Source organism: Orbicella faveolata, unplaced genomic scaffold (assembly GCF_042242905.1).
Source record: "Orbicella faveolata isolate gen_17 unplaced genomic scaffold, um_ofav_v1 contig_50, whole genome shotgun sequence".
Lineage (NCBI taxonomy): Eukaryota > Metazoa > Cnidaria > Anthozoa > Scleractinia > Merulinidae > Orbicella > Orbicella faveolata.
Genome location: NW_028301581.1, coordinates 959,174 through 1,088,934, shown reverse-complemented (window position 1 = coordinate 1,088,934; position 129,761 = coordinate 959,174). Strand labels below are relative to the sequence as shown.

General features: G+C 39.3%; 2 protein-coding genes, 1 long non-coding RNA gene and 1 pseudogene across 4 annotated transcripts; 2 read left to right on the top strand and 2 right to left on the bottom strand.

Moving 5' to 3' along the window:
- Nucleotides 1–14,748: 14,748 nt before the first annotated feature.
- LOC149095519 (uncharacterized) lies at nucleotides 14,749–126,699 on the bottom strand (annotated as a pseudogene).
- On the bottom strand, nucleotides 74,888–83,304 carry LOC149095522 (uncharacterized). The gene is made up of 2 exons (XR_016204836.1): nucleotides 82,944–83,304; nucleotides 74,888–74,983 (listed from the first exon to the last, which is right to left on the bottom strand). It is a non-coding gene; the product is annotated as an uncharacterized LOC149095522 (long non-coding RNA).
- LOC149095521 (uncharacterized) lies at nucleotides 97,921–104,492 on the top strand. Its single transcript, XM_089281880.1, has 5 exons — nucleotides 97,921–98,235; nucleotides 100,847–101,113; nucleotides 103,032–103,238; nucleotides 103,470–103,681; nucleotides 104,454–104,492. The coding sequence occupies exons 2-4, from the start codon at nucleotides 101,045–101,047 to the stop codon at nucleotides 103,674–103,676; spliced, it is 483 nt and encodes a 160-aa protein (XP_089138006.1). The 5' UTR covers nucleotides 97,921–98,235; nucleotides 100,847–101,044; the 3' UTR covers nucleotides 103,677–103,681; nucleotides 104,454–104,492.
- On the top strand, nucleotides 104,580–110,985 carry LOC149095520 (uncharacterized). Of its 2 annotated transcripts, XR_016204834.1 has the most exons (7): nucleotides 104,580–104,731; nucleotides 105,105–105,161; nucleotides 105,867–105,914; nucleotides 106,161–106,207; nucleotides 107,255–107,296; nucleotides 109,074–109,121; nucleotides 110,377–110,985. XR_016204834.1 is itself a non-coding variant. In XM_089281881.1 (6 exons), the coding sequence occupies exons 1-5, from the start codon at nucleotides 104,687–104,689 to the stop codon at nucleotides 107,259–107,261; spliced, it is 204 nt and encodes a 67-aa protein (XP_089138007.1). In that variant the 5' UTR covers nucleotides 104,580–104,686; the 3' UTR covers nucleotides 107,262–107,296; nucleotides 109,074–109,122. The 2 variants fall into 2 exon arrangements, 1 of the variants encoding a protein (XP_089138007.1); XM_089281881.1 differs by lacking the exon at nucleotides 110,377–110,985 and having other exon boundaries at nucleotides 109,074–109,122.
- Nucleotides 126,700–129,761: the final 3,062 nt, after the last annotated feature.

Genomic DNA, 129,761 nt, shown 5'->3' with positions numbered 1-129,761 from the left:
CAATGAGGGATATTGGCTGTTATCGCATTATTCAGCTTGTACTCAATAGTGTTTGTAAATAAGAGCATTGCACATTCTGAAGAATTTCACACTACCACGGTCTCTCTAAATTTCTCTATTTTGTTATAATAAAGCTTCCCACAATGCCACCTTATTTTAGTGTTGTATTTCCCCAAACTCTTTTCACATAATCAGTATTTAAGGTGGCTCCCTATAGTTTTACGATCGCACGCGCACTGAGGACGAAAAGTCGAGTAATCCGCGCGCGCTGAAAGGAGAACGTCAGTGTTTTTGGATATTTCATGAAGTCAACATGAGCACAAAAAGCAAAACTGACAGTGAATATTTTCTTTTGGTATCAAACATGTGGGACGGCATGGCAATCATTTACTCTTCAGCTGTAAAGCATGTCTTGTCCCCCTTTCCGCCGAAAAGTAGTCCTTTTCCATAGTGAGCCACCCTCCTCCATGTGGACTCGAAATCTCCTATTACAGAATTTTTTTGTTAGAACTTTCAAATTTTAGCTTCAAATTTCGTACTTGAAACCACTAGAGATTGGTGCACCTCCGGTTGGTGTCCAGTGTAATTAACACATGCGGACTTACAGTTAACTGCAAATAGCCTGTTCCAGGCGTTTGGTTAGTGAGGAACGGCGGAATGAAAACATGAGAAATATTCGTTGGTGTTTTATTAATCGACCATCGAGCGGGGGAGCCGCGAATTAATCTAGAACCCAGATCTTCCAAGACCAAGCAGAAGGGAGATTTCACTTCTCAGGGTCAAACAGAGTGAAATCTGGGTATGAGATTAGCCGCGAGCCACTCGAGTTTAATTCTATCATGAAATCTGATTGGCCAACAGAAAACAAAAGTTGCTATGTCACAGAACCGTTTTCTGGCTCGAGTTCGCTGACGTTATTTTTCGGTGTAGACAAGCGACAGGCGGAAATACGTCTGCATTCGCAGGCTGTAGAGCACTTTAAAATAATAAACACTGTAGGCTTCCCAAATACCGGAAGGGGGTGCAGTATTCCTTGGAATCATTGGTTGGCGGGTGCCGTCCAGTTCTCCAAATCCTGACCCCATTTCAGACCAATAAATGTCACTTTTCATACCCTTTTCTAGGCTTGACCTCTAAAATGCTGTTTTCAAATATGCATGACCGTTCAGTGTATTCTGCGAGGCAAATCGCGCTTTATCGTGGTATTAAAATTGATTCCTCTCGTTTTTGTTTGAAGATGATAAACTCGACAAAAAGAGACATAAATTTCAAGTTATGTCTATATTATGGTTTATTTAAAATTAAGCCATACTTTCGCGGACCAAACCGGCGAAATCATTCTACCCATTTTCAAACCAAAACGGTTGACAAGCCATAGCCTTCAAAAAGGCGGCACATACCTTATATAGGGTAGAAACCCCTCTCCCCACGCCCTGAATTAGCTTCTTCTCAGTAACAACAGCTCGAAAGTAAGGAACGCATCTTTAGTAATTAACGAATTAACAGTACGCAAAAACATCTTGATCGAGATAGCGAAAAGTCTCAAGTATGTACAGTGAAACCTGTATTAAGCGGACCCCATATTAAGCGGACACATTCTATTAAATGGACACCTGCTCAAGTCCCACCTTTTTTTCTTACATTTACTCCAAAATAAACGTGCATTCAGCGGACACCTCAGTTAAGCGGACACGGACACCAATATTAACCCGTTTTGTTGCACAAAACCTGTAATAAGCAGACACTTCAAGGGCTTTTTAATTCTGAAAGCCCTGCTCAGACTCCGTCAACATTGTTCACCGATGTCATATTAAAGCTAAGCAGATTATTCCAGATTGATGCATTGAATGACTGGACATTGTGCTACCGGCAGTCCTTGATCTTACAATATGTTACAATATGTTACAAACTGGTAAATATTATTGCACAATATATTTGAACCTGCTTAGAGCGAACAACCCATATCAAGAGGACATTAGCGAGGGTCCAAAGGGTGTCCGCGTAATACAAGTTTCACCTGTATTAACGTACACCAAGCAAGTAAAGAACAGCAAGCAAGTTAAGTACACCAAGCAAGTAAAGTACACCGAGCAAGTACGGTAAGCCAAGCAAGGAAAGTACATCAAGCAAGTAAAGTACACCAAGCAAGTAAAGTACACCAAGCAATTGAAGTAAATCAAGCAAGTAAAGTACATCAAGCAAGTAAAGTAAATCAAGCAAGTAGAGTAAATCAAGCAAGTAAAGTACATCAAGCAAGTAAAGTACACCAAGCAATTAAAGTAAATCAAGCAAGTAAAGTACATCAAGCAAGTAAAGTACATCAAGCAAGTAAAGTACATCAAGCAAGTAAAGTACATCAAGCAAGTAAAGTACATCAAGCAAGTAAAGTACATCAAGCAAGTAAAGTACACCAAGCAAGTAAAGTACATCAAGCAGGTAAAGTACATCAAGCAGGTAAAGTACAGCAAGCAATTAATGTACATCAAGCAAGTAAAGTACACCAAGCAAATAAACTACATTAAGGAATTAAAGTACATCAAGCAAGTAAAGTACACCAAGCAATTAAAGTACATCAAGCAATTAAAGTACACAAAGCAAGTAAAGTACACCAAGCAATTAAAGTACATCAAGCAAGTAAAGTACATCAAGCAAGTAAAGTACATCAAGCAAGTAAAGTACACCAGGCAATTAAAGTACATCAAGCAAGTAAAGTACACCAAGCATGTAAAGTACACCAAGCATTTAAACTTAAGTTCCAGAGAATCGACCCAACGTTGGGTCAAACTCACGCTGCGCGTGAGCTGGTCTAGGCTACTTTTTCAGTCATAAAATGAAGTGGGGCTCTATTTTGGCCTAGAAGCTCGAAACTGAGCGTGCGATCCCTTTGCGTCTGTCAATTTTACCGAAAACCAAGCCCATTACGAGTTAGGTAAGAGTCCCTGGGTCTGGAAAATTTCCCTCAAGTTACTGAAAATCGACCGCTGAGACCGCCTTACGCGCATCGTGATTTTGTCCAACTTTGGCCCGATCTGCCGGAACTTCGGGGATATTTTCCAGTCCCAGGGACTCTAAACTAACTCGTGATGGCCTTGGTTTACAGTGAAGGGAGAAAGGAAAAATATTTAAAGGCTCAGTTTCGAGCTTCTACGCCGAAATATAGCCCCACTTCATGTTAAGACTGATAGAGTAGCCGAGACCGCCTCACGCGCATCGTGATTTTGACCAACTTTGGCTTGATTTGCCTGTACTTGGGAGATATTTTCCAGTCCCAGGGACTCTAAACTAACTGGTGATGGCCTTGGTTTTCAGTGAAATGGACAGAGGAAAAATATTTGAACGCTCGGTTTTGAGCTTCTAAATCAAAATATAGCCCCACTTTATTTTAAGACTTATAGAGTAGCCGAGACTGCCTTGCGCGCATCGTGATTTTGACCAAATTTGGCTCGATTTGGCGGAACTTAAGGAATATTTTCCAGTCTCAGGGACTCTAACCTAAGTGGCGATGTCCTTAGTTTTCAGTGAAATGGACAGAGGAAAAATATTTGAACGCTTGGTTTCGAGCTTCTAGGCCGAAATATAGCGCCACTTCATTTTAAAACTGATAGAGTAGCCGAGATCGGCTTACGCGCATCGTGATTTTGACTAACTTTGGCTCGATTTGCGGGAACTTGGGGGATATTTCCAATCCCAGGAGCTCTAAACTAACTGGTGATGGCCTTGGTTTTTAGTGAAATGGAGACAGGAAAAATTATTGAACGCTCGGTTTTGAACTTCTAGGCCGAAATATAGCCCCACATCATTTTCAGAATGATAGAGTAGCCAAAACCACCTTCCGTGCATAGTGATTTTGATCAATTGTGGCTCGATTTCCCGGAACTTGGAGGATATTTTCCAGTCCCGGGAACTCTTAACTAACTCCTGATGGTCTTGGTCTGCAGAGAAATGGACACAGATAAAACGTTCGCACGATCGGTTTCGAGGTTTTCGGCCGAAATATAGCGCCACTTCATTTCAAGACTGATAGAGTAGCCGAGACCGCCTTCTACGCATCGTGATCTTGACCAAGTTTGCCTCGATTTGGCGGAACTTGGGGGATATTTTCCAGTCCCGCGGACCCTAAACTAACCCCTCATGGCCTTGGTTTGCAGAGAAATGGACACATGTAAAACTATCGCACGCTCGGTTTCGAGCTTTTAGGCCGAAATATAGCCCTACGTCATTTTAAGACTAAAAGAGTAGCCGAGACCTCCTAACGCGCATTAAGATTTTGACCAACTTTGCCTCGATTTGCCGGACTTTTTACGCATCGAGATCTTGACCAACTTTGGCTCGATTTGCCGGAACTTGGCGGATATTTTTCACTCCCGGATTTTCTAAAGTAACTCCTGATGCCTTTGGTTTGCAGAGAAATAGACACATGTAAAACGATCGCTCGCTCGGTTTCGAGCTTTTAGGCCGAAATATAGCCCCACTTCGTTTTAAGCCTGGAAGAGTAGACAAAACCGCCTTGCGCGCATCGTGATCTTGACCAACTTTGGCTTGCTTTCCCGGAACTTGTGGGATATTTTCCATTCCCGGAGACTCTAACCTAACTACTGATGGCCTTGGTTTGCAGAGAAATGGACACAGGTAAGAGGATCGCACGCTCGAACTCGAGCTTTTAGGCCAAAATATAGCCCCACTTCATTTTAAGCCTGAAAGAGTAGCCGAGACCGCCTTACGTGCATCCTGATCTTGACCAACTTTGACTTGATTTTCTGGAACATGCGGGGTATTTTCCAGTCCCGGGGACTCAAAACTAACTCCTGATGGCTTTGGTTTGCAGAGAAATGGACACAGGTAAAACGAACGCACGCTCGGTTTCCAGCTTTTACGCAGAAATACAGCCCCACTTCATTTTAACACTGAAAGAGTAGCCGAGACCACCTTACACGCATTGTGACTTTGACCAAATTTGGCTCGATTTCCAAAAACTTGGGGGATATTTTCCAGTCCCAAGGACTCTATACTAACTCCTGATGGGCTTGGTTTGCAGAGAAATGGACACAAGTAAAACGATCCCTTGCTTGATTACGAACTTTTAGGCCGAAATATAGCCCCACCTAATTTTAAGACCGAAAGAGTAGCCGAGACCGCCTTGCGCGGATCGTGACCTTGACCAAGTTTGGCTCGATTTCCTGGAACTTGGGGGATATTTTCCAGTGCCTGAGACTCTAAACTAACTCCTGATGGCCTTGGTTTGCAGAGGGATGGACACAGGTAAAAAGATCACACGCTCGGTTTCGAGGTTTTAGGGCGAAATATAGCCCCACTTTATTTTAAGACTAAAAGAGTAGCCCAGACCAACTTTGGCTCGCTTTCCTTTCGATTTGCTAGATTTCGGCCTAAAAGCTCGAGACCGAGCAAAGATCGTTTTACCTGTGTCCATTTCTGTGCAAACCAAGGCAATCAAGAGTTAGTTTAGAGTCCCTGGGTTTGGAAAATATCCTCCAAGTTCCGGCCAATCGAGCCAAAGTTGGTCAAGATTACGATGCGCGCAAGGCGTTCTCCGCTACTCTTTCAGTCTTAAAATGAAGTGGGGCGATATTTCGGCCTAAAAGCTCAAACCTGAGCGTGCGATCGTTTTACCTGTGTTTATTTCTGCGTAAACAAAGGCCATCAGGAGTTATTTTAGAGTCCCCCGAGACTGGAAAATATATCCCAAGTTCCGGCAACTCGATCCAGAGTTTGTCAAGAATACGATGCGCGTTAGGCGGTGTCGGCTACTCTTTCAGTCTTAAAATAAAGTGGGGCTATATTTGGGCCTAAAAGCTCGAAACCGAGCATGCGATCATTTTAGCTGTGTCTATTTCTCTGTAAACGAAGGCCATCAAGAGTTCGTTTAGAATCCCCGGGACTGGAAAATATCTCCCAAGTTTCGGCAAATTGAGCAAAAGCCGACACCGCCTTAAGCGCATCGTGATTTTGAAAATCTTTGGCTCGATTTGACGGAACTTGGGTGATATTTTCCAGTCTCAGGGACTCTAAACTAACTCGTGATGGCCTTGGTTTTTAGTGAAATGGACAGAGGAAAAATATTTGAACGCTCGGTTTGGAGCTTCTAGGCCAAAATATAGCCCCACTTCACTTTAAGAGTGAGAGAAGGTAGCCGAGATCGCCTTACGCGCAGGGCGATTTTTATCAACTTTCGGTCGATTTCCAGGAACTTGCGTTATATTTTCGAGTCCTGGGGAATCTAAACTAACTCGTGATGGCCTTGGTTTTCAGTGAAGTGGACAGAGGAAAAATAGTTGAACGCTCTGTTTGGCTCGGTTTCGGGCTTCTAGGCCGCAATATAGCTCCACTTCACTTTAAGAGTGAGAAAAGGTAGCCGAGACCGCCTAACGCGCACGGCGATTTTCACCAACTTTGGGCCGATTTTAAGGAATTAGCGAGATGTTTTCCAGTCCCAGGGATTCTAAACTAACGCGTAATGGCCTTGGTTTTCAGTGAATTGGCCAGAGGAAAAATAGTTGAACGCTCGGTTTAGGGCTTTTAGGCCGAAATATAGCCCCAGTTCACTTTAAGAGTGAGAAAAGGTAGCCCAGACCGCCTAACGCGTACGGCGATTTTCACCAACTTTGGGCCGATTTCCAGGAATTAGCGGGATATTTTCCAGTTCTGGGGACTCTAAACTAACTTGTGATGGCCTTGGTTTCAGTAAAATAGACAGAGGAAAAATATTTGAACGCTCGGTTTCGAGCTTCTAGGCCGAAATATAGCCCCACTTCATATCAAGAGTGAGAAAAGGCTGCCGAGACCGCCTTACGTGCAGGGCGATTTTCACCAACTTTGGGTCGATTTCCAGGAATTTCCGGAATATTTTCCAGTCCCGAGGACTCTAAACTAGCTCGTGATTGCCTTGCTTGTCAGTGAAATGGACAGAGGAAAAATATTTGAACGCTCGGTTACGAGCTTCTAGGCCGAAATATAGCCCCACTTCACTTTAAGAGTGAGAAAAGGTAGGCGAGATCGCCTTACGAGCAGGGCGATTTTCAGCAACTTTGGGTCGATTTCCAGGAAGTTACGGAATATTTTCCAGTCCCGGGGTCTCTAAGCTAACTCTTGATGGCCTTGGTTGTTAGAGAAATTGACAGAGAAACAATATTTGAGCGCTCGGTTTCGATCTTCTAGGCCGAAGTATAGCTACACTTTAATTTAAGAGTAAGAAACGATAGCCCAGATCGCCTTACGCGCAGGGCGATTTTCACCAACTTTGGGTCGATTTCCAAGAATTTCGGGGATATTTTCCAGTCTCGGGGACTCTAAACTAACTCGTGATTGCCGTGGTCTTCAGTGAAATGGACAGAGGAAATATATTTGAACACTTGATATTGAGGTTCTAGGCCAAATTATTGCACCACTTCACTTTAAGAGTAAGAAAAGGTAGGCGAAAGCGCCCTATGCGCAGGGCGATTTTCACCAAATTTAGGTCGATTTCCAGGAACTTGCAGGATATTTTAAAGTCCCGGGGAATATAAAGTAACTCGTGATGGCCTTGGTTTTCAGTAAAATGGACAGAGGTAAAATATTTGAACGCTCCGTTTAGGAGCTTCTAGGCCGAGTATAGCCCCACTTTACTTTAAGAGTAAGAAAAGGTAGCCGATACCGCCTTACCCGCAAAGCGATTTTCACCAACTTTGTGTGGACTTCCAGGAACTTGCAGGATGTTTTCCAGTCCCGGAAACTCCAAGCTAACTCGTGACGGGCTTGGTTTTAAGTGAAATGGACAGAGGAGAAATATTTCAACGCACGGTTTAGAGCTTCTAGGCCGAAATATAGACCCACTTCACTTTAAGGGTGAGAAAAGGTAGCCGAGACCGCCTTACGCCTAGGGCGATTTTAAGCAACTTTGGATCGATTTCCAGGAACTTGCAGGATATTTTCCTGTCCCGGGAGTTCTAAACTAACACGTGATGGGCTAGGTTTTCAGTAAAATGGACAGAGGTAAAATATTTGAACGCTCGGTTTAGGAGCTTCAACGCCGAAATATAGCCCGACTTTACTTTAAAGGTAAGAGAAGGTAGCCGACACCGCCTTACGCGCACGGCGATTTTCACCAACTTTGGATCGATTTCCAGGAACTTCCGGGATATATTCCAGTCCTGGAGACTCTGAACTAACTCGTGATGGCCTTGGTTTTCAGTGAAATGGACAGAGGAAAAATATTTGAACGCTCGGTTTCGAGCTTCTAGGCCGAAATATAGCCCCACTTCATATCAGGAGTGAGAAAAGGTTGCCAAGACCGCCTTACGCGTAGAGCGTTTTGCACCAACTTTAGCTCGATTTCCTGGAACTTGCGGGATATTTTCCAGTGCTGGGGACTCTAAACTAACTCCTGATAGCCTTGGTTTTCAGTGAAATGGACAGAGGAAAAATATTTGAACGCTCGGTTTCGAGCTTCTAGGCTGAAATATAGCCTCACTTCATTTTGAGACTGATAGAGTAGCAGAGACCGCCTAACGCCCTTGGTGATTTTGAGCAACTTTGGCCCGATTTTCCGGAACTTGGGAGATATTTTCAGTTCTACGGCTTCTAAACTCACTCTTGATGGCCTTGGTTTTCATTAAAATGCACACAGGTAATACGATCGCACGCTTGCTTTTGAGCTTTTAGGCCGAAAAATAGCCCCACTTCATTTTAAGACTGAAAGAGCAGCCAAGAACGCCTTACGCGCATCGTCGTCTTGACCAACTTTGGCTGCATTTCCTGCAACTTGGGGGATATTTTTCAGTCGCAGGAACTCTAAACTAACTCCTGATGGTCTTGGTTTGCAGAGAAATGGACACATGTAAAACGATCGCACACTCGGTTTCGAGCTTTTAGGCCAAAATATAGCCCCGCTTCATTTTAAGAGTGTAAGAGTAGCCGAGACCGTCTTACGCGCATCGTGATCTTGACCAACTTTGGCTCCATTTCCCGGAACTTGAAGGATATTTTTCAGTGCCAGGGAGTGTAAACTAACTCCTGTTTCCCTTGGTTTGCAGAGAAATGGACACAGGTAAAGCGGTCGCACGCTTGGTTTCGAGCTTTAAGGTCGAAATATAGCCCCACTTCATTTTAAGACTAATAGAGTAGCCGAGACCGCCTTGTGCGCGTCGTGATCTTAACAACCTTTGGCTTGCTTTCCCGGAATTTATGGGATATGTTCCAGTCCCGGGTCCCTAAAGTAACTCCTGATGGCCGTGGTTTCCAGAGAAATAGACACAGGTAAAACGATCGCACGCTCAGTTTCGAGCTTTTAGGCCGTAATATAGCCCCACTTCATTTTAAGACTGAAAGAGTAGCCGAGACCGCCTTGCGCACATCCCGATCTTGAGCAACATTGGCTCGATTTCCTTTCGATTTGCTATATTTCGGCATAAAAGCTCGAAACCGAGGAAAGATCGTTTTACCTGTGTCCATTTCTCTGCAAATTAAACCAAGGCCATCAAGAGTTAATTTAGAGTCCCTGGGTTTAAAAAATATCCTTCAAGTTTCGGGAAATCGAGCCTAAGTTGGTCAAAATGACGACGCGCGTAAGGCGATCTCGGCTACTCTTTCAGTCTTAAAATAAAGTGAGGCTTTATGTCGGGCTAAAAGCTTGAAACCGAGCATGCGATCCTTTTGCCTGTGTCCATTTCTCTGCTAACCAAGGCCATCAGGACTTAGTTTAGAGTCCCTGGGACTAGAAAATATCCCCCAATTTCCGGAAAAACGAGCCAAAGTTGGTCAAGATCACGACGCGCATAAGGCGGTCTGGGTAACTCCTTAAGTCTTAAAATAAAGTGGGGCTATATTTCGGCCGTAAAGCTCAAAACCGAGCGTGCCATCGTTTTACCTGTGTCCATTTCTCTGCAAACCAAGGCTATCAGGAGTTAGTTTACAGTCCCCGAGATATTTTCCAAACTAACTCCTGATGGCCTTGGTTTTCAGAGAAATGGACACAGGTAAAATGCTCGCACGCTCGGTTTCAAGCTTTTAGGCCGAAATATAGCCCAACTTTATTTTAAGACTGAAACAATAGGCGAGACCGCTTTGCGCGCATCGTGATCTTGACCAACTTTGGCTTAATTTCCAGGAACTTGGGGGATATGTTCCAGTCCCGGGGACTCTAAGCTAACTCCTGATGGCCTTGGTTTCCAGAGTACTGGACACAGGTAAATTAATCGCACGCTTGGTTTCGAGCTTGTAGGCCAAAATATAGCCCCACTTCATTTTAAGACTGAAAGAGTAGCTGAGACCGCCTTACGCGCATCGTGATCTTGACCAACTTCGGCTCGATTTCCCGGAACTTGGGGATTATTTTCCAGTCCCAGGAACTCTAAACTAACTCCTGATGGCCTTAGTTTGCAGAGAAATGGACACAGGGAAAACCATCGCACGCTCGGTTTCAAAGCTTAAGCCGAAATATAGCCCCACTTCATTTTTAGACTAAAACAGTAGCCAAGACCGCCTTGCGCGCATCGTGATCTTGACCAAATTTGGCTGGATTTCCCGTAAATTGGGGGTTATTTCCCAGTTTCGGGGACTCTAATTTTTTGATGGCCTTGGTTTACTGAGAAATGGACACATGTAAGACAATCGCACGCTCGGTTTCGAGCTTGGAGGCCGAAAGATAGCCCAACTTCATTTTAAGACTGATAGAGTAGCCGAGACCGCCTTGCGCGCATTGTAAACTTGACCAACTTTGGCTCGATTTCCCGGAACTTGGGATATATTTTCCAGTCTCGGGGACTCTAAACTAACTCCTGATAGCCTTGGTTTGCAGAGAAATGGACACAGGTAAAACGATCGCACGCTCGGTTTCGAGGTTTTAGGCCGAAATATAGCCCCACTTCATTTTAACACTGAAAGAGTAGCCTTGACGGCCTTACGAGCATCGTGACCTTGACCAACTATGGCTCGATTTCCCGGAACTTGGGATATATTTTCCAGTCTCGGGGACTCTAAACTAACTCCTGATAGCCTTGGTTTGCAGAGAAATGGACACAGGTAAAACGATGGCACTCTTGGTTTGGAGCTTTTAGGCCGAAATATAACCCCACTTCATTTTAAGACTGAAAGAGTAGGCGAGACCGCTTTACGCGCATCGTGATCTTGACCAACTTTGGCTCGATTTGCCGGAACTTGGGGCAAAATTTTCCTGTTCTAGGGCTTCTAAACTAACTTCTGATGGTCTTGGTTTGCAGGGAAATGGACACAGCTAAAACGATCGCACGCTTGCTTTTAGGCCGGAAAATAGGCCCACTTCATTTTAAGACTGAAAGAGTAGCCAAAAACGTGTTGCGCGCATCGTGATTTTGACCAACTTTGGCTTGATTTGCCGAACTTGGGGGATGTTTTTCGAGTCCCGGGGACTCTAAACTAACTCCTGATGGCCTTGGTGTGTAACGAAATGGACACAGGTAAAACCATCGCACGCTCGGTTTCGAGCTTTTAGACCGAAATATAGCCCCAATTCATTTTAAGACTGAAGTAGCAGCCAAGACCGCCTTGCGCGCATCGTGATCTTGACCAACTTTGGCTCGATTTCCCGGAACTTGGGGGATATTTTTCAGTCCCGGGGACTCTAGAGTAACTCCTGATGGCCTTGGTTTCCAGAGAAATGGACACAGGTGAAACGATCGCACTCTCGGTTTGCAGCTTTTAGCCCGTAATCTAGCCCCACTTCATTTTTTAAGACTGAAAGAGTAGCCAAAACCGCCTTAAGCGCATCGTGATCTTCACCAACTTTGGCTCCTTTTCCCGGAACTTCAGGAAGAATTTTAAATCCTAGGGACTCTAACCTAACTCTTGGCTGCCTTGGTTGGCAGAGAAATGGACACAAGTAAGAGGATTGCACACTCGGTTTCAAGCTTTTAGGCCGAAATATAGTCCCACTTCGTTTTAACACTGAAAGAGTAGCCGAGACCGTCTTACGCGAAACGCAATCTTGACCAACTTTGGCTCGATTTCCCGGAGGTTGGGGGATATATTCCAGTCTCGGGGACTCTAAACTAACTCCTGATGACCTTGGTTTGCAGAGAAATGGACACAGGTAAAACGATGGCACGCTCGCTTTCGAGCTTTTAGAGCGAAATATAGCCCCACTTTTATTTAAATTTAAAAGAGTATTCAAGACCGCCTTGCCCGCATCGTGATCTTGACCAACTTTGGCTCGATTTCCTGGAACTTGGGGGATATTTTCCATTCCGGGGGACACTAAACTAACTTTTGATAACCTTGGTTTGCAGAGGAAAGGACACAGGTAAAACGATCGCACGCTCGGTTTGAAGCTTTTAGGCCAAAATGTAGCCCCACTTCATTTTAAGACTTGAAAGAGTAGCCGAGACCGCCTTGCGCGCATCGCGATCATCACCAACTTTGACTCGATTTCCCTGAACTTGGGGGATATTTTCCAGTCCCGGGGACCCTAAACTAACTGCTGATGGCCTTGGTTTCCAGAGAAATGGACACAGGTGAAAGTATGGCACGCTCGGTTTTGAGCTTTTAGGACGAAATGTAGCCCCACTTTATTTTAAGACTGAAAGAGTAGCCGAGACCGCCTTGCGCGCGTCGTGATCTTGAACAACTTTGGCTCCATTTCCTGGAACTTGAGGGATATTTTCTAGACCGAGGGATTCTAAACTAACTCCTGATGGCCCTTGTTTGCAGAGAAATGGACACAGGGAAAACGATCGCACGCTCGGTTTCGAGCTTTTAGGCCGAAATATAGCCCCAAGAGTAGCCGAGACCGCCTTGCGCAAATCGCAATCTTAAGCAACATCTGCTCGATTTCCTTTCGATTTGCTATATTTCGGCCTAAAAGCTCAAAACTGAGCAAAGATCGTTTTTCCTGTGTCCATTTGTCTGCAAACCAAGGTCATCAAGAGTTAGTTTAGAGTCTCTGGGTTTAAAAAATATCCCTCAAGTTTCGGGAAATCGAGCCAAAGCTGGTCAAAATTACGATACGCTTAAGGCGATCTAAGCTACTCTTTCAGTCTTAAAATGAAATGAGGCTATATTTCGGCCTAAAAGCTCGAAACCGAGCGTGCGATCGTTTTACCTGTGTCCATTTCTCTGCAAACCAAGACCATCAGGAGTTAGTTTAGAGTCCCCGGAACTGCAATAGATCTCCGAAGTTCCGGGAAATCGAGTCAAAGTTGGTCAAGATCACGATGCGCTTTAGGCGGTCTCGGCTACTGTTTGAGGCTTAAAAGGAAGTGGGGCTATATTTGGGCCTTGAAGCTCGAAACCGAGCGTTCAAATTTTTTCTGGTCATTTCACCGGAAACCAAGGCCACATCGATTTAGTTCAGGGTCCCTGGGAGTGGAAAATATCCTCCAAGTTACTGGAACTCCACCCAAAGTTGGTCAAAATTACGCTTTGCATAAGGCGGTTTGGGCTGCTTTTTAGTCTTAAAATGTAATGGGGCTATATTTCGGCTTAAAAGCTCGAAACCGAGCGTTAAATTATTTTTATTTCTGTTCACTTCAACGAAAACCAAGGCCGTCAGGAGTTAGTTTAGAGTTCCTGGGACTGGAAAATATCACCCAAGTTGATGGAAATCGGCCCAAAATTGGTAAAAATCACGCTGCGCGTAAGGCGGTTTTGGCTACTTTTTCAGTCTTTAAATGAAGTGGGGCTTTATTTCGGCCTAGAAGCTCGAAGTCGAGCGTTCAAATATTTGTCCTTTTTTCTTTTTACCGAAAACCAAGGCAATCACGAGTTAGTTTAGAGTCCCCGGGACTGAAAAATATCCCCCAACTTGCTCGAAATCGAGCCAAAGTTGGGCAAAATCACGTTGCACGTAAGGCGGTGTCGGGTACTTTTTCAGTCTTAAAATGAAGTGGGCTATATTTTGTCCTAGAAGCTTGAAACCGAGCGTTTAATTAGTTTTCCTTTGTCCATTTCACTAAAAACCAAGGCCATTACGAGTTAGCTTAGGGTCTCTGGGACTGAAAAATATCCCCCAAGCTGCTGGAAATGGACCCAAAGTTGGTTAAAATCACGCTGCGCGTAAAGCGGTCCTGGCTACTGTTTCAGTCTTAAAATAAAGTGGGGCTATATTTCCGCCTAGACGCTCGAAAGCGAGCGTGCCATCGTTTTACCTCTCTCCATTTCACCGAAAACCAAGGCCATCACGGGTTAGTTTAGAGTCCCCAGGACGGGAAAATATCCCCTAAGATGCTGGAAATCGACTCAAAGTTGGTCAAAATCACGCTACGCGTAAGACGGTCTGGGCTACTTTTTAAGTCTGAAAATAAAGTGGGGCTATATTTCGGGACTAGAAGCTCGAAACCGAGCGTGGAACTGTTTTTGCTTTATGTTTGGCAAAATGCACCAAACTTGGAAAAATGCGCCACACTTGGAAAACTGCGCCACGCTTCCAAAATTGTGCCACACTTGAAAAAATGTGGCACACTTGGAAAACTGGGCAACACTTGAAAAAATGCGGCACAGTTGGAAAAATGCGCCACACTTAGAAAAATGCGCAACCCTTTCAAAAAATGTGCCACACTTGGAAAACTGGGCAACACTTGTAAACAAATGCAAAACAGTTGGTAATATGCGCAGCACTTGGAAAATTGCTCAACGTTTGTTAAAATGCACCACACTTGGAAAAATGCGCCACGCTTGGAAAATTGCGCAATTTTTGGAAAAATGCGCGACAATTGGAAAACTGCGCAATTTTTGGAAAAATGCGCCAGACTTGGAAAAATGTGCGACACTTAGAAGAATGGGCAACACTCGGAAAAATGTGCCACACTTGAAAAAATGCGACACAGTTGGTAAAATGAAGCAACCTTGGAAAAATGCGCTACACTTAGAAAAATGTGCCCAACTTGAAAAAATGCATCACACTTGGAAAACTACGCCACACTTAGAAAAATGGCTAAAGTTGCCATAATGTGCCAAACTTGGAAAGTTGAGTAACACTTGGAAACATGTGCTACACTTCAAAAAACGCGGCAAAGTTGTCAAAATGCGCAACCTTAAAAAAAAAATTGGGCCACACTTGGCAAAATGCGCCGCACTTGCAAAAATGCCACCAAGCAATTAAAGTACATCAAGCAAGTTAAGTACACCAAGCGAGTAAAGTACACCAAGCAATTAAAGTACATGACGTAAGTAAAGTGCATCAAGCAAGTAAAGGACACCAAGCAAGTCAAGTACATCAAGCAAGTAAAGTACACCAAGCAAGAAAAGGACACCAAGCAAGTCAAGTACATCAAGCAAGTAAAGTACACCAAGCAAGAAAAGTATACCAAGCAAGTAAAGTATATCAAGCAAGTAAAGTACACCAAGCAAGTAAAGTACATGAAGTAAGTAAAGTGCATCAAGCAAGTAAAGGACACCAAGCAAGTGAGGTACATCAGGCAAGTAAAGTACATCAAGCAAGTAAAATACACCAAGCAAGTAAAGTACATCAGGCAAGTAAGGTACATCAGGCAAGTAAAGTACACCAAGCAAGTAAAGTACACCAAGCAAGTAAAGGACACCAAGCAAGTAAAGTATATCAAGCAAGTAAAGTAAATCAAGAAAGTAAAGGTCACCAAGCAAGCAGAGTAGATCAAGCGAGTTAAGTATACGAAGTAAGTAAAGTACAGGAAGCTGGTACAGTAACTGGGGACATAATATGTTGCTGTACACCAAGTACTCACTATTACATGTAACTATACGCGGATGCATATATGGTATTCTGCCATGAAGTATATACCATTGCTGGGGATGTTTTGGGCTTGCTGAGATGACCGCAGTCCCCTGGGAGGTCGTTAGCGATGACCAGTAGTCCCGTCCAATCATTATGACTAGAGTGTCGCCGAGAGCGGGTTACGTGCAGCGCGATTTTGACCAACTTTGGGTCGATTTCCAGGAGCTTGGGCGATATTTTTTCAGTCCTAGGGACTCTAAACTAATTCAAGAAGACTTTGATAGTAGTATAGTAAACGGCGGTACTAGGACATTATGCAAAAAAGCGGCCTTCTTACTTCCCTAGAAACCAAAAAATACCTTCGCCGGGCCTCAACTCGAAAAATGCATTTTCAGGCCTCTAAGAGTATGTTCCGTCCTAAGCCCTCTCATGAGGAAATTTCATGTCTCCCAACCCTCTAGAAATCAAACAATTCTTCTGCTAGAAACACTGTGCGGAATCGGCTCATTACCAAAAAATACTCTTGCCACCCCTCTAGAAATCATAAAAATCCTTCTGCCAGAAACAGCATAAATTGGGCTGTCCCGGGTCTCCGCAAATCAAAAAATGGCTCACCAAGTGGCAAAACAGAGCTTTTGATTGACACTTAAAGAGAAATCGACAATTATACAGTGGCAATGATGAGTAAGAAAAATAGAAATTATGAGCATAAAAAATTATCCAACTATAATATAGATGAATAAATCAGAATTGAATAATTTATCAAAGAAACAATTAGTTGATCTATTGTTGAAAGATCAACAAAAATCAAAACAACCTATTCCAGCACCTCGGAAAACTGTAAAACAAATGATACAAGATTATGAGGAAAATATTATTGCACCACCTCTGGAATTTAGACATAAACCAATTCCTAAACCTCGTATTAAATCCAAAAAACCACCTTTTCCAAAACCTAGAACAAAAGTAGTAGAATTATCTATTGGAGCTATGTTGAAGATAGAGAAACCAATCCCTAAACCTCGTATCAAATCTAAAAAACCAATACCAGCTCCAAGAACTAGAATAACGTTGGTTAAACTAGCTCTGAAAGATGTTGTTAAAACTTATAAGATTAATTTGAAAAATAAAAGTGATCCGTTGGTTCAATTACAAACAACCAGACAAGCAATTGGTCATCATTTTAATAAATCTCACTTGGAAAAAAGTAAGAATTTCAAATTTTATGAAACTATGAGAGTAACTTTCATCAAAGAAGTTTCTAGTAATGAGAAAAGGGATGATATCGAGGTTGAAATTGATAATATGGGTGGTAAGCATTGTTTGAAACGAAAAATTGCTCATTTCAATAGTAAAGCCAAGACTGTCACAAATATCATTGATTTAAATCAACAATTGAAAATTTCTCAGGAAGAGATTCTGAAAAAGATTGCACAATGGCTATCAGAGGGTAGTGGTTGGATAATCGATAAAATTGATAACCATTATCTGAATATTGTCAAATATGTTCCACTGTCAGCCAAGTCATATATCCAACTTCCGAAAGAGTTGAGAAACCCAAAAAAACGCCTGATCAATGTGAAAAATAAGGACAATCGGAATGTTTCAGATGGTGTCATATCAGGTATTTGAATCCACAAGAGATTCATCCGGAGAGAAGCAAGAAATCAGACAGATCACTTATTAATAAGTTAGATTATTCTATGTTGAATTTCCGGTTAAAGTCACTAGTTTCAATAAAATTGAGAAACAGAACAGTATCAGAATTAATGTTTTCGGTTATGAAAATAAACAAGCATATCCAATGTATGTTTCCAAAGAACGATTTGATGATCATTCGAATCTTCTATTAATAACCAATGAGGACAAACAACACTATTTGTTGATCAAAGACTTTGATAGATTCATGTACAATCAAACCAAACATGAGCATAGAAAACACTCTTGTATGTACTGTCTACAGTGTTTGTCATCTGAAGATCTTCTTAGTAAACACAAGACTGAGTGTATTGTTATTAACGGTGAACAAGCAATAAAAATGCCTGAGAAGGGTGAGAAAATTAAGTTTCAAAATCACAGCCCACAGTTACAAGCACCATTTGTGATTTATGCTGATTTCGAAGCAGTTACAGAAAAAGTAGATTCTTGTAAACCAAATGATAATGATTCATATACTGAAGCTTATCAAAAACATACTGATTGTGGATTCAGTTATAAAGTCGTCTGCTGTTATGATGATAAGTATTCCAAACCAGCTCAAATTTACCGAGGTGAAAATGCGGTTTGCAAATTCATGGAAAAAATAATAGATGAAGTGAAATACTGCAGAAATACTATCAAATACAAGTTCAATAAACCAATCAAGATGACTCCTGCTGACGAAGAGACTTTCAAACAAGCAACAGAGTGCCATATTTGTGGCAAGAAGTATAACAACAAGGACAAAAGAGTCAGAGATCATTGTCACGTGACAGGTAAATACAGAGGGTCTGCTCATGAAGCTTGCAACCTCAATTTTCAACTAACAGATAAGATACCAGTCATATTTCATAATCTTAGAGGTTATGACAGCCATTTTATAACGCAGCAGATTGGTCAAATAGCTAAGAATAACACCTATACCAATAAGAAAGGTGAGAAGCAAGAAATGAAGATTAATTGCATCCCGAATAGTATGGAGAAATATATGGCATTCATGTTAGGCCACAATTTGGTATTTATTGATAGTTTCCAGTTCATGAGTTTGGATAAACTAGTCGATAATCTGCCCAAGGAATCATTAAAATACACATCTGAAGTTTTCCAAGGAAAAGCACTTGAATTGATGTCAAAGAAAGGTGTTTATCCATACGACTATATGGACTCATTTGAAAAGTTCAATGAAACCAAGCTACCAACAAAAGATTAATTCTACAGTATTCTAAATGATGAACATATCTCTGATGATGACTATAAACATGCCAAGCGTGTTTGGAAAGGATTTGAGCTCAAGAATATGGGTGAGTATCATGATCTATATTTGATGTCAGATATTCTGTTACTCGCTGATGTATTTGAAAATTTCAGGAAACCATGCCTTCAATACTATAAGCTCGATCCAGCTCATTATTTCACGAGTCCAGGTTTATCTCGGGATGCCATGCTTAAGATGACAAATATTGAACTTGAATTAATGAGTGATATTGATATGTTTCAATTTATTGAGAAGGGTATGCGTGGAGGAACAAGCTATATCGCCAACAGATTTGGTGGGGCTAATAACAAGTACATGAAATCATACGACAAGACCAAACCGTCAAAGTACATCACTTATCTTGATACTAATAACCTATATGGTTGGGCTATGAGTCAGTATCTTCTAATTGGTAAATTCAGATGGATGACAGACAAACAGGCCAATAAAGTAGATCTCAGTAAATACACAGATGATGGCAAAACAGGATTGATTTTATAAGTGGAACTGGTATACCCTCATGAATTGCATGATCTACACAATGATTTTCTTCTTGCTCCTGAACAGGTAAAAGTCACCGAAAATATGCTTTCAGAATATTGCCGGCAAATAAAAGACAAATTTAATATCTCAATAGGGCAGGTTCATAAATTGATCCCCACATTAAGCAACAAACAAAAATATGTTCTCCACTATAGGAATCTACAATTGTATCTCTCCTTGGGATTGAAGCTGACCAAAATCCATCGTGTTTTAAAATTCAATCAATCACCCTGGTTGAAGAGCTACATTGATTTCAACTCACAGAAAACAATTAATGCTAAAAACTCGTTTGAAAAAGACTTCTTCAAACCGATGAATAATGCAGTGTTTGGTAAGACAGTGGAGAATGTTCGTAAGTGAGTTGATGTGAAGCTTGTTACTTGTTAAGCCAACTTATGTTTCATCCAAAACTTTCGATAAAAATTTAGTAGCTAGACTGTTCGCAGTCCCTATTTTTCCGTAAGATCGTAGATGTCGATCGTTGAGTTTGACGGGCCGCCATCTTGGTCTCTTGATGCGAGCGAAACTGGGGAGAGTACAAAATGCCCGTGGGTAGGGGTGGTGGAGGGCACGGCGGGAGGGAAAAAATAGGGAGACTGTAACAGCTTCAATGTGTCTCGTGTTCAAGGGGCGCGGCCGAATTTTGGCGCCTCTGTTAATCACATCAATTAACAATCTCCTCCCCTGAGAAAAAAACCTGTCAAATCAGGGAAGTATGATATTACATGTTACTGTGTTGTGAATTTGGAAACATTTTGAACGTTTACTAAGTTGAGTCGAATGAATGCGGGACAGAAGAACTCTTCTCTGACTCCAAAAAAAGCGGCAAAGCCCGCAGAGAATTCCAATGATTCAGATGCGTGCCGTCTTTGCGGCATTAATTGTAAAATTCCAGTGGGTGAGTTCGGGGGAAAGAAGAGTACATTTCGACCGAAAATTTATTAAAGATCCCTCAAAGGGTTGGAGTTGACAAAATTCCCTTGCGAGATCTTTTGAAAATACATCTTGATGTTGAAGTCAACAAGATGAGAAATCTCTCGTGTTTGCGCGAAGTGCGCATTAAAGATTCGCAATGCAAGTACCTTGATCGAGTTCATCAGGACAGCTCTTAATCGCGAAAACACCGACGCGGAAAGTCAAGGTGAACAGCGTTTGAAAAGAATGAACATCGTTTCACCGCAATGAAACATCAAAAAACCTCAGAAACCTGATCTGCTCCTTAATGATGCTACGTAGCGGCACAATTACAAGGCAGGAAGGTCTGCCTGAAGAACAACCAACGGAGCTTTCAGCCATTTCCTTCGCCAAAACGAAACTTTGATACTAGTATATTCGAAACTCTTGCCAAAACCAGTTGAAAGAACCGCCAAAACATCTTTTCCTTTCGAGTAAACGAGAAACAGCCTCCTTTTGCTCGCACTTTAACACCAATCCTCCAAGACAAGAAGCAGACAGACGATCAAAATCAAAACATTCTCCAGCAAATTCTCTTGAAACTGACACCATTTTGGCCTGAGCCGCGAAGTGATGAATGTCACTTTCTGTTTAGACTACGAGTAGTCCCTCTTTCGCTTAGTCCGTCGTGCGTGACGCGAAAGAAATTCGCGAGAAAAAAATGGCCCCGCGAAATCCTTGGGGCGAGGAGCGCGCGAAAGGAGGGACTACCTCCTAGGCCCAAGAGTTTGCCCTTTCACGGCCGAGTGATTTTTCGGTGTAGAATTTCTCATCTTGACGTCCTCTTATTATCGCCTGTTATCAATAGCCCCAGGAGATCTGAATAAAATTGCTCTACTCTACTCTTCAAGTAGCCAGGCAAAAACATATGCCGTGAGAAGTATATCTGCGTTCAGTGTTCATTCAGCGAAACAGCCAAAGAAGTTTTAAAAAGAAGACGGCGAAAGAGGCCTCTTGTAACGATTTTCGCTGCGTCTAAAAGTTATTGCGAAAATTTCAACAGAGTTTCAACCGAGAATTTATTTACATTATACATTATACATTATACATAGGAGATCATCCAACTGCGGTGAAATGTTTGCCGATAGCAGCGGAAAATTTCAGGTGAATGTTCGGTTTCAAGTAAGAAGCCGGTTCAATCTTTCAAATGGACGGCAGAAAAAGGCCAAGCTCAGTGAATTTATAGTCGTTGCTGACTTAGACGATGCTGTTGAGCGGCGAAATCACTAACACGCTCGCAGTCGAGTTGGAGGCAGAAAGCTTTGCCAAACGAAACACTGGATAAATTTAAATCTTTCCAAAGCCTGGTGGCAGATTCGCAAGAACATCACGGCTTGCGAAGCTCGAATCCAACGCCTCGATTTGCTCCGGTTCCAAAAAATTCCTGCAAGACGTCACAGGTATCTCGAATGTTGACAACACGTTGTCAACGCTCCTAACATAAGCCAATCATATTTTTGCGTTGTGAGACCAACGCGTAATTCAAACTCTTGAGCTTAGGCGGTAGTCCCTCCTTTCGCGCGCTCCTCGCCTCCAGGATTTTGCGCGGCCATTTTTTTCTCGCGGTTTTCTTTCGCGTCACGCACGACGGACTAAGCGAAAGAGGGACTACTCGTAGTCTACTTTCTGTTACTCAAGTTGTCAACGCTCTGCTACGCTCTGATGAACTCTATTGTCCCTTCGACCAATCCGGTGTTGCCGTTGCTGGAACAACTAACGCAGCGAACACGAGACAGAGGGAAGCTGTTACGGTCTCCCTATTTTTTCCGCCCCTTCGTTCCCACGCTATAAACCCCACCGCCACTACCCACGGGCATTTTGTACTCTCCCCAGTTTCGCTGGCATCAAGAGACCAAGATGGCGGCCCGTCGAACTCAACGATCGACATCTACGATATCACGGAGAAATAGGGGACTGCGAACAGTCTATCTAGTAGCAGTACACAAAATCAAAGAAGCACTCACCTTGAATAGACCTGCTTATATGGGTATATGTATTTTGGTCTTGAGTAAGACTTTAATGTACGACTTTCATTATAATTACATCAAACAAAAATATAAATCAAAAGCCAAGTTATTATTCACTGACACTGATAGTTTAACATAAGAAATTCAAACAAAAGATGTGTATAAGGATTTCTTCAAAAATAAAGACAAATTTGATAACAGTGATTATCCAGAAATCAGTAAATTTTACGATAAATCCAATAAGAAAGTAATCGGCAAATTCAAGGATGAAGCTGCTGGAGAAATAATTATAACAGAATTCATTGGTCTTCGAAGTAAGATGTATTCTTACACCAAGGACAACGGTGAAAATGGTAAAACCGCCAAGGGCATCAAAAAAATCATAATCAAAAAGAGTATCAATCATGCAGACTACAGTAAACGGCATGTAATGCTTACTTGTTCCCTTTGTTCCATTGTTCCTCTTTGAGCTGATTAATACAATTCGCCTTTCTCCCTTCTGTTTACTTTTCAAATTATGACCGGCAGTGAGACTTATGAAATAAAACAATGTAAAAGAATAATGTGATAGATCCCCAAGAGAAATCCAGTGGCGGATCCAGACTTTCACCAATACAGTTTATTTCAGTTCAAAGACAAGCATAGTTCAGATATTCCAGTGCTAATACACTGCTCTGACAGTGCTCATTCAATTGAATTCACCTCAAGACAGCAAAAAGTCTGGGCTAAACAGCGCTCACCAATACGTAAATTTAATGTTGACCCTTGACCTATCGCGTGTGCAACTTGCTCGTAGATCTAAAGTTGTATGTATAGACGATGTGTTCGTATTATCAGTTTGCCGGTGAGCGCAAATTTATCCGACTTTGCATAAAGCACAATCCACAATAAAAATCTTCTTTTAAATGCTGATATTAAAGACACTACGCGGATCCTACAAACTGCAAAAGACAGCCGCAAAGGACAAGTTCCTAGTTCCCCAAAAGGCGAATAAACTCTTTCTGCTGATCCTAGAAGCTGCAAAGAAATGAATAAACATTCATCTCTCCGGATAAAGTGAAACTTGTTGTTTAAAGTACATCAACAACATACGCAAACTTGAAAACAACAAACAGTATTTTCATTGTTTCTCTCTGAAATCAACACCATATCTTGAAATAACAGACATTTGGCAACGCTAATTACCTCACCGGAAATTAATTTGTTGTTTTAACCTTATACCTGTTTTTAATGGACCTTCCTATTGATTTACCTCTGACAAAGCCATTATCTATTGTTTAATCACAACCACCCTTCCGTTGAGAGAAAATTTAAAATACCACATTTGTAAAACTTTACAAAAAACTACAACCTGCAAATGAATTGTAACTTTTATTACAAAAATGACCTGTTTTCCATTGTGAGTGTTTTTCAGCTGAAAATCCTGTGGTTAAATCACGTCTTCTAGACTCTTCTAGTTGTTCTTCACAAACCAAACCTAATTTGTGCTCTTATCATGCGCGACAGCTATAAGCTGTTTTCATTACAGCAAAATGATTAGTTCTTCAGCGAATTACTTTTTTTAAAGTTGAAAGATACATTGCATTGCCTCCAGGTAAAATGTAAACAATGGCATAAACCAAAACTTTCCCCTTACACGACTTGAGTATTCTGTGGCTTTCATGTAAATGTTGTGTAACGGAACCGCCACTCTGTATTGCATTAAAGAGACCATAATCTAAGCTACATTAGCCAGTTCTGATAAAGACAAAACTTTCAGCTAGCTCAATTTTTCGTAACACTATTCCCTATTGCTTTCTGCTATCTCAACTGCTTTCACAACGAACCTCTTCAATGTTCTTCTTCAATTCTAGTTCAATTTCACAACTATTTCAGCCCACAGATACGTTTAGTTCAGCCCTAAACAACGCTCACCAATACATAAATTTAATGTAGACCCTTGACCTATCGCGTGTCCCACAAACATAAGTTTAGTTCAGATATCTCAGAGCTCATACAATGCTCACACAGTGCTTTTTTACTACCTCCCGGAGTGTATTTCCCTTCCACTGAGGGTGAATCGTGCGCGACATAAACGGGACGAAACTATGCGAAATCACTATCCAAAGGAATGCAAGCACGCCAGCATAAAGCGATGACGTCACACAATACGTCATCGCTTAAAAATATAATACAGCACATTTTCAAAACTTCATAAAAACTAAAAACTGCAAATGAATCGTACCCTGACTTCACTATCACCACTGTAAACAGTATATTTCAGTTCTCAACAATGCTCATACAGTGCTCTCACGGTGCTCATTCTGTTCACACAATGCTCATTCAATTCACTTCAAGACTGGCAAAAGTACAACTGCGCTACCAATCTGTAAATTTAATATAGACCCTTCAGCTATCGCGTGTGCCACTTGCTTGTCTATCTAAATTTGTATGTATGGATGATATGTTCTTATTATGAGTTCGCCAATAAGCCCAAATTTATCCGACCGTGTATAAACCAAAATCAACCCCCAAATCTTCGTTTAAAACTGAAATTAAAAGCACTCCGCTGATCCTACAAACAGAAAATGAAAAGAGCAAACGAAAAGTTGCTCTCTCTGAAATCGACACCCTATTATCTTTAAAAATATTTGGAAACACTAATTACCTCACCGGAAATTAATTTGTTGTTTTAACTGTATACTTGTCATATGGATTAAAAGCCCTCTGCTAATCCTTCAAACAGCAAAGGAAAGCCGCAACGCCCTCACCTATCGCCTGTACGACTTACTTGTCTACCTAAACTTGTATGTATGGAGGATATGTTCTTATTATGAGTTTGCCCGTGAACGCAAATTTAAACAGCCAAGGAAAGCCGCAAAGCCCTCACCTATCGCCTGTGCGACTTACTTGTCTATCTAAACTTGTATGTATGGAGGATATGTTCTTGTTATGAGTTTGCCCGTGAATGCAAATTTATCCGATACTGTATAAACCAAAATACAACCCTAAATCCTCTTTTAAAAGCTAGAATTAAAAGCACTCCGCTGAACCCACTAACAGCAACTCCCAGAGTGCATTTCGCTTCCACAGAGGGATAAAAAGTGCGCGACAAAAGCGCGAGGAACATAAACGTGACGAAATCACTATCCAAAGGAGTTCAGCGTGCCAGCATAAAGCGATGACATCACATCATAAGTCATCGCTTAAAATATACACAAATGTTTCATAAGATGAAAACAATAAAGTCAGATCATCACGTAATCGGATCTTATGAATTGAATAAAGTATCACTATCATGTTTTGATGATAAATGATATCTTCATGATGATGGTATTAATTCTTATGCCTATTGTCACCGTTTGATTCAATAAAATCAGCAGTAATCTCGCTTGAAGTTTTTGGTTCATCAATAAATTCATTCTCCAATTTTTGAAAATCTTTGGTGATGTTCAAATTCCTTTGGTGCAGTCTAGTGCTAAGGTGTCTGTATTGGCATAGGCTAAAATAGGGACTGGACCATTGGACCCTTGGACCTTTGGACTATTTTTGGACTATTTTTTGCACTATTTCTTGGACTATTTCTTGGACAAAATTTTAGACTATTTTTCAAGTGGTGGGTAGGTAGTTTTGTCAGGGGGGTGGTTTATCATATCTTCTTCCTCAGGGAAGGGTAGGTAGAAGGTAGGTAGTTTTTTCTCTTTGGGAGGGGTGGGCAGGGGAATTTTGTCAAAATATATGATTCTTACTCATCAAAAATTAACACTTAGGAAGAGGTGGGTAGGTAGGAAGTTTTGTCAGGGGAAATGGTTGATCATATGTTCCTCCTTAGGGAGGGGAGTGTACGTAGTTTTCGTTAGGGGGAGAAGTGCTAATTACAGCACTTGAATCATTACACATGATAAACCATCTGAAAGCAATAGTCACACAACACATCCTCGCATGCGCACAACCTATTAACACGAGAGGAGAATGTAAGTAAAAGTTGTCATCTATGAGGGGAGGGGACCGTAATTATTACATAAAAGTTACCAGCATTAGGGAAACATTTTTCGATTCTTGTTCGCTGTGTCGCTTATTGACTTGTGCCAATGCAACTTGCTGCTTATATTTTGCTAACTAATGGATCGTTTGCACCAGTCGGCCTGGACTATATTTCTCTCGCGGATAAGAACCGTCACAAGAGTTATTTCCATTCCCTTTAATCTACCTACCCCTCCCTGAGGAAGAACATATGATAAACAACCCCCCTAACAAAACTACCTTCCCATCCCTTAAAAAAATAGTCCAAAATTTAATCCAAGAAATAGTCAAAAAAGCAGTCCAAAAAATAGTCCAAAGATCCAAGCGTCCAATGGTCCAGTCTATATTTTACCCTATGCCATCTGTATTTATCAGTCATTTGATAATTTTTGTTGTTTAAAAAAACAGTACAGTTCCATGGTGGATTATATTTCATCATTATCGGTGTAGATAATTTTCATGGTTTGACAAGAACGATTTCATCGCATGGCGATATCCCGTGTACAATAAAGGATGCGTGACATTCTCAGAAAGACAGCGGAACTTTCCCTCGGAAAAGAGTCATCCAATTTCTATTGTTAGACTGTGGTATGATTTATTTCTAACACGGAAGAAACATATCATCCACTGGACTTTCCCTAATCGTTCTCACTTTACTTCTTACGCGTAAGAAACACATCATACACCAGACTTTCCCTAATCGTTCTCACTTCATTTCTTACGCGTAAGAAACACATCATCCACTAGACTTTCCCTAATCTTTCTCACTTTATTTCTTACGCGTAAGAAACACATCATCCAGTAGAATTTCCCTAATCGTTCTCACTTTATTTCTTACGCGTAAGAAACACATCATCCACTAGACTTTCCCTAATCTTTCTCACTTTATTTCTTACGCGTAAGAAACACATCATCCAGTAGAATTTCCCTAATCGTTCTCACTTTATTTCTTACCCGTAAGAAACACGTCATCCACTAGAATTTCCCTAATCATTCTCACTTTATTTCTTACCCGTAAGAAACACATCATCCACTGTACTTTCCCTAATCGGTCTTACTTTACTTCTCACCCGTAAGAAACATATCATCCACTGGACTTTCCCTGATTGTTCTCACTTTATTTCTTACGCATAAGAAACACGTAATCCACTGGACTTTCCCTAATCATTCTCACTTTATTATTCCTTGCGGGTAAGAAATACATAATCCAGTGGACTTTGCCTAATCGTTGTCACTTTATTTCTTACGCGAAAGAAACAAATCATCGCCTAGACTTTCCCTAATCGTTCTCACTTTATTATTTCTTTCGCGTAAGAAGCACATAATCCACTAGACTTTCCCTAATCTTTCTCACTTTATTTCTTGCGCGTAAGAAACACATAATCCACTGGACTCTCGCTAATCGCTCTCACTTTATTTCTTGCGGGTAAGAAACACAACATCCACTGGACTTTCCCTAATCGTTCTCACTTTATTTCTTGCGCGTAAGAAACACAAAATCCACTGGACTTTCCCTAATGGTTCTCACTTTATTTCTTGCGCGTAAGAAACACAAAATCCACTACACTTTTGCTAATCGTTCTCACTTTATTTCTTGCGCGTAAGAAACACAAAATCCACTGGACTTTCCCTAATCGTTCTCACTTTATTTCTTGCGCGTAAGAAACACAAAATCCACTGGACTTTCGCTGATCGTTCTCACTTTATTTCTTGCGGGTAAGAGACACAACATCCACTGGACTTTCCCTAATCGTTCTCACTTTATTTCTTGCGCGTAAGAAACACAAAATCCTCTGGACTTTCCCTAATCGTTCTCCCTTTATTTCTTGCGCGTAAGAAACACAAAATCCACTGGACTTTCGCTAATCGTTCTCACTTTATTTCTTGCGCGTAAGAAACACAAAATCCACTGGACTTTCCCTAATCGTTCTCACTTTATTTCTTGCGCGTAAGAAACACAAAATCCACTACACTTTCCCTAATCGTTCTCACTTTATTTCTTGCGCGTAAGAAACACAACATCCACTGGACTTTCGCTAATCGTCCTCACTCTATTTCTTGCGCGTAAGAAACACAAAATCCACTGGACTTTCGCTAATCGTTCTCACTTTATTTCTTGCGCGTAAGAAACACAAAATCCACTGGACTTTCGAGAATCGTTCTCACTTTATTTCTTGCGCGTAAGAAACACAAAATCCACTCGACTTTCCCTAATCGTTGTCACTTTATTTCTTGCGAATAAGAAACACAAAATCCACTACACTTTCGCTAATCGTTCTCACTTTATTTCTTGCGCGTAGGAAACACAAAATCCACTGGACCTTCCCTAATCGTTTTCACTTTATTTCTTGCGCGTAAGAAACACAAAATCCACTGGACTTTCCCTAATCGTTCTCACTTTATTTCTTGCGCATTAGAAACACGACATCCACTGGACTTTCGCTAATCGTTCTCACTTTATTTCTTGCGCGTAAGAAACACATAATCCACTACACTTTCGCTAATCGTTCTCACTTTATTTCTTGCGCGTAAGAAACATAAAATCCACTGGACTTTCGAGAATCGTTCTCACTTTATTTCTTGCGCGTAAGAAACACAAAATCCACTGGACTTTCCCTAATCGTTGTCACTTTATTTCTTGCGAATAAGAAACACAAAATCCACTACACTTTCGCTAATCGTTCTCACTTTATTTCTTGCGCGTAAGAAACACAAAATCCACTGGACTTTCGCTGATCGTTCTCACTTTATTTCTTGCGCGTAAGAAACACAAAATCCACTGGACTTTCGCTAATCGTTCTCACTTTATTTCTTGGGCGTAAGAAACACAACATCCACTGGACTTTCCCTAATCGTTCTCACTCTATTTCTTGCGCGTAAGAAACACAAAATCCACTGGACTTTCCCTAATCGTTCTCACTTTATTTCTTCTGCGTAGGAAACACAAAATCCACTGGACTTTCGCTGATCGTTCTCACTCTATTTCTTGCGCGTAAGAAACACAAAATCCACTGGACTTTCGCTGATCGTTCTCACTTTATTTCTTGCGCGTAAGAAACACAAAATCCACTGGACTTTCGCTAATCGTTCTCACTTTATTTCTTGGGCGTAAGAAACACAACATCCACTGGACTTTCCCTAATCGTTCTCACTCTATTTCTTGCGCGTAAGAAACACAAAATCCACTGGACTTTCCCTAATCGTTCTCACTTTATTTCTTCTGCGTAAGAAACACAAAATCCACTGGACTTTCGCTGATCGTTCTCACTCTATTTCTTGCGCGTAAGAAACACAAAATCCACTGGACTTTCCCTAATCGTTCTCACTTTATTTCTTGGGCGTAAGAAACACAATATCCACTGGACTTTCCCTAATCGTTCTCACTCTATTTCTTGCGCGTAAGAAACACAAAATCCACTGGACTTTCACTAATCGTTCTCACTTTATTTCTTCTGCGTAAGAAACACAAAATCCACTCGACTTTCGAGAATCGTTCTCACTTTATTTCTTGCGCGTAAGAAACACAAAATCCACTGGAGTTTCGCTAATCGTTCTCACTTTATTACTTCCGCGTAAGAAACACAAAATCCACTGGACTTTCGAGAATCGTTCTCACTTTATTTCTTGCGCGTAAGAAACACAAAATCCACTGGACTTTCCCTAATCGTTCTCACTTTATTTCTTGCGCGTAAGAAACACAAAATCCACTGGACTTTCCCTAATCGTTCTCACTTTATTTCTTGCGAATAAGAAACACAAAATCCACTACACTTTCGCTAATCGTTCTCACTTTATTTCTTGCGCGTAAGAAACACAAAATCCACTGGACCTTCCCTAATCGTTTTCACTTTATTTCTTGCGCGTAAGAAACACAAATCCACTGGACTTTCCCTAATCGTTCTCACTTTATTTCTTGCGCGTAAGAAACACAACATCCACTGGACTTTCGCTAATCGTTCTCACTTTATTTCTTGCGCGTAAGAAACACAAAATCCACTACACTTTCGCTAATCGTTCTCACTTTATTTCTTGCGCGTAAGAAACACAAAATCCACTGGACTTTCGAGAATCGTTCTCACTTTATTTCTTGCGCGTAAGAAACACAAAATCCACTGGACTTTCCCTAATCGTTGTCACTTTATTTCTTGCGAATAAGAAACACAAAATCCACTACACTTTCGCTAATCGTTCTCACTTTATTTCTTGCGCGTAAGAAACACAAAATCCACTGGACTTTCGCTGATCGTGCTCACTTTATTTCTTGCGCGTAAGAAACACAAAATCCACTGGACTTTCCCTAATCGTTCTCACTTTATTTCTTGCGCGTAAGAAACACAAAATCCACTGGACTTTCGCTAATCGTTCTCACTTTATTTCTTGGGCGTAAGAAACACAACATCCACTGGACTTTCCCTAATCGTTCTCACTCTATTTCTTGCGCGTAAGAAACACAAAATCCACTGGACTTTCCCTAATCGTTCTCACTTTATTTCTTCTGCGTAAGAAACACAAAATCCACTGGACTTTCGCTGATCGTTCTCACTCTATTTCTTGCGCGTAAGAAACACAAAATCCACTGGACTTTCCCTAATCGTTCTCACTTTATTTCTTGGCCGTAAGAAACACAAAATCCACTGGACTTTCCCTAATCGTTCTCACTCTATTTCTTGCGCGTAAGAAACACAAAATCCACTGGACTTTCACTAATCGTTCTCACTTTATTTCTTGCGCGTAAGAAACACAAAATCCACTCGACTTTCGAGAATCGTTCTCACTTTATTTCTTGCGCGTAAGAAACACAAAATCCACTGGAGTTTCGCTAATCGTTCTCACTTTGTTACTTCCGCGTAAGAAACACAAAATCCACTGGACTTTCGAGAATCGTTCTCACTTTATTTCTTGCGCGTAAGAAACACAAAATCCACTGGACTTTCCCTAATCGTTCTCACTTTATTTCTTGCGCGTAAGAAACACAAAATCCACTGGACTTTCCCTAATCGTTCTCACTTTATTTCTTGCGAATAAGAAACACAAAATCCACTACACTTTCGCTAATCGTTCTCACTTTATTTCTTGCGCGTAGGAAACACAAAATCCACTGGACCTTCCCTAATCGTTTTCACTTTATTTCTTGCGCGTAAGAAACACAAATCCACTGGACTTTCCCTAATCGTTCTCACTTTATTTCTTGCGCGTAAGAAACACAACATCCACTGGACTTTCGCTAATCGTTCTCACTTTATTTCTTGCGCGTAAGAAACACAAAATCCACTGGACTTTCGAGAATCGTTCTCACTTTATTTCTTGCGCGTAAGAAACACAAAATCCACTGGACTTTCGCTAATCGTTCTCACTTTATTTCTTGCGCTTAAGAAACACAAAATCCGCTGGACTTTCCCTAATCGTTCTCACTTTATTTCTTCTGCGTAAGAAACACAACATCCACTGGACTTTCGCTAATCGTTCTTACTCTATTTCTTGCGCGTAAGAAACACAAAATCCACTGGACTTTCGCTAATCGTTCTCACTTTATTTCTTCCGCGTAAGAAACACAAAATCCACTGGACTTTCCCTAATCGTTGTCACTTTATTTCTTGCGAATAAGAAACACAAAATCCACTACACTTTCGCTAATCGTTCTCACTTTATTTCTTCTGCGTAAGAAACACAAAATCCACTGGACTTTCGAGAATCGTTCTCACTTTATTTCTTGCGCGTAAGAAACACAAAATCCACTGGACTTTCCCTAATCGTTGTCACTTTATTTCTTGCGAATAAGAAACACAAAATCCACTACACTTTCGCTAATCGTTCTCACTTTATTTCTTGCGCGTAAGAACCACAAAATCCACTGGACTTTCCCTAATCATTCTCACTTTATTTCTTGCGCGTAAGAAACACAAAATCCACTGCACTTTCGCTGATCGTTCTCACTTTATTTCTTGCGGGTAAGAAACACAACATCCACTGGACTTTCCCTAATCGTTTTCACTTTATTTCTTGCGAGTAAGAAACACAAAATCCACTGGACTTTCCCTAATCGTTCTCACCTTATTTCTTGCGCGTAAGAACCACAAAATCCACTGGACTTTCCCTAGTCATTCTCACTTTATTTCTTGCGCGTAAGAAACACAAAATCCACTGCACTTTCGCTGATCGTTCTCACTTTATTTCTTGCGGGTAAGAAACACAACATCCACTGGACTTTCCCTAATCGTTTTCACTTTATTTCTTGCGAGTAAGAAACACAAAATCCACTGGACTTTCCCTAGTCATTCTCACTTTATTTCTTGCGCGTAAGAAACACAAAATCCACTGCACTTTCGCTGATCGTTCTCACTTTATTTCTTGCGGGTAAGAAACACAACATCCACTGGACTTTCCCTAATCGTTCTCACTTTATTTCTTGCGCGTAAGAAACACAAAATCCACTACACTTTCGCTAATCGTTCTCACTTTATTTCTTGCGAATAAGAAACACAAAATCCACTACACTTTCGCTAATCGTTCTCACTTTATTTCTTGCGCGTAAGAAACACAAAATCCACTGGACTTTCGCTGATCGTTCTCACTTTATTTCTTGCGCGTAAGAAACACAAAATCCACTGGACTTTCCCTAATCGTTCTCACTTTATTTCTTGCGCGTAAGAAACACAAAATCCGCTGGACTTTCCCTAATCGTTCTCACTTTATTTCTTGCGCGTAAGAAACACAACATCCACTGGACTTTCGCTAATCGTTCTCACTCTATTTCTTGCGCGTAAGAAACACAAAATCCACTGGACTTTCGCTAATCGTTCTCACTTTATTTCTTCCGCGTAAGAAACACAAAATCCACTGGACTTTCCCTAATCGTTGTCACTTTATTTCTTGCGAATAAGAAACACAAAATCCACTACACTTTCGCTAATCGTTCTCACTTTATTTCTTCTGCGTAAGAAACACAAAATCCACTGGACTTTCGAGAATCGTTCTCACTTTATTTCTTGCGCGTAAGAAACACAAAATCCACTGGACTTTCCCTAATCGTTCTCACTTTATTTCTTGCGAATAAGAAACACAAAATCCACTACACTTTCGCTAATCGTTCTCACTTTATTTCTTGCGCGTAAGAAACACAAAATCCACTGGACTTTCCCTAATCATTCTCACTTTATTTCTTGCGCGTAAGAAACACAAAATCCACTGCACTTTCGCTGATCGTTCTCACTTTATTTCTTGCGGGTAAGAAACACAACATCCACTGGACTTTCCCTAATCGTTCTCACTTTATTTCTTGCGCGTAAGAAACACAAAATCCACTGGACTTTCCCTAATCGTTCTCACCTTATTTCTTGCGCGTAAGAAACACAAAATCCACTACACTTTCGCTAATCGTTCTCACTTTATTTCTTGCGCGTAAGAAACACAAAATCCACTGGACTTTCGCTAATCGTTCTCACTTTATTTCTTGCGCGTAAGAAACACAAAATCCACTCGACTTTCCCTAATCGTTGTCACTTTATTTCTTGCGAATAAGAAACACAAAACCCACTACACTTTCGCTAATCGTTCTCACTTTATTTCTTGCGCGTAAGAAACACAAAATCCACTGGACTTTCCCTAATCGTTCTCACTTTATTTCTTGCGCGTAAGAAACACAACATCCACTGGACTTTCCCTAATCGTTCTCACTTTATTTCTTGCGAATAAGAAACACAAAATCCACTACACTTTCGCTAATCGTTCTCACTTTATTTCTTGCGCGTAGGAAACACAAAATCCACTGGACCTTCCCTAATCGTTTTCACTTTATTTCTTGCGCGTAAGAAACACAAATCCACTGGACTTTCCCTAATCGTTCTCACTTTATTTCTTGCGCGTAAGAAACACAACATCCACTGGACTTTCGCTAATCGTTCTCACTTTATTTCTTGCGCGTAAGAAACACAAAATCCACTACACTTTCGCTAATCGTTCTCACTTTATTTCTTGCGAATAAGAAACACAAAATCCACTACACTTTCGCTAATCGTTCTCACTTTATTTCTTGCGCGTAAGAAACACAAAATCCACTCGACTTTCCCTAATCGTTGTCACTTTATTTCTTGCGAATAAGAAACACAAAATCCACTACACTTTCGCTAATCGTTCTCACTTTATTTCTTGCGCGTAAGAAACACAAAATCCACTGGACTTTCCCTAATCGTTCTCACTTTATTTCTTGCGCGTAAGAAACACAACATCCACTGGACTTTCCCTAATCGTTCTCACTTTATTTCTTGCGCGTAAGAACACAAAATCCACTGGACTTTCCCTAATCGTTCTCACTTTATTTCTTGCGCGTAAGAAACACAACATCCACTGGACTTTCGCTAATCGTTCTCACTCTATTTCTTGCGCGTAAGAAACACAAAATCCACTGGACTTTCGCTAATCGTTCTCACTTTATTTCTTCCGCGTAAGAAACACAAAATCCACTGGACTTTCGAGAATCGTTCTCACTTTATTTCTTGCGCGTAAGAAACACAAAATCCACTCGACTTTCCCTAATCGTTGTCACTTTATTTCTTGCGAATAAGAAACACAAAATCCACTACACTTTCGCTAATCGTTCTCACTTTATTTCTTGCGCGTAAGAAACACAAAATCCACTGGACTTTCCCTAATCGTTCTCACTTTATTTCTTGCGCGTAAGAAACACAAAATCCACTACACTTTCGCTAATCGTTCTCACTTTATTTCTTGCGCGTAAGAAACACAAAATCCACTGGACTTTCCCTAATCGTTCTCACTTTATTTCTTGCGCGTAAGAAACACAAAATCCACTGGACTTTCGCTGATCGTTCTCACTCTATTTCTTGCGCGTAAGAAACACAAAATCCACTGGACTTTCGCTAATCGTTCTCACTTTATTTCTTGCGCGTAAGAAACACAAAATCCACTGGACTTTCACTAATCGTTCTCACTTTATTTCTTCCGCGTAAGAAACACAAAATCCACTGGACTTTCGAGAATCGTTCACACTTTATTTCTTGCGCGTAAGAAACACAAAATCCACTGGACTTTCCCTAATCGTTGTCACTTTATTTCTTGCGAATAAGAAACACAAAATCCACTACACTTTCGCTAATCGTTCTCAGTTTATTTCTTGCGCGTAAGAACCACAAAATCCACTGGACTTTCCCTAATCATTCTCACTTTATTTCTTGCGCGTAAGAAACACAAAATCCACTGCACTTTCGCTGATCGTTCTCACTTTATTTCTTGCGGGTAAGAAACACAACATCCACTGGACTTTCCCTAATCGTTCTCACTTTATTTCTTGCGCGTAAGAAACACAAAATCCACTGGACTTTCCCTAATCGTTCTCACCTTATTTCTTGCGCGTAAGAAACACAAAATCCACTACACTTTCGCTAATCGTTCTCACTTTATTTCTTGCGCGTAAGAAACACAAAATCCACTGGACTTTCGCTAATCGTTCTCACTTTATTTCTTGCGCGTAAGAAACACAACATCCACTGGACTTTCGCTAATCGTTCTCACTTTATTTCTTCCGCGTAAGAAACACAAAATCCACTGGACTTTCGAGAATCGTTCTCACTTTATTTCTTGCGCGTAAGAAACACAAAATCCACTGGACTTTCCCTAATCGTTCTCACTTTATTTCTTGCGCGTAAGAAACACATAATCCACTAGACTTTCGCTAATCGTTCTCACTTTATTTCTTGCGCGTAAGAAACACAAAATCCACTGGACTTTCCCTAATCGTTCTCACTTTATTTCTTGCACGTAAAAAACACAAAATCCACTGGACTTTCGCTAATCGTTCTCACTTTATTTCTTACGCGTAAGAAACACAAAATCCAGTGGACTTTCCGTAATCGTTCTCATTTTATTTCTTGCGCGTAAGAAACACAAAATCCACTGGACTTTCCCTAATTGTTCTCACTTTATTTCTTGCGCGTAAGAAACACATAATCCACTGGACTTTCGCTAATCGTTCTCACTTTATTTCTTGCGCGTAAGAAACAGAAAATCCTCTGGACTTACGCTAATCGTTCTCACTTTATTTCTTGCGCATAAGAAACACCATATCCACTGGACTTTCCCTAATTGTTCTCACTTTATTTCTTGCGCGTAAGAAACACATAATCCACTGGACTTTCGCTAATCGTTCTCACTTTATTTCTTGCGCGTAAGAAACAGAAAATCCTCTGGATTTTCGCTAATCGTTCTCACTTTATTTCTTGCGCGTAAGAAACAGAAAATCCACTGGACTTTCGCTAATCGTTCTCATTTTATTTCTTGCTTGTAAGAAACACAAAATCCAGTGGACTTTCGCTAATCGTGCTCACTTTATTTCTTGCGCGTAGGAAACACAAAATCCACTGGACTTTCGCTAATCGTTCTCACTTTATTTCTTGCGCGTAGGAAACACAAAATCCACTGGACTTTCGCTAATCGTTCTCAGTTTATTTCTTACGCGTAAGAAACACAAAATCCAGTGGACTTTCCGTAATCGCTCTCACTTTATTTCTTGCGCGTAAGAAACACAAAATCCACTGGACTCTCGCTAATCGTTCTCACTTGATTTCTTGCGCGTAAGAAACACAAAATCCACTGGACCTTCGCTAATCGTTCTCACTTTATTTCTTGCGCGTTAGAAACAGAAAATCCTCTGGACTTTCCCTAATCGTTCTCACTTTATTTCTTGCGCGTAAGAAACACAAAATCCACTGGACTTTCCCTAATCGTTCTCACTTTATTTCTTGCGCGTAAGAAACACAAAATCCACTGGACTTTCGCTAATCGTGCTCACTTTATTTCTTGCGCGTAGGAAACACAAAATCCACTGGACTTTCGCTAATCGTTCTCACTTTATTTCTTGCGCGTAGGAAACACAAAATCCACTGGACTTTCGCTGATCGTTCTCACTTTATTTCTTACGCGTAGGAAACACAAAATCCACTGGACTTTCCCTAATCGTTCTCACTTTATTTCTTGCGCGTAAGAAACACAAAGTCCACTGGACTTTCGCTAATCGGGCTCGTATTATTTCTATCGCGTAAGAAACCCCAAATTCACTGGACTTTCGCTAATCGTTCTCACTTTATTTCTTGCGCGTAAGAAACACAAAGTCCACTGGACTTTCGCTAATCGGGCTCGTATTATTTCTATCGCGTAAGAAACCCCAAATTCACTGGACTTTCGCTAATCGTTCTCACTTTATTTCTTGCGCGTAAGAAACACAAAATCCACTGGACTTTCCCTAATCGTTGTCACATGATTTCTTGCGCGTAAGAAACACAAAATCCACTGGACTTTCGCGAATCGTTCTCAGTTTATTTCTTGCGCGTAAGAAACACAAAATCCACTGGACTTTCCCTAATCGTTCTCACTTTATTTCTTACTCGTAAGAAACACATCATCCACTAGAATTGCCGTAATCTTTTGCACTTTATTTCTTGCGCGTAAGAAACAAATCATCCACTAGACTTTCCCGGATGTTTCTCACTTTATTTCGTACGCGTAAGAAACAATTTATCCACTAGAACTTCCCTAATCGTTCTCACTTTATTTCTTGCGCGGAAGAAACAAAAAATCCACTGGACTTTCCCTAATCGTTTTCACTTTATTTCTTGCGCGTAGGAAACACATAATCCAGTGGACTTTCCCTAATCGTTCTCACTTTATTTCTTGCGCGTAAGAAACACATCATCCACTAGAATTCCCCTAATCGTTCTCACTTTATTTCTTACGTGTAAGAAACACATCGTCCACTAGAATTTCCCTAATCATTCTCACTTTATTTCTTACGCGTAAGAAACACATCCTCCACTAGACTTTCCCTGATCTTTCTCACTTTATTTCTTACGCGTAAGAAACACATCATCCACTAGAATTTCCCTAATCGTTCTCACTTTATTTCTTGCGGGTAAGAAACACAAAATCCACTGGACTTTCCCTTATCGTTCTCAATTTATTTCTTGCACGTAAGAAACACAAAATCCACTGGACTTTCCCTAATGGTTCTCACTTTATTTTTTGCGCGTAGGAAACACATAATCCACTGGACTTTCCGTAATCGTTCTCACTTTAATTCTTGCGCGTAAGAAACACATAATCCACTGGACTTTCCATAACCGTTCTCACTTTATTTGTTACGCGTAAGAAACACATCATCCACTAGAATTTCCCTTATCGTTCTCACTTTATTTCTTACGCGTAAGAAACACATCCTCCACTAGGCTTTCCCTGATGTTTCTCACTTTATTTCTTACGCGTAAGAAACACATCATCCACTAGAATTTCCCTAATCGTTCTCACTTTATTTCTTACGCGTAAGAAACACAAAATCCACTGGACTTTCCCTAATCGTTCTCACTTTATTTCTTGCGCGTAAGAAACACATAATCCACTGGACTTTCCCTAATCGTTCTCACTTTATTTCTTGCGCGTAAGAAACACATAATCCAGTGGACTTTCCCTAATCGTTCTCACTTTATTTCTTGCGCGTAAGACACACATAATCCACTGGACTTTCCGTAATCGTTCTCACTTTATTTCTTGCGCGTAAGAAACACATAATCCACTGGACTTTCCCTAATCGTTCTCACTTTATTTCTTGCGCGTAAGAAACACATTATCCACTAGAATTTCCGTTATCGTTCTCACTTTATTTCTTACGCGTAAGAAACACATACTCCAGTAGACTTTCCCTGATCTTTCTCACTTTATTTCTTGTTCGTAAGAAACAGATATTCCACTGGACTTTCCCTAATCGTTCTCACTTTATTTCTTACGCGTAAGAAACACATAATCCACTGGACTTTCCCTAAGCGTTCTAACTTTATTTCTTGTGCGTAAGAAACACATAATCCACTGGACTTTCGCTAATCGTTCTCACTTAATTTCTTGCGCGTAAGAAACACATAATCCACTGGACTTTCGCTATTCGTTCTCACTTTATTTCTTGCGCGTAAGAAACACATAATCTACTGGACTTTCCCTAATCGTTCTCACTTGATTTCTTGCGCGTAAGAAACACATAACCCACTGGACTTTCGCTAATCGTTCTCACTTTATTTCTTGCGCGTAAGAAACACAAAATCCACTGGACTTTCCCTAATCGTTCTCACTTTATTTCGTGCGCGTAAGAAACACAAAATCCACTGGACTTTCCCTAATCGTTCTCACTTTATTTCTTGCGCGTAAGAAACACAAAATCCACTGGACTTTCCCTAATCGTTCTCACTTTATTTCTTGTGCGTAAGAAACACATAATCCAACTGACTTTCCCTAATCGTTCTCACTTTATTTCTTGCGCGTAAGAAACACATAAACCACTGGACTTTCGCTAATCGTTCTCACTTGATTTCTTGCGCGTAGGAAACACATAATCCACTGGACTTTCCCTAATCGTTCTCAATTTATTTCTTGGGCGTAAGAAACACATAATCCACTGGACTTTCGCTAATCGTTCTAACTTTATTTCTTGCGCGTAAGAAACACAAAATCCATTGGACTTTCCCTAATCGTTCTCACTTTATTTCTTACGCGTAAGAAACACATCATCCACTAGAATTTCCCTCATCGTTGTCACTTTATTTCTTACGCGTAAGAAACACATCGTCCACTAGAATTTCCCTAATCGTTCTCACTTTATTTCTTACGCGTAAGAAACACATCCTCCACTAGGCTTTCAATGATCTTTCTCACTTTTTTTCTTACGCGTAAGAAACACATTATCCACTGGACTTTCCCTAATCGTTCTCACTTGATTTCTTGCGCGGAAGAAACACATAATCCACTGGACTTTCGCTAATCGTTCTCACTTTATTTCTTACGCGTAAGAAACACATCATCCACTAGAATTTCCCTAATCGTTCTCACTTTATTTCGTGCGCGTAAGAAACACAAAATCCACTGGACTTTCCCTAATCGTTCTCACTTTATTTCTTGCGCGTAAGAAACACAAAATCCACTGGACTTTCCCTAATCGTTCTCACTTTATTTCTTGTGCGTAAGAAACACATAATCCAACTGACTTTCCCTAATCGTTCTCACTTTATTTCTTGCGCGTAAGAAACACATAAACCACTGGACTTTCGCTAATCGTTCTCACTTGATTTCTTGCGCGTAGGAAACACATAATCCACTGGACTTTCCCTAATCGTTCTCAATTTATTTCTTGGGCGTAAGAAACACATAATCCACTGGACTTTCGCTAATCGTTCTAACTTTATTTCTTGCGCGTAAGAAACACAAAATCCACTGGACTTTCCCTAATCGTTCTCACTTTATTTCTTACGCGTAAGAAACACATCATCCACTAGAATTTCCCTCATCGTTGTCACTTTATTTCTTACGCGTAAGAAACACATCGTCCACTAGAATTTCCCTAATCGTTCTCACTTTATTTCTTACGCGTAAGAAACACATCCTCCACTAGGCTTTCAATGATCTTTCTCACTTTTTTTCTTACGCGTAAGAAACACATTATCCACTGGACTTTCCCTAATCGTTCTCACTTGATTTCTTGCGCGGAAGAAACACATAATCCACTGGACTTTCGCTAATCGTTCTCACTTTATTTCTTACGCGTAAGAAACACATCATCCACTAGAATTTCCCTAATCGTTCTCACTTTATTTCTTACGCGTAAGAAACACATCGTCCACTAGAATTTCCGTAATCGGTCTCACTTTATTTCTTACGCGTAAGAAACACATCATCCACTAGAATTTCGCTAATCGTTCTCACTTTATTTGTTGCGCGTAAGAAACACATAATCCACTGGACTTTCCCTAATCGTTCTCACTTTATTTCTTGCGCGTAAGAAACACATAATCCACTAGAATTTCCCTAATCGTTCTCACTTGATTTCTTACGCGTAAGAAACACATCGTCCACTAGAATTTCCGTAATCGTTCTCATTTTATTTCTTACGCGTAAGAAACACATCATCCACTGGACTTTCCCTAATCGTTCTCACTTGATTTCTTGCGCGTAAGAAACACATAATCCAGTGGACTTTCGCTAATACTTCTCAATTTATTTTTTGTGCGTAAGAGACACATAATCCACTGGACTTTCCCTAATCGTTCTCAATTTATTTCTTGTGCGTAAGAGACACATAATCCACTGGAGTTTCGCTAATCCTTCTCACTTTATTTCTTGCGCGTAGGAAACACATAATCCACTGGACTTTCCCTAATCGTTCTCACTTTATTTCTTGCGCGTAAGAAACACATAATCCACTGGACTTTCGCTAATCGTTCTCACTTTATTTTTTACTCGTAAGAAACACATCATCCACTAGAATTTCCTTAATCGTTCTCACTTTATTTCTTACTCGTAAGAAACACATCATCCACTAGAATTGCCGTAATCTTTCTCACTTTATTTCTTACGCGTAAGAAAAAATTTATCCACTAGAACTTCCCTAATCGTTCTCACTTTATTTCTTGCGCGGAAGAAACAAAAAATCCACTGGACTTTCCCTAATCGTTTTCACTTTATTTCTTGCGCGTAGGAAACACATAATCCAGTGGACTTTCCCTAATCGTTCTCACTTTATTTCTTGCGCGTAAGAAACACATCATCCACTAGAATTCCCCTAATCGTTCTCACTTTATTTCTTACGTGTAAGAAACACATCGTCCACTAGAATTTCCCTAATCATTCTCACTTTATTTCTTACGCGTAAGAAACACATCCTCCACTAGACTTTCCCTGATCTTTCTCACTTTATTTCTTACGCGTAAGAAACACATCATCCACTAGAATTTCCCTAATCGTTCTCACTTTATTTCTTGCGGGTAAGAAACACAAAATCCACTGGACTTTCCCTTATCGTTCTCAATTTATTTCTTGCACGTAAGAAGCACAAAATCCACTGGACTTTCCCTAATGGTTCTCACTTTATTTTTTGCGCGTAGAAAACACATAATCCACTGGACTTTCCGTAATCGTTCTCACTTTAATTCTTGCGCGTAAGAAACACATAATCCACTGGACTTTCCATAACCGTTCTCACTTTATTTCTTGCGCGTAGGAAACACATCATCCACTAGAATTTCCCTTATCGTTCTCACTTTATTTCTTACGCGTAAGAAACACATCCTCCACTAGGCTTTCCCTGATCTTTCTCACTTTATTTCTTACGCGTAAGAAACACATCATCCACTAGAATTTCCCTAATCGTTCTCACTTTATTTCTTGCGCGTAAGAAACACAAAATCCACTGGACTTTCCCTAATCGTTCTCACTTTATTTCTTGCGCGTAAGAAACGCATAATCCACTGGACTTTCCCTAATCGTTCTCAATTTATTTCTTGTGCGTAAGAAACACATAATCCAAGTGACTTTCCCTAATCGTTCTCACTTTATTTCTTACGCGTAAGAAACACATCATCCACTAGAATTTCCCTAATCGTTCTCACTTTATTTGTTACGCGTAAGAAACACATCGTCCACTAGAATTTCCCTAATCGTTCTCACTTTATTTCTTACGCGTAAGAAACACATCATCCACTAGAATTTCCCTAATCGTTCTCACTTTATTTCTTGCGCGTAGGAAACACATAATCCACTGGACTTTCCCTAATCGTTCTCACTTTATTTCTTGCGCGTAAGAAACACATAATCCACTGGACTTTCCCGAATCGTTCTCACTTTATTTCTTGCGCGTAAGAAACACATCATCCACTAGAATTTCCGTTATCGTTCTCACTTTATTTCTTACGCGTAAGAAAAACATACTCCAGTAGACTTTCCCTGATCTTTCTCACTTTATTTCTTGTTCGTAAGAAACAGATATTCCACTGGACTTTCCCTAATCGTTCTCACTTTATTTCTTGCGCGTAAGAAACACATAATCCACTGGACTTTCCCTAAGCGTTCTCACTTTATTTCTTGTGCGTAAGAAACAGATAATCCACTGGACTTTCGTTAATCGTTCTCACTTGATTTCTTGCGCGTAAGAAACACATCATCCACTGGACTTTCGCTAATCGTTCTCACTTTATTTCTTGCGCGTAGGAAACACATAATCCACTGGACTTTCCCTAATCGTTCTCACTTGATTTCTTGCGCGTAAGAAACACATAATCCACTGGACTTTCGCTAATCGTTCTCACTTTATTTCTTCCGCGTAAGAAACACAAAATCCACTGGACTTTCCCTAATCGTTCTCACTTTATTTCTTGCGCGTAAGAAACACAAAATCCACTGGACTTTCCCTAATCCTTCTCACTTTATTTCTTGCGCGTAAGAAACACATAATCCACTGGACTTTCCGTAATCGTTCTCACTTGATTTCTTGCGCGTAAGAAACACAAAATCCACTGGACTTTCCCTAATCGTGCTCACTTTATTTCTTGCGCGTAAGAACCGCATAATCCACCTGACTTTCCCTAATCGTTCTCACTTTATTTCTTGTGCGTAAGAAAGACATAATCCAACTGACTTTCCCTAATCGTTCTCACTTTAGCTCTTGCGCGTAAGAAACACATAAACCACTGGAGTTTCGCTAATCGTTCTCACTTGATTTCTTGCGCGTAGGAAACACATAATCCACTAAACTTTCCCTAATCGTTCTCAATTTATTTCTTGGGCGTAAGAAACACATAATCCACTGGACTTTCGCTAATCGTTCTAACTTTATTTCTAGCGCGTAAGAAAGACAAAATCCACTGGACTTTCCCTAATCGTTCTCACTTTATTTCTTACGCGTAAGAAACACATCATCCACTAGAATTTCCCTCATCGTTGTCACTTTATTTCTTACGCGTAAGAAACACATCGTCCACTAGAATTTCCCTAATCGTTCTCACTTTATTTCTTACGCGTAAGAAACACATCCTCCACTAGGCTTTCAATGATCTTTCTCACTTTTTTTCTTACGCGTAAGAAACATATTATCCACTAGAATTTCCGTTATCGTTCTCACTTTATTTCTTGCGCGTAAGAAACAGATCCTCCACTAGGCTTTCAATGATCTTTCTCACTTTTTTTCTTACGCGTAAGAAACACATTATCCACTAGAATTTCCCTAATCGTTCTCACTTTATTTCTTGCGCGTAAGAAACACAAAATCCACTGGACTTTCCCTAATCGTTCTCACTTTATTTCTTGCGCGTAAGAAACACATAATCCACTGGACTTTCCCTAATCGTTCTCACTTGATTTCTTGCGCGTAAGAAACACATCATCCACTGGACTTTCCCTAATCGTTCTCCCTTTATTTCTTGCGCGTAAAAAACACATCGTCCACTAGAATTTCCGTAATCGTTCTCACTTTATTTCTTACGCGTAAGAAACACATCATCCACTAGAATTTCGCTAATCGTTCTCACTTTATTTCTTGCGCGTAGGAAACACATACTGCACTGGACTTTGCCTAATCGTTCTCACTTTATTTCTTGCGCGTAAGAAACACAAAATCCACTGGACTTTCCCTAATCGTTCTCACTTTACTTCTTGCGCGTAAGAAACACATAATCCACTGGACTTTCCCTAATCGTTCTCACTTTATTTCTTACGCGTAAGAAACACATCATCCACTAGAATTTCGCTAATCGTTCTCACTTTATTTGTTACGCGTAAGAAACACATCATCCACTAGAATTTCCCTAATCGTTCTCACTTTATTTCTTGCGCGTAGGAAACACCTAATCCACTGGACTTTCCCTAATCGTTCTCCCTTTATTTCTTGCGCGTAAGAAACACATAATCCACAGGACTTTCCCTAATCGTTCTCACTTTATTTCTTGCGCGTAAGAAACACATCATCCACTGGACTTTCCCTAATCGTTCTCACTTTATTTCTTGCGCGTAAGAAACACATAATCCACTGTACTTTCGCTAATCGTTCTCATTTTATTTCTTGCGCGTAAGAAACAGAAAATCCACTGGACTTTCCCTAATCGTTCTCACTTTATTTCTTAGGCGTAAGAAACACATACTCCAGTAGACTTTCCCTGATCTTTCTCACTTTATTTCTTGTTCGTAAGAAACAGATATTCCACTGGACTTTCCCTAATCGTTCTCACTTGATTTCTTGCGCGTAAGAAACACATAATCCACTGGACTTTCCCTAAGCGTTCTCAATTTATTTCTTGTGCGTAAGAAACACATAATCCACTAGACTTTCGCTAATCGTTCTCACTTTATTTCTTGCGCGTAAGAAACACATAATCCACTGGACTTTCGCTAATCGTTCTCACTTTATTTCTTGCGCGTAGGAAACACATAATCCACTGGACTTTCCCTAATCGTTCTCAATTTATTTCTTGGGCGTAAGAAACACATAATCCACTGGACTTTCGCTAATCGTTCTAACTTTATTTCTTGCGCGTAAGAAACACAAAATCCACTGGACTTTCCCTAATCGTTCTCACTTTATTTCTTACGCGTAAGAAACACATCATCCACTAGAATTTCCCTCATCGTTGTCACTTTATTTCTTACGCGTAAGAAACACATCGTCCACTAGAATTTCCCTAATCGTTCTCACTTTATTTCTTACGCGTAAGAAACACATCCTCCACTAGGCTTTCAATGATCTTTCTCACTTTTTTTCTTACGCGTAAGAAACACATTATCCACTAGAATTTCCCTAATCGTTCTCACTTTATCTCTTGCGCGTAAGAGACACAAAATCCACTGGACTTTCCCTAATCGTTCTCACTTTATGTCTTGCGCGTAAGAAACACATAATCCACTGGACTTTCCCTAATCGTTCTCACTTGTTTTCTTGCGCGGAAGAAACACATAATCCACTGGACTTTCGCTAATCGTTCTCACTTTATTTCTTACGCGTAAGAAACACATCATCCACTAGAATTTCCCTAATCGTTCTCACTTTATTTCTTACGCGTAAGAAACACATCGTCCACTAGAATTTCCGTAATCGGTCTCACTTTATTTCTTACGCGTAAGAAACACATCATCTACAAAAAATTCGCTAATCGTTCTCACTTTATTTCTTGCGCGTAAGAAACACATAATCCACTGGACTTTCCCTAATCGTTCTCACTTTATTTCTTGCGCGTAAGAAACACATAATCCACTAGAATTTCCCTAATCGTTCTCACTTTATTTCTTACGCGTAAGAAACACATCGTCCACTAGAATTTCCGTAATCGTTCTCACTTTATTTCTTACGCGTAAGAAACACATCATCCACTGGACTTTCCCTAATCGTTCTCACTTGATTTCTTGCGCGTAAGAAACACATAATCCACTGGACTTTCGCTAATCGTTCTCACTTTATTTCTTACGCGTAAGAAACACATAATCCAGTGGACTTTCGCTAATACTTCTCAATTTATTTTTTGTGCGTAAGAGACACATAATCCACTGGACTTTCCCTAATCGTTCTCAATTTATTTCTTGTGCGTAAGAGACACATAATCCACTGGAGTTTCGCTAATCCTTCTCACTTTATTTCTTGCGCGTAGGAAACACATAATCCACTGGACTTTCCCTAATCGTTCTCACTTTATTTCTTGCGCGTAAGAAACACATAATCCACTGGACTTTCGCTAATCGTTCTCACTTTATTTCTTACTCGTAAGAAACACATCATCCACTAGAATTTCCTTAATCGTTCTCACTTTATTTCTTACTCGTAAGAAACACATCATCCACTAGAATTGCCGTAATCTTTCTCACTTTATTTCTTACGCGTAAGAAACAAATCATCCACTAGACTTTCCCTGATGTTTCTCACTTTATTTCTTACGCGTAAGAAAAACTTTATCCACTAGAACTTCCCTAATCGTTCTCACTTTATTTCTTGTGCGGAAGAAACAAAAAATCCACTGGACTTTCCCTAATCGTTTTCACTTTATTTCTTGCGCGTAGGAAACACATAATCCAGTGGACTTTCCCTAATCGTTCTCACTTTATTTCTTGCGCGTAAGAAACACATCATCCACTAGAATTCCCCTAATCGTTCTCACTTTATTTCTTACGTGTAAGAAACACATCGTCCACTAGAATTTCCCTAATCATTCTCACTTTATTTCTTACGCGTAAGAAACACATCCTCCACTAGACTTTCCCTGATCTTTCTCACTTTATTTCTTACGCGTAAGAAACACATCATCCACTAGAATTTCCCTAATCGTTCTCACTTTATTTCTTGCGGGTAAGAAACACAAAATCCACTGGACTTTCCCTTATCGTTCTCAATTTATTTCTTGCACGTAAGAAACACAAAATCCACTGGACTTTATCTAATGGTTCTCACTTTATTTTTTGCGCGTAGGAAACACATAATCCACTGGACTTTCCGTAATCGTTCTCACTTTAATTCTTGCGCGTAAGAAACACATAATCCACTGGACTCTCCATAACCGTTCTCACTTTATTTCTTGCGCGTAAGAAACACATCATCCACTAGAATTTCCCTTATCGTTCTCACTTTATTTCTTACGCGTAAGAAACACATCCTCCACTAGGCTTTCCCTGATCTTTCTCACTTTATTTCTTACGCGTAAGAAACACGTCATCCACTAGAATTTCCCTAATCGTTCTCACTTTATTTCTTGCGCGTAAGAAACACAAAATCCACTGGACTTTCCCTAATCGTTCTCACTTTATTTCTTGCGCGTAAGAAACACATAATCCACTGGACTTTCCCTAATCGTTCTCACTTGATTTCTTGCGCGTAAGAAACACATCATCCACTGGACTTTCCCTAATCGTTCTCCCTTTATTTCTTGCGCGTAAAAAACACATCGTCCACTAGAATTTCCGTAATCGTTCTCACTTTATTTCTTACGCGTAAGAAACACATCATCCACTAGAATTTCGCTAATCGTTCTCACTTTATTTCTTGCGCGTAGGAAACACATACTGCACTGGACTTTGCCTAATCGTTCTCACTTTATTTCTTGCGCGTAAGAAACACAAAATCCACTGGACTTTCCCTAATCGTTCTCACTTTACTTCTTGCGCGTAAGAAACACATAATCCACTGGACTTTCCCTAATCGTTCTCACTTTATTTCTTACGCGTAAGAAACACATCATCCACTAGAATTTCGCTAATCGTTCTCACTTTATTTGTTACGCGTAAGAAACACATCATCCACTAGAATTTCCCTAATCGTTCTCACTTTATTTCTTGCGCGTAGGAAACACCTAATCTACTGGACTTTCCCTAATCGTTCTCCCTTTATTTCTTGCGCGTAAGAAACACATAATCCACTGGACTTTCCCTAATCGTTCTCACTTTATTTCTTGCGCGTAAGAAACACATCATCCACTGGACTTTCCCTAATCGTTCTCACTTTATTTCTTGCGCGTAAGAAACACATAATCCACTGTACTTTCGCTAATCGTTCTCATTTTATTTCTTGCGCGTAAGAAACAGAAAATCCACTGGACTTTCCCTAATCGTTCTCACTTTATTTCTTAGGCGTAAGAAACACATACTCCAGTAGACTTTCCCTGATCTTTCTCACTTTATTTCTTGTTCGTAAGAAACAGATATTCCACTGGACTTTCCCTAATCGTTCTCACTTGATTTCTTGCGCGTAAGAAACACATAATCCACTGGACTTTCCCTAAGCGTTCTCAATTTATTTCTTGTGCGTAAGAAACACATAATCCACTAGACTTTCGCTAATCGTTCTCACTTTATTTCTTGCGCGTAAGAAACACATAATCCACTGGACTTTCGCTAATCGTTCTCACTTTATTTCTTGCGCGTAGGAAACACATAATCCACTGGACTTTCCCTAATCGTTCTCAATTTATTTCTTGGGCGTAAGAAACACATAATCCACTGGACTTTCGCTAATCGTTCTAACTTTATTTCTTGCGCGTAAGAAACACAAAATCCACTGGACTTTCCCTAATCGTTCTCACTTTATTTCTTACGCGTAAGAAACACATCATCCACTAGAATTTCCCTCATCGTTGTCACTTTATTTCTTACGCGTAAGAAACACATCGTCCAGTAGAATTTCCCTAATCGTTCTCACTTTATTTCTTACGCGTAAGAAACACATCCTCCACTAGGCTTTCAATGATCTTTCTCACTTTTTTTCTTACGCGTAAGAAACACATTATCCACTAGAATTTCCCTAATCGTTCTCACTTTATCTCTTGCGCGTAAGAGACACAAAATCCACTGGACTTTCCCTAATCGTTCTCACTTTATGTCTTGCGCGTAAGAAACACATAATCCACTGGACTTTCCCTAATCGTTCTCACTTGTTTTCTTGCGCGGAAGAAACACATAATCCACTGGACTTTCGCTAATCGTTCTCACTTTATTTCTTACGCGTAAGAAACACATCATCCACTAGAATTTCCCTAATCGTTCTCACTTTATTTCTTACGCGTAAGAAACACATCGTCCACTAGAATTTCCGTAATCGGTCTCACTTTATTTCTTACGCGTAAGAAACACATGATCTACAAAAAATTCGCTAATCGTTCTCACTTTATTTCTTGCGCGTAAGAAACACATAATCCACTGGACTTTCCCTAATCGTTCTCACTTTATTTCTTGCGCGTAAGAAACACATAATCCACTAGAATTTCCCTAATCGTTCTCACTTTATTTCTTACGCGTAAGAAACACATCGTCCACTAGAATTTCCGTAATCGTTCTCACTTTATTTCTTACGCGTAAGAAACACATCATCCACTGGACTTTCCCTAATCGTTCTCACTTGATTTCTTGCGCGTAAGAAACACATAATCCACTGGACTTTCGCTAATCGTTCTCACTTTATTTCTTACGCGTAAGAAACACATAATCCAGTGGACTTTCGCTAATACTTCTCAATTTATTTTTTGTGCGTAAGAGACACATAATCCACTGGACTTTCCCTAATCGTTCTCAATTTATTTCTTGTGCGTAAGAGACACATAATCCACTGGAGTTTCGCTAATCCTTCTCACTTTATTTCTTGCGCGTAGGAAACACATAATCCACTGGACTTTCCCTAATCGTTCTCACTTTATTTCTTGCGCGTAAGAAACACATAATCCACTGGACTTTCGCTAATCGTTCTCACTTTATTTCTTACTCGTAAGAAACACATCATCCACTAGAATTTCCTTAATCGTTCTCACTTTATTTCTTACTCGTAAGAAACACATCATCCACTAGAATTGCCGTAATCTTTCTCACTTTATTTCTTACGCGTAAGAAACAAATCATCCACTAGACTTTCCCTGATGTTTCTCACTTTATTTCTTACGCGTAAGAAAAACTTTATCCACTAGAACTTCCCTAATCGTTCTCACTTTATTTCTTGTGCGGAAGAAACAAAAAATCCACTGGACTTTCCCTAATCGTTTTCACTTTATTTCTTGCGCGTAGGAAACACATAATCCAGTGGACTTTCCCTAATCGTTCTCACTTTATTTCTTGCGCGTAAGAAACACATCATCCACTAGAATTCCCCTAATCGTTCTCACTTTATTTCTTACGTGTAAGAAACACATCGTCCACTAGAATTTCCCTAATCATTCTCACTTTATTTCTTACGCGTAAGAAACACATCCTCCACTAGACTTTCCCTGATCTTTCTCACTTTATTTCTTACGCGTAAGAAACACATCATCCACTAGAATTTCCCTAATCGTTCTCACTTTATTTCTTGCGGGTAAGAAACACAAAATCCACTGGACTTTCCCTTATCGTTCTCAATTTATTTCTTGCACGTAAGAAACACAAAATCCACTGGACTTTATCTAATGGTTCTCACTTTATTTTTTGCGCGTAGGAAACACATAATCCACTGGACTTTCCGTAATCGTTCTCACTTTAATTCTTGCGCGTAAGAAACACATAATCCACTGGACTCTCCATAACCGTTCTCACTTTATTTCTTGCGCGTAAGAAACACATCATCCACTAGAATTTCCCTTATCGTTCTCACTTTATTTCTTACGCGTAAGAAACACATCCTCCACTAGGCTTTCCCTGATCTTTCTCACTTTATTTCTTACGCGTAAGAAACACGTCATCCACTAGAATTTCCCTAATCGTTCTCACTTTATTTCTTGCGCGTAAGAAACACAAAATCCACTGGACTTTCCCTAATCGTTCTCACTTTATTTCTTGCGCGTAAGAAACGCATAATCCACTGGACTTTCCCTAATCGTTCTCACTTTATTTCTTGTGCGTAAGAAACACATAATCCAAGTGACTTTCCCTAATCGTTCTCACTTTATTTCTTGCGCGTAAGAAACACATTATCCACTAGAATTTCCGTTATCGTTCTCACTTTATTTCTTACGCGTAAGAAACACATACTCCAGTAGACTTTCCCTGATCTTTCTCACTTTATTTCTTGTTCGTAAGAAACAGATATTCCACTGGACTTTCCCTAATCGTTCTCACTTTATTTCTTGCGCGTAAGAAACACATCATCCACTGGACTTTCCCTAAGCGTTCTCACTTTATTTCTTGTGCGTAAGAAACACATAATCCACTGGACTTTCGCTAATCGTTCTCACTTAATTTCTTGCGCGTAAGAAACACATGATCCACTGGACTTTCGCTATTCGTTCTCACTTTATTTCTTGCGCGTAGGAAACACATAATCCACTGGACTTTCCCTAATCGTTCTCACTTGATTTCTTGCGCGTAAGAAACACATAACCCACTGGACTTTCGCTAATCGTTCTCACTTTATTTCTTGCGCGTAAGAAACACAAAATCCACTGGACTTTCCCTAATCGTTCTCACTTTATTTCGTGCGCGTAAGAAACACAAAATCCACTGGCCTTTCCGTAATCGTTCTCACTTTATTTCTTGCGCGTAAGAAACACAAAATCCACTGGACTTTCCCTAATCGTTCTCACTTTATTTCTTGCGCGTAAGAAACACAAAATCCACTGGACTTTCCCTAATCCTTCTCACTTTATTTCGTGCGCGTAAGAAACACAAAATCCACTGGACTTTCCGTAATCGTTCTCACTTTATTTCTTGCGCGTAAGAAACACAAAATCCACTGGACTTTCCCTAATCGTTCTCACTTTATTTCTTGCGCGTAAGAAACACATTATCCACTAGAATTTCCGTTATCGTTCTCACTTTATTTCTTACGCGTAAGAAACACATACTCCAGTAGACTTTCCCTGATCTTTCTCACTTTATTTCTTGTTCGTAAGAAACAGATACTCCACTGGACTTTCCCTAATCGTTCTCACTTTATTTCTTGCACGTAAGAAACACATAATCCACTGGACTTTCCCTAAGCGTTCTCACTTTATTTCTTGTGCGTAAGAAACACATAATCCACTGGACTTTCGCTATTCGTTCTCACTTTATTTCTTGCGCGTAGGAAACACATAATCCACTGGACTTTCCCTAATCGTTCTCACTTGATTTCTTGCGCGTAAGAAACACATAACCCACTGGACTTTCGCTAATCGTTCTCACTTTATTTCTTGCGCGTAAGAAACACAAAATCCACTGGACTTTCCCTAATCGTTCTCACTTTATTTCGTGCGCGTAAGAAACACAAAATCCACTGGACTTTCCCTAATCGTTCTCACTTTATTTCTTGCGCGTAAAAAACACAAAGTCCACTGGACTTTCCCTAATCGTTCTCACTTTATTTCTTGTGCGTAAGAAACACATAATCCAACTGACTTTCCCTAATCGTTCTCACTTTATTTCTTGCGCGTAAGAAACACATAAACCACTGGACTTTCGCTAATCGTTCTCACTTGATTTCTTGCGCGTAGGAAACACATAATCCACTGGACTTTCCCTAATCGTTCTCAATTTATTTCTTGGGCGTAAGAAACACATAATCCACTGGACTTTCGCTAATCGTTCTAACTTTATTTCTTGCGCGTAAGAAACACAAAATCCACTGGACTTTCCCTAATCGTTCTCACTTTATTTCTTACGCGTAAGAAACACATCATCCACTAGAATTTCCCTCATCGTTGTCACTTTATTTCTTACGCGTAAGAAACACATCGTCCACTAGAATTTCCCTAATCGTTCTCACTTTATTTCTTACGCGTAAGAAACACATCCTCCACTAGGCTTTCAATGATCTTTCTCACTTTTTTTCTTACGCGTAAGAAACACATTATCCACTAGAATTTCCCTAATCGTTCTCACTTTATCTCTTGCGCGTAAGAGACACAAAATCCACTGGACTTTCCCTAATCGTTCTCACTTTATGTCTTGCGCGTAAGAAACACATAATCCACTGGACTTTCCCTAATCGTTCTCACTTGTTTTCTTGCGCGGAAGAAACACATAATCCACTGGACTTTCGCTAATCGTTCTCACTTTATTTCTTACGCGTAAGAAACACATCATCCACTAGAATTTCCCTAATCGTTCTCACTTTATTTCTTACGCGTAAGAAACACATCGTCCACTAGAATTTCCCTAATCGGTCTCACTTTATTTCTTACGCGTAAGAAACACATCATCCACAAAAAATTCGCTAATCGTTCTCACTTTATTTCTTGCGCGTAAGAAACACATAATCCACTGGACTTTCCCTAATCGTTCTCACTTTATTTCTTGCGCGTAAGAAACACATAATCCACTAGAATTTCCCTAATCGTTCTCACTTTATTTCTTACGCGTAAGAAACACATCGTCCACTAGAATTTCCGTAATCGTTCTCACTTTATTTCTTACGCGTAAGAAACACATCATCCACTGGACTTTCCCTAATCGTTCTCACTTGATTTCTTGCGCGTAAGAAACACATAATCCACTGGACTTTCGCTAATCGTTCTCACTTTATTTCTTACGCGTAAGAAACACATAATCCAGTGGACTTTCGCTAATACTTCTCAATTTATTTTTTGTGCGTAAGAGACACATAATCCACTGGACTTTCCCTAATCGTTCTCAATTTATTTCTTGTGCGTAAGAGACACATAATCCACTGGAGTTTCGCTAATCCTTCTCACTTTATTTCTTGCGCGTAGGAAACACATAATCCACTGGACTTTCCCTAATCGTTCTCACTTTATTTCTTGCGCGTAAGAAACACATAATCCACTGGACTTTCGCTAATCGTTCTCACTTTATTTCTTACTCGTAAGAAACACATCATCCACTAGAATTTCCTTAATCGTTCTCACTTTATTTCTTACTCGTAAGAAACACATCATCCACTAGAATTGCCGTAATCTTTCTCACTTTATTTCTTACGCGTAAGAAACAAATCATCCACTAGACTTTCCCTGATGTTTCTCACTTTATTTCTTACGCGTAAGAAAAAATTTATCCACTAGAACTTCCCTAATCGTTCTCACTTTATTTCTTGTGCGGAAGAAACAAAAAATCCACTGGACTTTCCCTAATCGTTTTCACTTTATTTCTTGCGCGTAGGAAACACATAATCCACTGGACTTTCCCTAATCGTTCTCACTTTATTTCTTACGTGTAAGAAACACATCGTCCACTAGAATTTCCCTAATCATTCTCACTTTATTTCTTACGCGTAAGAAACACATCCTCCACTAGACTTTCCCTGATCTTTCTCACTTTATTTCTTACGCGTAAGAAACACATCATCCACTAGAATTTCCCTAATCGTTCTCACTTTATTTCTTGCGGGTAAGAAACACAAAATCCACTGGACTTTCCCTTATCGTTCTCAATTTATTTCTTGCACGTAAGAAACACAAAATCCACTGGACTTTATCTAATGGTTCTCACTTTATTTTTTGCGCGTAGGAAACACATAATCCACTGGACTTTCCGTAATCGTTCTCACTTTAATTCTTGCGCGTAAGAAACACATAATCCACTGGACTCTCCATAACCGTTCTCACTTTATTTCTTGCGCGTAAGAAACACATCATCCACTAGAATTTCCCTTATCGTTCTCACTTTATTTCTTACGCGTAAGAAACACATCCTCCACTAGGCTTTCCCTGATCTTTCTCACTTTATTTCTTACGCGTAAGAAACACGTCATCTACTAGAATTTCCCTAATCGTTCTCACTTTATTTCTTGCGCGTAAGAAACACAAAATCCACTGGACTTTTCCTAATCGTTCTCACTTTATTTCTTGCGCGTAAGAAACGCATAATCCACTGGACTTTCCCTAATCGTTCTCACTTTATTTCTTGTGCGTAAGAAACACATAATCCAAGTGACTTTCCCTAATCGTTCTCACTTTATTTCTTGCGCGTAAGAAACACATAAACAACTGGACTTTCGCTAATCGTTCTCACTTGATTTCTTGCGAGTAAGAAACACATAATCCACTGGACTTTCCCTAATCGTTCTCACTTGATTTCTTACGCGTAAGAAACACATCATCCACTAGAATTTCCCTAATCGTTCTCACTTTATTTCTTACGCGTAAGAAACACATCGTCCACTAGAATTTCCCTAATCGTTCTCACTTTATTTCTTACGCGTAAGAAACACATCATCCACTAGAATTTCCCTAATCGTTCTCACTTTATTTCTTGCGCGTAGGAAACACATAATCCACTGGACTTTCCCTAATCGTTCTCACTTTATTTCTTGCGCGTAAGAAACACATAATCCACTGGACTTTCCCAAATCGTTCTCACTTTATTTCTTGCGCGTAAGAAACACATCATCCACTAGAATTTCCGTTATCGTTCTCACTTTATTTCTTACGCGTAAGAAAACCATACTCCAGTAGACTTTCCCTGATCTTTCTCACTTTATTTCTTGTTCGTAAGAAACAGATATTCCACTGGACTTTCCCTAATCGTTCTCACTTTATTTCTTGCGCGTAAGAAACACATAATCCACTGGACTTTCCCTAAGCGTTCTCACTTTATTTCTTGTGCGTAAGAAACACAAAATCCACTGGACTTTCGTTAATCGTTCTCACTTGATTTCTTGCGCGTAAGAAACACATCATCCACTGGACTTTCGCTAATCGTTCTCACTTTATTTCTTGCGCGTAGGAAACACATAATCCACTGGACTTTCCCTAATCGTTCTCACTTGATTTCTTGCGCGTAAGAAACACATAATCCACTGGACTTTCGCTAATCGTTCTCACTTTATTTCTTCCGCGTAAGAAACACAAAATCCACTGGACTTTCCCTAATCGTTCTCACTTTATTTCTTGCGCGTATAAAACACAAAATCCACTGGACTTTCCCTAATCCTTCTCACTTTATTTCTTGCGCGTAAGAAACACATAATCCACTGGACTTTCCGTAATCGTTCTCACTTGATTTCTTGCGCGTAAGAAACACAAAATCCACTAGACTTTCCCTAATCGTGCTCACTTTATTTCTTGCGCGTAAGAACCGCATAATCCACCTGACTTTCCCTAATCGTTCTCACTTTATTTCTTGTGCGTAAGAAAGACATAATCCAACTGACTTTCCCTAATCGTTCTCACTTTAGTTCTTGCGCGTAAGAAACACATAAACCACTGGAGTTTCGCTAATCGTTCTCACTTGATTTCGTGCGCGTAGGAAACACATAATCCACTGGACTTTCCCTAATCGTTCTCAATTTATTTCTTGGGCGTAAGAAACACATAATCCACTGGACTTTCGCTAATCGTTCTAACTTTATTTCTAGCGCGTAAGAAACACAAAATCCACTGGACTTTCCCTAATCGTTCTCACTTTATTTCTTACGCGTAAGAAACACATCATCCACCAGAATTTCCCTCATCGTTGTCACTTTATTTCTTACGCGTAAGAAACACATCGTCCACTAGAATTTCCCTAATCGTTCTCACTTTATTTCTTGCGCGTAAGAAACACATCCTCCACTAGGCTTTCAATGATCTTTTTCACTTTTTTTCTTACGCGTAAGAAACACATTATCCACTAGAATTTCCCTAATCGTTCTCACTTTATTTCTTGCGCGTAAGAAACACATCCTCCACTAGGCTTTCAATGATCTTTCTCACTTTTTTTCTTACGCGTAAGAAACACATTATCCACTAGAATTTCCCTAATCGTTCTCACTTTATTTCTTGCGCGTAAGAAACACAAAATCCACTGGACTTTCCCTAATCGTTCTCACTTGATTTCTTGCGCGTAACAAACACATAATCCACTGGACTTTCCCTAAGCGTTCTCAATTTATTTCTTGTGCGTAAGAAACACATAATCCACTAGACTTTCGCTAATCGTTCTCACTTTATTTCTTCCGCGTAAGAAACACATAATCCACTGGACTTTCGCTAATCGTTCTCACTTTATTTCTTGCGCGTAGGAAACACATAATCCACTGGACTTTCCCTAATCGTTCTCACTTTATTTCTTGGGCGTAAGAAACACATAATCCACTGGACTTTCGCTAATCGTTCTCACTTTATTTCTTGCGCGTAAGAAAGACAAAATCCACTGGACTTTCCCTAATCGTGCTCACTTTATTTCTTGCGCGTAAGAAACACAAAATGCACTGGACTTTCCCTAATCGTGCTCACTTTATTTCTTGCGCGTAAGAAACACAAAATCCACTGGACTTTCGCTAATCGTTCTCACTTGATTTCTTACGCGTAAGAAACACATCATCCACTAGAATTTCCCTAATCGTTCTCACTTTATTTCTTGCGCGTAAGAAACACAAAATCCACTGGACTTTCCCTAATCGTTCTCACTTTATTTCTTGCGCGTAAGAAACACAGAATGCACTGGACTTTTCCTAATCGTTCTCACTTGATTTCTTGCGCGTAAGAAACACAGAATCCACTGGACTTTCGCTAATCGTTCTCACTTTATTTCTTGCGCGTAAGAAGCACAAAATCCACTGGACTTTCCCTAATCGTTCTCACTTTATTTCTTACGCGTAAGAAACACATCATCCACTAGAATTTCCCTAATCGTTCTCACTTTATTTCTTACGCGTAAGAAACACATCGTCCACTAGAATTTCCCTAATCGTTCTCACTTTATTTCTTTTGCGTAGGAAACACATAATCCACTGGACTTTCCCTAATCGTTCTCACTTTATTTCTTGCGCGGAAGAAACACATCATCCACTAGAATTTCCGTTATCGTTCTCACTTTATTTCTTACGCGTAAGAAACACATCATCCACTAGAATTTCCCTAATCGTTCTCACTTGATTTCTTACGCGTAAGAAACACATCCTCCACTAGGCTTTCCCTGATCTTTCTCACTTTATTTCTTACGCGTAAGAAACACGTCATCCACTAGAATTTCCCTAATCGTTCTCACTTTATTTCTTGCGCGTAAGAAACACAAAATCCACTGGACTTTCCCTAATCGTTCTCACTTTATTTCTTGCGCGTAAGAAACGCATAATCCACTGGACTTTCCCTAATCGTTCTCACTTTATTTCTTGTGCGTAAGAAACACATAATCCAACTGACTTTCCCTAATCGTTCTCACTTTATTTCTTGCGCGTAAGAAACACATAAACAACTGGACTTTCGCTAATCGTTCTCAGTTGATTTCTTGCGCGTAAGAAACACATAATCCACTGGACTTTCCCTAAGCATTCTCAATTTATTTCTTGTGCGTAAGAAACACATAATCCACTAGACTTTCGCTAATCGTTCTCACTTTATTTCTTGGGCGTAAGAAACACATAATCCACTGGACTTTCGCTAATCGTTCTCACTTTATTTCTTGCGCGTAGGAAACACAAAATCCACTGGACTTTCCCTAATCGTTCTCACTTTATTTCTTGCGCGTAAGAAACACATAATCCACTGGACTTTCCCTAATCGTTCTCACTTTATTTCTTGCGCGTAAGAAACACAAAATCCACTGGACTTTCCCTAATCGTTCTCACTTTATTTCTTGCGCGTAAGAAACACAAAATCCACTGGACTTTCGCTAATCGTTCTCACTTTATTTCTTGCGCGTAAGAAACACAAAATCCACTGGACTTTCGCTAATCGTTCTCACTTGATTTCTTGCGCGTAAGAAACACAAAATCCACTGGACTTTCCCTAATCGTTCTCAATTTATTTCTTGGGCGTAAGAAACACATAATCCACTGGACTTTCGCTAATCGTTCTCACTTGATTTCTTGCGCGTAGGAAACACATAATCCACTGGACTTTCCCTAATCGTTCTCAATTTATTTCCTTGGCGTAAGAAAGACAAAATCCACTGGACTTTCCCTAATCGTGCTCACTTTATTTCTTGCGCGTAAGAAACACAAAATGCACTGGACTTTCCCTAATCGTTCTCAATTTATTTCTTGGGCGTAAGAAACACATAATCCACTGGACTTTCGCTAATCGTTCTCACTTGATTTCTTGCGCGTAGGAAACACATAATCCACTGGACTTTCCCTAATCGTTCTCAATTTATTTCCTTGGCGTAAGAAAGACAAAATCCACTGGACTTTCCCTAATCGTGCTCACTTTATTTCTTGCGCGTAAGAAACACAAAATGCACTGGACTTTCCCTAATCGTGCTCACGTTATTTCTTGCGCGTAAGAAACACAAAATCCACTGGACTTTCGCTAATCGTTCTCACTTTATTTCTTACGCGTAAGAAACACATCATCCACTAGAATTTCCCTCATCGCTCACTTTATTTCTTACGCGTAAGAAACACATCCTCCACTAGAATTTCCCTAATCGTTTTCACTTTATTTCTTACGCGTAAGAAACACATCCTCCACTAGGCTTTCCCTGATGTTTCTCACTTTATTTCTTAAGCGTAAGAAACACATTATCCACTAGAATTTCCCTAATCGTTCTCACTTTATTTCTTGCGCGTAAGAAACACAAAACCCACTGGACTTTCCCTAATCGTTCTCACTTGATTTCTTGCGCGTAAGAAACACATAATCCACTGGACTTTTCCTAATCGTTCTCACTTGATTTCTTGCGCGTAAAAAACACATAATCCACTGGACTTTCGCTAATCGTTCTCACTTTATTTCTTGCGCGTAAGAAGCACAAAATCCACTGGACTTTCCCTAATCGTTCTCACTTTATTTCTTACGCGTAAGAAACACATCATCCACTAGAATTTCCCTAATCGTTCTCACTTTATTTCTTACGCGTAAGAAACACATCGTCCACTAGAATTTCCCTAATCGTTCTCACTTTATTTTTTACGCGTAAGAAACACATCATCCACTAGAATTTCCCTAATCGTTCTCACTTTATTTCTTGCGCGTAGGAAACACATAATCCACTGGACTTTCCCTAATCGTTCTCACTTTATTTCTTGCGCGTAAGAAACACATAATCCACTGGACTTTCCCTAATCGTTCTCACTTTATTTCTTACGCGTAAGAAACACATCATCCACTAGAATTTCCGTTATCGTTCTCACTTTATTTCTTACGCGTAAGAAACACATACTCTAGTAGACTTTCCCTGATCTTTCTCACTTTATTTCTTGTTCGTAAGAAACAGATATTCCACTGGACTTTCCCTAATCGTTCTCAGTTGATTTCTTGCGCGTAAGAAACACATAATCCACTGGACTTTCCCTAAGCATTCTCAATTTATTTCTTGTGCGTAAGAAACACATAATCCACTAGACTTTCGCTAATCGTTCTCACTTTATTTCTTGGGCGTAAGAAACACATAATCCACTGGACTTTCGCTAATCGTTCTCACTTTATTTCTTGCGCGTAGGAAACACAAAATCCACTGGACTTTCCCTAATCGTTCTCACTTTATTTCTTGCGCGTAAGAAACACATAATCCACTGGACTTTCCCTAATCGTTCTCACTTTATTTCTTGCGCGTAAGAAACACAAAATCCACTGGACTTTCCCTAATCGTTCTCACTTTATTTCTTGCGCGTAAGAAACACAAAATCCACTGGACTTTCGCTAATCGTTCTCACTTTATTTCTTGCGCGTAAGAAACACAAAATCCACTGGACTTTCGCTAATCGTTCTCACTTGATTTCTTGCGCGTAAGAAACACAAAATCCACTGGACTTTCCCTAATCGTTCTCACTTGATTTCTTACGCGTAAGAAACACATCATCTACTAGAATTTCCCTCATCGTTCTCACTTTATTTCTTACGCGTAAGAAACACATAATCCACTAGAATTTCCCTAATCGTTCTCACCTTATTTCTTACGGGTAAGAAACACATCGTCCACTAGACTTTCCCTGATCTTTCTCACTTTATTTCTTACGCGTGAGAAACACATTATCCACTAGACTTTCCCTAATCGTTCTCACTTTATTTCTTGCGCGTAAGAAACACATAAACCACTGGACTTTCGCTAATCGTTCTCACTTGATTTCTTGCGCGTAGGAAACACATAATCCACTGGACTTTCCCTAATCGTTCTCAATTTATTTCTTGGGCGTAAGAAACACATAATCCACTGGACTTTCGCTAATCGTTCTCACTTGATTTCTTGCGCGTAGGAAACACATAATCCACTGGACTTTCCCTAATCGTTCTCAATTTATTTCTTGGGCGTAAGAAACACATAATCCACTGGACTTTCGCTAATCGTTCTCACTTGATTTCTTGCGCGTAGGAAACACATAATCCACTGGACTTTCCCTAATCGTTCTCAATTTATTTCCTTGGCGTAAGAAAGACAAAATCCACTGGACTTTCCCTAATCGTGCTCACTTTATTTCTTGCGCGTAAGAAACACAAAATGCACTGGACTTTCCCTAATCGTGCTCACGTTATTTCTTGCGCGTAAGAAACACAAAATCCACTGGACTTTCGCTAATCGTTCTCACTTTATTTCTTACGCGTAAGAAACACATCATCCACTAGAATTTCCCTCATCGCTCACTTTATTTCTTACGCGTAAGAAACACATCGTCCACTAGAATTTCCCTAATCGTTTTCACTTTATTTCTTACGCGTAAGAAACACATTATCCACTAGAATTTCCCTAATCGTTCTCACTTTATTTCTTGCGCGTAAGAAACACAAAACCCACTGGACTTTCCCTAATCGTTCTCACTTTATTTCTTGCGCATAAGAAACATATAATCCACTGGACTTTTCCTAATCGTTCTCACTTGATTTCTTGCGCGTAAAAAACACATAATCCACTAGAATTTCCCTAATCGTTCTCACTTTATTTCTTGCGCGTAAGAAGCACAAAATCCACTGGACTTTCCCTAATCGTTCTCACTTTATTTCTTACGCGTAAGAAACACATCATACACTAGAATTTCCCTAATCGTTCTCACTTTATTTCTTACGCGTAAGAAACACATCGTCCACTAGAATTTCCCTAATCGTTCTCACTTTTTTTTTTACGCGTAAGAAACACATCATCCACTAGAATTTCCCTAATCGTTCTCACTTTATTTCTTGCGCGTAGGAAACACATAATCCACTGGACTTTCCCTAATCGTTCTCACTTTATTTCTTGCGCGTAAGAAACACATCATCCACTAGAATTTCCGTTATCGTTCTCACTTTATTTCTTACGCGTAAGAAACAGATACTCTAGTAGACTTTCCCTGATCTTTCTCACTTTATTTCTTGTTCGTAAGAAACAGATATTCCACTGGACTTTCCCTAATCGTTCTCACTTGATTTCTTGCGCGTAAGAAACACATAATCCACTGGACTTTCCCTAAGCGTTCTCAATTTATTTCTTGTGCGTAAGAAACACATAATCCACTAGACTTTCGCTAATCGTTCTCACTTTATTTCTTGGGCGTAAGAAACACATAATCCACTGGACTTTCGCTAATCGTTCTCACTTTATTTCTTGCGCGTAGGAAACACAAAATCCACTGGACTTTCCCTAATCGTTCTCACTTGATTTCTTGCGCGTAAGAAACACATAATCCACTGGACTTTCGCTAATCGTTCTCACTTTATTTCTTGCGCGTAGGAAACACATAATCCACTGGACTTTCGCTAATCGTTCTCACTTTATTTCTTGCGCGTAAGAAACACAAAATCCACTGGACTTTCCCTAATCGTTCTCACTTTATTTCTTGCGCGTAAGAAACACATAATCTACTGGACTTTCCCTAATTGTTCTCACTTTATTTCTTGCGCGTAAGAAACACATAATCCACTGGACTTTCCTTAATCGTTTTCAGTTTATTTCTTACGCGTAAGAAACACATTCACCCTATTTTTTCTAAGACCTTAGAAACGCATCGTTCTTATTCATCATATCTCTTCTCAAACTCTACTTTATTCGTTTGATGCTTCATATTTAGTTTATGTGGGACTATATACACCAACAAATAATATTCTAAACAATACGGACAGAACCAACGTGTAACTTCCATATATATTACTTTAATAATCGGTTCAGTTTATTCCAAAATGATTCTTTTTTGTAAACAAAGTAGAACCTTTTATTCGAAAATTTACTTGATACAAATGAGTATACTTCATACTTGTTCATACAATATTGGCACATAATTTTATCCATTCTATTAATATGAGTCAATCATGGGACACAAGTCAATCAAGCCAAAGTGTAAGCCAATCGAGCCAATCGAGTCAATCAAGTCAATCAAGCCAAAGTCAAACCCAAAGACTAAGTCAATCAAGCCAATCAAGTCAGAGTTCAATTTGGGATTCTCAACCTTCGGGTGAAGAATGGTTGCCATCAGACTACGAAGAAACTGATTCAGACTAAAAACATATGGAGAGAAAACAAGATATATTATTGGTGATGGAATTGAGTGAAACAAATAAGTTTAATTGTGGAAATGTTATCCACGAAGAAATGATCAAAATGGACTACATCAATTGTCCATTTTGCGATGAAGAATTACAACAGCCAACAATTGAAATAGTGTCATGTTGTGAAAAACAAGACATGATAAATAACAAGGGTACAAATGTATGCCGCAATTGTGGTACAGTAAGTGGTTATGATACAGCCAGTGAGTACGTTGATTTTCATGAAAACAAGTACAAGATTGTCAAGAAATCGGTTTAACAAAGAAAATATCATTTAGACAATGTGTTAAACGATATCACTAGTAAAAATGGATGGCAATTATCAGTACACAATAAAAATAGAATACATGATATTTTCCGAAAAATAGACAGGATAATGCCACAAATTAATGGTGATCGTAAACGAATGATTAACATTAATTTTATTCTAAAAAAATTTTCGAATTTTTGGATTTACCGACTGATAATATACCAATAACGAGGTCCAAAAAACTTTGCTGATGTTGAATATTATTGGAGTAAAATAATTAATCTTATTCACTTGTGAACAATTTATTAAACTTATCCTCAAACTTGTCGTATAATGGACACATGTCTATTATGATAGTATTTCTACAAAGCTTTCAACTCTGATATCTCAGCTTCGGTTAAATTGTTATCGATATGATTGAAATTGAAAGCAGTCTTTGATGCTTTCATATATATGGTTTAGATATTATTTAATCCAATTCAAAATATGTCCCCGACCTTTTTTTTCTGCTGCTACCATAGCGTGAAAAGCATCTCCACCAATTGCATAAAGGTTTGTTGTGAACCCCATTCGATATGTATTTTTGAAGATGTAGGTTGAGGAAAAGAACGTGTTGTTGTTATTGTACCAGGCATTCCTGCAATTTCGGCATTTATATTTTCACCGTTTTTAACAACCCATATCATGAATTGTTTATTTTTGAAATTATTTGTTATATCGATAAATAGTTGTTCGTTACGATTGAATGTGGTTAAGAATTGATATCTTGTTTGCATTTTATTGTTTTACATATTCTCCACCCTTAGATTGAGCTAGTCCCTAGCTCACAGTGAGTTAATAGAATGCAAGCAAGATAACATGACAATACCATAACAAAAAAATGGAGGCATATATATATACATATATACATCTTCACGAACTCAACACTACAGCTGAACAATGTATAACCTACAAGTAAAAATTATGTAGACATACGGCATTAAAAGAAAATCACATAAGCGAAGGGTTGATAGGAATAACAGTGTTCAAAAATGCTCACGTAAAATCTTAATTGTAATATAAAGTGTAAACAGAAGATTAAACCTAGTTGAGTTTCTTACTGCTGAGTTAACAGACAAAAATTTAGTAGTATTCGTGTCAAACCCCGCTTAGTAACTTCATGAAATACTTAACAAAATTGTTTGTTGTTTGTTTGTTTCAGTGTTTTTTTTTTGGTTTAGTTTATGTTTCTTTGTTTTCGTGAATGATTGGTAGTTATAAATAACCAAAGCGTGTCAATGGCTCATTCTAGTAATACAAGACGGAATTTCTGATTTATCGGGTGGTTTACGTTGTTTTGGCATGAAGAATTTGTAAGGAGGTGTATTGGCCTGACAAACAGTAACAATTGCTTCCTTTAGAGGGCTGTGCCTTGCAAAATCCAAAACTTTCCTTATTTCTTCCGTCATAGGAGTATTGGTCAGATATTCTGTTAAACTAGGAAAGGTTACTGCTTCTTCGTAAGTTGGCAATTTAGAAAAATCTTTAGCTGAGTCAACTGTTGTGCTTGTTTCATTATGTTTGGAGCTGGAAATTTGCTGTGTTTCACACGCGTTGTCGTGAACTAAGTCTTCTTGGCAGCTTGCTTGGCTGGGCAAGACAAAGAGACGAGAGTCAGTGGTAATTTCCTGGGAATACGAAAGAGTTTCGGTTTTCTTTGTGTGCACATTGGGTATGGCTTCCGAATCTAAATTCCTAGTCCTGAAAATACCTGAAGTGGTCTGACTGCGTAAGTCAGATTTTGGTAAAACCTGTTGTACAACTTGATCAGGGGTTTACAAGGGTTGTTTACTCACAATGCTTTGTTCATTTTCCTTTGGAGCGTCTTCCATTTCTGTGTGAAATATTTTCTCGTGAATCTCTTCTCTTAAAATTGGGTAACTTCTTTTCTGTTTTAATATTGGTTTTAATTTAACTGACGATATATTATGATTTCTTGTATCTATTTTTAACTTCTTCAATGCGTTTCCGTTTTCCTATGGTTTCGTCACTGTTTGTGGTGATAACATCTTTGAGATGTAATTCTTTCCTTTCTAGGTCATCTACGTAGGTACTATGATGTTTATCAATAATCACGGTAACGCCAGCGTTAATGTTTCCATCGGGACAAATTGACATGTTGTTAACACCTTGTGCGGCGTCATCGCTGAGTGAGAAAACTGTCTGATTTTGCGGTATTCTCTTGGTAATATTAATATGGACATAGCCAGTCTCCATTTTATTTTCAATTTCTGATAAATGATATTTGCGCACTTTCACTTGTGTATTTCTGTTAACCTTTCTTTTATTGCGTCTCGTATGTTGAGAACTCTGGTTCAATTTGGTAACTGTATTTAATTTTCTCAACATGTATTATCAAAAGTTACATTGTGATTACTATTTTTCGTCGTCGAAGAAAGCGGACATAAAGATTCCCTAGACTGTGTTTCAGACACGATATTTTTAGTAGGATATGGGTGTCCCGGGATTACCACGATATCCGAAATAGGCGAGTCAGAAAAACTGTCATCAAGGCGATTGTGACTATTTACAATTGGCAATTCCGTGCGAATATCATCAATACTATTTACACCTGTTTTACAAGTAGAAACATTATGTCGAGCAACCGAATGTCTTGGAGAGAATCTGCTATCTATAGTGGTAAAACAATTTCTGGGCTTATAACTAACTTGATTGTTGTTTCTAGTTGCTCTTCGAAAACCTTGTCTATAATATTTAAATAATTTTGTTCTGCCAAAACGGACTCTTGGGGTACCAACAAGAGTCCTTAGGCGTTTCCCTGGTTGGAATTTGGTGGTTCCTCTATGGCTAACATAGAACGTCGATTGTAGAAGGGGTGAATACGGAATTCATTACTATATTCATCATTCCAGCCTCTGTAAGATCGGTCATATGAGCGATTGGCGGAATGGCGCGGATTCTGATACCGCCTTAAAACACTCTTTAAATATGTTAACCGTCGCTGTAACTGGTCTAGTTGACTGTTTGGTCCCTGCCAATTACTAGGTTGAAAAGGGCGCGATGTCCCAGGAGGCTGATCATCATAAGCAGCCATAGCATAAGTTGCGTTTATGTGCTGCTGCTGACGCTGTTGTTGTTTTTGGAGTGTTTTAATGTGATTGGACAATTCGTCCAGTTTCTTTTCAGCAGCTAAAGGACCTGGAGCTGGCGCAGCGGTGGCTATCACCGCATTGTTCAAGTACTTGAAGGTTGCTCCAGGAATTTAGTAAACGTGATTTGCATTTTCGTTAACACAGATTGAGTATCTGAAGCAGCCTGGCGGCGATTGACGATGTCCTTCATACGCTTGAGACTCGGCCTCCTGAAACGTCTTTGGCCTACCTATAGTGACACATAGGCTTGAAGGTCGCCCTGTAATCCCTCAATAAAATATCTCACTGTTTCTACGTCAGACAATTTTAATCGTTTGCATAGGCGCGTAATATCAGTAATGTAATCGTCGATGGGCTCGTTTGGAGCGCACTTAATTGTTGACTTAAAATCCAATCCTGTGGGCCAGAGCCAAAACGTGCGCGAAACGCATCAGAAAGAGCAGATAAAGTGCTGGTAGTTTCCTCAGCTAATGTGACAAAGCAGGCGTGCGCAATGCCCCGCAAATAGAGTGAAAAAGCATTAGGTTGCAACTCCTCCGACCAATTATTTCATTTGGCTATGCCACGAAAATTCTCCAACCATACTGACGCGTCCGCTATAGGATTTCCATCAAAAATTTCTGGCTTCAAGCCGTGATCATGACTAGTTGCTTTTTGGTCAATCTTATTTTGTAGAGAATCTAATTGTGTGCGTGTCGTATGCGCTTCTTTTTCTAGATCGCCTTTTATTGTCGTCAGAAAAGAGGTAAAGAAGGCTTTAAATTCTTCTTTTTGGCAGCATTCATGATACCGGATACAGGACAAACACAAATATTACTTTCTCTGTGCGTTTCAATCAGCTGTGCCTGATGTATTTGAGAACGCGTAACGATCTTTTTAGAGGCTTTAGGCCTAGGTGGCATAAATTGCAACAACTACTATTCCTATCAATCCCAATTAAATGTCGGTGCAAACTTTTAACTAAAAGATAACAGAATTGGATCACCACAACGAACAGTAGCACAAGTACGTAAGTACTAACAAATATATTATTTAAAACTAACATAGGGTGCTAGAAAAGGTTACGAAAAAGGAATAATGAGTACGCAACATCAGTAGGCCTTACGCTCCATCTGGCGGGTTGATTTCCTGGCTTGTCCTGGCTTGACCTGGTTTGTGCTGGCTTGACTTGGCTTGACTCAGCTTGTCCTGTTTCTCTTAGTTCTGCAAGTAACTCCGTAAAAGAAAGACACGCACGCGTCGGCTTCTACTTCTTGGAACTTAACCCTCAATGTTCAGTTCTGTTTATTTTTTGTCTCAGTTCCCTTTAGACATATGATGATGATGTTAATTACAACATCCACGGTCGAGCAGTTGGTAACCGGAGTGGTCCGGTTAAAACATTACGGCCATAGCCACGTCTAGTCATCCACTGATCGGATTTTCGACACAAAATCCGGGCCGTCGGGCACCAAAACTGGAACTCCACCAGCTTGTTAAAGCGACCTTGGGGAAATTAGCCGATCACTTAAACACTCTTTGTTTGGTTAGCTCGCTTTTTATTTCCACCATTGATGACTTCATTACAATACTGACAACGTTCCCCTACTGCCACTCTTGACTGATTACAGCGATTACTACAACTCTGATGCGTAGGTTTGGCCCGCGCTCTTTTATCTGGATCACACCCGTGCTGTCAATCAGCTGTCTAATTCGTCTAATTCGAAAATTAACGCTGATTTCAGTACATGCGCAGTGTTCTACTAGCATGATTTCGCAGAGTTCACTTAGTGAAAAATCTTTTCATTTCTGAATTTCCACTATCAAGCATAGGCTGTATGATCCAAATAAATCAGCACGTTCAATATAACAATTATCAAGAATAAGTTTACAAATTAAAATCAAGGAAAAGTGCCAGGATCTCTAATAAAAGTTGTTGTTGAAAATTCTGAAAAATTGGACAGGAGACTAAAAATAAGTTAAGGATTCTAACGCGACTAATTCCAAAAAGAGCGCTTCCAAAATCTAGATTTCAATTTTTATTTTGTTTTCTCGATCGACACCCGCGAGTAAACAAACGAGTTGCTGAACAACGCAGCTGACCCGAAAACATGTAGTGTAGCAACGGTGCTCGCAGAAGTAGTAGTAGTAGTAGTAGTAGTAGTAAGACTTTTTTTTACTAGGGTAGCATTTGACAGTAATAAAACTGGTAACCTAATGGCCCTCAACATAAATGTACCAAAGTATTTTAACAGGTCTAACAAGAATCAGCTAACAAATTATTTAAGTAGATACTATATTCAAAATAGTAAGATTACATGGCACTATTTCCAGTGTAACAACAGTCAAGTAATTTACACATACGAAGAACTAGTTCCTAGGAAACGTAGCACCTGCGTATACAACAACAACGATAAGAAAGGCAACATTTGATCAGCTAGTCAAGGAGCAAGTCCATAATGTCAATGTATCCCAAACACCTAAAATATTCCAATATTATATTTCGAATGACCCAACACCTATTTCTTAAAACATTACCATTATCTTTTTACCCATTATTACAACGAATAAATATGGTTGGGAATTTATATCTTGCTTGCATTTTTATTGTTTTACAATTTTGACCAACTTTGGGTGGAATTCCAGGAACTTGGGCGATATTTCCCAGCCCTAGGGATTCTAAACTAATTTGAGAAGACTTTGGTTTTCAGTGAAATGGCCAGAAGGAAAATTTTTGAACGCTTACTTATGGGCAGTCTGGCCGAGATATTAGCTCACTTACTGACTATGACTGGAAAGTCGCCGAGAGCGGGCTACGCGCAGCGCTATTTTGACCAACTTTGGGTCAATTTAGAGGAACTTGGGTGATATTTCCCAGCACTAAGGACTTTAAACTAGTTTTAGTAAGACCTTGTTTTCTAGAGAAATGGGCAGATAAGAATTTTTGACCACTTACTTAGTAGCAGTCTAGCAAAAATATTAACTCACCTAGCAACTATGACTAGAAAGTCGCCGAGATTGGGCTACCGGCAGCGCGATCTTGACCAACTTTGGGTGGATTTCCAACAACTTGGGCGATATTTCCCAGCGCTAGGGACTCTAAACTAATTCGAGAAGACTTTGGATTCTAGTGAAATGACCAGAAAAATATTTTTGCAGTTTTACTTATGGACAGTCTGGCCAAAATATTAACTTACTTAATGACTATGACTAGAAAGTCGCCGGGACCGGGCTACGCGCAGCGCGATTTATACCAAGTTTGGGTCGATATCCAGGAACTTGGGCGATATTTTCCAGTCCTAGGGACTCGAAACTAATTCCAGAAGACCTTGGTTTTCAGTGAAATGGCGAGAAAAGGTGTTTTGAACGCTTACTTATGAGCAGTCTGGCCGAAATATTAACACACTTAGTGACGATGACCAGAAAGTCGCTGAAACCGAGCTACGCGCAGCGCGATTTATACCAACTTTGGGTCGATTACCAGGGACTTGGGCGATATTTCCCAGCCCTAAGGAGTCTAAACTAATATGAGAAGACATTGGTTTTCAGGACAATTGCCAGACGAAAAATTTTTGGACGCTTATTTATCAGCAGTCTGGCCAAAATAATAACTCACTTAGTGACTATGACTAGACCGGGCTACGCGCAGCGTGATTTTGACCAGAAGAAAAATCGACCAGAGGAAATCGACTAAAAGTTGGTCAAAATCGCGTTGCGCGTAGCCCGGTCGCGGCGACCTTCTGGTCATAGTCACTAAGGGAGTTATTATTTCGGCCAGACTGCTCATAAGTAAGCGTTCAAAACTTTTTCTTCTGGCCATTTTATTGAAAACCAAAGTCTTCTCGAATTTGTTTAGAGTCTTTAGGGCTGGGAAATATCGCCCAAGTGTTTGGAAATCGACCCAAAGTTGGTTGATTGGTTGATTGTTGAGTTGTTGAGTTTTTTTTCCATAAATAACCAGAAGAAATGTTTGAAATTCATTACAAAACTGATTGGGGGCGAGGTCTATAATCACGGTGAAAAATGGTTAAGGGCTCTTTTTATGACTGGATATGTTGTATGCAAGCTCACTAACAAGGCTCAACATCTGAGACGTTGTCAGATGTGATACTGTCAAGCAAACCCAACTCTTTAAACAATGTGTGGCCATAAATTTACTTTGACTTTTATCCAGAATGCCTGGGATTTAATGGGCCGGACGTCCATAAATTTCTACAAGTAATTAGACAACAAGAATTGCAAGCTTCGTTAATAAGGGATTTATTACGCAACTGAAAATGTTCAGAAAAATGCCACGATCACAAACTGGAGAAACATTGCAAACTTCAAACGCGCAATTCTGATTGAAAGCCGACTAGTCGCATACTCGCGCCTGATGTTAAACAAAACAGAAGGGAAAAAGAGTTGGAAAGAAAACAAAACGAGTGTTTCGTGTGATCAAAGCAAGCTCTTTCAGAAACGCCATAACACTAACGAAAATCTTTAACAGTGATCGTGGAGGATCATTCTGGACAGTGCCCGGTCCAATACTTAGGGAATACTGTGCCAGCAATGAAGCAATTTGATTGGTTAATCTGAGTTCTTAACCCTCTGAACTAACTTAGTGATGAAATATAAACTAGTTATGTAACGTTTTCTCTTGGTATACATTGGAATATCCCACTTGTATTCACTTGGTATATACAAAGAAAATACAAGTGACACAAGAGAAAGCGCTGCATAAGCGTTGCGTGCGAAAGGATATGGGGCGCCGTTTGTAAATTTGTTATTTAGACCGAATTTATGCCATTTTCCCCTTATTTATAAATAATTGGAAACGCCACAAAATTTGTTTATAAATAAGACACAAGAACTTGTCCGTTGATATGTAAATAATTATTTTAGGTACGTTCTGATTTATAAATAATCTTTTACCATAGAGTTATTATATATAAATAATAAACTAAACAACTTCAATTATTTATATATCAGGTCATCTCTAAAATAGTTATTTACATATCATAAAGTTTGTAAATGCCATTATTTATAAATAAATTACTTCACCGGGAGTGTAAATTCATTATTTAGAAATAATAAATTTCACCTCGCCGAGTGTAAATTTATTATTTATAAATAATGAACTTCACTGAGTGTGTAAATTCATTATTTAGAAATAATGAATTTCTCCTCGCCAAGTGTTAATTTATTATTTATAAATAATGAACTTCATTGAGTGTGTAAATTCATTATTTAGAAATAATGAAGTTTCATTTCGCCGACTGTAAATTTATTATTTAGAAATAATGAATTTAACCATGTGTGTAAATTCATTATTTAGAAATAATGAAGTTTCATCTCGCCGAGTGTAAATTTGTTACTTAGAAATAATGAACTTCACTGAGTATGTAAATTCATTATTTAGAAATAATGAAAGTATGAATGGCTGACCCAGCGTCTCTTGCCCGATCGATTTCGGAGGCTGTTTCTCGCGCTATAAGTGAGACAGTTAATGCTACCCTTGCTCAAGTAGGTAACGGCGGCGGTATGTAGCCTGAAATTCAGCACTGGCGGATCTGGGGGAGAGGCCCGGGGAGCCCGTTCTCCCTCCCCCCCCAACCCCCCGCCTCAACTCTCTATTATGGAGTTCTTATTCACTCAGCAATTCGGCAGCTCACACTGCAACAGGAACAACTACTCAAAGGCCGAGGTAACAGGTAGATTTTAAGAAAAGAAACTGCTGCATGAAGAAAATAAAAATCGCTTGGCGTGTTAAGTGAAAGGTCTGATTTCTATTGAAATTCAATAATGGTTTAAACGTAAATGAATTTAGCTTTCCACGTGTACGATCTTTAGACTTGCCTGGAATAGACATGCCCAGCCGTGACTTCATCAAGCCAAACAAAGTGTGTCACACAGCTATCCGTCCAAAGGTCACAAAGGTCACAAAGAATTTAACCTGCGAGCGGGCTCACGTTTGAATCAAACACGCGAGTGACGAAGAGGAATAGCGATCGGCGGGAAAGAGACGCCAAGAAAGTGACTTTCTCCTCTCGCGGCTTCGCCCGTGGATTTCTCGCTCTCAGCTACGCCGAGCGCGTTTGTGCTCCAACGTGAGCCTGTTCACAGGCTACAAAGAATTATCTAAACATCTAAAGACATTATTCGATTTCCCGATTTTAAAAGTTCTGCATTTTCTTCATGCAGCAATTTCTTGGCTTGAAATTTACCTGTTACCTCGGCCTTTGAGTAGTTGTTGTCGTTGTCGTTGTTCCTGTTGCAGTGTGAGCTGCCGAATTGTTGAGTGAATAAGAACTACATAATAGATATTTGAAGCGTGATTCTCGCTTAAACTCAATTAACCAAAATAGGGGGGGGAGGCCTCCCCTAGATCCGCCACTGCTGAATTTCAGGCTGCATACGTACCTGAGCAAGGGCAGCATTAACTGTCTCACTTATAGCGCGAGAAAAAGCCTCCGAAATCGATCGGGCAAGAGACGCTGGGTCAGTCATTCATACTTTTATTATTTCTAATTAATGAATTTACATACTCAGTGAAGTTCATTATTTCTAATTATTATATGGCTGCGTCTCACAAACACTAGGAACTACCGAATTCACGAATATTATTGGCTGAAATCGATATTGACCGCGGTCTAGATTTTCCCATCTAGACCGGCATCTAACTAGACCGGTTTCATTTTGCGTTGACAAAGTAGCAAACTAAAATACAAAAATGTTCATCATTTTCTTTTATTTTCTTCTCAATCATTTATGGCACTGCCAAAAAGCCTGATGACAAAACAAACAAGTAAAGAGAACGAGCAAATTTCGGCAGGTTTAAGTTAAGCTTATCGCCGTTCGCAAGCAAACTGTCGGCAAACCAGTTACATTAAACGAATTAAAGTTTTCTTCTTTGCCATATAATAAACATCTTATTAACCGAGCTAAGTCGGTCTGTATGGGAGAATCTTGACCTCGGTCGTGTGTACAGACCTCACTGTGTTCGGTCTGTACTCACGACCTCGGTCAAGATTCTCCCATACAGACCTCCAGCTCGGTTAATAAGAGCTAAGTAATAAATTTACATTCGGCGAGATGAAACTTCATTATTTCTAAATAATTAATTTCTAAATAATGAATTTACACACACGGTTAAATTCATTATTTCTAAATAATAAATTTACAGTCGGCGAAATGAAACTTCATTATTTCTAAATAATGAATTTACACACTCAATGAAGTTCACTATTTATAAACAATAAATTTACACTCGGCGAGGAGAAATTCATTATTTCTAAATAATGAATTTACACACTCAGTGAAGTTCATTATTTATAAATAATAAATTTACACACTCAGTGAAGTTCATTATTTATAAATAATAAATTTACACTCGGTGAGGTGAAATTTATTATTTCTAAATAATGAATTTACATCCCCGGCGAAGTAATTTATTTATAAATAATGGGATTTACAAACTTTATGATATGTAAATAACTATTTTAGAGATGACCTGATTTATAAATAATTGAAGTTGTTTAGTTTATTATTTATATATAATAACTCTATGGTAAAAGATTATTTATAAATCAGAACGTACCTAAAATAATTATTTACATATCAACGGACAAGTTCTTGTGTCTTATTTATAAACAAATTTTGTGGCGTTTCCAATTATTTATAAATAAGGGGAAAATGGCATAAATTCGGTCTAAATAATAAATTTACAAACGGCGCCCCATAAAAGGATACCCCCTATTCCCTCCCCGTTTACACCTGCTATGCAGGATGTATACATGGCTTATCATTATAAAAATAACAAAAATATCATTACAGCCGTAAAATAATGTTTTCAGTGACACGGCTGCAAAGGTAACAGAAAAGAAATACCACAATGTACAGCAAACACAAATTAATTTTTATTCCTAAAACATTCCAAAGCAAACAGAGGATGGTAATATTATCTAAAAAAAAGCTGGAAACACATCCATATCTACGAAGAGGAAAACAAAAGGAGCAATGTCAATAACAGGCCAAAATACTCAATACTTCTCATGAACACTACTATTAAGCTGCATTTAGCCAAGTCTTGCCATCACCTCGAGTATTCGTTTTTTTTTTTCAATAAAAGGTCATTTACAATGCGAAACAGCATCTCGGTAATCGATCAACAGATTATTACAAACAATTCCTGCTCTAGCCAGGGCCAGAACCTAAGGATTAATTCACCATGCATATGGAATGTCATTCATTTTTATCTTGTTCAGTGTCAACTAAACTGCAATATTAATTCTCAATACTGATGTTCATTCAGCTCCATCTTGCTCATTTCAGAACTAAGATAGTAATTCTCCACATTAATTGTCATTCAGTTTTATCTTGCCCAGTGTCAGAACTTAAATAGTAAATCTCCATACTGAATGTCGTTCAGTTTTATCTTGTCCGTTGGCAGAACTGATATTGCAATTCTCCATACTGATTACTGTTCAGTTTTATCTTGTCCAGTGTCAGAACTGATATTGTTGTAATTCTCCATAATGATTGTCGTTCAGTTTTATCTTGTCCATTGTCAGAACTGATATTGTTGTAATTCTCCATAATGATTGTCGTTCAGTTTTATCTTGTCCATTGTCAGAACTGATATTGTTGTAATTCTCCATACTGATTGTCGTTCAGTTCTATGTTGTCCAGAGTCAAAATTAATATTGCAATATTCCATACTGATTGTCCTTCAGTTTTATCTTGGTCAGTGTCAAAAATGATATTGTTGTAATTCTCCCTTCTCATTCTCATTCATTTCTATCTTGTCCAGTCAGAATTGTTATTGCAATTCTCCATACTGATTGTCGTTGAGTTTTAACTTGTCCAGTGTCAAAACTGATATCATTGCAATTCTGCATACTGATTGTCGTTCAGTTTTATCTTGTCCATTTTCAGAACTGTTATTGTTGTAATTCTCCATACCGATTGTCATTCATTTCTATCTTGTCCAGTGTCAGAACTGATATTGTTGTAATTTTCCATGTTGATTGTCGTTCAGTTTTATCTTGCCCATTTTCAGAACTAATGTGGTTGTAACTCTCCACCCTGACTGCTGTTCAGTTTTATCTTGTTTAGTGTCAGAACTGATATTGTTATAATTCTACACACTGACTGCCCTTCAGTGTGATCTTTTTCAGTGCCACAACTGATATTGTTGTAATTCTCATTACGAATTGTCATTCAGTTTTATTTTTTGCAGTGTCAGATCTGAAAATGTTGTAATTTACCATGCTGATTGTCACTTCTTATCTTGTCTACTGTCAGAACTGATAATGATGTAATTTTCCACACTGACTGCCATTCAGTTTTATCTTGTTCAGTGTCAGAACTGGTATTGTTTAATTCTCCAAACTGACTGTCATTCAGTTTTATCTTTTGCAGTGTCAGAACTGATGTGGTTGTAATGATCTATACTGACCACCGCTCAGTTTTATCGTGTCCGTTGTCAGAACTGATATTGTTGTAATTCTCCACACCGACTGCCATTCAGTCTTATCTTGTCCATTGTCAGAACTATTGATGTAATTCTCCATTTTACCTGTCGTTCAGTTTTATCTTGTCCAGAGTCAAAATTGATATTGTTGTAATTCTCCCTACGGTTGTCGTTCAGTTTTATCTTGTCCTGTGTCAGAACTGATATTGTTGTAATTCTCCATACTGATACTGGTTAAGTTTTATTTTGTCCAGTGTCAGAACTGATATTGTTGTAATTCTCCTTACAGATTATCTTGTCCAGTGTCCAAACTGATATTGTTTTAATTCTCCACACTGACTCTCATTTAGTTTTATCTTGTCCAGAGTCAAAATTGATATTGTTGTAATTCTCCCTACGGTTGTCGTTCAGTTTTATCTTGTCCTGTGTCAGAACTGATATTGTTGTAATTCTCCATACTGATACTGGTTAAGTTTTATTTTGTCCAGTGTCAGAACTGATATTGTTGTCATTCTCCTTACAGATTATCTTGTCCAGTGTCCAAACTGATATTGTTTCAATTCTCCACACTGACTCTCATTTAGTTTTATCTTGTCCAGAGTCAAAATTGATATTGTTGTAATTCTCCCTACGGTTGTCGTTCAGTTTTATCTTGTCCTGTGTCAGAACTGATATTGTTGTAATTCTCCATACTGATACTGGTTAAGTTTTATTTTGTCCAGTGTCAGAACTGATATTGTTGTAATTCTCCTTACAGATTATCTTGTCCAGTGTCCAAACTGATATTGTTTCAATTCTCCACACTGACTCTCATTTAGTTTTATTTTGTGCAGTGTCAAAACTGATGTTGTTGTAATTCTCCATACTGACTACCGCTCAGTTTTATCTTTTCCGTTAATAGAACTATTGTTGTAATTGTCCATACTGACTGCTGTTCAGTTTTATCTTGTCCGTTGTCAGAACTATTGTTGTAATTCTCCATACTGACTGCCGTGTAATTTTATCTTGTCCTTTTCAGAACTATTTTTGTAATTCTCCATACTGACTGCCATTCAAATTTCTCTTGTCCATTGTCAGAACTATTGTTGTAATTCTCCATACTGATTGTCGTTCAGTTTCATCTTGTCCAGTGTCAAAATTGATATTGCAATTCTCCATACAGTTTGTCGTTCAGTTTTATCTTGTCCAGTATCAGAACTGATATTGTTGTAATTTACCACACTGAATGTCACTCATTTTTATCTTGTCCGGTGTCAGAACTGATATTGTTCTAATTCTTCACATTGACTGCCATTCAGTTTTATCTTCTTTAGTGTCAGTACTGACATTGTTGTAATTCTCCACACTAACTGCCGTTAAGTTTTGCCTTTTGCAGTGTCAGAACTAATATTGTTGTAATTGTCCATACTGAATGCCATTCAGTTTTATTTTCTCCGTTTTCAGAACTATTGTTGCAATTCTCCATACTGACTGTCGTTCAGTATTATCTTGTCCAGTGTCACAATTGATATTGCAATTCTCCATACTGATTGCTGTTCAGCTTTATCTTGTCCAGTGTCAGAACTGATATTGTTGTAATTCTCCACACTGACTGTCGTTCAGTTTTATCTTGCTTAGTGTCAGAACTGATATTGTTGTAATTCTTCATACTGATTGTCATTCAGTTTTATCTTGTCCAGTGTCAGAACTGATTTTGCTGTAATTCTCCATACTGACTGCCGTTCAGTTTTATTTTCTCCGTTGTCAGAACTATTTTTTTAAATTCTCCATACTGATTGTCGTTTAGTTTTATCTTGTAAAGTGTCAGAATTGATATTGCAATTCTCCATAGAGATTGTCGTTCAGTTTTATCTTGTGCAGTATCAGAACTGATATTCTTGTAATTCACCAAACTGATTGTCATTCATTTTTATCTTGTCCAGTATCAGAAATGATGTTGTTGTAATTCTCTACACTAACTCCTGTTCGGTTTCATCTTGTCCTCTGTCAGAACTAATATTGTTCTAATTCTCCACGCTGACTGCGGTTGAGTTTTATCTTGTCCATCACCAGAACGATTGTTTTAATTCTCCATAGTAATTGTCATTTAGTTTTATCTTGTCCAGTGTCAGAGCTGGTATTGTAGTAATTTTCCATACTGATCGTCATTCAGTTTTATCTTGTCCAGTGTCAAAACTGATATTGTTGTAATTCTCCATCCTGACTGTCGCTCAGTTTTACCCTGCCCATTGCCAACACTGATATTGTTCTAATTCTTCATACCGATTGTCAGTCATTTTTATCTTGTCCAGTGTCAGAACTGGTATTGCTATTCTCCATAGTGACTGCCCTCCTTTTTTATCTTGTCCAGTGTCAGAACTGATATTGTTGTAATTCTCCATGTTGATTATCGTTCACTTTTATGTTGTCTGGTGTCAGAACTGATATTGCTGTAATTCTCTCTACTGATTATGATTCATTTTCATTTTGTGCCGTGTCAGAACTAATATTGTTGTAATCCTCCACACTGACTGCCGTTCATTTTTATCTTGTTCAGTGTCAGAACTGATATTGTTGTAATTCTCCACACTGACTGCCCTTCAGATTTCTCTTGTCCGTTGTCAGAATGATTGTTGTAATTCTCCATACTGCTTGTATTTCAGTTTTATCTTGTCAAGTGTCAGAATTAATATTGCAGTTCTCGATATAGGTTGCCGTTCAGTTTTATCTTGTCCAGTATCAGAACTGATATTGATGTAATTCACCATACTGATTGTCATTTAATCTTATCTTGTCCAGTGTCAGAACTGATATTGTTGTAATTCGCCACACTGACTGCCATTTCATTTTTTCTTGTCCAGTGTCAAAAACTCATATTGATGTAATTCTCCACACTGACTGCCGTTTCTCTTTATCTTGTTCAGTGTCAAAACTGATATTGTTTAATTCTCCATACTGATTGTCATTCAGTTTTTTCTTTTGCAGAGTCAGATGTGATATTGTTGTAATTCACCATGCTGATTGTCATTTATTTTTATCTTGTCCAATGGCAAAACTGATATTGATGTAATTCTCCACACTGACTGCCGTTTACTTTTATCTTCTTTAATGTCAGAATTGATATTGTTCAATTCTCCATATTGATTGTCATTCAGTTTTATCTTTTGCAGTGTCAGAACTGATATTGTTGTAATTCTCTATACTGACTGCCATTTAGTTTTATCTTGTCCATTGTCAGAACTATTCATGTAATTCTTCATACTGCATGTCGTTCAGTTTTAACTTGTCCAGTGTCAGAACTGATATTGTTGTAATTCTCCATACTGTCTCCCGTTCAGTTTTATTTTAATCAGTGTCAGAACTGCTATCGCTGTAATTCTCCATACTGATAGTTGTTCAGTTTTATGTTGTCTAAGTTGGAACTGATAGTGCTGTAATTAACTTTCTTATATCTCTTAGTTAGTGCACGTGCTGTGATTGGTCAATTTATCAGGCCGTACTCTCCTGTACGGCACACTAAAATTTAAAGCTGGTTTTGTTGGAAAACTGTTTTGTGATTTATCGCCAAGTGTTCCTAACTTTTATAGCAAGTAAACATTTGAGACTTTTTTTACTCTAAATTGTGTATTAAAGCATGCTAACAACTTAAAAACAATTTCAAATTGACTCGTTTTGATTTTGAGGTGCATCAGAAATTTGAAGGCATTCCGCTCAAATAGAAATCATTCCTGAGCCTGTCATACACACAATAGAGATATAATTAATATCTTACTAACCTCGTTTTCTCGGTCTGTACTGTAAGTTACGGATCCTTGTTTTTTTCCCCTTCGATTTATGGCCTGCGTGCTTTGCCCTTGAGCCATAAATTAAAGGGGAAAAAACTCGGTCCGTAACTTATGGTACGGCCCTCAAACTCGGTTAGTAAGAGGTATATACCGATTGTCATTCATTTTGTATTTTGTCCAGTGTCAGAACTGACATTGTTCTAATTTTTCACACTGACTGCCACTCAGTTTTATCTTGTTCAGTGTCAGAACTGATATTGTTATAATTCTCCATACTGATTTTTATCCAGTTTTATCTTTTGCAGTGTCAGAGCTGATATTGTTGAAATTCACCATACTGATTGTCCTTCATTTTTATCTTGTCCAGTGTCAGAACTGATATAGTTGTAATTCTCCACATTGACTCCAGTTCAGTTTTATCTTGTGCCAAGTCAGAACTGATAATGTTGTAATTCTCCGTACTGACTGCCGTTCAGTTTTATCTTGTCCGTTGTCAGAACTTTTGTTGTAATTTTCCATACTGATTGTTGTTCAGTTCTATCTTCTCCAGTGTCAGAATTAATATTCCAATTCTCCATACTCATTATCCTTCATTTTTGTCTTGTCCATTGTCAGAACTAATATTGTTGTAATTCTCCGTACTGACTACCGTTCAATTTTATCGTGCTCGTTGTCAGAAATCATATTGTTCTAATTCTCCACAATGACTGCCGTTCAGTTTTCTCTTGTCTGTTATGAGAACTATTGTTGTATTTTTCCATACTGATTGTCGTAAAGTTTTATCTTGTCCAGTGTCAGAACTGATATTGTTGTAATTCTCCACACTGATTGTTGTTCTGTTCTGTCTTGTCCAGTGTCAGAATTAATATTGCAATTTTCCATACTCATCCTTCATTTTTATCTTGTCTATTGTCAGAACTGATAATGTTGTAATTCTTCATACTGATTGTCATTCAGGTCTATGTTGTCGAGAGTCAGAATTAATATTGCAATTCTTTATACTGATTGCCCTTTGTTTTTATCTTGTCCAGTGTCAGAACTGATATTGTTGTAATTCTCCCTACTGATTCTCATTCATTTTTATCTTGTTCAGTGTCAGAGTTGATATTGCAATTTTCCATACTGATTGTCCTTTAGTTTTGTCTTGTCCAGAGTGAGAACTGATATCGTTGTAATTCTCCATACTGATTGTGTTGTTCAGTTTTATCTTGTCCATTGTCAGAACTCATATTGTTGTAATTCTCCATACCGATAGTCATTCATTTTTTATCCAGTGTCAGAACTGATATTGTCCGGTGTGAGAACTGATGTTGTTGTAATTCTCCATGTTGATTGTCATTCAGTTTTATGTTGTCCAGTGTCAGAACTGATAATGTTGTACTTCTCCACACTGACTGCCATTCAGTTTTATCTTGTCTGTGTTCAGAAGAATTGTTGTAATTCTTCATACTGATTGTCCTCCAGTTTTATCTTGTCAAGTGTGAGAATAAATATTGCAATTCTCCATACAGGTTGTCGTTCAGTTTTATCTTGTCCAGTATCAGAACTAATATCGTTGAATTCACCATCCAAATTGTCATTCAATTTTATCTCGTCCAGTGTCAGAACTGAGATTGTTGTAATTCTCTCTACTTAGTGCCATTCAGTTTTGTGTTGTCCAGTCTCAGAACTGATGTTGTACTTCTCCACACTGACTGCCGTTCAGTTTTATCTTGTCCGTTGTCAAAAGAATTGTTGTAATTCTTCATGCTGATTGTCGCTCAGTTTTATCTTGTCAAGTGTGAGAATAAATATTGCAATTCTCCATACAGATTGTCATTTAGTTTTATCTCGTCCAGTGTCAGAACCGATATTGGAATTCTCTATACTGATTGTCCTTCATTTTTATCTTGTCCAGTGTCATAACTGATATTTTTGTAATTCTCCTCACTGACTGCCATTCAGTCTTACCTTGTTCCTTGGTTAATCATTTTAACCTTAGTTGGAAGTAGATTTTTAATCCTAGTTCTAGTTTAAAACCTTAGTTTTAGTCTCACGTTTTTATTTTTTATTACTTCTGTATTTTAGACATTAATTTTAATGTATATTTTAGACTTGTATTTTTTAGAGGACCCTCCTGGAAACCACCTTTAGGTGATTGGAGGCCTCCTTTTAAAATATCAGTTTATTATTATTTTTTTATTATTATCATTAAATCCTCAGTAGTTACAAGACATCGTATTGATCACAGTTTCAGGAATATTAATAACATATCCAAATTAGGGAACTCTTTCCTCAATACCAGTGCTTTCCTTATCACCACAAATGTTCCCAAAGTAAGATTTGCAATGCTGTCAGATAAATGTCACATAGCAGATAGCAGTGGCTTCATTCATTTCTACCCTTTCATTAAACTTAAAATTTTCAACAGATTTTCCTTCTTTATTAAGGAAAAAACAAAGTTGAGATAACAGTGACCCAAAATCTTCTCCAGCTTTTACAGGTATTAAACCAGTCGTGCTGAATATTTTCCTTGACTCTTCTTCAAAATGCCAATTTTCCCTAAATTAACAAAAAATTCATTGACCTTAGAAGAATTTTTTCCTGACCATTTCCTGACATGGTGTGGCACCCCTGTTTTAACTATTACACAGAAAGCTAAACCATAAAATTTATCGAGAAATGAGGCTCCCAACCATCACCCAATTCACAGATTCTGACATCAGACTTATTACCTTAGAAAAACCACTTCACTAACAACTGGTTCAAGTTCAGCAGTAACTTTCCTTGAAACCCTCAACAACTACCATCCCTCTATCAAATTCACCATAGAAGTGGACACCAATACAGTTGACTCTTGTTATAGTGCACATCCTTGAGATCGTCATTTGTTGCCGTTATAGCAGGGCTGCCTGCAGTAGAGGGGTGAGATGAAAATGACTCAATACAAGTCATATAAACCCACATGCAGTGCACATACTGCTTTGTGCTTTTAAGCAAAAAATTGTAATATATGTAGTATAGGTCAAAATAGTGTACAAACTACCAGTAGTAAACACTCCAAGACAACAGAACAATGACAAATCACTCAATACATTCAAGGTGTCCCTCGTAACGATTGAGAAACATTAAAAGAATCAGTGTGGGATCATATGAAGTGTTCACAATTTTGCAATAGGGATAGGATAATAGCCATAAATCAATGGCTGCTCCATCATTCAACTCTCTGCCAGACAGTGTCAGAAAATTGACAGATTAATTTTCATTCATTAATGCCATACGACACCGTCTGTTTCACAAAGTGATTAAGATTTATTATTAAGATTTAATAATAAATGCTATTTTTATTCTAACACTTAGTAGTTTGTAGTCCATTGTATTAGTTTTAATATTAGCTTTAATGTTTCAGTTTTAATATCCTATTATATTTTTTTTCTGAGATTTTTACAGTTGGTGTGATATCACAGGATTTTTACCGACTTAACTAAGTGCAGATGTAGTTATATTCTATTTTGCCAATTTTGACATCTAAATTATGGTTTTTCATATAGAGCCTCTATCAGTAACATCAGGCTGTCCATAATAGCAGGGGGTCTGCAAGGCAAGAGTTGTCTGTAGTGTGCTACCAGTTATTGCAAAAGAAAGGCTGCAAACTAGAAAGGAAAGATCTCTCGCCTTATTGTAAAAGCCTTGCCAACTTATTACCACTAAGGCAATGGATCAACACCGTATGCTACACAAAATGACAGCAGCTGCCAACAACTTTTCTCTTAAAAACATGAAAGATGACTGATTGATACTTTCAGCAGGGCTCAACTTTCAGGAAAAAACCTTGGGGCCAGCTGGCCCCTTAGTTTTCATATTAATTTTAGTCACCAGCAAAAGTATTTCAGTCAGCAAAAAGCATGGAAAGGTAGTTGCCAGTGAAAAAATTGGGTTGCATTGGTGACCCCAGCAGTCACAACGTTGAGCTCTGATCAGCTTACAAGCACCAATCCTCGCCCACGCCGAAATCTGGGGAAGTTCTCTCTCTGATGTTGCTGAGGAAGGAAGGTTGCAAGAGCTAATCAGAGAAACTTCTCCAAGCTAAATGCAATGCCACATGGCCAGGGCAAAGGCCACAAAAAGACTGCAACTCAGATGAAAATGATGACCAGTCTTCACAATGCCCTGTACCCTACAGGGCATGATGAGTCCATTGTTGCTAAGACATGTTTTCTTTGTTTCTTCTTTTAGTCTTCGACCACAATTTGGATGCATTTTGTGTTTAAAAAAAATCAGCTCATAGGCCATCATCCTGTTCAATATAACTAAACAAAATCCAGTAACAAAATTAATTAAGGACCATGGCACAGGTGTAGCTTATTCATCTTTTTTATTTAAGTTTGCAATAAATTATTTTCATTTGCATGAAAATAATTGAGTGATGTTTCTTCTATGCACCTTTCATTATTATATACCAGTAATTTGTCATCATCATATCATTATTGTGGAAATTATTTCATTTCATTTTAATTGTTATGTGTACCGGTTTGTACCAACTGATTCCTATAAATGGCTTGTTCTTTTCAGGGTGTTTTCACGAAAGCTGTGAAACAAACTATTTCTTGATGAATATAACATAATATTGTCTACTGCATACAATATTTCATAAAGGCAACTATTTCAGTTTAATTATTACTTTAGCATATTTAGCTTTGTATCATCTCATTACACCAGGATCTCTCATTGCCAACAACAATTGTAATCTATTGGCAGTGTTTAAAACAGCTATTTCATCTACCAAAGGCAGCCCTAAAAGCTGATTACTGAATAACATTCCCTAACAGTCCCTGGTGCAGTTGCAATTTTAAGATCCACTGGACAACGTTTTATGTCCAAAGTCAAGCTGGCTTCACCTCTTGACTGCAAGAGAGGAATTATGCACACATTAGTGCAACAGACCTTTGACTTGGGCATGGCTGAAAAAGCTGAGGGTGGGCTGATTGCAGGAGATAGATAAATCAGGTACACAAATGATGGACCTGAAGGGGAATAAAATTGTATGTTCCAATCAAGCAGCCATGTAAGGTGCAAGACTTAGCCAAAGTTTCTGTCAACATCAGCCTGTTGAGAAATATTTTTCACACTTGATTTGCAAAAAAAATGTGACTGTATGTTTCAGTATGCTGCAGTTTGTTGTTTTCTGTTGAAGTCATCTCAACTCAAACGATGTTTTTGAATTAAAGTCAACAAAAGCAAATCATTCTGTAAAAGCTGAACGTTGAGGGCAGGAAGGTTAATGTATATAATATTACTCGGCATTCTTTACCAGGATAATTGAGTCATAGAACGACCAACCACTTGTCGTTATAGCAGGCAATTTGTCAGCTTTCCAAAATGAACTTGAAGTTCATTTAGGTATTTATATAATTTTACTTTTGCAAAACGCTTGCATATGATTTTTACTATCTTACTATTATATTGGTGTTGCTTTTCTTCCCTTCATTCATGTTTGTAATTTCAAGGTAGTTTTCAATTATGGCCAACCTCACTTACTTCCTTGCAGGGTGCCTATTTACTTCTGTTTGTGACTAATCATTTGTCATTGCTTTGTTTTACTCTTTCATCTTGTTACTTCTATTAATTTGTATATTTGTATTGTACTTTCTAGTGTTACACGAGCCCTTTAATTGGTGCAAAGTTTACAGATCTAGAACAAGAAGAAGTCCTAGGTCCACAACCTACAATTACAAAATAAATGTCAAAGAGTTACCTCCAACAGTAATAATAATAGTAATAATCATAATGTCTTTATTCATTTGATAAAAATGCATATCAAGTGTTACAATTAATAAAAGATAAAATGATTAAAAAGATATCTAAAAAGCAGTTTTGCCTCCAGCAATGTCCCCAACAATATATGCTCTCTTTCCATGGTCTTCATGAAGCAACCGACTGTTGACATACTACCCACAGTAATCCTGTGCCTGTGCTGCTCTCCTCCAAACCCCAAGCTTCTCAGCTAAACACCCTGGGTAATCCAACACAGGAGAGCATAACAGAAACAGCCCCTGAACCAATGGCAGCACCATCTCAAAATATATCAGACTGTCCAGTCGACCAACCAAGTCCAATGTTATATAGTAAAGAGAAAGTGACTTGCCCTCAGTCTGGATCAAATACCCAATAAGGCATGAAACAAAACAACCTAACCGAGATTAGATCAGGCTGTATGTCCAAACCACTTGTGTGCGTAGACCTGTGCACTACCATTTCAGCCATCAGTATGGGGGCATGAAATGGTGACATCCCAACATTGCAATGGACACGGTGTGCAGTATGCATAGTGGTGAGGCAGAGACTGGCCGTTCTCTTAATACTGGAATCTTGAAAGCCAATAACTAATATCTCATGATTAAACTTTCACACAGGTCCTCAAATTCACAGGATTCTGCCAGCTGGCCCACTCACATCATAATCAATCAATAACCTCATGTTCAGCTTGATTGTTGAATTCATCAAAACTTCAGGACAACTCGGATTAATATTAATCCATGGATTATAATAATAATAGATTATTATAATTCAGTAATAGATTAAGGCAAGGCAAAAAAATTGGAAGGATTAGATTATTAATATCATTTGGATTAATATTAATCTCAGAAATTAAAAAGTTGCGACAGGCCTGCACAACTCCCATTGTACCCAAATGCGTATTTTTTGCCTTTAGCATTTGTCATGTACTTATGCATTGTTTAGACTCATTTTTATTGCAAGATTTGTTTGAAGTCTCTACATGTTTGCTTTCAAGGGACAAAATACGAAGCTTTCCGTGAACATTTTACTTACTTGCATTATATATTATGACGCCGGGCCAGGCTGTGATAAGAACTGTTTGCAAGCAGTAGGTACATCCTTATCACAGAAATCCTACTATTTGTCCTCGAATGGTTTTCTTCGGAGATGCTGTAGCTTTACTTCAAGAAAGCTATATGTTTCTCTAGATACAAATTTTATGGACTGTTGAAGCAGTTGAACAGTTGGCATCATTGTCCCAGGTTAGAAGTGGCAACATTCTCATTACAGTGAATAACAAGACATGTATAAATTATCATTATCAACGCATACAGGATATATTATCAGCAAGGTCACTTGCCAACATAATGCTAGGGTTCTTCTGTACAGCTGAGATTGGCGGCAGCTCTTCAGTAAGTCAGGCGCACTCGTGGACCTCACCAGCTAACCAACCAGCAACAATAGCCCCTTCTATGACATCAATCCTGAAACCCTGTCCTTCATCACAAACTCCTACTCTAAGTCCAGTATATATGTAGACGGTCCATTTTATGAAATGCTCCCAAGGAAATGGCAATCTCTATGGATCCAACTCAGAAAGGCTAAGTCTTTCAGCAATAACTGGAAGGGATTCACAGATTTCCTTTGATGACGTGCGTACTGACATCCATTTCACTTTGTTATTTTTTAAGTTACTCAAGATCTTTATTCTATTCTACATTAAGAATTTTCATGGCCCTGCAAAAAAGTCAGTTGCAACTGTACTGTATAACCAGCAGAGCTGACACAACTGCCAACTTCTGCTACTAAAATATCATAACCATTAATAAAGATTGCAAAAGTTGACTGAGTGTAACAACATAAAAGAGTTTTCTTCACAAACTACTAGCACAAGAAGCATATCCATTGTGGTTGGAATAGAATATTTTCTTCATTGACAGACTTGTACAAATTTGTGCTGCCAAGTCTGTGTCATATGAACGAAATATTTCCACAGCTTATATAGTTATGTAAAGCGATTGATACCATTATTTAACAAATTGCCAAGAGATAGTGATAAGGATGCCTTAGATTGTTAAATGATGTCAATCTTCAGAAGCTTTGGTCAAAGATTAATCCTAGGTAGGAATAATATTAATGCTACAAAAGATTAATAGGAATCCTATGTAGGATTGATATTTATCAGATTAATATTAATCTTACATAAGATTAATATTAATCCTGATTAATTAAGGCATGGCTCGAACCTCAGTAAAGGATTATAATAATCTATTACTGGATTATAATGATCTATTACTGGATTATAATAATCCATTGCTGGATTATAATAATCATTAGGATTAACATTAATTCGATCGATATTAATGCGAGTTGTTCTGAAACTTGACCCCTTAAAATAACATGTTTCTGTGGCATAACATGGTTGCTTAACTGAGGAATACAGAATCTTTTCAGGGTGTTCCTGATCTGCATCAGTTAAGATAGCAATATTCATAACTTCAAATTCACAGTTCTGGTGCTTTTGAAGGCAAAAATTCCTTGATCACACTCTGCTACTAATACACAAATTTGCTGCCCCTCGTCCCTTCTGACACCAGATTGAAGCTTGACATATTCAAGAGGTGAGTGACACTAACACAAATAAAACCCAGGAAGCCATAGATATAATTCTGCCCTTTGTTATAGATCCTTTGGGTTAAACATGCGATGCTTTATAATCTTCTTTAATGAAAAGTTGTTGAGACCATAGGATTTGCATAAGAGGGGAGCTGGAGGTCTGCTCATCTACCATGACTAATCTTCAGTAGAATTTTGTTCTTGCAGAGTAATTTTCAAATTCTTTTTGTCTCAAAATTTCTTTTGAGACGAAAAGGCATGATGTAAGATTGCTGTTTTTCCACTTAGTTGAAACATACCATTTCTTATATTGAGGCCTTACATTCATGCATTCAAGCATACAATGTGTGGTTATGTGTACATGTACATCTGCGCACTCTGTGTGATCCCTGCCTTGCAGAGGACTTTTCACAGCTTTAGACTATTTGGTCTAACCATCCCTGATTGCTCAGAGCGTGAAATGTTAAACTGGATGATAGAGTATATTATTTTCAAATCAATACTCTATCGTCTCTCTATAAAAATTAAAATAAAAAAAAAAGATTATGGGGAATTTTTATCATCTAATCCTTACAAAGACACTTGTAAACAGCTGTTTCTGCCTTTTTAAAGCAACAGTTAGCTTTTTGTTGCATGATCAAGTAAAGGGGAAAATTTTAGCACCTGGTGCACTGCAGGTGTTGAAATAAACCCCTTAAACCTTCTTACCAAAGAATAAGCAAATGAACAAGACTGACAACATTAACTTCATCATACAATGCACTTTGAATGTACTGTAATCTACCTCAAGCAACTTAAACCAAACCAAGTATTCACACTCTGCATTCCGACAACACGCAGGGCTGGTGATTCATTTTGCATCAGCTTGACGCTGTTGTGCTGTCCTGAAACTCCACAAGCTCCATCGCCACTTGCAGTTTTCTAATAACATCATCACTGATCCCATCCTATGCAGTTGAATTTCTCAAGTAGTTTCCCATATAGTTGTCATGAATCATGCCTGTTTTAAAATACCTCCAAGAATATTTCATATTCAGTTTCATGTTCCATACTAAAAATGCAAAGTACATTAACATTTGTCACAATCACAAATATATTCTGCAATAAAATTAGAGCAGAGGAAGGGGAAGGTGGGGTTATCCATCCTGACTTCTTTCCTCACTTTTTCATTTCAAAGCTGGACCTAAACAGGTTGAAAGGCTGGCCATTTTCTTTCGCATGTGTTGGAAGATTAGACACTGACAAAATATGTTGACTTCGACATCTTGCTTTTGAGTCTTGCAAAATTCTGCTTGGTATTAAATTACAAGTCATGAGAGTTACATGAGCTCTTTAAGATCCAGTCACTACAGACCTTCGATTTCATATTAAACTCCTCACTCTTATCACCATTTTAGATGATCAATCTGATCAAGAACAGACTTAAAATTAATTATGAGCAAAGTATCCACCATACCAATACATGCCAATCTGGATGCACAACTTCAAGTTTTACTAGTTTAGAGGTTTTCTGTTTCTCATTGCTATCCCAAACTTAAATCCACCCAATGAAGGGAAGTTTGCTTAAAAGTTATTTATAATATAAAATTTTAGGTTTGACCAGCAAAGCTGCTTGGAGACTCTTTATTATCTATGGACGTTCCCTTAAAATAGCCTGTGGCAGTCTGGCCAACTTATAAATTTTGTCTTTTCCATATCCATTAATGCTTCCCAAGCCAAAGTCCCATTATAAGGTATAAACTGTACCAGACAAATTAACTGGAAAGGTGGGAAAGGACTATACTTAAGCGTTACCTACCAGTAAGTCCTAAGTCAATTCATTGCCAGCTGCTAGCATCAGTCAACTACATGTACATGTATCTAGCCAGCTTAAATTTGGTTGTTCGAATATCCAAATTGATGTATGGTCTGCCTTTGAGATGTTGAATCAGAATTGTTCATGATTTAAAGTTGACATCACAAGTGTGCACTGTTGACAATAACTTTTTTGCCAATGTTGGGAAGGGGTAGTGGGAGGTTGTGCGGAGGTAGGAGCTGATGGCCTAATGGTAAATCAGTTGGACTCTGGATCAATAGGTCCAAAATGGAGCCCAAGCCAGAGTTGCTGTGTCATGTTCTCGAGCAAGACACTTGACTCTCCCAGTACCTCTCCCCTCCAAGGAGTGAAAATGGTACTGACCGATTGTAGGAGCAACCTGACAAAAACAAGGGGTAACCTGTGATAGACTAGAATCCCATCCAGAAAGAGAGTGGCAATACCCCTGGGCATTTCATGTTGCAGAGACCAAAGGTAAGCACCAGCACTGATGAGCCATCTGGCTCATCCATATCCCGAAGGGGTGGAACAGAGTTCCCTGCCCTGCAGCCCGTGAAATAATCACTAGAGTGTTCTCATTCAGAGCCGCAAAGACCAGACGAGGGATTTGATTTCCTGTTTAAAGCAAACCTTTTCCCATAAAAGTTTAACCCCCTTGACTGGATGTACCAACAAAACATTCAAGTGAGGGAGGGAAAAGGACATTGGTTAATATGCATTTCAAACAGACAGCTACACTGCAGACAGCTGGAAATGTAAAATGACAGCTTGGGACCAGGGTAATGGTGGATCATGGAATGAGGAGAGGACATCGGAGAGTGATGCTCCTCGAGTGCGGCTGTACAGGCAAGTTGATTCAAGAACCCACAATGAAGGATGATCCCCCAGTGGTGATGTGTTTGGCATGTGGTGTTGTGGTAACCAAGGCCACTATTCAGATTTCTGAAGGAGCCATTTCTTATTATAGAAAAAAGACAGGCAGCCTTTGTAACAACAGTTATTCCTTTTGATATTTAAATGCCACATCTGATAGGGATGAAACTCAGCTTTTGATATTTGTTGAAAATTGGGAGAATAATGCATTCCATGCCCAGTAGAAATAATGTTACATGTTCCAAGCCATAATGGCAGTAGGTGGGGTGGAGAGTGAGACATGGTGGCGGATCTTTCCTTCATGTCAGTGACATTTCTGTCCTTCAGGCATTCAGTTCAAGATGCTCAAGTGTATATCTTGCAGGAACTACAGTGCAAGGATTTTCTGGCTGTGATGAAGCAAAATCATCCATGCATTCAGAAAAAGTACCAGGTGATGAAATGACACATCTTGATGAAGAGGTGGCTAACAGCAATCGCATGAACTGAGGAGGATTCAGGTTATCTGCCCAAAGGTGTCACAGCAACAAAGATGCCGCACATGCACCCCTGCCCATGCGCGCCAAACTTTGCCTCCAACCATGCGCTCCAGTGCCGCGCCATCACCACATCTGCATTGCCTCCACCTTTGCTGCTGTAACACCTTTGTGCAAAAGCATGGTGAATCCTCCCCACCTCATGTGACTGATGTAAGCTACTTCTTTGTCGAGGTGTGTCACTTCATTGCTTGAGACTTCTCCTAAATACATGGAAGATAATGCTTCATCACAACTAGAAAATCCCTGCACTGTAGTTCCTGCAAGAACACACTCAAACATCTTGAGCTAAATGCCAAAAGGATGGAGACGTCTCTGAAATGATAAAAGGATCACCAACCATGACTTTCTTTCCACCCCATCTGCTGCTCTGTTATAGTATAAAACATGTGACATCATCCCAACCAAGCATGCAATACATCATTTTCCCAATTTTCAACAGCCAATCACAAGCTGCGCATCATCCAAATAAGGTGTGTCATCTGAATATCAAGCACGAATAACTGTTGTTTTATAACCTATCTTTTTCCTATAACAAAAAGACTCATTCAGAGGTCTGAATTCTAACCTTGGTGACCACAATAACATGTGCTAACCAAATCACTACTGAGGAATTCTCCTTCACTGTGGACTCCTGAATCAACCTGTCTGTACCACCAGACTCAAGGGGTACCATTCCCTGATTTCCCACCCCATTACACAATCCACAACTGCCCTGGTCCCAATCTGCCATTTCACATTTCCAGTCGTCTGTTGCATAACTGCTTGCTAAAAGTGCATGTTAACAAATGCCCTTTCCCTCCCTCACTTAAACGTTTCATGGTATATCCAGTAAAGGGTGTTGGACTTAAATGGTGAAAGGTTTGTTTCAAACAGGACACCAAATCCCCCTGCCAGTCATTCTGGCTAAGAATGGGTACATTCCAGTGATGTCTTCCCTGGCTACAGGGCACGAAAGTCTGTTCCATTCCCAAGGGAACAGAGAAGCCAGATGGATCATCAGCACGAGTGCTCCCCTCCAGTTTCTGTAACATGAAGTGTCTAGGAGTGTTGCTTCTCCCCTTGGATGGGATGCTAGTCCATTGCAGGTGACCCCCAGCAATTGTCAGGTTGCCCTAACAAATTGGCCAGTACCATTACACTCTTGGGTGGAGAAAGGCATTGCAAGGGTAAGGTGTCGTGCCTGAGAACATGACACAGCAACCCCAGCTTGGGCTCCATGTTGGACGTATTGATCCAAAGTCCAACTAACTAACCATTAGGCCATCAACTCACCACCCCAACCTACAACCCCCGGCCGGCCCACCACCCCTTCCCAACATTGCCAAAAAGTAATTGCTGACAGTGCACACTTGCGATAACACCTTTAACTTGAGAAGAATTCTGACAAAACATCTCAGTGACATGCCATATATTAAATTTGATATTCAAGTAGCCAAATTTAGCCTGCCTTGATACATGTAGTTGATTATTAGAAGCAGTGAGCGAACTTAGGGCTTACCAGTAAGCAATGTATATAGACTACAATTGTTTCTCTTTTTGCTGCCTGGCTCATTCTCAGTAGAGTAACCAGTGAACTCTTAATGTATTCTCTTCCTATGGTTAGACGTTTGTTTTGCTTTATCCTGTTAATTTGGTCAGGGCTCGACACTAATGGTAGCCAACTTGCCACAGGCTAGAGTAGGAATTAAGTTTTGGCTACAGAGCTGGGCGCTATTTTTTCAACTTACTGGCCTGGTGGCTAGTGACAACTTATATGTCACTAAACAAAAAAAAAAATTGCTAGCCAAGTGTTGATGTTGACTGGGTGCAATAACAGCAGAATCACTAGCAAGACTTGAAAACACAATGCAAGCGACTCTCTTTAATACATTATGGAATTAATTTTAAAGGAAAAAATACACAATGCAATTTTGCATCTGAAACCTCTTGACCAGTTGACATACAGTTGGCACACCTTGTGTCATGCTTGACTGGTAATGTTAAACACAAGGGCGAACCAATTTATGACCGAATTGCACTGGTTTTAATTTTGTTCAATGGCCTCATGTTTTCCTCACATCAAATCTCTCAAGCCAACAGATCACAAAGAAAAATCCAGTGATTTTCCTGAAAAGACTTTAAGGACTCTTTGATACCTCCTTGTAAAAATATCCAGACCCCAAGACGTCATTGTAAAAACTGTCGAGACTTCTTCAGTCTCTTCACAGACAGGAGGTGTAGAATTCAAACTCTTTCAAATGCAGCATTAGCAAAATTTGACTGCTAATAAAGGTCAAAGGAAATAAATCTTTCTCACGTAATTATTTCTGCAGTGGTAAGTTCTGTCAGTATGGAAACAACAACAAGTCACCTGTATGTTGTTATGCTAAATGAAATGTTATCCCTTTACAGTTCTGCACGATTTTGTACATGATTTTATCAGGGTGCTCATGTTTTGTGCTACTAATTTGTAACAAGAAAAGAACATCGATGTATGCTTTCAGAAAATGCTGTCTTGTTTGTCAAATATTTCTTTCAACATAATAACATGCTCAGTTTTTATACCCTTTCAAGTACCAAACAACGAAAAGTAAACATGATAACACCACAATGAAATTCTTACCTTGTTTCCGAGAAAAGTGTTAGTGTTTGTCTTCATTGAGGAAGACAGCAACTAGTTTGGCCAATTTCATTTTGTTTACTAGCCAAAGTGGCTAGTGGAAATCAGAAACCTACTGGTCAAAACAAAATGTCTCCTAGTCTGTGGCGAGGTGTCTACCATTAATGTCGAGCCCTGTGGCTAGTAGGTTTCTGATTTCCACTAGCTGCTTTGGGTTAGTCTCAAGCAATGAACTGACACATCTCGACAAAGAAGTAGCTTACACCAGTGACATGAGGTGGAGAGGATTCACCATGCTTTTGCACAAAGGTGTTACAGCAGCAAACGTGGAGGCAATGCAGCTGTGGTGATGGTGCAACACTGGAGTGCATGGTTGGAGACAAAGGTTGGCGTGTGTGGGCAGGGGTGCATGTGTAGCATCTTTGTTGCTGTGACACCTTTGGGCAGACAACCTGAATCCTCCTCAGTTCACACAATTGCTGTTAGCTACCTCTTCATCAAGATGTGTCATTTCATCACCTGGTACTTTTCCTCAATGCATGGATGATTTTCCTTCATCACAGCCAGAAAATCCTTGCACTGTAGTTCCTGCAAGAGATACACTTGAGCATCTTGAACTGAGAAAATCATGCACAAAATCGTACAGAACTGCAAAGGGATAACATTTTCTTTAGCATAACAACATAAGTGATTTGTCATTGTGTCCATACTGACAAAACTTACTACTGCAGAAATAATTACGTGAGAAAGATTTATTTCCTTTGACATTTATTATTAGTCAAATTCCACTAATGCTGCTTTTGAAACAGTTTGAATTCTACAGCTCCTGTCTGTGAAGAGAGTGAGGAGGCCTTGACAGTTTTTACAATGACGTCTTGGGATATCGATATTTTTTACAAGGAAGTCTCAAAGAAAAACAGAGTTCTGAAAGTCTTTTATTGGAACTAGTTTAGTAGTTGTATTGGCATTATTGGACAATCTAGTCCATAATTTTAGCGTGTGTTAGTAATTGTACATTTCCTTAAACATTTTCTGAGATGGCTTTGGAGTCCGATTCGTGATCGGCGGATGCAATGACAAGAACCACAGACATAAGTGGAATCAGTGGATGGAGCAAGGGCCCTGGCCTTCTGACGTTCTCTCCTGGTATCCGCTGTGATGTGCAGAAGCTTTTCTCCCTCTCGTAGGGCTTTGGTGCAATTTGTTTTCCACGCACTCCTGTCACTGGCAAGAGTCTCCCATGAATCGATTGGAGCTGGTTTACACACAAAGTAATTACCAACAATAGGTATTAAAGAGAGTCGCTTGCATTGTGCTTTCAAGTCTTACTAGTAATTCTGCTGTTGTTTTACCCAGCCAACGTCAACACTTGGCTAGTTAATTATTTTTATTTGACTAGTAACATAAGGTGTCACTAGCCACTAAGCTAGTAAGTTGAAAATCTAGTGTAGAGCAACCTCGTTCCCAGGGTCTCTAATCTTACCGCCCTCTGGAGCGAGCGACGAGAGACCCTGGCTGGGTCTGGTCACATCCCACTTTGACAATTGAGAACATCAGGGAGGGGTCCTCTGTAATCAGCAATTTATTGCGTTGAGCTTTGTCGAATTCAAAGTATTGCCCTGCGACTGCCATTATCTACGGCGTTTATCAATACTTAGCTTTCAGGCTGAAATTTTGAATAATATCTACTCCAACGTTTACCTAAAGGTTAAGCAAGTCTGTCTCAGGCAATTTAGTGGTCGTGATTTTCAGTGTGGCCGTCTTACCCACTGGATTTATGGAAAGTCACTCATATTTCAACTGTGGGCGTCGAGCAGCACAATTTCATGCCGTAGTAATTCTTGTTTCTCCTCTGAATGCACACGATCAAATTGGTGCAAAAAACATAAGAATGTCTCCAGGAAAACGTATAACTTTCCCAAAGTAAAGCTACGACAGTCTCTGAAGAGAAGCTGGACGAAGATAAATATGATATTCGTGCAACGCACTTTGCAAACAGTTCTCATCAAATAGCCGGGCCCGGCGTCACCTGCGGTGTCACAATATCGAGTGCAAGTAAGCAATATCTTCGTGGAATATTTTAATCTTTGTCCCTGGAGAGCCAATACTTAGATCCTTAAAACATATCTTGCAATAGAAACGAACCTAAACAAAGTATAAGCACGGCATGGCAAATTACAGAGGTGTCAAACTCTGAGAAGCAACGTGCACTTAACAGCAGAAACCATGCAGACCTGTGACCTCTAAAAATGCTGTAACATAATCAAACGACTCCGCTCAACTGATAATTTCCATTTCTTCTTGCAACATGGCCAACCAGGGTCTCTCTTCACTCACTCCAGGGAGCGGTAAGATGAGAGACCCTGGGAACGAGGTTGAGTGTAGAGCCCTGTTGGTAATTTTTTTCATTCTTTTTCAGAACAAGAGCAAGACAACAAAACACAATTTTGCTATTCCATTTTTGGGGGCTATTTAATTTCCTTTCTTCTGCTAACCCTCTTCATTCACCTTCACCTATCTCTTTTGTGACTAGGTGTCACACAACGCCTCACCCCTCTTTATTGCTGTATCTTATCCACAAAAAATTATTCTGTTCCACGACATATGGTTCTATACATGCTAACTTACAGGCAGCATCCACTACCTGTTAAGTACACTAATATAATGCAATATCAAACAATCTAACTATCAGTGAGCAATGGACAATAACCACACTCGAGGCAGGAAAGAATATTTTGCAAATCCACCAAAATGCGAGCAACAGCGATGAAATGCTGCAAGAGAACAAGGAACTTTGGGAAAAAAATCAACAACCGACCAAACAAATATCTACTTTCCATTGAGGTATGATGGATACTTCACTAAGACTAAATTTATAGTTTGTAGTTCGCTCAAGTATATACCGAAGGGCCTAGCTCACAAGTTGATCTTGTGACCATAATTTTCAGTGGAATGAAGCACTGCTCATAAAGCCCATATCCAGATTTTACTTGTTCATAACCATAACCTGCACAATTAAAAACATTTTGTGATCTTACCGTGAAATAGCATGCACAACTTGGGCCTTTCAATTCAAGCTAGGGTTGTAAAGCAGCGACAGCTATTGTAGTGACCTGGTTAAACATAGATATCAAAGCTAGACTTCCTTCAAATGACCGTAAACTAAACATGAGCAACATCTTTGGTCAAAAGCACGATGAAATAACTGTAGCTTACTTGATTTAAAAACTCCCGCGTCTTCCCCAAATTGAATATTTGAACACATTCGGACTAACCTCCTCAGGAGTAGGCCTACACCGAGTGGTTGCGAGTACAGTCTCGTTTGACAGCGGTTTCTGACAATGGAAAGGGACGTACTAGAAATCTGACCAATCCTCGTTTAGCTTAAAATTTCCCAATCTAAATCCAACATGGCGGACGAATTTCTACTTATGGGGTAGTTTGTTCCCCTAATCCTGAAGCGTTGAAAGGCTGTTTCTTTCAAAGCTACTTTCTTTGACAGAAGGGGTTCAAGAAGGCAAGCTATTTCTTTGTCCTTAGGCCGTCAGAGTAGTGGAGGAGCGTTTACTACTCATGAAAATCGCCGAATACAGCAAGAGATAAAGTGGACTAAGATCAGAGATCGCCTTGGTTATGTTGCCATTGAGAAATCTTCCCTTCCAACTGGGGCAGTTTGTATTTGGTGCCTGAAAACTTCAACTGCAATAAGATGCCGTTACTGTGGGCCTCAAACGTTTTTGTGTCGCGAATGCGCTAGGAAACTTCATTCCAGTATCACCACATACCATGTTTTAGAGTTGTAGAAGGTACAGCAATGACCTGATCATCTCTTTATTTAAAAAAATTAACTCACTTTACTTAAATGTACATTTATACGTACATGTAGTTGTTGCAAACTATTAGCTTTAATATATAAGCTTACACCGTGTGTAAAACATCTGTGTAGTAAAATACGTTTTATCCAAGAACAATCACACAGAAATTAATCTTAACCCCACCTAGTTCAGAAGTAACCTTATCTGCCAACACTATTAATTCAAACTTCAGTCTGCTATCTGCTAATGACTGGCAGCGATGTAGCAGGATACATCCTGCTACATCGTGATAGTTTACGTGTAAGCTGGTTTAAGGCCGTTGACCGTACATGTTAGCCAATGTTATAAAACTAACAAATTGTACTAGTGTACTAATTATAGCTAGAAACAACCAGAAACAACAGATCAGTTATAATTGCTAGCACTATATTTTTTACATTGTCACTAAAACTTTTGAATGTTTCATCATAATCTATTTACCCTTGTTTAATCATATGTATTTTTATTTAGCCTAGTATATTACTTACTTCCAATATAGTTGTATGCACTAGGAGCCTGCCTGATTTCTTGCTAGGTTAGTTAGGTACCCCAAATTACAGTGCAGCTCAGATATATGCAAACTACGCATACGCATTTTATACGACCATATTTTGCATATACGCGTACGTCAATACGCGCACATATGTGCGTGTATATGCCCACATAGACACGTATATACGTGCATATATGTCTCTTTGTTATGCATTCCCATAGGTTTCTTTATGTGAAGCATTGTTAGTCAAACAAAGGACATTATATTTCTGGGAATGAAAATGCTTCAAAGCGAAATTTGCATATTGTTAAAACATCGTGCCAATCAATGAAAGCTATTATATTTTGAGTTTTCAATCACTTCGCAAATTCGCTGACAAACTACCGTTTATTAACACTTGCTTGATCTTTAGCTACCAAAAATGGGAAGAAAATTGAAGCAGTCTCTTGAACTCCCTATTTTAACACGTGAACTCTATGTTTTTACAAGTAAAGATCTATGTTTCAGCACGTGTCGGCAAGTTGTTTGCAAATGTTTCTTTGTCTGAATTAAGCGTTCTGAAGATCCTAGTCAACAAAATAAAATCTCTGGTTATATTTGACACAGATCATTTATTCAAATGGTAAAATACTCCTTCCTTGAAGAAAAAATTGTTTATCCAAGTTTCTATGGTGCGCTGCTCATGTTTAGTTATTTTTTCTACAAGAAAAAGTTCTGTGTTTCGACACGCGTTGGCAAGTCATTTGCAAAATGTTTATTGTCTGAACCGTTCTGAGGATCTTTTTTGAAAAAATGATATCTCTGGTTCATTTAAACTGTGAAATAATCCTTCTTTAGCCAAAGAATTGTTTACCAAAGTTGCTATGGCGCGCTGCTCACATCTAGTTATTTTTTTCTTCAGGGAAAAGTTCTGTGTTTCAACATGCGTCGGCAAGTCGCTTGCGAGATGTTTACTGTTTGAAGGCTACTTTGAAGTATTCCGAAGACCTTGTGGAAAAGTGATATCTCCCATTATACATGTACATGTATCTGACACAAACCGTTCATTCAAATGGTAAAATACTCGAAGTTTCTATGGTGCGCTGCTCACATTTTGTTATTTTTAATTTTCTTCAAGGAAAAGTTGGTGTTTCAGCACACGTCTCCAAGTTGCTTGCTTGGACCCGTGTTCACTTTGCGTCAAAAAATGTTATCTTTCGGTTGTGTTTGCTCCATGAAGATGAAATTGCTGAAGCGTGTATCCCCGGTTCTATTTGACAAAAAACCAGTAAATTTATGATTTAACGGCAAAATACTCTCTCTTTTAATTAATATTCAGTCAGTTAATTTTGTGTCAAGTGCCCAATTGCAAAATGTTAGTTTCAGCTTACATTTTGCTAATAAGTCGTCTGAAGGCATATGTGCATATACTGTATACATGTGTTCAAAATAAAGAAAACTCTTTCTTGCTCTGGGGCAAGCTGTCAAGCCATTGAAAACAACAATGACCTGTTAAGAAAAGAAAAAAACAATAGGTTAGCTCATACATACATGTACTAATCAGGCATATCCGTATATACTGTATAATTATGTGTATATGCATACGCGTATGTGCGTATATATGTATGTATACGCACATACGCGTATTGGGCTGACGCGAATTACGCGTATTTTTTTGGTTCGGATATATCTGAGCTGCACTGTAGTAGTACTGCAGCCAGTTAGAATGTGATTGTTATTATTATGATTTTGCACAGGATGGAATGTTTGTTCCTCTTTTTCTAAATCATTTCATTTTGAAAAAATTTAATCACCACTGCTTGTCTGTGGAGATTCAGAGTATCACCTGTATAGATGAATATGGTAAGATATTTTTTGGTATAAATTTGTATATATAATTACAAGTTTTGTTATTAGTATGTTAAAGTTGCATAACTGCAACATGGATAATTATTTACCAGTTTATCAATTACACGATTTTGCATATAGGTAACCATCATTCCAAGAGAATTGCATTCTCAGTTTCAGGTGTAGTGCATCAAGTATTTTGTACTTGTAATTGATTGTTTCGTTTTGAAATGTGCATTCCAGGGTTTTTTCAAGAATAGCAGTTATTCCTATCAGTAAAGTTGGTGGGAAACAAAGGTTGGAACACTGCCTTAGTTTAAAAGCTGAATTACAGCCAGTCCTTGAAAGGACATTTCTCAGTGTAGGGACACTGATAGAGCTGGGATCCTCCTTTGCAACAATGAGAGAAGATGACCTTTTTAAAGAGATGTATGTAACATCATGGGAGAAACAAGACTGGATATGAGGAGCCAAATGAATTATGCTCTTGTTTTGTTTGCAACTGGAAAGGTAAGTATATAGGCAGGTAATGCAACAAAATTCTGACAATCTTGATTTTGTTTTCGGTTCTCTGAAAATACTTTAGAGAATCAGTAAGAGAAATTTCCTTTTTTTTTTCAGAGTTTGATCTGTACTCCAATTTTCAATTTAGTTAAACCTAAGGAGTAGAGTTTATTGTCTGTGTTATCAAAATGTCAGTAATATTATAGAAGTGGAAGTTATTTGAATTCTGGTTTCCATGCCAGGGCAAAGTATGTGAATCCATACCATACTTTTAAAAATATGTGATATTTATGAATGTGGGTCTTATAAAAGTTGTGAAATTTAACAAATTGACACTGGTTTTTTAAGTATCTGTCCTCTTATTAATGATAAATTGCATCATAAAGTTTATTGTCAAAGTAGTCTGCAGATCCACTTGCCTTCATCCATACAACTTTGACAATGTAATATTTATGACCAAATTTATCATCAATAAGAACACAGATGCATAAGAATCTGCTTGCTGTGTTTTTTATTTTCATTACAGTGAAACCTGTATTAGGCGGACACCCTTCTAGTGATTGCTAGGCAGACACCTTTACTAGTGTCTGCTTAACACAGGCTGTCTGCTCAAAACAGGTTCTAGTATGTTGTGCAATAATAGTCAATTATTAACCGTTTTGTAACACAACTTAGCGTGTAACATCAAAGAATAGCTAAGACTGCTCATAGCACAATGTCCAGTTGATCACTGCATCAATCTGGAATAATCACTCAGCTTAAAAACGATATTGCTGAACAATGTACAGGAGTCTCAGCTGAACCTTTAGAAGTAAAATGAGCCCTTTAAGTGTCCGCTTACTTCAGGTTTTGTGCAACAAAATGTCTTAATATTGGTGTCTGCATCTGTTTAATTAAGAGGTGTCTGCTGAATGCCGGTTGATTTTTAATTACTGTAAATGTGGGAAAAAAATTTTGGGACTTATTAAAGCTGGTGTCCACTTAAAAGAGGGTGTCTGCTTAATATGGGGTCTGCCTAATACAGGTTTCACTGTTAACAAAATCCAAAATTGTCAAATGGAGGCTTCACTAGAGGAAAACACCGGTTAAAAGCTAAATTGAATTAAGCCAAAATGATCCATAGAATCACGGCCTTTATTCCACTGGGAAATTCCTGAAAACATACTGAATTATTCCCAAGTTTAGTTTATTTTCATCAAATACTCGAACACAGCAAAAAGAGGGTTCTACTGTATTGCGGTAAATTTTCATGCCAAACTACAATAATTTACCCAATCTTTTTCACTTCACAGTTGAATTCATTATGTTCACAAGCTGATCTTCAGGCTAGCTATCTGTTAATGCTATTTAGATGCAATTTTTGGCTATATTGAGAAAGCAAAATCATATGCTAAATGTTGCTGAAACTGTTCACGATGATGTCAGCTGTGAGTCTGTACTCCTACTGATGATAAAAATACATGTAAGCCAGTGATCGTGCAAGAAAGTAGGCAGTCATTGTGAACAATTAAATGTACTTGTAAAATTGAGTCTCTCTATAACCACTGACAACAGATGAAGATGGGCTACAAACACAAGACTATATATTTTTGATTGTGACTTGATCTTTGTACAGACAGTTTTGTTGAGCAGACATACATTGCTATGGAGATTAAGAATGAGATCAATGGTAGTAATATAGAATGAAATTTATGAAACCTGGGTTTCAAAACTCCCTAGCCTGTTAGCTGGGAAACAGTTATATGTTATGGATGTGGTCATGGTATTTAAGAATTGAGTCAGAGAGGGTTATTCATTAACAGTAAGAAAATAAAAAAATCTTACAACATGTACTTTTGGCAAATTATTTGTAATAGCTTTACCTTAGACTGACATCAATAAAATACTGCAAGGGAGCTTAATTTTGAAATTTGTTTCCTTGTAGATACTAGGGAAACTCCAATTGAAAGAAGCCTATCTTAATATAGTAGAGAGCCTCTTCTCTGAGAAAGTAGTGCCCAGGCACATGCAGCTTCTGGATCAAGATGAAGGGAGGGCAGACAGTGCTGTTGATTATAATGAGGAGGAAGTGGCAGAGATGACGGCAGTGGTCAACAGGATTGTTCAAAGCTGTTCCGTTGTTCCTGAAAAGGTCTTGCTTAAGTTGGTTTTGGTTTATTATATACTTTTGGATAACATGTCAAATGCAATAACTTATAATTTGCTTGAGTGAAAAATAATGTACAAATGACACAATCCTGAGTTACATGTAAGTCAGGCTGCAGGAATTAATCACACATACATGTAAGACACATTGCTCATTATAGCCTAATACTGTTTAACCAATCTCATTTTGGCTATGTAATTGTATTTTTTTTTTCAGACAAAGCATTTCTTTATCCCAAAAACATCTTTAACCAAATGGAAGTGTGGCGATGTCTTAGGATTTAAAGTACTTGTAGATGAAGCACTTGTTTTCCCTGGGAAGAGGATGTGTGGGATGACTGACTTTGCCAGGAAGAGGACAGTTGTCAGGATGCTTGCACGTTCAAAGGTGCCTTTTTTCAACCGAGATACTAATCAACAATGATGAAGGTATATGCGTATAGAGAAGACTTGTGACATTCTTTTAACAGGATTTTGATGGTGATAGTAAACAACACACCAAAGGTGTCCAGGGCTAGGAACTGAGGATATATGATGTCACAGGTCAATGAGTGACTGCCACTGTGACTAGCATTTACTGTTCCCCTGGCTCCATTTGACCGTTATTAGTTATGCAGCCAAGACAGTGATGTGTTGGACAACTATAATGATAATCTCATGACAATCTGCATGCGTGCATTCACTTTGTCTATAGCTGTCAGAGCTAACTAAATATGATCATGTTGAATTCCAACTTGAAAATTTACAAATTCACCATTGATAGTGATTCCGTTTTCCTCAAACAGTATGCAGAATTTTATTATTCCAAGTTGTTGTTTTGTACAATGTAGATTGATTTAAGAAATGTACCAAGATTGATAACTCAGATGCAGAGCCCTTATACAGCTTATTGAATCTTTTGTTTGGTGGCATTCGTGTTTCTGTCATGGTGGTGGTTGCATTAGCCCCCTGAGTAATAAGTTTGAACTGTTGTTAAAGTTACTAGATAACATTATCTGTCAAAAATATATTTTCTTTGATGTTTTTGTATTATCATTGTTTTTACCTCCTTGTCATGTTTAAAGCCTTTTTTGAGATAACAATAACAGACACCATGAAATAATTTTTTGGCTTTTTTGAAATGTGGTCTATATACCAACTTGGGAATAAAGTCAATGTACAGAACTCACTTTTTCTGTTTTGTTTTCAAACATTCGTTCAGCATATGAAGAAACCAGAGAATCAAGTTTTTGGGGATGTCCTCAAAGAGGTAAAGTAATTAAAATTGATCAAGTTATAACTTACTAACAGTTAGTAATAATCTTAACAACAAAAGAATGTAGTTCCCATTAACAGCTGTGCTGTCTGTCTTTATAAAGTACTGCCAGTACTGGGAATAAAGTCAATGTACAGAACTCACTTCTTCTGTTTTGTTTTCAAACATTCGTTCAGCATATGAAGAAACCAGAGAATCAAGTTTTTGGGGATGTCCTCAAAGAGGTAAAGTAATTAAAATTGATCAAGTTATAACTTCCTAACAGTTAGTAATAATCTTAACAACAAAAGAATGTAGTTCCCATTAACAGCTGTGCTGTCTGTCTTTATAAAGTACTGCCAATTAAAAATTAATTTTTAATCCTTCTCTTTTGCCATATTGTGAGACATTACGCCTGATCTCAAAAAAAAAAAATCCAGGACTCATAGAATTATAAATAATAAATTTAAAGTCTTGTGCTACACAGTTCCATCACCTATGTAAAGTGCTAGCAATATTGACAAAGATGCTCGTGGCCCATGTTAAATTATCACTTCTTGTAGAATCCATAAATAAATAAAGAAAAAATGCTGTAACACACTGTATGTTGTTTTGAAGAGTGAAGAAGCAGCCAGTGGAACTTCAGTTCCTGTGGATACCATTTTAAATGACAAGGTAATATTTAGCTTCTCACTTTAACCCATTGACTCCTAATTTTTATATTCTAGAACAGGGAAGTGGATGGTTTATTCACTGTTGAAATGACGTAACTACACAATGTTTCAGTTATGCACACAACCTTAACTTGTTAAAGATGTATGATTTTAACAATTTTTCTGGGGGCCCACATGGGCATTTGTAGGTATTTTGAACTTTTCTTAAATTCACAAAACTAAAAATGCAGCAGGACTTGTAAACATAATTTTTGAAAATAGTTTTCCAAGGGGTCTTTCAGGTAAAATAAAATAAATTATAAAATTTCACTCCTGCATGTTGCATGATTCTTCATATTTACAAGCAAGAGCACAAAAGTAATTATATTGAGTATTAATGAATTTTTTATAATCAATTTCTGTAATATGCTAATAAAGTAAGTTCTAGATTATTGTTTTTATAGGTATCAACCCCTTTGGAGACTGTTGTTGATGATGACGAAATTTTACTTCAGAATGTTCGCCAAATACTGAAAATACCTTTTTGCAACAATATTATGCCCTTTTATCGTGACAAAGTTAGAGCAAATTATGTCCTAAAAAGGACTTGACTGTCTATCAAAATTAATGCTATAAATAACAGTTCTCTTTGTAATACGCTTTGTATGTTCAAACCATGACAAATGGTTATAATTGACTGTGGTCTTTTCATCTTTGATACCTGCAGAAATGGAATCTCATAGGTCTAAAGGGCCAGAAACTGGAAAGGAAGAAGGTGATGAATTATAAATTTTATTTGGCAGTATAAATGCACTTTAGAAATGCAATAGTTGCGCTACTTTCTGATGGCAATGATATATCTCTAAGTTATAATAATTAAAATTAAAATATTTATTTCATGATATTTTTATTGAAATGAGAGGTACTGAAAGAAACTATACAGAATTCTATACAAATGTCCAACTAGTGGCTCAAACAACTAAGTATTCTGTCTCAATTTTGTTGATTTCTATATATTTAGGTACCAGCAGTAATGCCAGAATGGACCAGGATGATGTGGACAAATTGGTAAATCTGTTTATTGGGATTAGCTGTGTATTAAAGCACTACAGTACTGACGTTTTTTCAGTTACCACAATGTTTTACACAAAAGGTTGAAGTAAATGCTCAGACAGGCATGTTGGAAAGTAATTCCTTGCAGAAGTTTGTAATCAAATGATGTAATTTGGTAATAAGGTGGATGAAAAGGAATGAAAACTTCTCTTCTAAAAAATGGAAAAACAATACAACGCTTTGTTAGATGGCTTGTGTTTGTAGCCTTTAGAATGCGAGCTCTGATTAGCTTATTATACGGCATTATTCTCCCGTAATGCCCACGGGTCGATTACGGGCCTGCTAAACTGAAGCAAAAAGCCATATAATAAACAATTTATTAACCGCGAACATTCAGTCCATAAGGAAAAATCTCAAGCCACGGCCTTGCCGTATTGACTTTGCTATTAGGGAGTTTAAGAAGCTACGACGACGACGCCGAGGAAAACGTCGATTAAAAAATGAATTTATATGTTACCTACGAATCTCGTGATACTCTTAAGTCATTTACTTTGTTTATGACTGTCAAAAGTATCACGAAACTGAATCTGGGACACAGAGATAAATTTGAAATAGAAATTTCAAACCTTAGCTGTTGTGGTTTACGTTGTTCAGACAACGCGGAATTTGGCCATTTCACGTTCTTGTTTTGCAGGGGACGGAAAAGAAATGTACCAAGAATCATAACGCGCGTGCACAGCCATTGTTCTGCTCATTAAACCTTTTGTTTAGCGACGTTGCCGTTGCCGTCGTGGCTTTCTTAAACTCTCTATTGCTCGGTTAATGCGGCATGGTCCCGGTTTGAGATTTTCCCGTAAAGACCTCACTCTCGGTTAATTAGTGGTAAATATTACCATCCGAATGCGAAATTCATCAAATGTGACTGACTGATCACATGTGATGAGTTTTTAGAATCATTTAATACAAGTGAAAACTTAAGTATGAACACTGCCTAGTAAAATATCAGTTGTTTTAGTTTCACAGTAGTTGTTCATGATTCTTATATCAACATCTGATCAACAGGCTTTGATGAAGAGTTCACAAAGGCTGCCCTGGTTAGAAAAGGTAAATGTCATAATATTTATTTATTTCTTAATGTATTAATTTAGTCAGTAAGTCAGTCAGTCAGTCAGTCAGTCAGTAAATCAGTCAGTCAGTCTTTCAGTTACTGATTTATTAAGGTTAGGCTGCGTTAAAAGGCAACAAAATAAGCAATATATTGCAAAATTACCATTTATGTTGTGGTGCACATAAAGTAAAAACACCAAAAGCAGCCTCCATGAAGCATTTTCATTGGTTATTTTTAAGGTGGCTCCCTAGGGTAATTACGAACACCCTCCCTATAGAGCGTGAGTTGGAAAACGAAACTTAGTTAATTTCTCTTAAAGTTTTACCCGAAGAGATTTACCAGTATGGGTACTGTTAAAATAAGGCTTATGTTTTGGTTGTCAACTTTTGGATTAACGCCGTTACCATGGCAACATCTAATCTAATGACAGGCAGATGTATTCCTCATTTTGACCTAAACTCCTTAATATTTATACTTTCCTTTGGTGAAATTGTTTCATACTTCTCCACATCATGGAAACGATACTGCCTGACACTTTGAATTGGTAAAAAGTCAAGGTTGTTCAGACGGTTTTTCCAATAATGTGTAATTTGTCATTATTGTAAATATATTAGATTAGTTCTGAGAGATTTTCACAAAAATAGGGTATTTTATTGGAATTGTTTGTGGTTAGAACTGAGCCAAATTAAAGAAAAATTCACCCAAGGGAACGCGAGAAAATTAGCATTTATTTGGTCACGCTGACGTCAAAAAAATCAGGAAAACACGCGTGGTGTCACGCGTGGTTATTTATTTAAGTGCGCGCTCATGAATGAATGAAGGATGGACTTGATTGAGATTGTGCTGTACGGCATGCGCAACGGCGTGTGCGGCCTCTACGAGTCTTAACAAAAATGGCTTCGTTCACCAAAACCAGGGAATTTATTCTATTCTACCACATAGGCTTGATTAATGACGAGGATTTCTTTCTCCTGCATCCATTTTACATCTGCGAGACCTATGTAGATTTGCCTCTCAGGCTTAATTTCAACCACAAAACAAAATAATACTGATAAAAAGCTCGATTACAGCAAGATCAGGGTGTTTGTACAACGTGATCAGCAAGAAAAAAAGTTTGATCCTAATAAAATACATTTTGAACAGCAAAAAACAGTTATAGCTCAGCTCAGTACATACGGAGCTCGTCATCTGCGACTGTTCGGCCCGGTACAAATACGACTGTCGCTCACGGTAGATGGTTAAATCGTTTAAATTTTCTGCAGAAATGACAAAGAAACATTTATTTTGGACGGAATTTTATGATTCCATACTTTATCTTCGAACTAGGCTGTTTAAACAGTGAAAAAAGCGTTAAAATGAGGAGTAAACAGCTGGCTTACACGAGGGAAAAGCAAGGCCGGAAAGTCGTACTGGAACGTGCGTCATGACGTCAATGGAATTGATCTTTACTATTTGCCGCCTTTCTTGTCCCTAATTTATAATTGCTCATCAGGCATTTTGGATGATGGTATCAAAGAAGTAAATTATTCAAAGTGAAAGCATGATGTTCGGACTCCAAAAGGTAGTCGTTGGTCACATGATTTAAAGGAAAATGCATATTTCATTACGCACATCAGTACTGCTATCATAATTAGAATCTACCCTGGTACACATGTTATACGACCCCATTTTTGTTTCTCCTCTGTGGTCGTTGTAAAGGGGTTACATTTTATGGTTTTTAATAACAGTAACAGTAATAGTGATTTAAATTGACTCAGTTCTTTGTTGTTTTAGGTGCTGACAAGCAGTTAGTAGATGGCCTACACCAAGGTCTTACAACAGGTATTTTTACATCAAAGTAAATGTGGAAGAATGAACTGAACAAAATGGCACCAATAGAAAATGAATGGTACTGCAGGGCAGGAAAACAATGAAATCCTGTTGCTCAGTGGGCCAGTACATTTCAGTTTTCAGTTGCCCCTACTAAAATATTAATTGCCCAATAAGTCTGCTTTGTTCATTCCTTATCAACTAAAGGCCGCCGCACACTAGCCGATTTTTTGTCGGCCGACAAAAAATCGGCTAGTGTGCGGCGGCCTTAACAAGACTGCTGAGGCTAATTTCACTTGCCCACCGGACTATCAATCTTCCATTTTCACTAGCCCAAGAGCAAAATTTACTTGCCCTGGGCAATCGCAAGTGGTGTTTTTTTTCCTGCCTTGTACTGAAGCTATCAGCAAGGCTACCTAAGGCAGCTTTCTCCAAAGACAAACGCACTTGGGATTGTTTTAAAAGTATAACGTTTCCAGCAATTTGCAAACTCAACCCAGGAAACACCAAACATAAACTCTTTGATAGGCTGCCCTCCCTCTCCTCTTCCAATGCTGTAGCAACACAAAACAATTCCATGTAGGTAATTTTGCAGTAAGCTCAACATTTAAAGGGGTGGAGCAGAGCAAAACTAATTACTTTTTAAATACATAAATTGTCTCTAGCTGTAGAAAGGAGTGGAACTAGTATGGGCACAATGAAGCATTTTGAATTCCAGTATACAGAGATCAGCTCAACAGGCCGTTAATTACATGTTAAGACAGGAATAGAACTTAAGTGGACGGTTTGGAGGGCACTGAAATAGAGCTTTGCAAATATTTCAAAATGAAGCCCTCGACCCATTTCTGACCTGCATGGAATTTGGCCACTTCGAAGAAAAATGACCAATCGGAACCAGGGAAGGTGATCTTTTTCGTATACAGACCAGTGTCGTTTAGGAGTCCAGAAAATTTGAAACCAATTGAGAACGAATACAGTTGAATTTGTGAAGCACCGAAACCTCTATGCTGCCTACTCTACGGATCCCATATTTCCTGGCCAACTATGATTCATAATTACATATTATACACAGTATTTTAACTTGAAAGAGCCAAAAAAAAGACACTTAACCTTTAACGTTCTTGATCCATTTACGAGGATGGTTCCCCTTATTCTCAATAAGCGTCTTCATTGGATACTTTTCTTCAAAGTTGCTAGGATCAAGTAGTCAACAGACACAACAAATAAGAACAAAGGCACTCACCTTTTATAATTTATTATCTTCTAGGCAAGAGGAACCGTAAAGGAAAAAGTTGGAAGAAAAACCTTGAAGAGGATTAATCTTTTTCTCTGACAATTCAGTTCTGGGAACTGTAAATCATTCATCCAACTGACTTTGTCTCGTAATTGTACTAACGAAAGGCCTTGCGGAGGATGCAATTAAGGTGGCTACGACTGCATGGTCAAACAAGATTGATAATCATATCTTCCTTCGAATAGCTAAATAATGTCGAAATGCTCTTTTCATCAATTTTAACCATCGTTCCCGTTCCCGTTCCTGACAAATGTAGATCGATTTTTACTTTTTTCAGGTGTGGTTTAACATGAAATTGGTTTTTTTTACACTACTGAGAAAAGCGTTAAGTCAATGATTTATATTAAAACACTAATATTACTGGTTTACTTAAAATCGAATATAAATAGGGCTTATTTTACAACTCCTGGCAAGTGTTTTTCAAGAACAGTGCCAATGAGGGATATTGGCTGTTATCGCATTATTCAGCTTGTACTCAATAGTGTTTGTAAGTAAGAGTATTGCACATTCTGAAGAATTTCACACTACCACGGTCTCTGTAAATTTCTCTATTTTGTTATAATAAAGCTTCCCACAATGCCACCTTATTTTAGTGTTGTATTTCCCCAAACTCTTTTCACATAATCAATATTTAAGGTGGCTCCCTATAGTTTTACGATCGCACGCGCACTGAGGACGAAAAGTCGAGTAATCCGCGCGCGCTGAAAGGAGAACGTCAGTGTTTTTGGATATTTTATGAAGTCAACATGAGCACAAAAAGCAAAACTGACAGTGAATATTTTCTTTTGGTATCAAACATGTGGGACGGCATGGCAATCATTTACTCTTCAGCTGTAAAGCATGTCTTGTCCCCCTCTCCGCCGAAAAGTAGTGCTTTTCCATAGTGAGCCACCCTCCTCCATGTGGACTCGAAATCTCCTATTACAGAATTTTCTTGTTAGAACTTTCAAATTTTAGCTTCAAATTTCCTACTTGAAACCACCAGAGATTGGTGCACCTCCGGTTGGTGTCCAGTGTAATTAACACATGCGGACTTACAGTTAACTGCAAAAAGCCTGTGCCAGGCGTTTGGTTAGTGAGGAACGGCGGAATGAAAACATGAGAAATATTCGTTGGTGTTTTATTAATCGACCATCGAGCGGGGGAGCCGCGAATTAATCTAGAACCCAGATCTTCCAAGACCAAGCAGAAGGGAGATTTCACTTCTCAGGGTCAAACAGAGTGAAATCTGGGTATGAGATTAGCCGCGAGCCACTCGAGTTTAATTTTATCATGAAATCTGATTGGCCAACAGAAAACAAAAGTTGCTATGCCACAGAACCGTTTTCTGGCTCGAGTTCGCTGACGTTATTTTTCGGTGTAGACAAGCGACAGGCGGAAATACGTCTGCATTCGCAGGCTGTAGAGCACTTTAAAATAATAAACACTGTAGGCTTCCCAAATACCGGAAGGGGGTGCAGTATTCCTTGGAATCATTGGCAGGCGCGTGCCGTCCAGTTGTCTAAATCCTGACCCCATTTCAGACCAATAAATGTCACTTTTCATACCCTTTTCTAGGCTTCACCTCTAAAATGCTGTTTTCAAATATGCATGACCGGTCAGTGTATTCTGCGAGGCAAATCGCGCTTTATCGTGGTATTAAAATTGATTCCTCTCGTTTTTGTTTGAAGATGATAAACTCGACAAAAAGAGACATAAATTTCAAGTTATGTCTATATTATGGTTTATTTAAAATTAAGCCATACTTTCGCGGACCAAACCGGCGAAATCATTCTACCCATTTTCAAACCAAAACGGTTCACAAGCCATAGCCTTCAAAAAGGCGGCACATACCTTATATAGGGTAGAAACCCCTCTCCCCACGCCCTGAATTAGCTTCTTCTCAGTAACAACAGCTGGAAAGTAAGGAACGCATCTTTAGTAATCAACGAATTAACAGTACGCAAAAACATCTCGATCGAGATAGCGAAAAGTCTCAAGTATGTACAGTGAAACCTGTATTAAGCGGACCCCATATTAAGCGGACACACTCTATTAAATGGACACCTGCTCAAGTCCCACCTTTTTTTCTTACATTTACTCCAAAATAAACGTGCATTCAGCGGACACCTCAGTTAAGCGGACACGGACACCAATATTAACCCATTTTGTTGCACAAAACCTGTAATAAGCAGACACTTCAAGGGCTTTTTAATTCTGAAAGCCCAGCTCAGACTCCGTCAACATTGTTCACCGCTGTCATATTAAAGCTAAGCAGATTATTCCAGATTGATGCATTGAATGACTGGACATTGTGCTACCGGCAGTCCTTGATCTTACAATATGTTACAATATGTTACAAACGGGTTAATATTATTGCACAATATATTTGAACCTGCTTAGAGCGAACAACCCATATCAAGAGGACATTAGCGAGGGTCCAAAGGGTGTCCGCTTAATACAAGTTTCACCTGTATTAACGTACACCAAGCAAGTAAAGAACAGCAAGCAGGTTAAGTACACCAAGCAAGTAAAGTACACCGAGCAAGTACGGTAAGCCAAGCAAGGAAAATACATCAAGCAAGTAAAGTACACCAAGTAAGTAAAGTACACCAAGCAATTGAAGTAAATCAAGCAAGTAAAGTACATCAAGCAAGTAAAGTAAATCAAGCAAGTAGAGTAAATCAAGCAAGTAAAGTACATCAAGCAAGTAAAGTACATCAAGGAAGTAAAGTACATCAAGGAAGTAAAGTACATCAAGCAAGTAAAGTACATCAAGCAAGTAAAGTACATCAAGCAAGTAAAGTACATCAAGGAAGTAAAGTACACCAAGCAAGTAAAGTACATCAAGCAGGTAAAGTACACCAAGCAATTAATGTACATCAAACAAGTAAAGTACACCAAGCAAATAAACTACATTAAGGAATTAAGGTACATCAAGCAGGTAAAGTACACCAAGTAATTAAAGTACATCAAGCAATTAAAGTACACAAAGTAATTAAAGTACACCAGGCACGTAAAGTACACCAAGCAAGTAAAGTACATCAAGCGAGTAGTGTACACCAAGCAAGTAAAGTACACCAAGCAATTAAAGTAAATCGAGCAATTAAAGTACACAAAGCAAGTAAAGTACACCAAGCAATTAAAGTAAATCGAGCAATTAAAGTACACAAAGCAAGTAAAGTACACCAAGCAATTAAAGTAAATCAGGCAAGTAAAGTACATCAAGCAAGTAAAGTACATCAAGCAAGTAAAGTACATCAAGCAAGTAAAGTACATCAAGCAAGTAAACTACATTAAGGAATTAAGTACATCAAGCAATTAAAGTGCATCAAGCAATTAAAGTACACAAAGCAAGTAAAGTACACCAAGCAATTAAAGTACACAAAGTAATTAAAGTACACCAAGCACGTAAAGCACACGAAGCAAGTAAAGTACACCAAGCAATTAAAGTACATCAACCAACTAAAGTAAATCAAGCAAGTAAAGTACATCAAGGAAGTAAAGTACACCAAGCAATTAAAGTAAATCAAGGAAGTAAAGTACATCAAGGAAGTAAAGTACATCAAGCAGGTAAAGTACACCAAGCAAGTAAAGTACATCAAGCAAGTAAAGTACACCAAGCAAGTAAAGTACACCAACCAAGTAAAGTAAATCAAGCAAGTAAAGTACACCAGGCAATTAAAGTACATCAAGCAAGTAAAGTACACCAAGCATGTAAAGTACACCAAACATTTAAACTTAAGTTCCAGAGAATCGACCCAACGTTGGGTCAAACTCACGCTGCGCGTGAGCCGGTCTAGGCTACTTTTTCAGTCATAAAATGAAGTGGGGCTCTATTTTGGCCTAGAAGCTCGAAACTGAGCGTGCGATCCCTTTGCGTCTGTCAATTTTACCGAAAACCAAGCCCATTACGAGTTAGGTAAGAGTCCCTGGGTCTGGAAAATTTCCCTCAAGTTGCTGAATATCGACCGCTGAGACCGCCTTTGTCCCGATCTGCCGGAACTTCGGGGATATTTTCCAGTCCCAGGGACTCTAAACTAACTCGTGATGGCCTTGGTTTACAGTGAAAGGGAGAAAGGAAAAATATTTAAAGGCTCAGTTTCGAGCTTCTACGCCGAAATATAGCCCCACTTCATTTTAAAACTGATAGAGTAGCCGAGATCGGCTTACGCGCATCGTGATTTTGACTAACTTTGGCTCGATTTGCGGGAACTTGGGGGATATTTCCAATCCCAGGAGCTCTAAACTAACTGGTGATGGCCTTGGTTTTCAGTGAAATGGAGACAGGAAAAATTATTGAACGCTCGGTTTTGAACTTCTAGGCCGAAATATAGCCCCACATCATTTTCAGAATGATAGAGTAGCCAAAACCACCTTCCGTGCATAGTGATTTTGATCAATTGTGGCTCGATTTCCCGGAACTTGGAGGATATTTTCCAGTCCCGGGAACTCTTAACTAACTCCTGATGGTCTTGGTCTGCAGAGAAATGGACACAGATAAAACGTTCGCACGATCGGTTTCGAGGTTTTCGGCCGAAATATAGCGCCACTTCATTTCAAGACTGATAGAGTAGTCGAGACCGCCTTCTACGCATCGTGATCTTGACCAAGTTTGCCTCGATTTGGCGGAACTTGGGGGATATTTTCCAGTCCCGCGGACCCTAAACTAACCCCTCATGGCCTTGGTTTGCAGAGAAATGGACACGTGTAAAACTATCGCACGCTCGGTTTCGAGCTTTTAGGCCGAAATATGGCCCTACTTCATTTTAAGACTAAAAGAGTAGCCGAGACCCCCTAACGCGCATTAAGATTTTGACCAACTTTACCTCGATTTGCCGGACTTTTTACGCATCGTGATCTTGACCAACTTTGGCTCGATTTGCCGGAACTTGGGGGATATTTTTCACTCCCGGATTTTCTAAAGTAACTCCTGATGCCTTTGGTTTGCAGAGAAATAGACACATGTAAAACGATCGCTCGCTCGGTTTCGAGCTTTTAGGCCGAAATATAGCCCCACTTCGTTTTAAGCCTGGAAGAGTAGACAAAACCGCCTTGCGCGCATCGTGATCTTGACCAACTTTGGCTTGCTTTCCCGGAACTTGTGGGATATTTTCCATTCCCGGAGACTCTAACCTAACTACTGATGGCCTTGGTTTGCAGAGAAATGGACACAGGTAAGAGGATCGCACGCTCGAACTCGAGCTTTTAGGCCAAAATATAGCCCCACTTCATTTTAAGCCTGAAAGAGTAGCCGAGACCGCCTTACGTGCATCCTGATCTTGACCAACTTTGACTTGATTTTCTGGAACATGCGGGGTATTTTCCAGTCCCGGGGACTCAAAACTAACTCCTGATGGCTTTGGTTTGCAGAGAAATGGACACAGGTAAAACGAACGCACGCTCGGTTTCCAGCTTTTACGCAGAAATATAGCCCCACTTCATTTTAACACTGAAAGAGTAGCCGAGACCACCTTACACGCATTGTGACTTTGACCAAATTTGGCTCGATTTCCAAAAACTTGGGGGATATTTTCCAGTCCCAAGGACTCTATACTAACTCCTGATGGGCTTGGTTTGCAGAGAAATGGACACAAGTAAAACGATCCCTTGCTTGATTACGAACTTTTAGGCCGAAATATAGCCCCACCTAATTTTAAGACCGAAAGAGTAGCCAAGACCGCCTTGCGCGGATCGTGACCTTGACCAAGTTTGGCTCGATTTCCTGGAACTTGGGGGATATTTTCCAGTCCCGGAGACTCTAAACTAACTCCTGATGGCCTTGGTTTGCAGAGGGATGGACACAGGTAAAAAGATCACACGTTCGGTTTCGAGGTTTTAGGGCGAAATATAGCCCCACTTTATTTTAAGACTAAAAGAGTAGCCCAGACCAACTTTGGCTCGCTTTCCTTTCGATTTGCTAGATTTCGGCCTAAAAGCTCGAGACCGAGCAAAGATCGTTTTACCTGTGTCCATTTCTGTGCAAACCAAGGCAATCAAGAGTTAGTTTAGAGTCCCTGGGTTTGGAAAATATCCCCCAAGTTCCGGCCAATCGAGCCAAAGTTGGTCAAGATTACGATGCGCGCAAGGCGTTCTCCGCTACTCTTTCAGTCTTAAAATAAAGTGGGGCTATATTTGGGCCTAAAAGCTCGAAACAGAGCATGCGATCATTTTAGCTGTGTCTATTTCTCTGCAAACCAAGGCCATCAAGAGTTCGTTTAGAATCCCCGGGACTGGAAAATATCCCCCAAGTTTCGGCAAATTGAGCAAAAGCCGACACCGCCTTAAGCGCATCGTGATTTTTTTCTTTGGCTCGATTTGACGGAACTTGGGTGATATTTTCCAGTCTCAGGGACTCTAAACTAACTCGTGATGGCCTTGGTTTTTAGTGAAATGGACAGAGGAAAAATATTTGAACGCTTGGTTTGGAGCTTCTAGGCCAAAATATAGCCCCACTTCACTTTAAGAGTGAGAGAAGGTAGCCGAGACCTCCTTACGCGCAGGGCGATTTTTACCAACTTTCGGTCGATTTCCAGGAACTTGCGTTATATTTTCGAGTCCTGGGGAATCTAAACTAACTCGTGATGGCCTTGGTTTTCAGTGAAGTGGACAGAGGAAAAATAGTTCAACGCTCTGTCTGGCTCGGTTTCGGGCTTCTAGGCCGAAATATAGCTCCACTTCACTTTAAGAGTGAGAAAAGGTAGCCGAGACCGCCTAACGCGCACGGCGATTTTCACCAACTTTGGGCCGATTTTAAGGAATTAGCGAGATGTTTTCCAGTCCCAGGGATTCTAAAGTAACTGGTGATGGCCTCGGTTTTCAGTGAAATAAACAGAGGAAAAATATTTGAACGCTCGGTTTCGAGCTTCTAGGCCAAAATATAGCCCCACTTCACTTTAAGAGTGAGAGAAGGTAGGCGAGACCGCCTTACGCGCAGGGCGATTTTTACCAGCTTTGGGTCGATTTGCAAGAACTTGCGTTATATTTTCCAGTCCTGGGGAGTCTAAACTAACGCGTAATGGCCTTGGTTTTCAGTGAATTGGCCAGAGGAAAAATAGTTGAACGCTCGGTTTAGGGCTTTTAGGCCGAAATATAGCCCCAGTTCACTTTAAGAGTGAGAAAAGGTAGCCCAGACCGCCTAACGCGTACGGCGATTTTCACCAACTTTGGGCCGATTTCCAGGAATTAGCGGGATATTTTCCAGTTCTGGGGACTCTAAACTAACTTGTGATGGCCTTGGTTTCAGTAAAATAGACAGAGGAAAAATATTTGAACGCTCGGTTTCAAGCTTCTAGGCCGAAATATAGTCCCACTTCATATCAAGAGTGAGAAAAGGCTGCCGAGACCGCCTTACGTGCAGGGCGATTTTCACCAACTTTGGGTCGATTTCCAGGAATTTCCGGAATATTTTCCAGTCCGAGGACTCTAAACTAACTTGTGATTGCCGTGGTCTTCAGTGAAATGGACAGAGGAAATATATTTGAACACTTGATATTGAGGTTCTAGGCCAAATTATTGCACCACTTCACTTTAAGAGTAAGAAAAGATAGCCGAAAGCGCCCTATGCGCAGGGCGATTTTCACCAAATTTAGGTCGATTTCCAGGAACTTGCAGGATATTTTAAACTCCCGGGGAATATAAAGTAACTCGTGATGGCCTTGGTTTTCAGTAAAATGGACAGAGGTAAAATATTTGAACGCTCCGTTTAGGAGCTTCTAGGCCGAGTATAGCCCCACTTTACTTTAAGAGTAAGAAAAGGTAGCCGATACCGCCTTACGCGCAAAGCGATTTTCACCAACTTTGTGTGGACTTCCAGGAACTTGCAGGATGTTTTCCAGTCCCGGGAACTCCAAGCTAACTCGTGACGGGCTTGGTTTTAAGTGAAATGGACAGAGGAGAAATATTTGAAAGCACGGTTTAGAGCTTCTAGGTCGAAATATAGACCCACTTCACTTTAAGGGTGAGAAAAGGTAGCCGAGACCGCCTTACGCCTAGGGCGATTTTAAGCAACTTTGGATCGATTTCCAGGAACTTGCGGGATATTTTCCTGTCCCGGGAGTTCTAAACTAACACGTGATGGGCTAGGTTTTCAGTAAAATGGACAGAGGTAAAATATTTGAACGCTCAGTTTAGGAGCTTCAACGCCGAAATATAGCCCGACTTTATTTTAAGGGTAAGAAAAGGTAGCCGACACCGCCTTACGCGCAAAGCGATTTTCACCAACTTTGGATCGATTTCCAGGAACTTCCGGGATATATTCCAGCCCTGGAGACTCTAAACTAACTCGTGATGGCCTTGGTTTTCAGTGAAATGGACAGAGGAGAAATATTTGAACGCACGGTTTAGAGCTTCTAGGCCGAAATATAGCCCCACTTCATATCAAGAGTGAGAAAAGGTTGCCAAGACCGCCTTACGCGTGGAGCGTTTTGCACCAACTTTAGCTCGATTTCCTGGAACTTGCGGGGATATTTTCCAGTGCTGGGGACTCTAAACTAACTCCTGATAGTCTTGGTTCTCAGTGAAATGGACAGAGGAAAAATATTTGAACGCGCGGTTTCGAGCTTCTAGGCCGAAATATAGTCCCACTTCACTTTAAAGAAAAGGTAGCCGAGACCGCCTGACGCGCAGGGCGATTTTCACCAACTTTGGGTCGATTTCCAGGAACTTGCGTTATATTTTTCAGTCCTGGGGACTCTAAACTAACTCGTGATGTACTTTGTTTTCAGTGAAATGGACAGAGGAAGAATATTTGAACGCTCGGTTTCGAGCTTCTAGGCTGAAATATAGCCTCACTTCATTTTGAGACGGATAGAGTAGCAGAGACCGCCTAACGCCCTTGGTGATTTTGAGCAACTTTGGCCCGATTTTCCGGAACTTGGGGGATATTTTCAGTTCTACGGCTTCTAAACTAACTCTTGATGGCCTTGGTTTTCATTAAAATGCACACAGGTAATACGATCGCACGCTTGCTTTTGAGCTTTTAGGCCGAAAAATAGCCCCACTTCATTTTAAGACTGAAAGAGCAGCCAAGAACGCCTTACGCGCATCGTCGTCTTGACCAACTTTGGCTGTATTTCCTGCAACTTGGGGGATATTTTTCAGTCGCAGGAACTCTAAACTAACTCCTGATGGTCTTGGTTTGCAGAGAAATGGACACATGTAAAACGATCGCACACTCGGTTTCGAGCTTTTAGGCCAAAATATAGCCCCACTTCATTTTAAGAGTGTAAGAGTAGCCGAGACCGTCTTACGCGCATCGTGATCTTCACCAACTTTGGCTTCATTTCCCGGAACTTGAAGGATATTTTTCAGTCCCAGGGAGTGTAAACTAACTCCTGTTTCCCTTGGTTTGCAGAGAAATGGACACAGGTAAAGCGGTCGCACGCTTGGTTTCGAGCTTTGAGGTCGAAATATAGCCCCACTTCATTTTAAGACTAATAGAGTAGCCGAGACCGCCTTGTGCGCGTCGTGATCTTAACAACCTTTGGCTTGCTTTCCCGGAATTTATGGGATATGTTCCAGTCCCGGGTCCCTAAAGTAACTCCTGATGGCCGTGGTTTCCAGAGAAATAGACACAGGTAAAACGATCGCACGCTCAGTTTCGAGCTTTTAGGTCGTAATATAGCCCCACTTCATTTTAAGACTGAAAGAGTAGCCGAGACCGCCTTGCGCACATCCCGATCTTGAGCAACCTTGGCTCGATTTCCTTTCGATTTGCTATATTTCGGCATAAAAGCTCGAAACCGAGGAAAGATCGTTTTACCTGTGTCCATTTCTCTGCAAATTAAACCAAGGCCATCAAGAGTTAATTTAGAGTCCCTGGGTTTAAAAAATATCCTTCAAGTTTCGGGAAATCGAGCCTAAGTTGGTCAAAATGACGACGCGCGTAAGGCGATCTCGGCTACTCTTTCAGTCTTAAAATAAAGTGAGGCTTTATGTCGGGCTAAAAGCTCGAAACCGAGCATGCGATCCTTTTGCCTGTGTCCATTTCTCTGCTAACCAAGGCCATCAGGACTTAGTTTAGAGTCCCTGGGACTAGAAAATATCCCCCAATTTCCGGAAAAACGAGCCAAAGTTGGTCAAGATCACGACGCGCATAAGGCGGTCTGGGCAACTCCTTAAGTCTTAAAATAAAGTGGGGCTATATTTCGGCCGTAAAGCTCAAAACCGAGCGTGCCATCGTTTTACCTGTGTCCATTTCTCTGCAAACCAAGGCTATCAGGAGTTAGTTTACAGTCCCCGGGACTGGGAGATATTTTCCAAACTAACTCCTGATGGCCTTGGTTTGCAGAGAAATGGACACAGGTAAAATGCTCGCACGCTAGGTTTCAAGCTTTTAGGCCGAAATATAGCCCAACTTTATTTTAAGACTGAAAGAATAGGCGAGACCGCTTTGCGCGCATCGTGATCTTGACCAACTTTGGCTTAATTTCCAGGAACTTGGGGGATATGTTCCAGTGCCGGGGACTCCAAGCTAACTCCTGATGGCCTTGGTTTGAAGAGAAATGAACACAGGTAAGAGTATCGGGGGCTCGAATTCGAGCATTTAGACCAAAATATAGCCCAACTTCATTTTAAGCCTGAAAGAGTAGCCGAGACCGCCTTACGTGCATCGTGATCTTGACTAACTTTGGCTTGATTTTCCGGAACTTAGGGAATATTTTCCAGTCCCGGGTATTCTAAACTAACTCCTGATGGCCTTGGTTTGCAGAGAAATGGACACAGGTAAAACGATCGCACGCTCGGTTTTAAGCTTTTAGGTGGAAGTATAGCACAAGTTCATTTTAAGACTGAAAGAGTAGCCTAGACCGCCTTACGATCATTGTGATCTTGACCAACTTTGGCTCGATTTCCCGGAACTTCGGGGATATTTTCCAATCCCGGGAACTCTAAACTAACTCCTGACGGCCTTGGTTTCCAGAGTACTGGACACAGGTAAATTAATCGCACGCTTGGTTTCGAGCTTGTAGGCCAAAATATAGCCCCACTTCATTTTAAGACTGAAAGAGTAGTTGAGACCGCCTTACGCGCATCGTGATCTTGACCAACTTCGGCTCGATTTCCCGGAACTTGGGGATTATTTTCCAGTCCCAGGAACTTTAAACTAACTCCTGATGGCCTTAGTTTGCAGAGAAATGGACACAGGGAAAACCATCGCACGCTCGGTTTCAAAGCTTAAGCCGAAATATAGCCCCACTTCATTTTTAGACTAAAACAGTAGCCAAGACCGCCTTGCGCGCATCGTGATCTTGACCAAATTTGGCTCGATTTCCCGTAAATTGGGGGTTATTTTCCAGTTTCGGGGACTCTAATTTTTTGATGGCCTTGGTTTACTGAGAAATGGACACATGTAAGACAATCGCACGCTCGGTTTCGAGCTTTGAGGCCGAAAGATAGCCCAACTTCATTTTAAGACTGATAGAATAGCCGAGACCGCCTTGCGCGCATTGTAAACTTGACCAACTTTGGCTCGATTTCCCGGAACTTGGGATATATTTTCCAGTCTCGGGGACTCTAAACTAACTCCTGATAGCCTTGGTTTGCAGAGAAATGGACACAGGTAAAACGATCGCACGCTCGGTTTCGAGGTTTTAGGCCGAAATATAGCCCCACTTCATTTTAACACTGAAAGAGTAGCCGTGACTGCCTTACGGGCATCGTGACCTTGACCAACTATGGCTCGATTTCCCGGAACTTGGGGGATACTTTCCAGACCCGGATACTCTAAACTAACTCCTGACGACATTGGTTTGCAGAGAAATGGACACAGGTAAAACGATGGCACTCTTGGTTTCGAGCTTTTAGGCCGAAATATAACCCCACTTCATTTTAAGACTGAAAGAGTAGGCGAGACCGCTTTACGCGCATCGTGATCTTGACCAACTTTGGCTCGATTTGCCGGAACTTGGGGCAAAATTTTCCTGTTCTAGGGCTTCTAAACTAACTTCTGATGGTCTTGGTTTGCAGAGAAATGGACACAGCTAAAACGATCGCACGCTTGCTTTTAGGCCGGAAAATAGGCCCACTTCATTTTAAGACTGAAAGAGTAGCCAAAAACGCGTTGCGCGCATCGTGATTTTGACCAACTTTGGCTTGATTTGCCGAACTTGGGATATGTTTTTCGAGTCCCGGGGACTCTAAACTAACTCCTGATGGCCTTGGTGTGTAACGAAATGGACACAGGTAAAACCATCGCACGCTCGGTTTCGAGCTTTTAGACCGAAATATAGCCCCAATTCATTTTAAGACTGAAGTAGCAGCCAAGACCGCCTTGCGCGCATCGTGATCTTGACCAACTTTGGCTCCTTTTCCCGGAACTTCAGGAAGAATTTTAAATCCTAGGGACTCTAACCTAACTCTTGGCTGCCTTGGTTGGCAGAGAAATGGACACAAGTAAGAGGATTGCACACTCGGTTTCAAGCTTTTAGGCCGAAATATAGTCCCACTTCGTTTTAACACTGAAAGAGTAGCCGAGACCGTCTTACGCGAAACGCAATCTTGACCAACTTTGGCTCGATTTCCCGGAGGTTGGGGGATATATTCCAGTCTCGGGGACTCTAAGCTAACTCCTGATGACCTTGGTTTGCAGAGAAATGGACACAGGTAAAACGATGGCACGCTCGCTTTCGAGCTTTTAGAGCGAAATATAGCCCCACTTTTATTTAAAACTAAAAGAGTATTCAAGACCGCCTTGCCCGCATCGTGATCTTGACCAACTTTGGTTCGATTTCCTGGAACTTGGGGGATATTTTCCATTCCGGGGGACATTGAACTAACTTTTGATAACCTTGGTTTGCAGAGGAAAGGACACAGGTAAAACGATCGCACGCTCGGTTTGAAGCTTTTAGGCCAAAATGTAGCCCCACTTCATTTTAAGACTTGAAAGAGTAGCCGAGACCGCCTTGCGCGCATCGCGATTATCACCAACTTTGACTCGATTTCCCTGAACTTGGGGGATATTTTCCAGTCCCGGGGACCCTAAACTAACTGCTGATGGCCTTGGTTTCCAGAGAAATGGACACAGGTCAAAGTATGGCTCGCTCGGTTTTGAGCTTTTAGGGCGAAATGTAGCCCCACTTTATTTTAAGACTGAAAGAGTAGCCGAGACCGCCTTGCGCGCGTCGTGATCTTGAACAACTTTGGCTCCATTTCCTGGAACTTGAGGGATATTTTCTAGACCGAGGGATTCTAAACTAACTCCTGATGGCCCTTGTTTGCAGAGAAATGGACACAGGGAAAACGATCGCATGCTCGGTTTCGAGCTTTTAGGCCGAAATATAGCCCCAAGAGTAGCCGAGACCGCCTTGCGCACATCGCGATCTTAAGCAACATCTGCTCGATTTCCTTTCGATTTGCTATATTTCGGCCTAAAAGCTCAAAACTGAGCAAAGATCGTTTTACCTGTGTCCATTTGTCTGCAAACCAAGGTCATCAAGAGTTAGTTTAGAGTCTCTGGGTTTAAAAAATATCCCTCAAGTTTCGGGAAATCGAGCCAAAGCTGGTCAAAATTACGATTCGCTCAAGGCGATCTAAGCTACTCTTTCAGTCTTAAAATGAAATGAGGTTATATTTCGGCCTAAAAGCTCGAAACCGAGCGTGCGATCGTTTTACCTGTGTCCATTTCTCTGCAAACCAAGACCATCAGGAGTTAGTTTAGAGTCCCCGGGACTGGAATAGATCTCCGAAGTTCCGGGAAATCGAGTCAAAGTTGGTCAAGATCACGATGCGCTTTAGGCGGTCTCGGCTACTGTTTGAGGCTTAAAAGGAAGTGGGGCTATATTTGGGCCTTGAAGCTCGAAACCGAGCGTTCAAATTTTTTTCTGGTCATTTCACCGGAAACCAAGGCCACATCGATTTAGTTCAGGGTCCCTGGGAGTGGAAAATATCCTCCAAGTTACTGAAACTCCACCCAAAGTTGGTCAAAATTACGCTTTGCATAAGGCGGTTTGGGCTGCTTTTTAGTCTTAAAATGTAATGGGGCTATATTTCGGCTTAAAAGCTCGAAACCGAGCGTTAAATTTTTATTTCTGTCCACTTCAACGAAAACCAAGGCCGTCACGAGTTAGTTTAGAGTTCCTGGGACTGGAAAATATCACCCAAGTTGATGGAAATCGGCCCAAAATTGGTAAAAATCACGCTGCGCGTAAGGCGGTTTTGGCTACTTTTCCAGTCTGTAAATGAAGTGGGGCTTTATTTCGGCCTAGAAGCTCGAAGTCGAGCGTTCAAATATTTTTCCTTTTTTCTTTCTACCGAAAACCAAAGCAATCACGAGTTAGTTTAGAGTCCCCGGGACTGAAAAATATCCCCCAACTTGCTCGAAATCGAGCCAAAGTTGGGCAAAATCACGTTGCACGTAAGGCGGTGTCGGGTACTTTTTCAGTCTTAAAATGAAGTGGGCTATATTTTGTCCTAGAAGCTTGAAACCGAGCGTTTAATTAGTTTTCCTTTGTCCATTTCACTAAAAACCAAGGCCATTACGAGTTAGCTTAGGGTCTCTGGGACTGAAAAATATCCCCCAAGCTGCTGGAAATGGACCCAAAGTTGGTTAAAATCACGCTGCGCGTAAAGCGGTCCTGGCTACTGTTTCAGTCTTAAAATAAAGTGGGGCTATATTTCCGCCTAGACGCTCGAAAGCGAGCGTGCCATCGTTTTACCTCTCTCCATTTCACCGAAAACCAAGGCCATCACGGGTTAGTTTAGAGTCCCCAGGACGGGAAAATATCCCCTAACATGCTGGAAATCGACTCAAAGTTGGTCAAAATCACACTACGCGTAAGGCGGTCTGGGCTACTTTTTAAGTCTGAAAATAAAGTGGGGCTATATTTCGGGACTAGAAGCTCGAAACCGAGCGTGGAACTGTTTTTGCGTTATGTTTGGCAAAATGCACCAAACTTGGAAAAATGCTCCACACTTGGAAAACTGCACCACGCTTCCAAAATTGTGCCACACTTGGAAAAATGTGGCACACTTAAAAAAATGCGGTTCAGTTGGTAAAATGCCGCAACCTTGGAAAAATGCTCTACACTTGGAAAAATATGCCACACTTGGAAAAAAGCGCCACACTTGGAAAACTGCGCCACACTTAGAAAAATGCGCCACACTTGAAAAAATGTGCCACACTTGGAAAACTGGGCAACACTTGAAAAAATGCGGCACAGTTGGAAAAATGCGCCACACTTGGAAAACTGCGCCACACTTAGAAAAATGCGCAACCCTTTCAAAAAATGTGCCACACCTGGAAAACTGGGCAACACTTGTAAACAAATGCAAAACAGTTGGTAATATGCGCAGCACTTGGAAAATTGCTCAACGTTTGTTAAAATGCACCACACTTGGAAAAATGCGCCACGCTTGGAAAATTGCGCAATTTTTGGAAAAATGCGCGACAATTGGAAAACTGCGCAATTTTTGGAAAAATGCGCCAGACTTGGAAAAATGTGCGACACTTAGAAAAATGGGCAACACTCGGAAAAATGTGCCACACTTGAAAAAATGCGACACAGTTGGTAAAATGAAGCAACCTTGGAAAAATGCGCTACACTTAGAAAAATGTGCCCAACTTGAAAAAATGCATCACACTTGGAAAACTACGCCACACTTAGAAAAATGGCTAAAGTTGCCATAATGTGCCAAACTTGGAAAGTTGAGTAACACTTGGAAACATGTGCTACACTTCAAAAAACGCGGCAAAGTTGTCAAAATGCGCAACCTTAAAAAAAAAAACGGGCCACACTTGGCAAAATGCGCCGCACTTGCAAAAATGCCACCAAGCAATTAAAGTACATCAAGCAGGTTAAGTACACCAAGCGAGTAAAGTACACCAAGCAATTAAAGTACATGAAGTAAGTAAAGTGCATCAAGCAAGTAAAGGACACCAAGCAAGTAAGGTACATCAGGCAAGTAAAGTACACCAAGCAAGTAAAGGACACCAAGCAAGTCAAGTACATCAAGCAAGTAAAGTACACCAAGCAAGAAAAGTATACCAAGCAAATAAAGTATATCAAGCAAGTAAAGTACACCAAGCAAGTAAAGTATATGAAGTAAGTAAAGTGCATCAAGCAAGTAAAGTACACCAAGCAAGTAAAGTACATCAAGCAAGTAAAGTACACCAAGAAAGTAAAGGACACCAAGCAAGTAAAGGACACCAAGCAAGTAAAGTATATCAAGCAAGTAAAGTAAATCAAGAAAGTAAAGGTCACCAAGCAAGCAGAGTAGATCAAGCGAGTTAAGTATACGAAGTAAGTAAAGTACAGGAAGCTCGTACAGTAACTGGGGACATAATATGTTGCTGTACACCAAGTACTCACTATTACATGTAACTATACGCGGATGCATATATGGTATTCTGCCATGAAGTATATACCATTGCTGGGGATGTTCTGGGCTTGCTGAGATGACCGCAGTCCCCTGGGAGGTCGTTAGCGATAACCAGTAATCCCGTCCAATCATTATGACTAGAGTGTCGCCGAGAGCGGGCTACGTGCAGCGCGATTTTGACCAACTTTGGGTCGATTTCCAGGAACTTGGGCGATATTTTTTCAGCCCTAGGGACTCTAAACTAATTCAAGAAGACTTTGATAGTAGTATAGTAAACGGCGGTACTAGGACATTATGCAAAAAAGCGGCCTTCTTACTTCCCTAGAAACCAAAAAATACCTTCGCCGGGCCTCAACTCGAAAAATGCATTTTCAGGCCTCTAAGAGTATGTTCCGTCCTAAGCCCTCTCATGAGGAAATTTCATGTCTCCCAACCCTCTAGAAATCAAACAATTCTTCTGCTAGAAACACTGTGCGGAATCGGCTCATTACCAAAAAATACTCTTGCCACCCCTCTAGAAATCATAAAAATCCTTCTGCCAGAAACAGCATAAATTGGGCTGTCCCGGGTCTCCGCAAATCAAAAAATGGCTCACCAAGTGGCAAAACAGAGCTTTTGATTGACACTTAAAGAGAAATCGACAATTATACAGTGGCAATGATGAGTAAGAAAAATAGAAATTATGAACATAAAAAATTATCCAACTATAATATAGATTAATAAATCAGAATTGAATAATTTATCAAAGAAACAATTAGTTGATCTATTGTTGAAAGATCAACAAAAATCAAAACAGCCTATTCCAGCACCTCGGAAAACTGTAACACAAATGATACAAGATTATGAGGAAAATATTATTGCACCACCTCTGGAATTTAGACATAAACCAATTCCTAAACCTCGTATTAAATCCAAAAAACCACCTTTTCCAAAACCTAGAACAAAAGTAGTAGAATTATCTATTGGAGCTATGTTGAAGATAGAGAAACCAATCCCTAAACCTCGTATCAAATCTAAAAAACCAATACCAGCTCCAAGAACTAGAATAGCGCTGGTTAAACTAGCTCTGAAAGATGCTGTTAAAACTTATAAGATTAATTTGAAAAATAAAAGTGATCCGTTGGTTCAATTACAAACAACCAGACAAGCAATTGGTCATCATTTTAATAAATCTCACTTGGAAAAAAGTAAGAATTTCAAATTTTATGAAACTATGAGAGTAACTTTCATCAAAGAAGTTCCTAGTAATGAGAAAAGGGATGATATCGAGGTTGAAATTGATAATATGGGTGGTAAGCATTGTTTAAAACGAAAAATTGCTCATTTCAATAGTAAAGCCAAGACTGTCACAAATATCATTGATTTAAATCAACAATTGAAAATTTCTCAGGAAGAGATTCTGAAAAAGATTGCACAATGGCTATCAGAGGGTAGTGGTTGGATAATCGATAAAATTGATAACCATTATCTGAATATTGTCAAATATGTTCCACTGTCAGCCAAGTCATATATCCAACTTCCGAAAGAGTTGAGAAACCCAAAAAAACGCCTGATCAATGTGAAAAATAAGGACAATCGGAATGTTTCAGATGGTGTCATATCAGGTATTTGAATCCACAAGAGATTCATCCGGAGAGAATCAAGAAATCAGACAGATCACTTATTAATAAGTTAGATTATTCTAATGTTGAATTTCCGGTTAAAGTCACTAGTTTCAATAAAATTGAGAAACAGAACAGTATCAGAATTAATGTTTTCGGTTATGAAAATAAACAAGCATATCCAATGTATGTTTCCAAAGAACGATTTGATGATCATTTGAATCTTCTATTAATAACCAATGAGGACAAACAACGCTATTTGTTGATCAAAGACTTTGATAGATTCATGTACAATCAAACCAAACATGAGCATAGAAAACACTCTTGTATGTACTGTCTACAGTGTTTGTCATCTGAAGATCTTCTTAGTAAACACAAGACTGAGTGTATTGTTATTAACGGTGAACAAGCAATAAAAATGCCTGAGAAGGGTGAGAAAATTAAGTTTCAAAATCACAGCCCACAGTTACAAGCACCATTTGTGATTTATGCTGATTTCGAAGCAGTTACAGAAAAAGTAGATTCTTGTAAACCAAATGATAATGATTCATATACTGAAGCTTATAAAAAACATACTGATGGTGGATTCAGTTATAAAGTCGTCTGCTGTTATGATGATAAGTATTCCAAACCAGCTCAAATTTACCGAGGTGAAAATGCGGTTTGCAAATTCATGGAAAAAATAATAGATGAAGTGAAATACTGCAGAAATACTATCAAATACAAGTTCAATAAACCAATCAAGATGACTCCTGCTGACGAAGAGACTTTCAAACAAGCAACAGAGTGCCATATTTGTGGCAAGAAGTATAACAACAAGGACAAAAGAGTCAGAGATCATTGTCACGTGACAGGTAAATACAGAGGGTCTGCTCATGAAGCTTGCAACCTCAATTTTCAACTAACAGTTAAGATACCAGTCATATTTCATAATCTTAGAGGTTATGACAGCCATTTTATAACGCAGCAGATTGGTCAAATAGCTAAGAATAACACCTATACCAATAAGAAAGGTGAGGAGCAAGAAATGAAGATTAATTGCATCCCGAATAGTATGGAGAAATATATGGCATTCATGTTAGGCCACAATTTGGTATTTATTGATAGTTTCCAGTTCATGAGTTTGGATAAACTAGTCGATAATCTGCCCAAGGAATCATTAAAATACACATCTGAAGTTTTCCAAGGAAAAGCACTTGAATTGATGTCAAAGAAAGGTGTTTATCCATACGATTATATGGACTCATTTGAAAAGTTCAATGAAACCAAGCTACCAACAAAAGATTAATTCTACAGTATTCTAAATGATGAACATATCTCTGATGATGACTATAAACATGCCAAGCGTGTTTGGAAAGGATTTGAGCTCAAGAATATGGGTGAGTATCATGATCTATATTTGATGTCAGATATTCTGTTACTCGCTGATGTATTTGAAAATTTCAGGAAACCATGCCTTGA

Coding starts and splice junctions, on each gene's coding strand:
- LOC149095521 (XM_089281880.1), top strand. CDS start 101,045: ATGGGAGAAACAAGACTGGATATGAGGAGCCAAATGAATTATGCTCTT. Junction 101,114..103,031: donor TTTTGTTTGCAACTGGAAAG/GTAAGTATATAG, acceptor GTTTCCTTGTAG/ATACTAGGGAAACTCCAATT. Junction 103,239..103,469: donor GTTCCGTTGTTCCTGAAAAG/GTCTTGCTTAAG, acceptor TTTTTTTTTCAG/ACAAAGCATTTCTTTATCCC.
- LOC149095520 (XM_089281881.1), top strand. CDS start 104,687: ATGAAGAAACCAGAGAATCAAGTTTTTGGGGATGTCCTCAAAGAG. Junction 104,732..105,104: donor TTGGGGATGTCCTCAAAGAG/GTAAAGTAATTA, acceptor GTTGTTTTGAAG/AGTGAAGAAGCAGCCAGTGG. Junction 105,915..106,160: donor AGAAACTGGAAAGGAAGAAG/GTGATGAATTAT, acceptor CTATATATTTAG/GTACCAGCAGTAATGCCAGA.